A 117,514-nucleotide genomic window follows, 5' to 3' on the forward strand; every position below is an offset into this window, starting at 1 on the left:
TTGAGAAACATATTTGTAGGGAGAGAGCTCACAAGAGGGAAGACCACAAATAGATCGATCATGTTGAGCTAGTCTGGATTCATCGTAGTGTTGAGATGAACGATAGCAAGTGTTGAGATGAACGATAGCAATGTTATCTGAATATTATCAAAACAACATGAAATTAATTCTTCATAAGTCAACCGAGAATTAAAGTATATATTCCACTAAACTCAAGAACTTTGTCATTATCTCATTTCTATAAACGACAACTCCTTAGATCGCAAGAAGTACGGAAAGATGGTCTTGTCCCAACTCGTGAAATCGAATGTTCACTTTTGTACACTAGCTCCGCCGCATGGGATGTAGATAACAGAAAAAAAATGTCTTTTTCGACCGGGTCGAGATTGAATCTGCTAGCAGCAACCTTGTCGTGAATTGTGATGTCCCTCGGTCCCTGCCAAGTGGTAACGTAACCCGACAATTCCGCAATAAATTCAATCCAAATCTTAATTTTGTAAGAAGCGCATCATCAATAAGATCCAATGAATCCTTGCCTCGGCTTTGTCCTCCAGCTGCCCCTTGAATACTAAAGGTCAAAGACTCAAAGTAGAAAGAAACAAAACCATCAAACATAAGCCAAAGTACTACAACACAAAAAATCACCCCAACAGTAAAGCCGTGAGAAAAAAAATTGAGTCCTTCAATTCTCCGTTACCAGAGTCTTTTGGGCTCAAAACGAAGAGGGAATAGACCAAACAGAGCGTGCATGATTATCAGCCTAAAAAGTGAGTCAGGGGGGACTTATACCTATTATCACGACACATTTGCTTTAAACAGTGGGGATGTAAGAGCAAGAGCAACGTGGCTTTGCTAGAAAACTCTCAGGCGAAACGAGAAGTGCTCCAATGTGGGCTCTCTCTAACTCAGTTCGTGGGCCCACCCATCAGAATAAAAAAAAATGCAGATCAAAGTCTTCCCCAACCTCCTCGATCTGGCTCTGGTTCTCTCCCGCGAAATTCCCAATCCCCCTCAATCCTCTCTTCCTCCGCCTCCAAATCACCCATATCCCCAGCCTGGAATCTCTTGGAAAACGCCAGATCCGTTCTCCACTGGAACAAATTCGAGGTGGCTTGCTCGATTTGTGGCCAGATTGATTTGTGGCTCCCGACGGCCAACTGAGATGGGGATGGGGAGGAGTAGAGGCATGCGGGTGTGGCGATGGGGAGGAGATGCTTCGGTCGACGGCTGGAAGAGGAGACGAAGCGAGCGGCGGCTGGACTCGCGTGTGGTGGCCGGGCATGCGGCCAGCAGCTCGCCGGATGGACTCAGCCGCCGGACGAGGTGGAGGCAAGGCGCTGAAGGTACTGCAGTTATACGATTGAACTCCTTAATTTGCTGCACCTATTTCAAAGGCGTATATTTGCATCTAGATGCAGTTGGATGGTGATTTATTTTTGGTGCCATGAAATCGTTGGTTTTCATGCCATATTTGCTCCACCAAGTCATGCACATGTTGGATTTCATGCCAAATGAAAACATTACAAGTTAATAAAGGGATACATCAGATTACATGCGGAATTAGAACAGTACAACAATTTTTCATTGTTAAAATATAAATTCTAGGCATCATCTGCTCCAAACTTTTGCCATATGTGCTACACCAAGTCATCTTTCAGTCGATGCATTGCTCGATCACGTATTTCAGTGTTTGTTTGAAGTACCCTAGCAAATTCTTGAATTGGTCCATGACCGTATCCTGTTAGTGGGACTGGGTCGCTGCCCTCGTCGTAATCCAAGTCATACCGAATTTGATAGTCATCTCTCTCATCCTCTACTATCATGTTGTGCAATATCACACATGCATACATGATATCTGCTAGTGCACTTCTATCCCACAATCGTGCTGGGTTACGTATAATGGCAAATCTTCGCTACAATACTCCAAATGCTCTTTCCACATCTTTTCTTGCTGATTCTTGATGCTGTGCAAATCTCTTATCTTTCTCACACTATGGCAGGGGGATTGTTTTCATTAATGTAGCCCACTCTGGATAAATACCATCTGCTAGATAGTAACCCTTCCTGTACACATTTTCATTGACCGTAAACTCTACTTTAGGAGCTCTCCCTTGCAGTAATTGTGTGAACAAAGTTGACTGATTTAACACATTTATGTCATTGTTAGACCCTGCCACACCAAAATACGCATGCCAAATCCAAAGATCATGTGAGGCAACAGCTTCTAGCATAATGGTGGATGCTCCAATATCACCACGAGTAAATTGTCCCTTCCAAGCAGTTGGGAACCTTTCCCACTCCCAATGCATACAATCTATACTTCCTAACATGCCAGGGAAACCTCGATTCTCAGCAACATGAAGCAGGTGTCTAGTGTCTTCATTAGTGGGCCTTCTTAGATATTCTTCACCGAAATTCTTCCTCACACCTCTCGCGAACTTGGTCAAGACTTCAATGGTGGTGCTTGCAGCAATTCTCAGATTTTCATCTAGACTATCAACAGGGTAGCCATACGCTAGCAGGCGCATGGCTGCAGTGCATTTTTGGTGTGGCAAATGACCAGGCTTGCCAAAGGCATCAAACCTTTAGCAAAAATAAGGGGACCACTCACTAAGTGCATGTAAAATGCGAAGAAATACATGCTTCCTCATACGATACCTTCGGCGGAATTGCTTGTCCGTGTAAACTGGGTTGTCGTCGAAGTAGTCAGCCATCAAGCGGAAGTGTCCAGCTTCACGGTTTCTTTCTATGTGCCGTTGAGATTGAGCTGCAGCTTCATTTTGTTCTGCCTCGGCCTGAGCTAAAATCCGTGCCTCTATCTCAGCCTCAAGTGGGTCATTAATGAAGTCCCAAACAATCTCATCGACATATGCTGCAACGGTGCTATCTTCTGAGTTCTCAGACTCAGAATCTGTATGTGTAGCCATTTTGTAGCAGCTTGATGAATGAGGAGAAAGAGGAGTAGAGTTCTGAATGAATGAGAAGAGAGGAGTAGAGTTCTGAATGAATGAATTGTGCATATATGTATGCAAGTTTCAACGGCTAGTTTTTTTTTATTGTTCTGTTCCAACGGCTAGTTTCTTTTTCTATTGTTCTTTTCCAACGGCTAGCTTCTGATAGAATGAGTTGTGCATATATTTGAGCAACTATCTTCATATCTAACAAGTATTTCTTTTTCTTAAAATAATAGGAAGGATAGCATGAAGGATGCATTGACCAATTGATACATAATGAAGGATTACACTAGTAGGTAAGAACCCAGGTCCTTACATTAAAATAACATGAAGGATACATTGAACAACTAATACATAATGAACTAAAGTAACACAATATTGCTAAATACGAATGCATCCTTGGAAATTAATCCAACTGCTTGCACAAACTCCCCACCATCTTTTCATGTCGCTGAAGTTGTACATCGTTGAATCCTAAAGTGTCAACTTTCATGAGCTCCATATACGTGTTGAATTTATCAACCTTCGTCTTTTCTGTTTTTGGTTTAGCCATTTCTCCTTTTGCTTCAGCCATTTCTTTGTCTGCCGTTGCCTTCGTTGTTGTTGCTTCATCCCATTTTTTCCAGTGTAGTTGCTTTGCGGCCATCTTCATCTGATATATGAAATGGCATAAAATCTGGAATGTCCTTTCCTTTTGCTCTTGCTTTTGCTTTCATTTTCCTTGCCTCCTTGCAGCTTTCGTTCCTTGAGGTCGTGGTTCACGAACTGAGTTTGGATCTTCACTGTCCTGATTTGAGGATGACGTGTAAGCACCCGTTGCATCCAACTTGTGTCTCTTCCCTCCCAAGTCTCTTCCATGTATGGATTACGCCATTTGTGCTCTTCCCTCGCTTTTGCTGCATTTAAATACATGGCCCGTGTTTTCTCCATGAGTCCCTCCTTTGATTGACCGCTGGCATACACATTTTTTGTCTTAATGTAGCATGCATGGAAGAGAGAAACCAACGGGGTAGTCTTGCTCCAGTGATTCTTGCATTGGGCAGTAGATCTTCTTTCATTTGATGGGCTATTTTTGTTGTATTCGTCCACTACTTGCTTCCAATAACGCTCAGACTTCTTTCCATTGCCTTCAATTGAATCAACTGAATTTTTAATCCAAGAGTTGATCAATCGCTCATTCTCCTTTTTTGTCCAATTGGTGCGGCCTCTTCTTTGTTCTTCATCTGGACTGCTATCTTTGCTTTCTTCATGCTCCACTTCATGATGTGTATTTTATGCAGCAGACATTGGAGAGGTGGAATCGACCGGCGACGATGAAATTCCGGCTCCATATGCTCCAAAGAAGGTGCTGGATTCAACCGGCGATGTTGAAACGCCTGCTCCGTAAGCTCCAAAGAAAGCACCGGATTCGACCGGTGATGATGAATGCCCAGGTTGACCTCCTCCATAGGTAAGATGTATGGGTGGCCTGGATTGTATGCATGGAGCTGGTGGATGCCCTGGTGCGGACCAAAGGGATTGAGGCTTGGACGATGTGGATGCATGTTGGAGGGATATTGAGAGGATGAGAGTAAGTTCATGGCAGTAACTTGTATGTGTTGTTGGTACAAGCTATTTTGATTTTCTGGATCTGCACTTGGAATTGCAGAGTTGAGCATACTTGTAAAATTTGGTGGACGATTGGGCTCCATATTTTGGATGTGTGTTGTTTCTGAAATTCTGAATCTTGTTGTGTGTATATATAGCAGGCAGCCAACGGCTAGCAGCAAGCCATCAACGACATTGTTGTTTTGAATGTAGCAGCTGTGAGCCAACTGCCGAGGGCCCCACCAAAGTCAAAAAATAGTTGGAACCGCATCAACTAGTAGAAGCGATGCCTCAAATTTTTTCTTAACTAGCTATGCTGCAATGGTTAGAAATACTTCTAATAGCACTTTTTCCTCTCTTAGCTGTAGTTGTTTGACCACATTTCACTTGCTCTAAAGATCTGACCTCAGAGCCTTGACTCCTCCCTTCTCAACCAAATTCATCTCCCTGCTGAGTACTTTTTAGCAGTAACTTTTGAAGCAGCAGGACATGAGATTTACCCAACCAAATCCCCACATCATTCCTAGATGCTCAAACGGCTGCTGTACCCGCGCCTAGGTACGAGATCCAGCCGTAGATCACGATCCGTCCTTCACCCAGCAGGCAGCAAAGCCGAAGCCAAGGCGATATCCGTTGTGGAGGACACACGAGGCGCACGAGAGATTCCTTCCCCGGTTCCCCCCACCCGATTCCGGTTCCGGTTCCAGAGAGAGATGTGATCCATCCGGCCAAGGCAAAGGCAAGGCAAGCGACATGCCCACACGAGGACAAACCAAACTCCAGCTAAGAAGATATATCATCGTTTCATTTCCTCCCTCGTCTCGTCTCGTCCGATCTTGATAAATCCCACGTCCCCGTAATTCCCCTCCAACTCCAGGCCCCATCTCGACCCCCCACGTCTTATTCCACAGTTTGTTCTCTCTCCTCTGTGTGCCCAGAAATCCTGGAAAACCAAAATCCCCAGATTTATCTTTTGTTTCGCGATACGGTAGGGACGGGAGAGAATCACAATTGGGACGGAAGCCAACACGAACAAGCGAGCAAACAAACAAAGCAACCAAAGATAACACAAAAATAGCTTTAAGGCAGCAGGACATGCAGAGCCAGCCCACTAATTAAACTGCGCCGCACCACTCCCCGAACTCATCAGATACTCACTCACTCACTCGTCAGCCTAGAGAGAGAGAGGACGGAGGGGAAAAAAGGCGTGAGCAGATTGCGATACAGAGAGAGAGAAAGGGGGGGACGCCGGGAGGGGATATCATAGATAGCGCAGCAGCAGCAGCGGGCGCAGCAGAGCAAGGGAAAAGGCCCAAACAACAAGTGAGAGGAGAGAGAAGAAGAGACGAAAGCTTAGAAGAAGAGAGATCCACCTCGAAGTAACCCCCCCTTCCCTTCTCCCCTTCTTCCTCTTCCTCTGCTCTGCTTGCTTGCTGCTGCAAGGGAAGTGCTTATAGCCTGCCGCGGCTAAGAATTCCTGGGCTCTGCTCTGGGGTGAGAGGATGAGGGAAGAGGAGGAGACGAGCTGGTTCACCAGGTGGGAGGAGCAGCTGCCGGCGCCCGACGAGCTCATGCCGCTCTCTTCCTCGCTCATCACGCGCGATCTCGCCGCCGCCTTCGACATCCCCACCACGCACGGCGGCGGCGGAGGCGCCGGCGCGGACGGCGCTGGTGGCGGCGCTGGCGCGGGGGAGATGAACGGCGGGGGCGGCGCGTCGTCGGCGGCCGGGTCGAGCGGCGGCGGTGGCGGGGGCGGCGGCAACGGCGACGAGCCGGCGAGGACGCTGAAGCGGCCAAGGCTGGTGTGGACGCCGCAGCTGCACAAGCGGTTCGTGGACGCGGTGGCGCACCTGGGCATCAAGAACGCCGTGCCCAAGACGATAATGCAGCTGATGAGCGTCGACGGGCTCACGCGCGAGAACGTCGCCTCCCACCTCCAGAAGTACCGCCTCTACCTCAAGCGCATGCAGGGGCTCGGCAACGGCGGCGGCGGCGGCGGCGGGGGCAGCCACTCCTCCGGCTCCGGGACCGACGCCGCCACCGAGCACCTCTTCGCCACCGGGCCCTCCCCCTTCCTCCCGCCCGGCCGTGGCGCGCCGCCGGGCGCCGACCCGTACTCCACGCCCTTCGCCCCCATGGCGACCCACCCCCATCATCACCCCCACCACCACCACCCGCCGCCGCCGCAGATCGGGCACTTCCACCACCCCGCAGCGCGCCCGCTCGGCCACTACGGCGCCGCCGGCCCAGTCGGTGGCGGCGGCTTCGACCACGGCTTCCTCAGCCGTGCCGTGGCCAGTGGCGGCGCGCCAGTCGGCCCGCCCGGGATGCACCGCATGGTCGGCGGCGGCGGCGCGATGGGGATGATGGCGCCGTCGTCCTTCGCCGACGAGCTAGAGCTCGGATCCCGTGGCGGCGGCGGAGGCGGCGGGGGTGGCGGGCGCCGCGAGCTGACGCTCTTCCCGACGTCCGGCGACCACTGAGGCCCGCTCCACAACGACGGTGACCGGCATCGGATGGATGGCGGACGCATCCGTCCGTCCGTCCTCGGGTATATAAAATTCGTTTTCCCCTCTGCCGCCGCTGCTTAGTTCCCCTAGATCGGCATACAAATCGATCAGAGATTCACCAGAGGCCAACAATTCTCGGGAATTAGCAAGCGCTCCACCATCCATCCAATCCATATTTTCCACCCCTGTCACATCGCCCGTTCATGCTGCTTCTGTTCCTGTGTTGCTGCTATTTGTCATTGCTCTTCCTATTCTCTCCCCCTTTTTTCTTCTTCTTCTTGCTGCTGATGACATAAACCTTAGCCTTAGAGATGATTATTTTAGATGGTAAAAAAGTTGTGAAAATTGGCTAGTGCTTTCATGTTCGTCGTCCAAGAAAAAACTGAATCCTTGCGAATTGCGCCGAGGATCCAGGGGGTCATCTTGGTCCTTGAGTGATGTAAACCATTGCATGTGAGCTGAGACCCCTCCAAAGAAGTGATGCAATCATCTAGCCGTTTGCAGATTGCATAGGTGAGAGTAGAGATGATATAGGCAGGGTTGAATAATGTCAAGGACCCACCCTGGAGATGAATAAGTTTTGAGGATTAAGTTTGTACCGGCATGATGACAGTTTCAGTCAGCCTTCCATTCAGCTCCATGGAGGAAGAACATACTACAGTAGTATGTAGTAGCAAGGGTTTGCATTTTAGCTCCTCTTACATTCTGTCTGCTGCTGCTAAGAACTTGATCAGAGCAACTCAAATTGGAGTTTCTTGTAGTAACCATTTGTAAATCTTCATTTTAAAAGCTTCTTGTTTCTTGTAGCCCCGAGGAAAAGAAAACCTTCTTGAATTGTGCTAGTACAGTTATGCTTGATTATGTTCTTGCGCACATTAAACTCTGCTCAGGTCAATGTTTCCTTGTTGTTCTCTGCCATGGCCTCACCCCCCAACTTTTGAATGTGTCACGATTCACTCGCTACCAAGCGTTGAACACCCCCATTCGTAAGCTAATACTGTAACATACTCATACTGATGCTTCTTTGCCCATGCGATTATCTGAAAAACTACGAGTATTAGTACTCTTCAGTAGGGTAGGTAATGCAAAATCCAGAACTATTAGTACTCGCCAATCGATTAAAAGAGTCCTGCAAATTAAGATTTGTTCTTTGCATAGCCATCTAGTGCTCTCTCTGTCTGTCTCTGTACTGGCAATCTGGGGTTTGACGAGTCCAAGGAGATACATATCTGGATGGATGGATGGAGTGGAGGAGTCAAGAGATGCTGCGGCATTTAATTTCCGAGGACGGGGGTGATGTTGCTGTTAGGCGTGACCTGGCGTTTAAGTGATGTGACCACGAGAGCGACCAAGGCGTTAATGAGAGAAATCTAATCGCCCCAACGCCGCAGGAGGAAGGGAAGGAAAGCGAGGTGTGTGGATTTTGTTCAGGTGAGCCAGCGCCCCAGCGAGCCAGGAGGAGTTGTCTTGTCCCCTCCATCCGTCGACCTTGGGACATGGAGCAACGCAACACCATTGCAGCATTTCATTTCTTTGCTTGCTTGGTTTTCCCTCTCTGAGACGCTGACCGCCCCCTTGACCCCTTTCCCCTTTACTTTCGCCGCTATCACACGCACACGTATGGATGCCATTTTGCACGGGCAGCTGGTGAATGGATCGGCGTGGCAGTAGGCGCGCAGGTCGTTGGATCGGGAGTCCATGTCTCATGTCAAGCCCATCAAACATGGCTGGAATCTTTCAGTCAGCTTTCAGAAATTTCTGCAATAACTTTCCGAAGTATATTGCAACACCATCATCACGTTCAGAAACACCACATCGACTTCCAGAAAATCGGAAAGATTAAACCAGGAAAAGAAGATGTGTCCCCCTGCCTCCCCTGTCGACGCCTCCCCTACCCCTAGCAAGGGGTATCGTGTCATGGTGGTTGATACAACCATGAGCATGTATGATGGGTCCTTTAGAGATGATGACACCCTCGGCATCACACTGCTAAACCCCTCGGTATGTGTCCCGTGGTGCCCTCCATAGTTCGACCACCGACATGCAAAATCTTACACTATGTTAGGATAACTATCTTGCAAAATCTTACACCGCTAACCATGCGCTACGGACCTAAGAGAGACACATGTCAATCAGTAATCCAACAACAATGATATGGAAACAATGCCGACAAAGAACATTAGTGAGCCTCACCATGAGAAGAGCATGGGCCATCGAGAAGGTCATGAGTACACTGTCTTCGTCACGCGAGGCAACTTTGCACCTCCACCGAGTAGCCAATCTAACATGTCTTGTGTAGAAAAGAAGAACATGATCCTTGATAGGCTCCAAAGGAGCATGCAAGACACACCACGAAAGCAAAAAAAAAAGCTCAGATAAACTAGTAGCTAGGTAACGGCATCACGACAACGAGGGAGAATCCAAATCCACCTTGAGGGAGGTGGATCTAAGTCTTTCTAACTCCGATGAAAAAGAAAACATACCACCAAACCTTACGCTATCTACAACACTAAATCCGACAATTGACCAACCGCAAACAAACACGTCGCCCATAAAAAGAACTTCCCAACTGATACTGGCCTAACAAGTGCACTTGATCAATCTAGTATGTCTTTCCTTAAAATGTCCTAAAGATACCAAACTAGGATAAAGAGGCATTTTGGAAACATTCAAGCAAACTTTTATTTTGTCCGTTATCTTTCCCTAAGAACAATATTTAGCGGCAGTCAACCATACTCATGGGTGGATCCAGTGGGGTGCCATGGCACCGCCTCAAAAAATGCTAATTTATTTGTGCCATATTGCTAGTATTTATACTTAGTCAAGTTTCACTAATGTTCAGTGCTTAAAAAAACTAATTCGCATGATCGAATCACCAGACCAAAACCCAATCATACTAACTTAAAGCTAACTAGGCATTGATCTTTGTATCACAAATTGATTTCTCCCATTGTCCGTGTTCCAGAGGATAGCAAGCCACTCGATAAGCCCTAAAATGTTGAGCTCTCACTTTCACATCCCACCTTCTGGACCGATTGCTAATTGGGGCTTATTTTCTTTTTCAAAATTCCCCTAAATTTACTAAATTTTGGTGATTTTCTATCTGCAACATGTATCTAAAACATTCAGATCAATTTAATTTTGTTTGTAACAATTCATAAAATTCCAAAATAATGTAAAAAATTCCAAGGGTTGAAATCCTGTAAAAATCCTTCAAATCGAATGAACCTGAAATTTATACGATCCTTTGCACCGCCGCAACTAGCGGTAGCACCACAATTTCACTCGATTTCATGCATTCAAGATCCTTGGAGACTCTTGCACTGAGCCAGGAACGTTACGGTGAAAAAGAGAACATTAGATTGCTTGCCCGAGCAAGAAGCTAGTACTACTATCCGAAAAAAGGCAGCTAGTGCTACTCCATAACAGGAGAAAATCGCATGCAGAAAACGATTATACAACAGCACATCTTAAGAGTTCCCATCTGGTGTGAGCTATGCCGAGTGCAGACGATCTGCAACTGCCAAAGAGTTCCCATGTCATATGAGCCGAGCAAAGGGCAGCCCAAGACGGGAGAGAACACAGGCTGCATTATTGCTTCCGTAACAGCTTGGGGTCGCAAAAGCCACTTGGTACTTTGCTTATTTTTATCCACCCAATCTGCTTTTCCTCCTTTTCTTCCACCCTTTGCCTGGTGAGCTCTGCAGAAAGGCCAGTTTGCTAGTTCTGGAGCCAAAAGGGCCGAGCAGCAGCAGCAGCAAGGACAAAAGCTAGGATCTAACGTGCGGCAGCGGATTGCTGCTGCTGCTATTGCGCTGCGTGCGCAGGTGCGCGTATCCCAACTCCCCTCCTTCCTGCTGCCCATCTCACGCGAGCCACGCTGATCCGGTGCAGGGGAATGTGCTGCCAAAAGCTAGCGATCCCACGCCTTTTCTTTTATCAGCCCACGAGGGCGGAGAATTTCTATCCGACGGCCGACGGCGATAGCTATACCGGCATCTTGGCCATGGATGGAGATGGACTCTCGCCTTGGCATCTGATGCTTTATTTCCACATCTAGTGAGTTTGCTTGGGTTAAGATCAGATATGATAGTACTCCATAATGTTTTTTTACTTACGATAGAAATATTGTTTTGCGAGCAACGATAGAAATAATTTGACGAGCTTTCTGTTCTTTTTAACCAAGGACCAGGAGCTTAAAATTTAACTTTTTATTGATCATAAACGGAGGTGTACAATCAAGGCGCGAACTCGGCACCGGATAAACCGCTTTCTAAACCATAATAGAAAGATTGCCAAGAGTGTCAAAGTGCTGAATCGAGCCCTGGCCTGTCGCGATTGAAGGCAATAGTGTAGTGAGAGGCTGTCATGACTGGTGATCTTTATTTGTAGAGCTCCGTGTGCGGCCAAAAGGGGCAAACAAAACTCTAAAGACGCATGGGTCCATTAGAATGATGTTAGAGGGCCTAGCAAGTGACATTACATCAACCCAACTGCGCGGGACGTACCTAGTTTTGGACTTTGGTAATGACACGATCCAGCTGTACGTCATGGAGATTTGCAGAGGTGCAAAGTTCCAAATGCATCAACTTGCTAGAGTTGGAAACTTGGAAAGTGAAGCTAAGACGTTTTTCTGCAATAACGTGCTGAAAATGTTTGCAAGACATGTGGCCACTCTGATTTCCAGAACAGCTACACTTGATCAGTCATCTCGCTGTGTGTCAATATCGTGAGCAGAAACGATGGGTGTTGAGTCCTTGTTCACCCTCCGAAACATACCGAAGGTTTAATTGGCACATATGGTCAATTCATCATCAACCTCGAAGCTTCTGGGGTCCGATCTATTATATATTAAAAATACATGACGGAGCAATCAGAAAAAAAAAATAGGTGTTAGAATTTGTGTTGTGGGACTGATCAGTCCAAGCCCAATTTTAATAAATTCTGAAAAATCTCAAAGACCCATTCATAAAGTGGGATGAGGGGAGTGGAAAGAGAATAGTTCCATCTTGCTAGTTTAGAGTGAGCGAGACCAACATATAAGAGATGTTGTTTCTCACCTATTGAGCAAGTGAGCAAAGGAAATTCCCACACGCGCTCATCCTCCTCCTCCTCCTCCTCCTCCGCTCGCCTCGCCTCGCCACGCGCGCGCCGCGTTTCGTTATTTCAAGTTCGATCGGGCCGGGCCGGGCCTCTTATCTTTTTGTCACACGCGCGAAGTATTTTTGGAATCTGTTACGGATGCGTGCAGATTTTGTGGAGTCGGTTCAGGTTTCCTAGCCTCCGATCGGTACGCAACACAACTGCGCTAGTGTTTCGCCTGCCTCTCGCTTTTGCGCCGTCGTCGTAATCTACTCCATCCCGAGCACCGGCGTGCACTCGCGATCGAGAGAGCAGGTCTCCGGAACCTTTCGCCTTTGTGATCCTGTACGGGAGAGGGCGAATAAGGTTTTTAGGAAGCGCTCCGCGCGACTGCTCGCTTTCCTGCAACCACGGGTCGTCTGCCTCCTCGAACCGGCGGGTGCGCGGCGCGCTGACGTCTTGTTCGTCAACAACTTCGTCAAGCGAACACGACAGCAATGGCCTCCTCTCCACCGCAACAGTACGTACACCGTAATTTGATCTACTGTTTAGTTATGATCTGCGTGATTATACTATTATTGATTGTGTTGTTGAATACCTCTAGTATATTCGAGATGCATATGCTAGTTGCTATAGTCGTCATGATCTATATTGTGTAATTAATCATTATTTGTTATTCTCGAAATTGCTTAATTTTCCAACAATCCAAAAACCTTATTGTCGGCAATTTCCTGATTTAACTATGGGTTTAGCCGATGCATTGAAGCCGGATAAATTTTTCGAGATGTACTTCAAGAGATGGCAATTCAAGGCCATGCTCTGGTTGCAGACTCTGAAAGTATTCTAGGTGACAGACGGCAAACCAGAGGGAGATTTATCTGAGGAAGCTCAAAAAAAATTTCAGGATGCCAATGTTGCCTTTAGAGGATGCATTCTGAGTGTTCTTTCTGACCGTTTTTGTGATGTGTATATGCACATAGAAGACGGGAAGGAACTGTGGGATGCACTGGATGCTAAATTCGGTGCAACCGATGCAGGCAGTGAATTGTATACCATGGAGTCGCTGAACGACTACAAGATGATGGATAACCGTTCTGTAGTTGAACAGGCGTATGAGATACAGATCATTGTGAGATAGCTCAACCTTCTCAAGTGTGATTTACCCGACAAGTACGTGGCTGGGTGCATTATTGCAAAGTTACCTCCCGCGTGGAGGAACTTCGCCACGTCTCTAAAACACAAGAGACAAGAGATATCAGTTGAACAACTGGTAGCGTCCCTTGATGTTGAAGAGAAAGCTCAGGCTAAGGACACCACTGAGAAGGCTGCTGATATTCCATCTAACGCCAATATGGTACAGAGGAATTTTCGCGGGAACGGAAAGAACAAAGGGAAGAAGTCCGCCGTTGTTAACAACAACAAGACTGCGCAGACTACTACCTTCAAGAAGAAGAAGAAAGTAAACAAAGGCGAGATAAATTGTTTCACCTATGGAGAGCTCGGCCACTTTTCCAGAGACTGTCCTGATCGTGCAGATCGGAGAGGGAAAAAGGGGCAGAAGACTGTCAACGTCGTGACCGCTAGCGACACTGACACGTACGGTATTTTACCTACTATACTTTCAGTATTTCAATCTCCATGTTGGTGGATTGATACGGGTGCTAATGTTCATGTATGTTCTGACATCTCTTTGTTTACTTCTTACCAGCATGGAAGGGATTCAACCGTCTTTATGGGAAACGGGTCGCATGCAGCTGTTCGTGGTGTTGGTACGGTCGATCTGAAGTTTACTTCGGGGAAGATCGTGCGGCTAAGGAACGTGATGCATGTCCCCTCCATGAACAAGAATCTCGTTAGCGGTTCCCTTTTATGCAGAGATGATTTTAAGGTAGTTTTAGAATCTAATAAAGTAGTTATGTCCAAACATGGACAATTTATTGGTAAAGGCTATGAGTGCGGGGCTTGTTCCATTTTTTCCCTTTCTGATTTTAGTGATATGTCAGTGAACCATATTTGTGGCAGTGTTAATGATAATGCAAGTGTTTGGCACTCTCGTCTATGTCACATTAATTTTGGTTTAATATCTTGGCTATCCACTATGAGTTTAATTCCTACTTTCACCATTGCCAAAGGTTCTAAGTGCCATAGTTGTGTGCAATCAAAGCAACCTCGAAAGCCCCACATGGCGGTCGAGAAGACAAATCTGGCACCTCTAGAACTCATACATTCTGATCTTTGTGAGATGAATGGTGTGTTCACAAAAGGTGGAAAGAGATATTTCATGACGTTAATTGATGATGCTACTAGATTCTGCTATGTTTATTTGTTGCGAACTAAAGATGAGGCTTTAGACTACTTTAAAATCTATAAGGCTGAAGTTGAAAATCAATTGGAGAGAAAGATCAAACGTTTTAGGTCGGATCGTGGTGGCGAGTATTTTTGTCCAATGTATTTGATGAGTTTTGTGCGGAACATGGTATTATTCATGAGAGAACGCCTCCCTATTCTCCCCAATCAAACGGGGTCACCGACAGGAAAAACCGCACGCTGACTGACTTGGTGAATTCCATGTTAGCCACTGCCAGTTTATCTAAGGCATGGTGGGGGGAGGCGTTACTGACTTCATGTCATGTCCTGAATAAAGTTCCAAACAAAAATAAAGAGAAAACTCCCTACGAGGAGTGGATTGGAAGAAAGCCATCACTTTCTTACTTGTGCACTTGGGGATGTTTTGGCGAAGGTCAACGTCCCAATTCCCAAGAACCGCAAGCTCGGACCGAAAACAGTGGATTGTATCTTTTTAGGCTATGCTTAGCGGAGCGTGGGCTAGAGATTCTTGGTAGTTAAATCCGAGGTACCTGATATACATGTTGATACTATTATGGAATCTCGTGATGCAACATTTTTTGAGAATATTTTTCCTATGAAAGATATGCATAGCATTGCTAGAATTTCTTCTGAAATATTACCTGAGTCTAGCATACCTGAATCTAATACATCTGATAATGAATCTGAACATCCTGAGGATGAGGATGATGTTGAGAAGGATGACAATGAAGCTCCTTCCAGGAGTAAGAGACGAAGGATTGCAAAATGCTTCGGTGATGACTTCATTGTGTACCTTGTGGAGGATACTCCCAAAACCATTGCAAAGGCATATGCATCTCCGGATGCAGATGACTGGAAAGAAGCTGTCCAAAGTGAGATGGACTCCATTCTTTCTAATGGAACTTGAGAGCTATCTGAACGCCCCCACGGTTGTAAGCCAGTAGGCTGCAAGTGGGTGTTCAAGAAGAAGCTAAGGCCTGACGGTACGATTGAAAAGCATAAGGCACGGCTTGTGGCGAAATGCTACACTCAGAAAGAAGGCGAAGATTACTTTGACACCTATTCACCCGTTGCTAGACTTACTACCATTCGAGTACTCCTATCCCTGGCTGCCTCTTATGGTCTTGTCGTTCATCAAATGGACGTAAAGACAACTTTCCTTAATGGAGAGTTGGAAGAGGAAATTTACATGGATCAACCAGATGGATTTTTGGTAAAGGGTGAAGAGAGAAAGGTGTGTAAGTTACTAAAATCTTTGTATGGACTAAAACAAGCACCTAAGCAATGGCACAAGAAGTTTGGCAGAACTTTAACTTCTGCAGGCTTTGTCGTTAATGAGGCTGATAGATGTGTGTAATATCGCCATGGTGGGGGCGAAGGTGTTATTTTGTGTTTGTACGTGGATGATATTCTGATTTTTGGTAGAAACATAAAAGTGATAAATGAGGTCAAGTCGTTTCTATCAAATTGCTTTGATATGAAAGATCTGGGAGAGGCTGATGTTATTCTTAACATTAAGCTGGTTAAAGATGAGAGTGGAATTACTTTGATGCAATCCTACTATGTTGAGAAGGTCTTGAGTCGCTTCGGTTTTACTGACAACAAACCTTCACCAACACCGTATGACCCCAGCGTGATATTCAGAAAGAACAATGAAGAAGGGAAAGATCAATTGAGATACTCTCAAAAAATCGGTTTCCTTATATACTTAGCTAGCGCTACGAGACCTGATATCTCTTTTGCTGTGAGCAAATTGAGTATATTCACGTCAAACCCAGGTATAGATCATTGGCGTGCAATAGAAAAGATATTGCGCTATTTAAAAGGTACGATGAGTTATGGAATACATTATTCAGGGCATCCAGCTGTGCTTGAGGGATATTGTGATTCGAACTGGATCTCTAAAGCAGATGATCTCTATGCCACAACTGAGTATGCCTTCATACTTGGTGGTGGTGTAGTGTCATAGAGATTTTGCAAACAGACCATATTGACAAGGTCAACTATGGAAACAGAGCTTGCTACTTTAGATATAGCCACCTTTGAGGCAGGGTGGCTGAGAGATCTTTTGATGGACTTGCCGGTGGTTGAAAAATCAGTGCCGGCTATTCTGATGAACTGTGAAAAACAAATAATGATTCCTTCTGATGCATGCAGTTTTGTACTTCTTTCTCATATGAACTCTAAATTTGATTACTTCTGATATAATGCGGTTTTGATTCAGTTTTGTTTCATCTACTCCTGGAGTATATCTTATATTTAGTTTTATTTCCTTCTAAGTTACTGCTGTAGTGCTGTCTATAAACAAAACATGATTTTTCATATTGGTTCCGAGTGCATATTATTACTCAGATTCTCTAGATCTCTATCTTATGTATGCCAAAACGAACGTGATTTTTTCTCCACACCATGGCACATTTTTCCAGTCCAGCTGGTAAAATGATTTCATTGTATTTTATGAATTACGGGGAATACAAAACCATTACTTGAATGAGATACTGCATGGGTTATGGTGATTCTAAACCAAATACACCTACGCTGTGTACTTAGCTTAGCACCATCCCTTGATTTCAGTCATCAATAGAGGCATAAATACCATCAGTACAGTGTACAGACTGCTAGCTCAACAGTTCCAAAGTTCTATCACAATGCCCAAGTTCAGGTATACTATGTTTATATTCTATCACTTCTCTTCACAAATTGGAAGTAGATTTACCGATTTGACTACATCTTATTGATTGATCATATGTACGTGAGAAGGAAAAGCAAATATAGAAGGACATATATAGATATAGTATCTTCAGAGCTATGTGTTTTACTAAAATATAACCACAATAGAAACCATATGCACATGACAATTATTTTTAGAGCTATCTGTTCTATCTAGATTAGACTGAAAAATGCAAACATTCCTTGATTTACATTGTATTTATCACCTACTTATTTGTATTACATAATTAGGATTTTAGTTAAGATGTAAGTAATTGGGATATCATTAAGGTAATAAGGTATACACTTTGCTTCTTTTTTGTCTAGACATTTCTGATGCTTAAGTGTGCCAACTAACTAGAATCAGTGATAATTACAACTTAGGGAGTCTAATTCGACATCAGTGATTTTAGAGGCTTACTACATTTCAGCCTTGAGCATTGGCTGTCATTTATAAATATTAAGAGGTGACTTTGATCTTCCCAAGTGCAACACATTGCTGACGTAATTTACTGAATTTTTTTCTGTTAGTTGGCTCAAGAACCACCAAGCTTCATGGAAAAGGTTTAGCTAAAGTAAACAGGTGTGTTTACATATGAAAGTTTTTTTCTTACTTCCAGTAGTTCTATGTTAATTTAGCATATATGTTGCTTAATACCAACCAATATTCTGAGAACTTAATGCGTTTCTTTATGCCTTATTAGCTTCATAAAAAAAGACACCAGAAAAGCTTCAATTTTTTCTCATGTATTATGACAACATCAGATCCATTTTCTTATTCAATTAATTTATTTACTTCATCTTTACATACAATAGAATGAATAATTCTATAGAACTGTATTCACACGTGTCATTTCAGCGTGAGGTCTTTTGTTGTTCAGGATAGATAAGTTGAGTCAGATATGGTCATTTATTAGGAGGTGATTTCATTTAACTATATGTAGATGATTTTGTTTAGTATTCATGCCATTTTCCTGCCGCTAATCAACATTTTTGTGCCATTACCATGCAGATCATTGGCATTTTCCTGTTCCAGTAACTCTCAATAAACCTGTTGATAAAATCTTGCTAATATTCACTTGCTAATAATCATTGCGTTCTTTCTTACATAAAATCTTTTAAAAGAAGTGAGCTACCGTGTCTGGAGCAATGTCGCAGTTTCCTTAGGCCATCTCAATCTTCCACAGAATGTACTTCAGACCTGACTTCATGCCGCCCTAGGTCTTTTTTATGCTTTGTTCTACTAACTGTTATCTTCGGGTTTGTTGCATTTGGGTACATCATGATTGATATTTTTGTCTATCTTGGATTAATTTGTTTTATTGCAATCTCAGTTTGATGTTCAAACTTATGATGTATCCATCGATTTTTTTTGTTTTCTGTTATATCCAAGCAGACTTTCCCAAACTAATCTTGATTGAACAAACTCTATATGTAGAAATCAATATACGAGAAGACAATGGCTTCATATTCAGTACCAAATCTTCTTTTATAAGATTGTTTTAATGCTCCGTCCTGCTATCTGATTCACTTATTCTCTACTCCTCTCTTTTGTGTTGTGTTACTATTCAATCCAGATGCGTGTAAAAATCCCAATCTAGATGTTGCCACCTCACTCGGAGGTTTTCTTATTTGGCATTTCTTTTGTTCTAGGTTGTCTAGGTTGCTTAGTTAAAAATTTCGTGATTAAGATTATTTCCAAGGTTGGAGGGGTAAGATACTAAGATGCATCAATGTTCCAACAAGAAGATGGACCAAGGTATTTTGCTCCTAAGATACACTAATTTCAACGAAAAAATGCCTTAATAGTCAGCAGATATTTTTCCTCTGTTATTACCACACAATCCAGGCTCCAGCTAAATAAAACTAAATAGGCAATATAAGATCAATATTGTATTGTCAATTGGGAACTTGTATGCTTCGTTCTAGCGTTTGTTTGCAATTCGACAGACTTAATCTATTTGCTCCTAAATTAAAATCTATTTGGTTGCTGCCCGCAAAATTGTACTCTCAAATCTGATTTCTGTTTAAATAATGTAGATATCAAAAGACTTTGTACTATAGTTTCAACTTTGAAGTCTGGCTATGTACTTAACTAAAGTCACACCCATGCATTTCTCTGTTCCCATTGTATTTATATCCATGCATTTTTGTTTGATATGCGACACACCTCTTTTATTCCTAATATATGTGATCATAAAATGGTTGATTAAATTATAACAATGTGTTTGGGTAAGTCTGCACTTTATTTGGATGAAAGCCATCAGAATACATTAGCTACGCACCTTTTTGACACGGACTCAATTTCTACATTCAAATAAAATACCTTCCCTGCTGTTGATTGCATACAGCAAGTGGCATGTTTATATTTTACTTAAAAAAGTAGGATGTTCATCTATTGTTTTGACTCTAGATCGTTTCATGTACCTCTTAACGAGGTTTCAGGATTGTTTAGTTTGTTGTACTCGAGTAAATTTGTTTGTTATCGTGTTATTTCCAGAGTATTATTTTACCAGTTGCCTGGTCCAATTAATGTTGGTTTCTATTATTATTGAATGTCATACTCTGTTGTTTGTGATATTTAGAAGTTTTGCTCAATCTGTTTGAAAATAATAATACAAACTAATTTGGTGAAATAGTTATTACTTGGACTACAAAAAATATACTCCCTCCATCCCATATTAAGTGACTTTCTATTACATGTATCTAGACGCTTTTTAGACATAAATACATTCATATTTGGGCAAATTTGAGTCACTTAATATGGGACGGAGGAAGTAAGTTACTGTAATTTAAATATTTTCCCTATTGATGACAAATATACCAATCTCCTAATGCACTCGATGGATATACAAATTGACCTATGTAGCCTTTAACCATATAGATATAACATGTAGATCATCGATGACAGCAAGCGACCATTGGTAGATGCTGAAGTTGAGCTCTGAAGATGAATCATTATTGATTTATTAATTCAAATTTGTTGGCTTATTTATAGTTGAAGGGCTCAATTGTGGAGGATTGAATGAGGCATGTCAGATTACTCTGTGGTCGAGTAGTATTAAAATAGTAGACGCCTTGTGCATATGATATACTTTCTCTGATACATAATAAATGTCTCAGCGTTAGTACAAAATCTGAAACACTTATTTTGGATCGGAGGGAGTATATTTTATAGGCCACAATATTTGTGATGTGGTGGGTACTGAGCCATGTTATCTCCAATAACAAAATATAAGTTCGTATCAAGACATACAATTATTTTTCTTATTCATCCTTCGGACGATGCCCTCGCATTTGCGAGGGCCGCTTGACTAGTTTGAGAAGAAATGTGTGAGTGTTCTGAGCAGTATTTAGTTGCATGTAATCAACATATACGATTCTTTATAAAGTTTCCGAGTATTATTGTGTGGATCCCATCTACGTATATTTGAGAGCGACGAGGGAGTCGTCAATTCGAAAGAAAATGGTCTGGTCATCAGCTGTTTGTGCTAGCTTGGTATGGCATACGGCACACCTAGACAAAAAAACCGTGACATGCTGGCAACAGTATCGCTTTGAGGAGGGTACGGTTAAATAAGGGGTGAAAACTCCCCGATTTTGCCAAATAAGGGGCGATATGTATAGAAAAACATTTATGGATCGATCACATGTCTAATTTCATGTCAATCAAGGGAAAATTACATTTCGTAAAAAAAAAATCTTTTTCATTTGGCTGTCCGCAGATGAACATAAAATCTTCAAGTTTTTCAACACGTTCGTAACAAAGGGTTCACACTTCGCAGGAGCTGCTACTATTCCGTGGAGTTATGTCTTCACGCTCGTGTTTACGTTAACTAAACTTCTATAATTAGCGTGTCTGGCATGTTCTTTTTTAGAGCTTTCCCTATCAGGCTATCAGGATAACTTGAACTCTGACAAAATATTGTTATATAGATTGCTTCTACTTGTGCACTAAGCTAATTAAGGATGAATAAAGTAAAAACATGCTGCGAAACTTCAGTCAATCGATCGGATCATAGTACTATTAGTTAGGTTTACTAAAAACAAATGCCTACCTATCCTACCTGTCTCCATCATGTGACGCTAGAATGCATATCTTAACACGGTTAACTTTTCCACATGGAGTATGAAAAAACTGACATGAAGAGACCCAATAATATTCAAAACTACCTCGCGTCACTAAGGGTGTGTTTGGTTGTCCAGATTGATATACCTTGCATTGCATCCAGGACGCTGCATCCAAGATACAGGCTCAATGATTCAAATCGAAACTGCAAACCGCTATTTGGCACCATTGGATCCATCGGTGTCGCGGCAAGGAGGTGGGCTGTTGTCAGAGTCACGGTAAGAGGTGGGCAGCAACGGAAAGAACGCCTTGTCGCGGCCACCTCCTCGCTCGCATCATTGTTGGACTCCGGGCATGTCGGCACGAGCAGTCGTTGGTGCAGGTCTCAGGCTCTGCCATCACTCGTCGGCGGTGAGGTGGCGCTACTATGGACCGTCTCCTGCAGCAACACGGCCTGCTCGGCGGTGGCCATCAGATGAGATAGATAGGAGGGAGAAGGCGACGGAGGAGATCAATGGGAGGACAGGCGGCAGATGGTGGCTATCGGAGGAGCCGATAGGAGGGAGTGAGAGGAGATCGAGCCTGCAGAAAAAATGACCGGACCTTTTCTTTTTTGGGATGAGGCCAAGAAGGGGGTTTTGATATTTCGGATGCGAGTTGTGGATGCGGCATGGGCAACAAACATGGCAATTTTGCATTTTGGGTGTGAGCCAAGGTCTGTGCAGGCAACCAAAAAAGTGATAAACGCATGGCTACGATCTGGAAAAAAAAAGTGACCCGTTCTTGAAGACGAATGTTGCGCTAACACTAGGGGCGTCAAACGAACCATCAATTGATTCCTAAGCTACTCCCTGTGAAGCTTGAGGGGTGATCAATAGTTTCATTTTATTTATTTACGAAGCTTCATATCCATTTTTTTCTTTCTTTTTTGCGAAAGACGCCTCCATTTTATTTCAGCCCAAGATTTGTTATAGCTGGCTCCTGCTACAAACTGGATAGGAAATTATCAAGAGAAAAAAACAGACAGGCATGTACACTCTCGTACGGTACAGGCATGTGTAATAGGCGAAATCGGGGTCAAGGGCGACTGGATGTTGATCCAATGATCCCCGTCTCCCCGAGCAGAGCTCCCGACCGACCAATGCAACCTGTCCTCTCGTGTGCTGAATCCCAGAAGACGCACGCACAGCACAGGAGGGAACTGTGCCGTCACGGCAACACACGGTACACAGGGTGCAGTGCAGCAGCAGCGGCCCCTCCGGGAGATACTAATAAACACGCCGAAGCAGACGGCAACTGGATCGGCACCCGTCCAGTCCAGCCCAGAGAAGGGATGTGATTGCTTGTGGGCTCCATCCATCCGATCCCCCGTGGTGGTGGTGGATGAGGCAGCAGCAGCTGGGGGATCAGAATCTGGGCCTGTCCTCTCGTGGGCCCGCGGCCACGCGTATCTGCTTGGATGGATCGGCGCCCGCCCGGCCCGAGCCGTTCGTTTAGCTGTCAAGCAAAGATGCTTCCACGCGGGGGAAAAGGGGAGGCGGAGGACATGGGACATGCCACGCGTGGCTTGCTGTTTGCCTGGCGATCTGATCACGCATCGTCGCTGCGGGCTGTTCGCTCGCTCGTGGCCCCCCCGGCCGGGGCGCGAAAGCATTGGCCTTGGGCCTGGATCACAGCGTCGTCTCGTCTCGTCCTGTACAGTCTACCAGTACTGGGTCCTCTTCGCTTGTTCGATGAATGAGGCGTGAGGCGATAGTCGTTAATCACGCCCTTCTCCTCACTGCAAAAACATGATTCATGATAGTCGTCAACCTTTATTCCGCGGGTCACAAAGGAAGGGATCTCTCTCCTAACTCCTGCTACTTACGTAAGGGCTAATTTGGTTGCAAGGGATAAAAAATCCATGGAAACTATTCCCTTGAGGGGATTTTTAGGTGCACACTGGATCTCCCTCCCACCGTGGAAAAAATTTCCCTATCTGCAAGGAGCAATTTCGATGAATTCTTCAGAGAAGAGAAAAGAAAATTTCATAAAAATTGGGACGCTGCTTGCTTCATCCAATCGATTCTTCCTTTCTCCACATCTTCCTCCTACAAGCACCTACAAACAGCCCATCTGAAATTTACGAGCAGAAATTGAGAAGGAACAACGGGAGAGAAAAAGGGTCAAGCAGCAACAGGAGAGGCTTACCTGGGCCGCCATGGACTTAGAAGAGCTCAAGGGAGGATAGCGGAGGCAGGACGCGCAGACGATTGTGGAAGAAAGACCTTGCCATGGCAGGGGGCCGACGAGGAGAGGAACAACCGCTATTTCGCGGGGAGGGAGGCGGCGGCGCCACAGGGAAGGGAGGCACAAATGTAGACGGAAGGAGGTGGCATCACAGGGAAGGGAAATAATGGAGGAGGCGGCGCGGAATCACAAGCAAGGCAGAGGCGGAGGCTTCGCCAACGAGACATGGAATTCTTCCCGACGTCGTGAGGCGTGGAACTTATCCCAAGGAAAGGACGAGGATTGGGCCGGAAAAGCCTTGAGACGTCCAAATGGCCAAGAGACCGGGCCGAGAGAGCTTTGCCGCGTGGACTTTTTACCCAGGGAAAAGGTTGGGATCCCGATGGGAATCGAGACAACTAAACGAACCCTAAAAGGGATCCTCTTACCTAAACACCATACACCGTGTCAACGTCTGCGGTCACTCCATGCACCAGATGTACTGCCAATCGTATTGCGCTTCACTAAATCGAGGTATCGAGCCTGCGGTACTTGCATTGTTCATAAACCCAGCAGCAAGTTCTTCGAGAAAATATTGTGTGCTCGTACTTGTTTCTACTGCGTACTCATCCCGTCATCCGTTTCAAAATGCACGTGACTATTGTTGACTATCAACTATCAAGGTTTCTGTACTTTGCCTAATCATATAGTAACAAAATATATCAACATCTACGACGTCACATAATCTTTCTATGAACTGACACCCATACCTCAGTTACTATCAAAGAGAACATCTGATCGTAACTGCTGGACCAGTACCGAAGAACCCTTTCGATTTCCTGTATTTTGCAAACCGATATACTTGAGGAGATGGCATCCCTGTCATATGTTTTTCCCACATTTGTCTCTATTGGCTCATGCATTGAAAAGATGCCTAAGGTTCCTGGCAATATCGTACAGACCAGTACCGCAGTACCAAAGCCATCAGATGTTAAGTTGTTAACCTATGTTAAATTATCAGGGACACATACCCGTTGACTGAGAAACGAACACCAGATAAGCACCACTATTTGTAAAATAGTGCACCATAATAGTCTCATAAAAATAGGAATTCTTGTACACCTAGTTCACACTACACAGAAGTTTGATGATGGGAAAAACTGACTCCAAAATAGACGCACTTATAATATGACAACACAACATATCAAGTTTAACAAATTCAACATATCAAGTTTCTCCATGGTTGAAGGACTGGTACACAGGAACCTGCAAAGAACATACCCAGTTATTCAGAAGGATGTCATGAAACAAAAAATGGAACTTATTTATTAGAAACAAGACAGTCCACATGATAATTGAGACCCTCATTTCGATTTGGTGGACTGATTTCAATTTCAATCAGCTCAATAACCAAAGTAGCTATATCAGGCTGACCATATTGGCACAACAGGATCTCAACTCATAACTACTACTACTGTTACTGCTGCTACTTTCTTGGGCATAACAACCAAGAGTTCACTGTCAGAAAATATCCTTTACCCCTTCTTGGATTTGATTAACATAGGGTATTGATTTACTGCTACAAGGTCCAGAGTAAGTTCTCCAAAAGGCTAAAGGCACATAGTGTATTGATTTACTACTTAGAACCTATAACAGTTTTTGCTACATTGCACGAACAGAGAAGATATTCAGACAATTAACCTGGATGTCACCCTTAAATACTGAAACAAATGTCAGCAAAATCCTGTAACAGACAGCTTACCTGAGAAATCACATGGCCAAGATTGTCATAGCAATGGGGATACATCATTGCTGGGGTATGCCACTGTGGGTACACAGCTGTTCCAGAAGACCCCATAGATAAATCAGGTTGGCCAAAATACACTGAAGGTTGGTTTCCTGGCATGCTAGGAGACTGCACATAACCAACACCATACTGCATAAACTGAGGCACAGCAAAATTGAAGGCGCCTGGGCTCACACTGAAATCAGGCACGTGACTTCTAACATACCTGCAGAAGTGAACATGTTAATGTTTTCTAATCTTATTATCAAGACTCCACTGGTGCCAGCAAATTAATAGATGGATATGCTAACCTTTTGTAACTACGATCATAGTCAGGATCACTACGATCTTTTTCAGCATCCTTAAAAACAGCGACCCTGGAACGGCTGTTCATTGCATAGACCCTGTTCTCATCAAGAGAATGCTCAACATTCATCAGTTCATTTCTGCCAATGGACAAAGCTCCAAAATCACTTGTGCCTTCAACATCTGCAGGAATGGAACCATTGAAAATGCGCGCCCGTGCTTTATTGTAATCATCTATCCTCTCTTCAACAGTTTTCACTGCACCACTATTGGCTCCAGCACCATATGCGCCATTTTGGGAAGCTTTGGGCCTTTGACAAATGACAAACGTAAGTTTCTCTGCAGACTCAAGGTCATTTCTTGCTTGTTTAATGGGAACATCTGATAATACAATAGCTGGATATTTGCTTTCAGGTGTTTTTCTCGCAACTATCCTGCTAATAGAACCATCTACTAAGATATCTGCTACTGTAGTCTCTAAACCATAATGTTGTGCAACACGATGAGCAGCACAGCGGAGGTAAGAAGTTGGAAAATGCTGGAATTCAAATTCATGCAGTTGAGGATTCTGCATAAATTTCTGTATATCCAATTCCATCCGCAAAACTGTAGCAAAAGAGAACAAAAATGATTATGCAGAAATGGAAGAATAAGAGTTGTGCAATAAAAAAAAGAACTATATAAAAATGCACAAATGAATGGACATAAAAAACACACTGCAGCTTAATTGATAGAAATAAATACACACAACAAGTGGATTACATTTGCACACGGTATAATCTTAGTTGATAATTTGGTGGAAGGGTACTCACATCCATACAAAAAAATTGAAACAAATTTCGAACTGTAAAAGAAAAGCAAGACAAAATAGAAAAAAGAGAGGGACAAGGAGAAAACTGTGGAAGGTGGATCAGATTTCTGACTTGTAATCCTCTGACAAGGATTACAGTTGCACAAATTATAATCATAGTTGATCATCTGGATCTTAATTGCGAACTCTAACTAAAGATGGAGTAGAAGAAAGGCAAATCACATGGAAAAATGCAAACACGAGCTATCGCCGAACAACACCGGACAATCAACATAAGGATGCAAAGAGCAACTGAAAGAAAGAGCAGATCTAAACATAGAGAATACTCGAAGCGAAGAACTCGAAGGATAGTACTGGTGGCTACACACAGAAAATTGACTGCAAAATAAATCAAAATCTGATCAGTTAGTTACATTTGAAGTTCTAATTTATTACAGTACCCGTATATCAGTTATACCATCCAGTTAGTTACTCAGCTCCAACTTTTGAAATATTTTCTCATGTAAGAATTCACGCAGTCAGTTAGCCCATTTCGTCCTTGCAAATATCACTAGAAAACCTAAGGAAACTTCGCGATTATAGAAGGAACTTCAAAAGAATCAAACTGAGGTAAATTTTATGCCTAGTGCACAAAAGGTGATATTACAGCACTATCATAATTTTTTTGTTTGATGTTTATGTACAAAGTGCTCTCAGAGATGCAAAACGCACATGCCTAGGCAGTTGATCGCGTTGCAAAAAGGCAAAGCACCAGGTGCAGAACCTTAGGTAAGACGTTCAGAACTGCAGGTTCCGGCTAAAGGTGTGAGGCACAAGGTGCACTCATATGATCAAAACACACAGTAAGACAGGAAGTGGAAATACACAGCAAAGAGAAAAAGGTGTCGGCATAAAATAGCTGAAAATACTATCCTAATCTCATATTTTACGTTCGTTTTGATCAGACGCCCACAGAAAATTGAAACGAGCGAAAGGGCAAAAGGTGCAAGATTGAAACAGTCCACATGAAGGAGAGGTTAGCTGCAAGTGAAAGAAGCCCATCGTCATCACCTCATTGAGATGTTGAGAACTTCTGATTAAGCTCAGTAATTACCATCTCCCTCCCTGAGGCCTTTTTCTAATTACAGCAGCGACTTGAGTCATAATGGCTATCTCATCATTGTCTGCAAACCTAGCAGGATATCTGGTAGCCACAAGGCATGTTTGGGAATATAACCTCCTTACTGATCCAAACCACGAGTATAGAACAACCGCAACAGCAGCTGCTTGCGGAATAGTGGTTTGAGCATATTATATTCGATACAAATTTAACTGTCATTTTAGATAGTGGGAACAACACAGGTCTAACAATATTACAACAAAGAACAATTACAGTATAACACAGGATATTTCTAGAGAAGTCTAGGAAACGGTAAGCATGCATCTGCTCATTATTATCACCAATAATCATAGGCCAATATCAACCAGAGAAAACTACTCTGCTCTGCGCGTCAGTATTGTTCTCTAGCTCATATTAGTGTACAGCAGCACCATAATCAGCATTGTACCAAATAGCAACAAGGAAAGTGCGCAAGCCACCACACTACAAGCCTAGGGATAGATATATTGGTAGAATCCGATCAAATTTCTCCGGAATTTCATAGCATCTATTACATCATCCCTCTCTGAGCTACCTCAAAGCGAGACGAATCCGGTCCCCAATTCCGCATCTAGAATACACCAGGAAACGAAACCCTAGAGGTAGAACATAATCGAACCTGCATACATCGCTCATTCACACGAACACACCTCGAACGACACATCCGCACACAAGTCAAGCACTGAAACCCTAGCAGCGCGAGGACGACAGAGATAGAGAATTGGAAGAGATAAGGTTGCCTCGCACGTACCCATGAGGCGGTGGCGAGGGTTGTCGAGCGCCTCCACGAGGAACGGGTCCACGTGGGACGCTATCCTGTCGTCGACCTCCGTCTGTCGCACCTCGTCGGCGGGGGCGGTCGGCGTGGGCGACGCGTTGGCGGCGGCGGCGGCAGCGGAGGAGCTCATCGTGCGCGGCGAAGGGGGGGTAGTAGGGGTATACGGGGGCGGAGAGAGGGAAGCTGCGGCCGGGTACGGCGACTCGCCTGCCTCTCCCTTCCCCTCCGCTTCCCGATCCCGAAGTGGCTGCTGCGGAGAAGGCGAAGCGGAGCCCGAGAGAAGAGGGGGGCTCCCGACGCAAGCACGGCTCCGGATTTTTCTAATGCCGTGTGGGACCCACTCTGGTGTTCCGCGTTTTGCAGGGCTAGGGGTCGGATTGTGGCAGTGGAAGGTTGATTTCGACCGTCCGTGTAGGAACTGAAGATCCAACGCTCGTGTTTGATTTTATTTTTAAAATTTGAGGCTGGAGTTCGGTCTGGATACGTGCCGGAGGATGTGCCACACGGTGCACCGGCCAACCAAGCAAACATCCTGGAAATTCCAATTTCAGACCGAGTGTTCCATCTTTGAAAACTGGAGCGTTTCGATCTTCAATAATTGAGATACGAGGTCCAAAGCTAAGGGCTTAGTCAGTTTACAGTTTACAGGACTTTAAAATCATAAAAATAGAAAAAAGATAGAGTATTGAAATGCCATGGACACTTTAAGTCACACCTAAATGTTTAGAATTCCAGTTTGGGTACAACCTTTAGAAATCTAGCATCTTGATTACTGTGAAACGGATGCTACCGATAGAAAAAAATCTAATATTTGAAATTATGTAAAAAAAACCCTCTAAAAATCCTACAAACCAAATGAAGCCTAAACTTGTGACTCAAAGATTCGACTATGATTTGTAGAAACTAGAATGTTTGAAAACATCACCACATAAAGGGGAAATTAGCGATGTGATCAGAGTGGTTCAAGAGGGATGCCCACCTGGGCAGTGGTATACTGGTGTATCCATAGGATTACCTCGGGATTGCCATCAACTTATATACCAATATGATAGTCTCGAGGGTAGCCCGATCTTTCAATGAGATAGCTAACTCTCGATTTGGGTACGAGGTGACGTTGACGATCCGAATACGGCCTAAGAGGCAGCGCCTTAGCGACCGATACACCAACTCCAGAGGGTTATTGATCCCACGGGGACACGATCAACCTGACCACGAAGGTCTTTGTTCATGCAAGCAACCGAAGAACAAGTAAGAACAAGATGAAAAACAATCTGAAATTGCGAATAGGAATTATGAAGGTTCACGAATCTGAATACTCAATATAAGTTCGAGTCTTGATGACAGTAAAACAGGTGGTCTAACCGACACACGCGATTACACGAAAGTAGCAAAGGTTAAACTTTATCTAATCAAAACCCAAGGTTCCATAGGAGGGCTCGTGAGGTATAAATAGAAGGGAAACTAGGTGGTTTCGGCCACACCCTTGAGGAACTCTGAAACGGCATAGGAATCCTCCTAAAACACGAAAACGTCTAAAAATTGGCTAGACCCTATTACATGGTCTTAGGCCCAATAAAGCAAAGTTATAACCCTCATCTTTGGCCCACAGATACCCATTGGAGGGAGAATTCTCCACTTGGCCGAAATCCCATTGATGAAGAGGATGTGGCCTTCTTCTCATCTCTCGTTATGGCGGTTTCAATGTTCTGAAATCATCACTTGAGCTTTTTCCCGCCACCTTGCTGCCACCTTCATGGTCCGATGTCCAACGCTGATCCTTGAGATCCAAACTAGGTCCTTCATTCCTAATACACATAAAAGAACTCATCTTAGGCACCAGCATATTCTCATCATTATTAAGTGAAGTACCGAGAAACGAAAGTACCTGATAATTTAGTATTTAGTTGTCGTGCGCGAGCTCTAGTAATTGCTCCGTGTATCTCCGGTACTTGAGGTGTAGGTGATGTGGTTGTATCATTAGTTGGGATGTCCTCATCAATATATAATAGTAAACAAAAGGTTTCATAGTCAGTCCCAATTTTCCCATATTTAGATTAGTATCTCAGTGAATCTCTGGCCTCCTCAAATTGAGGTATGTGTTTCCTTGAAAAAGTCGTAACATAGATGGTCTTGACCACAACTTTTTTGACTGGATTATTCAAACATATGCAGTCTATCATTCCCAATTTTCGAACCCTAGTGAGTGAACATCTCAACAGCGCAATATGAAGGCAATCGACGACCCGTCGTAGGCCCTAGGTGGAGATAGACATGGGCGTCAATGTTGTGTGGAAGGCCATGTTAGAAATATCCTGGAGGCAATCGTGGCAAAAATTATATTTCATTGTATTTATGAAGTATTAAATACTATCTTTGAAAATTATCTTTAAGGGCTTATTCGGTTCATAGGGTTTTAAAACCATGGGGATAGGAAAAGTAGAGGATTTGAATGTCATGCACACTCCAATCCTTGGGAATTTTAAATGAGGTCCTACCTAATGTTTTGAATCCTTAGGAATTAGACTAACTTGGAACCATTCCTTAGGATTCTAACATCGTCATTCCTATAAAATGAATACTACATATAGGAAAAAATTCCTAAGGGTTGAAATCCTGTAAAAATCCTATGAGATTCCTTTAAACCGAACAGGGCCTAATATTGGTTAACAAACATGAGATATGCTTGTGGGGCCGAGTGTTTCATGTGATATTGTTCTTCTGTTGTTCCTACTTAGCAAACATACATGGACATGTATGTACACTAGCATAGGATTTGTTGATTACCACATTTCATTGGTTGTGGACATTGAGATTCATGCCAATAATATGGACTAGGGTTGGAGAACAAGTTGAACAAGACACTTTATGATTTGCAACGAATAGTGTCATTTATCAGTTTTAATCATAATTTACAATATATATTGTGTTGTTGTTCAGAACAACAATTAGAGTAAGGGGTGCCAATGCTCGATGGCACAAATGCGGGTGTAAAAGTAAGGTGTGTACGCCGGCCTTATAGCGAAGGTCACCGTACACTTGGACAAGTTGACATGTCGATATTTTTTGAATAGGTTCGGTCGACCCTGCGGGTACGACTTAATCCTATGTTAGGAAAGGTTTCGTAGAGGTTGTTAGCCAGGTGGTTGGGCCGAGCGGATCTTCCCAAGTCACCTTTAGCGAGAGACTCGTCGGGGACGCCTCGTATTTGGACCGAACGCGTCTTTCCAAGTATCGAGGTTAGGATACCCTCGGAACTCTAACCCAACCCCTTCTCCTTCGAGCCCGTGCTAACCAAGGTTAGCTCGGAGTCTTGAAACTAGAGTCCCCTAGAAGGCTTCCTCGAAGCCGGTCGACTTTCAGTCGAGAGCGGCGCTCGAGAGCGAACCTTAGAGGGAGCACTCTAGCCCTCTCCCCTTGAGTTTATTCAAGTTGAGAGTGAATGATACATGCCCCCATGGGGGGGATTTATAGCCTAAGGATCCATGACAAAAGACCATGGGTACCCTTGAGGGAGAGAGAAAAGTGGGGGCAAAATGGTAAAAGTAGCTCTTTGGTCCATAAATTTTGTGTGCACCATGTGGGGAAAGTGAGGATTGGTTCATGGTCCACCATGGATCAAAAGCCGCATCCCTACACTTTTCTTGCCCCCTACTCTAGCTCATTTCCCCCTTTGACCATGGCATGAGAGGCTTGACTTGTTGACTTGTCTTCCTTCGCCACGTAGGATTGACTATGCCACGTGGACATCTTGACTCATGCTTGGGAAATGTTGACTTAGTCGTCGTCACGTAGGATTTACGGCCCAACCCATATAAGGTTTTTATTTTACTACAACATATTGTAATTGTAGTGTATGAATAACACGAGAAGTATGAAGCATCGATGCTCGATGGGACGAGTGTGATTGAGTCGGGAGTTAGCAGGTCATGTACCGTCACCATGCACTCGACAACTTGACACCACGATGTTTTTTTAATATGGAGTAAATATCACAGAACCCCTAGTTTAGGATGAACCGTATCACAGAACTACACCTTTTGGGTTTTTTTTTCACTTAAACCCGATAATTGGGCAAAAGTGTATCACAGAACCCATAATCAGGCTATCAACGACGCTAACACGGGAACTTACTCGAGACCCCACCTGTCGGTCTCTGTTACTTAGGGTGGCTTAGCCGGTCGTTTTTTTAGGCCGGTTCGGGCGGTTCGGGCTGGTCAGGACACGGGAGTTCCTTAACTGCGCTCTTCCCTCTGTTCTCTCCCGCGAGTCCGCTATTCCCCTTTGTCCTCCCGCTCTTCTCCTCTGTTCTTTGCTGTTCCCGCAAGGAGAGACGAAATCGAAGGTGGCGGATGAAGGCGCGAAGATGACAAACAACAGTGATGCTTCATCTTCCCAGTCTGCAGTGCAGGTTTGTTCGAATTTGGGGATTAGGGTTTCCGATTTGGGGATTGGGGTTTTCAATTTGGGGATTAGGGTTTCTCGTTTGGGGATTAGGGTTTCCGAATCGTTGTTTGGGGCAAAATTGGTACGATTTGATGCTTCTGGGCTGATGTTTTCGTAGGAATTTGGCAAAATCCCGATGGACGTGGATGATATCGAGTGGTACGGTTGGGAGATGGACTCTGTTGTGAGGTGCCGCTGTGGGCAGATATCAGTTCGAAGGGTTGCATTTGAAGGTTGTTATACTGGTCGGCGTTTCATCAGCTGCTGCTATGACGATGAAACGAGATGTGATTTCATCTCATGGTATGATCCAGAATGGCCTCCTACCATGCAAAGGGCTTTGGAGAAGCTATGGGGCATGGGAGAAGCAAATTCATGCCAAACTCAACTCACTGAAGAACAAGATGCTTGAGGATAAGCTCACAGCAGAGAAAGAAGTGGTGAAGTTAGAAGGTGAAGTTGACAGTCTGGTAGAGGAGAAGGTGATGCTGGAAGCTGAGAAGGAGATTGCCTTTCAGAAGCTTCAGGAGAAGAAGAAGTGGATTATGATTGCACTTAGCTGCAATGTGGCATTAGTTGCAGTCTTGACTTATGTCATTCCACTGAAATTATCATGTAGGTTATGTAACTTGTCTTATGTCATTGCACTGTGTCAATCCGTAATGCCAGAACAATGTTGCAGTTCATGTGGTTGTTATGTCAGACAGAAATGGCAGAATTATGTATTCATCTATGATATGATGCAATGACTATTTTCAGCTCATTCCGTGCAAACAAATTGATATGTGACACATAGTATGATGCCAATCACACACAAAATATTGCACAAACATCTCCAGTGCATACAAAATGAGGTCTGAAACATACTTGTCCAGTGGCATGGCACTCACACACATAATCCAGCACATACATGTTCACACAAAATGAAGTTCTGTAACACTTGCATTTAAGTAAATGAAAAGAAGACAACAATCAAGGCTTCTTCTGGTAGTTCCTTCCACTTGCAGTTAAGTATGACCACATCCTCCCCCTCCCCCTCCCCCTCCCTCTCCCTCTCCCTCTGACTGGCAGTATCTTCTGAACCCTGGTCTGAGAGGAAGAGCCAGCTTCATCATTGTTTCTTCCTCTCCCTCTAAATGGACTGGGTGGGGCTGGTGGAGAATCTTCATCAGATGTTGCTGCTTCAAATGATGAGTCAGTGTCATCACAGCTAGAGCCAACTTGATAGCTCTCACCATCTGAGTCCCATGCTCCTTCTTCTCCTTCTGTTGCTGCAGCTTGTTCTTCAGCTTCAAAGTTTCTCCTGTTTCTCTGCACATGCAATAATTAACGTGGTGTTAATTATTAATTATCATTGCAATATGTCATATGTACAGTAAAAGTTCTGAAAAATACCTTGTGAAGCTGCTTTCTAATTGCCAGGTCTGGCCTTAGCTCTTGCCCACAATGTGTGAACTTATGCCCTTGTAGATGGCAGTTTGAACAAGTGATGGTCGCCATCCTTGCTTTACCTTGGTCATATGCTTTCTCATCTTTGCTTTTCCTTGTATTTTTCTTCCTCCTCCCTGGATGCCTAGTGAATATTTGTGGGTCTATGTCAGATCCTGGTGTCTTTGTCCAGTCATGTCTCCCTGGCACAGGATACATAATAGCAGCAAATGCTTTCTTGTAGGTGTTGATCTTGAAGAACTCACTGACATAGTCCTCAGGCTGTTGTCTGGCTTTGTAGATGGCAGAAATTGCATGCTTGCATGGCAGCCCTGTAAACTCCCATTTTCTGCATCCACAAGTGTGTTTCTCTAAGACATCTGTGAAGATTATTTGGAAATACCCTCTCAAGAGCAGTCAGCAGACCCTTCTGCCTATCAGACATTATGGTCCATTTTCCATGTTGTCCTTCTTCACCACCAAGACCGTACTTGAGCTGCTCTAAAAACCAACACCAGCTCTGTGTATCTTCTTTGCCAACTACTGCAAAGGCCAGTGGGAACAAGTTGTTGTTACCATCTCTTGCAGAGGCAGCTAAGACTTGAGTTCCAGTGGTAAGCTTGATGAAGCAACCATCAATGCCTATGAATGGCATCCTTCAAGAAATCCATGTTTCTGTGCATTCAGCATATAGAATAGTCCATGAAATCTGGAATTTTTAGGCACAGGTTGATGAATTGTTGTGACTATGCACCTACTTCCAGGATTAGTGTCCATAACAGTTTGTAAGTAGTCTCTAATCCTGATGTATTGTGCCTTGTGATCCCCTAGCACAATATCTTGTGCCTTTGCCCTTGCCCTGTAGGCCATGATCTTTGTTATCTGCACCCCATGGTCTATCATAACATTGTCCATGAAAGTTGACACATTCACTGCAGGGTCACTCCTCACAGCTTGTAGGTATCTTTTGCTCAACCAATCACTGTCAACCCTTATACTTTCTCTAGTAATGCCACATGTGTGAGGAAGCTGGAGATGTCTAAGGCAATGGGTATTCTCCTTAGCAATATTTGTTGAGACCATGTAAAAGTTGCATTTATCACTTGATTTGCAACTCACAATGACCCTTTCTTTGTCATTTCTCATGTACTTGTAATCCCTGCCGTGGACTATGTGGTAGTTCTTCAAAGCCCTTCTGAACTGATACACATCTAAGAAGCACATGTCCTCTTTGAATTGTTCATGTGCCTTCTCTTTATCTTCATCATACCAAACCCTGACTGGTCTCTCCTTAGCTCTGCTCTTCTTGGTCTTCACTTTGACAATAGGAACCTCGTACCCATCATCATCATCTGGACGAGATAAAGGTTTGCAGTCATCACTATCAGCATCACTGATAGTTATCACTTCCTTGGGTCCTTCTTGACTGGGAAGGATTTGGGGCCGGCTCAGCTGGGACTTCCACTTCTTCTTCCTGACAAATATGTCCTCTACATCTATCTCTTCCTCTAGGTGATCATCATCTTGTTTCTTCTCTGCCTGACTTGCAATTCCTTTTCCCTTCTTATCTAACTGACTTCACTTCTTCTCTGACTGACTTCCCTTCTTCTCTGACTGACTTCCTCTCCCCCTCTTCTCTGCCGGACTTCCAATTCCTGTCCCCTTATCTGCCTAACTTCCAATTCCATTCCCCTTCTTCTTTCTCTGATGCTCTGCATTGACAGTGCCTGCACCTACTTTGTTAACACTCTGCTGAGTTGCCTGAACATCGTCTGCACTGCACTCTAACTTCCTCGTTGCTCTCTTGCTGCCAGCAGTTGGCACATCATCATAGAATGACTGAAAACTCTTTGATGGAGGTGGTGAATCCAAATGTAACTGTCTCTTCATGATGTGCAAATTAATAGTCTTTGCACTCTCAAACAGTTTCACAACTTCATCCATTTTGGCTGAACTGTCAACCAAATCTAGCCCAGCTAACGCATGCTTCTCATCCTTCTCATAATACAGAAAATCACTAGTTGAAAATCTGTTGCTTAGCATCAGATTAACCAAGTCCATAAATCTCAAATCTTCTCTTACCACTGTTCTACACTCAACACAACGTCCTTGTGCAATGAGCTTTAAGACCCAAAAATCATCAGCGAACCTACATCGCATACGAAATTTAGGGCGCAATCAAACCTATGCAAACAAATGCGGACTAACTGTACCCAAATTACACAAATGTACCAGTCAATTTCCCCAACCCGACACAAAATTGGCAGCGCCAAGCTACACACACAACCAGCGCCAAGCTACACACACATTCCGCTACAAAATCTGCCAAGAAACAACGAAGAACAGAAGCGGGAGGCCAGAGGGGAACAACGGGAGATAGCGACGCAAACCCTAGATACAGTAAAAAGCAACAACGATGATAGCGGGGGCTTACATCTCTATGGTCTGATGCTTCCATGGACTCTACGCACGCGATTCGCCGCCGCCGAGGCCCCCGAGCCGCCGCCGACGTTGTCGCCGCCCGCTTCCACCTCCATCTCTCGTCTCGCCTTCCGGGTAGGTGGGTTATAGACGAATCATATACTACATACCCACATATTATATGTGGGTATTGTGAGAGTGACATAACTAATATGTCGTGATTTTTTATCACTAAAAATGAACGGACTGAGCCGAACGCGCCGTCCCGAGCGAGCGCAGTTAAGGAACTCCCGTGTCCCGACCAGCCCGAAGCGCCCGAACCGGCCTAAAAAACCGACCGGTTAAGCCACCCTAAGTAACAGAGACCGACAGGTGGGTTCCCGAGTAAGTTCCCGTGTTAGCGCCGTTGACAGCCTGATAATGGGTTCTATGATACACTTTTGCCCAATTATCGGGTTTAAGTGGAAAAAAACCAAAAGGTGCAGTTCTATGATACGGTTCGTCCTAAACTAGGGGTTCTGTGATATTTACTCTTTAATATGTCCGGTCTTGCTTGGAGCCTGCTCTTATGTTGGAGAGTCACCGAGGGAACTGATAGCCAAGAGTATCCCATTTCTATGTCACTCTAGGCTCCCTCAAAGAGAACACTATTTTTTCAATTGTGGAGACATGGATCTCCACTTGAGTTTATTAAGGGTGCCACATCTTACACGCCTTCTCTTTCCATGAGCTCGACTATTCTATCTTCAGGTCGGTGACATGTGACGGAGTACGTCAACAATGGCTCAAGGGCCGTGATGTGGTTAACGAGTGTTGCTCCAAGCTTCGTTTCAAAAGGAGATGCCGATGTTGGGAAGGGTGCTGCTGCCGAAAGGTAAGTTTGCCTCTGGATCTCTGGATCTCAGGTAAGCGGATTGTCATTTCCTCACCATGGTGACAGATGTGATCTAGGGCATGTAAACAACCAAGGATGCTCGCGGATTTATAGCGTTCCACAACGATTTAGGACATACTCTCCCCGTCCATCTTTACCAGGCATATTACTCGACCACTCTGTCCAACTATAGAAGGCGTATTGATTTGTTTGCCTTGAAGTACCCATCTTACCCTTGTTTTGGGTCCCACACCTGGACACCTTATTGGGTAGGATAACCAAACAAGCGCCTGAACGAAAAGCAAGCGGGCTATGCGCTGAGGGGCCGTGGGCAGTTTTGACCAAAAGGTGAGCCTTTGGGGTTGCCTTGGTACCAGCGCAAAAGCAAGGACACCGGTAAAAACAGACGCAGGGAGTAGAAACTAACAATTAGTGATTATCTAGGGAACTGTGACTGTTTATCCAAAGTAGATCGGCTGCCGAGAAATTAACTGCCAGCGTTTGAAACCGTGCAGAGCGTGCATTCGCTCTTATAGAACTACACATCCCTGCAATCTTATTATGACATAATGGAGCAAATGAATCAATGTTCAGAAAAGCACTATAGTCACTTATGTAATATAACAAGTCGAGGCGCCGATAAAAAAAACCGATTAAAAAAAACAAGTCGAGGCGAGTGCTAGAGCAACAAATTATAGTGAAAAATACTCCCCCCATCCCGAAATAAGTGATGTGGATTTTTATAAACTTTTATGCAAATTCACGCCACTTATTTTAAGACGGAGGGAGTAGCTCGCAGGGTAGATGGACAGAGAGTGAAAAATAGCTCGCAGGATAATTGGAGCAACAAATCAATGCTTAAGAAAAACGTAGCGCACAATCTACTGCCCCCTATGTTCCTAAATATAAAATGTTCAAGCTTAGAAAGTCAAACTCCTTAAAGTTTAGCAAAATTTATAGAAAATACTGACATTTATGACTCGAAATTTAGTTTATCAAATCAATCAGTTATACTCCCGCCATCCCATATTAAAAGACTCAAATTTGCCCCAATATGGATATATATACCAAATAACGTCTAGATACATGTAATATTTCGTCACTTAATATAGGACAAATGTAGTATATCTTCACAATATATTATCTGATATTGTAGGTGTTAATATGTTTTCTATAGATTTAATGAAAATTTATGAAATTCGACTTGGAACGTATATTTATATTTAGGAACGTGACGTAGATAGTAGGATTTGTTTTTCGTGCGAATAAAAGTACTCCACTGGTACTAGTAGGCTTACTTATCCAGAGCGGCCACATTTCCTGCACCATCCACGCACCAGAACGAGAACCTTCTCAGGCAAAACCCAGTACCACTATTTTTTACCTCGCTCATCTTTACCCACAAACACTACACCTAGCACAGTGGGCCCCCGACCCCACGTATCAGTGCACACAGTTCGGTGAGTCTTAACTTCAACGTTACTCATGTCGTTGCGCTTCTTTACACTCCACCACGGCACACGGCAGTCCTAGATCTAGCGACTCCCCACACAGCCACACTGAGCAGGACATGTAATAAAGCCAATGACATGTGGGCCCCAGTTAGTTTGGGTCCCTATCATCATGGACTAAACGAGGACCGCGTATGCGAAACTACTCCAACTAAGTACTGGACCCGCACAGCACGTCCCGAGCACCGAGCTCGTCAACACCCGACTCCGTCCACTTCGCACCCCCGGGTTGCCGATTCCAAATTCCTACCACTCTCCTCCTGTTCCTGCACCTCCATGCCAAAACCCTAGGGCCGAACCCTCCCCCGAGGCGCGCCATGGCGGAGCCGGCCCTCCTTGACCCCTCTCCCTTCGACCTCCGCCACTTCCCGCCCTACCTCTTTGACACGGACCTCCACCTCGCGGGCGACGACCTCCCGCTGGAAAACTTCGCCGGCGGCGGCGACGGCTGCGACGATCTCGACTTCGACCTGCCCGTTGATTTCTCCGTCGAGGACTTCCTCCTCCGATCCCCCGACCGCGGCGACTCCGGCGAGGGCTCCGCCGCCGGATCCGGCCCCACCGGCTCCTCATCCTCTCCCGCCGCCTCCGCCGCCGACTCCGTCGTCGCCGGTGGCAGCTGCGGGGTCAAGCACGAGGAGTCCGACGAGGGGAGGAGCGGCGCCGCCCCTAACTGGGGCCTGAAGCGGAAGCAGGCGTGTCCCGCCGTGAGCTCGGACGCGGCAAAGAGCCGCCGATCCGGCGATGGTGAAGTTTCTCCATCGGCGTCGGCGTCGCGGGCAGCCATGGAATCTGACGACGGAGGCACGGTCGGCGAGGGAGAGGACACGAGGCGAGCCGCCCGGCTCATACGTAACCGTGAGAGTGCGCAGCTGTCTAGGCAGAGGAAGAAGCGGTACGTTGAGGAGCTGGAGGAGAAGGTAAAGTCAATGCATTCAGTGATAAATGACCTCAATTCTAAGATCTCCTTCATCGTGGCCGAGAATGCAACACTGCGGCAGCAACTCAGTAGTGGTGGTGGCAGTTGTCCACCACCGGGGGTGTATCCACCTGCGCCAATGCCTGGCATGCATTTCCCGTGGGTGCCCGGGTATGCCCTGCGGCCTCATGGTTCACATGTCCCTCTTGTACCAATCCCCCGGCTAAAGCCGCAGCAGTCCGTGTCTGCAACCAAGGTTACAAAGAAACATGAGAACAAGAAGGCTGTGGATAGCAAGAGTAAGACCAAAACTAAGAAGGTGGCAAGTGTTAGCCTTATTGGTTTGCTGTTATTTGTGCTCCTATTTGGTGCTTTTGTTCCAGGGTTCAATCACAATTTTGGGATGAGAGGAGGGAGTGACAGTACAATGTTTAGGAGTTTTGGTCATCCTCCTGGTAGGGTATTGAGTTTTACTAACCATGGTAAAGGAACTAAAGGTGGTTCAAACAACAGTGACATGATCGATGTTGATTCCGGAATGATGATGGCGAATGGTGATAGCACTGAGCAGAAGCATGCACCTAACTCAAGTGAGACCCTGCCAGCTTTGTTGTATGTGCCTAGGAATGGAAAGCATGTTAAGATCAATGGCAATCTGATTATCCATTCTGTTCTTGCAAGCGAGAAAGCAGTGGCACATACAGCTTCAAAACATAACAATGGTCAGTCGGATATAGATCACAAAGAGACTAGTGTAGCCATAGCTCGGCATCTGTCACTGCCTGGAAACAATATGAAACCACAGGAGAAATCCCCGGTAGATGGACCATTGCCACAGTGGTTCCGTGAAGGAATGGCAGGTAAGGGGAGCAATTGCTTACAAATCTTGGTACTCTTGTTTATTGTGAATTGTGATACTGCAGTTTTGGATTCCATCTAATAACCAGAACTATTATTTCTGTGCCACATTCATGCATTGTGATGTGATATATATAAAGAAGGTTCTTGCATTTTTTTGAGTTACTATATGGAGTAGTACGTAATTCTTACTTTTTAACATATATTCATCTCCTCCAGATAACAAATACTCCCTCTGTCCCATATTAAGTGACTCAAAATTTTCCAAATATGGATGTATCTATGCCTAAAAAGCGTTTAGATACATGTAATATTTCGGCACTTAATATGGGACGGAGGGAGTATTATGAAGAGAAATATTACCAAGTTAAAAATACAAGTCAAAAGACTGAAGTGAATGTGCATAAATCATAAAGAAGACTATGCATCTTAGATACAGAATGACATGACTTCATATGCCATCATATATTGTATAACTGTTCAGAAATGGGGTCTCAATCCATGTTTAAGTTTGTCATTGTTCTTCAACGAGGATCATGAGCTAGCTCAATAAATACTAGTTATAATGTTGCCTTTCATTGTGAAATATCATATATGGTGATTATCTTGTCCAGCTTGACCTGAAAAACGCCTTGATGCTGAACAAAAACTTATGTGGCAGCACAACCTACATTTATAGGCCTAAAGCCCTATGCTAGCTAACTACTCCCTCTGTTCCATAAAGATTGGCGTGGCTTTGAACTAGCTCTAATTCAAATTCGTGCCAATCTTTATGGAACGGAGGGAGTACTAGGATTATGACATGTTGTTCGCATATTTAAAACTGAAAGAGCAAATTTACCTATCTTTCAGAACTCGAATTTCGACTTCAGTCTGCGTTTTTTTCTGTATTATATATACATACTATCGTACCAGTTATTTTTTTTTGGGAAAATAAGAACTCTGCTAATTTTACCACTGGCTTGTGGACAAACGAATCTGAACTCTTGAGTCTTGAGGATGAACCTCGTGTTCTTCAGTAAATTATTTTGTGAATGCCACTTATTTTTCTTCACAAGACATCCCTTATCGGAAAATCAGCTTTTTATTGATGCTCCTTGAGTGTTATCGCGCGGTCTCTTACTCTCTGATTCCTACATGACAATTTTCAGGGCCTATATTAAACTCTGGAATGTGCAGCGAGGTATTTCAGTTTGACATTTCCACTGCTTCTACCAATTCTGGTGGTGTCATACCTGCTTCTCCAATTGTGAACTCCTCGAGTATCAATGCTACACAAAGTATTCCAACTCCGCCTCCTGCTTATCTTGGCAAGCTGAAAAATAGGAGGATAATGTATAATGAGGCGATTCCACTCACTGGAAAAACGGTGAACAACACAGAGCCTTTTAACAGAACTTCCGAGAACAGCAAGTTACCTGATAAGAAGCCATCATCATCAGTAGTTGTTTCTGTGCTGGCTGATCCCAGGGAGGCTGGTGATGGTGACCGTGATCCAAGGATATCTACCAAATCACTCTCCAGGATATTTGTTGTCGTTCTTCTTGATGGTGTCAGATATGTCACATACTCCTGCACTCTTCCTTTCAAGAGTGCCAGCCCTCATCTTGTGAACTAACTGATAACCATGGGGTCAATGCAGTATTATGATGCTTGAGCGACTGGGTAGTCTGCAAAATCTGACGGCCAATAGATTAATATGATGCTATTTCTAACCAAGGACTGAACTTTCTATACACTCAGCCTGAGTTAATCGAAGGTTTGAAGTGTGTTTAGTGAAGTGTGGTTCTGCAAGTTAAGTTAATGAGTGCAGTTTGTGCTGCTGTGATGATCGTGTTCGCATGCTGTACTCTAAACATGTAGCGTCGATGTTATCTTGTACTCTGTACTATCCTACCCCTCGTGGCGGAGTAATACTGTTTGAGGATCTTGAATATAAAATATACCTATGCAGTTGTCTATCAGCTTCAGATTTGTGTATGTGAGCAGAACTCAGCTTTGTGGACATTTTTCTCAGCGTTGATCTGGATAAGCTTATCGGGGGTACACTAGGAACGAATTAACTCTTGCAAATTATTCTTGCGAAATGTCATTTTGTAATTTTTTTTTCTCGAATTATGCAGCCGATAAGAATTTCAATTTACAGATCTTAATGTACGGGAAAAGAAGACGTTACACTGTTACACACGAAAACCCACCAAACAAATGTTTGCTCCCGTATAAAATGACCACGGGTGAGACGGTGAGACCAGGCTAAACCCACATTATCCTCAGGGGCTGAACCCCGCTCTCGTTTCCTTCTCCCCCCATATTTGCCATGGCGCTGCCCGGCGCCTCAGGCATCAAGCTCCCACCCTTCTCCCTCCCGCCTCCCCATCCCTTGGGTGCGAATCCTAGCCGCAGCAGCCTCTGCACGACCAATGCATTCCTGCGACGACGATGTGGCGCGTTCGCGGCCGTCGTGCGCTGCGCGAAGCGCACGGGCAAGCGGCGGTACCCGTCGGAGAAGAAGCGCCTGGATCGGCGCCACAAGGAACAGCTCCGCCAGACCGCCCCCGAGGAGGGTGGCGTGGCCCGGGAGGCTGGGTTCTGGCGGCTCTCCAAGCTCGCCGTACCCGCTAGCGAGGACCCTGGCAAGGACTTTGTCGGCGTCTCCCCGCCGCTGCTCCAGGCCATTGCCAAAGCCCTCAAATTCCCGGTACGCTAATCTACTGCATTTTCTGATACGGTGACAAAATGCCATGAATTCGCGAGGTTTTAGTCTTTTAGGTGAGTCGACAGTCCGTGGCTGCAAGTGAAACAGAGGTTTAAGTTGCGTAGGCTTAATAATCCACACGTACACCTACGTGCTCTAGAAGGTAAAATTTTGCTACTGTCCAAATGTTCTTCGACTTAGCACGTGCCATCTGCTTGACGAGATTTCCCTCTTTCGGTCATTCCCAACCTTGAGTTAACCTGTGTTACGAAATCCGGCGGATGCATGATCAAGGATGACACCGAGGCACGATATTTGTTAACGAGGTTCGGCCAAAGCCTACATCCCGGGGCATGACTACGGGCGCTCCTCCCCCATAATACCGCAACATCGGCCACCCTGGGTGCAGGCACAAGCCGCCGGCTCCCCCTGCGAGCCTATTGCTATTATGTTGTCATGGTCACATCATGTGGTTGTCCCCTGATTATATAGGACTCGGGTACCTGGAGTCTGACAAGGACTCCACCCTATACCACAATTACAACACCAAGTCCACGTAACCTACCTAGTACAATTATTATTCGACACAAACTCAACAAGCTGCCGTGAGTTGTGACCTACTTTCTCAAGGAAGACGAGTGCAGTTTGCCGTGGTCCCCCGATGGGAATTGAGGTGTCATTTATTTTGCTTTTGTTCTGATGAATAGGTCTGAGTTAACAAACGGTTTGCAATTGAATTAAAAGCGTTGCTGCCTCAATTTTCCCTACATGTAATGCACAATATTCCAACTGTATCTAATCTGGAACTGGCTGGATGAGTGTTGTATATACCGCACAAACTAGCTATCCAAGTAACCGCCTATGTGTGGCAAATTCAAATGATGACTATATAATCTTTAATGCTATACGTTCAACATGTTAGCTTCAAAGTTCAATGCCCCACCGTGGTTTATATTAATTGTTACTCATGTTGCATTGCCTCTCCTTGTAATTGCTACTAGTTTGCTGTCATCACAAAAAAATTCATATCGTTGTGCTCATGTTTTATGTTGCTGATGTTGCTGTACATTTCCTGTAGTTATTGACCTCTAATCTACTCTCCTGCGCAGGTTGCTTCTATGCTCCCTGAAGAGGCCTTCTCTGTTATCCGCAAGTCATTTGATGCACGGAAGGTTCCTAATGGAATGATACCATCTCTGTCTTATTTAATATTTGTCCTCCCGCCTAGAGATAGGATGCCAACTTGGTTTTCATAAAATGCTTGCTGTTGGAATTGCTGCAAAGGTGCAGTTAAACTGGGTTAAGCTTGGTAAAAATAATAATATGTACTCATGCAGTTGGAAAAAAAGGGCACTTTAGTAAGCTTCATTTTACTTCTCCAGTTAATTTACCACCCTTTCTTTGAAGAATCCACATTTACAATAGAATAGTCTTTTTGTTGCATCCCAAGTGCCCAACAGTTATAGACAGACCCACACCATCAAATTTGTGGGGTGCCAGAATCAGTTATAGGGTGTCAAATTTTTCGCGGTGTTGTGGAATAGCGCATGTCTACATGATATTTTGTAGATCATGCTTTTTTATTCTAGGCCCTTTAGCCTTAATGTTCGCTGGACACTATTTTTTATCTATTTAGAGTAAATTGCGCTTTAGTGCTTAATTCTGAGCTAGTTGTGCAAACACCGAGTTCTGTAAATATTTGCACATAACACCGTGTTATACCAAAAAGTTACCCTATCCATCTGGGTTTTTATTTTTACCCATTTGCTGACATCTCTCACTCACTAAAAGACACTATGTTGGACACGGAGTATTATGTATCAGTACAAGCAGTCCTTAATTGAGTCTACGAACAATTCACATAGATAGATAGATATCTTTGTAACTGATTGGTACTTCCGTTTGCTGTGTTGTTTGCCTTTATTGAATTGAGGCATATAAGCAAGGAGCAAAATGAGCGGAGTATGAATCAGTTGTGAATATATCTGATGATTTCTTAATAGACTTGGGCGAAGACTGCTCATACACACCAATGTCACCTGTGTCCAACATGGTCCCTGTGGGTGGGCCTGAGATGTCATTTCACAGGTAGGGTAAATTCTCAACCCGTTACGAAGTGTTGCGATAATCTCGTATGGTGTGCAGAGATTTGCGCAACTAATGTCGATTTCGCCAGAAAAAAACTCGATTTTACTCATTTCTTTGTGCTGTCTGATAACTGTGGTGTTCACTTATTTGTTTTCTGGGGCTTTATGTTGAAGTTATTTTCACTCTGTACATATTCGTCTAAATTGGAGTGGACTAATCTGTTATTAGGTGAATTGTCTCTATTGCAGTGACTTGTTTATTCATGTGGTTATCCAATCCTAGTTATATCTGATGATATAATAATTTTTGGTTCATGAGTCTGTACTGCACCTTTTTGCATCATCCGTGTTGCATTTGTGATCATGTGTGCTTTTCATAGGTGTTGAAAAATTATTTTAATATCTATAACATTGATACACACATTGGTTATCACTTTGTCTGCATCGTTTCTTTGTGACTAAATAAACCATTTTTTGCATCTACAGGTTTTGAAAGAACCTCAATTTATTTATACCGTTGATGTGGATGCCAAGAAGCTTCTGGATATGGAGCCAAGGACATGGGATTTCATTGCTAGATTGGAACCCAAGCTTGGAGCTGTAGAATATATGCCTGATGAGAAGGTAGCAACTGATCTGATCAGTATGCTTGATTTTCATTTCAAAGGCTCGGATGATGAACAGGGTACCAGCTATACTGTTAATAATGGCTCGATCTGTCCTCCACGAAAGAAACCAAGGGTGGCAGTTGTAGGAAGTGGACCATCTGGCTTGTTTGCTTCCCTTGTGCTAGCTGAACTTGGTGCAGAAGTTACCTTATTAGAGCGTGGTCAACCTGTCGAGCAAAGAGGGCGTGACATTGGTGCACTAGCAGTTAGACGAATTCTCCAATCAGAAAGCAACTTTTGCTTTGGCGAGGTATACTGTTTGTTCCTATTTTTACTACCAAGACATCACAACATAACCGCATTTTGTGGACAACATACTGAATCATTTAAGAGATGATTTTTTTTGATAAACATTAACATTAGGAATCATGTAAATTGGCAACTACTAGCGTAGCGCCATCCCCATTGTTCAAGTGATCATATGGATTCTTGGTACATGTACCTTGGAAGATAAAGTGATTTACTATTTTATGTCAGTACAGATAAGTGAAATAGCATAGGCCCGCGATAGGGATTTCTTCTGATACATGTTCCAATAAGCTAATATTAGCTGGTGGGTGGATTAGTGCATTGCCACAAAATGGCTATGGTATCCTAATTATCTTTATCTTTACTTCTATAAAAGACTTAATTGGTGGTGGTGGTCTGTCACCTTCGGACCGCGTTACTTCTTCTTCTTTCTTCACTTGTTGATTTTGGCATGAATCAAAGAAATGAGGTAAAGAAATATGGATTATGATCTAAGATAATAGTATGGCGCTATATTTAAACATTCTTTTTAGTCCGTAGCAACGCACAGGTATTGGGCTGGTATAACCTGAAAAATCTATGGAGACATATTTTAACTCTACATTCATTCATTGGATGCTTTAAATGAATTATTTAGAAAATATTATGCAATAATCTTCACATTTATTTAGTGCAAATAAATCATTAATAAATAACCTGACAAATACATGCTAATTCTGAGCCCATTTATTTATTATCTGAGTTTTACTTTTCCTGTTTTCCATGCATTATTGTCAAATTTAAAAGCTTATTCAATAAAATAATCTTTATGATTTCGGCTGATGGCATATACAGTAACACCTACTCCCTCCGTTCCATAATTCTTGTCTCAAATTTGCTCAAAAATGGATGTATCTATTCCTAAAAAGCGTCTAGATACATGTAATATTTTGACAAGAATTATGGAACGGATGTAGTATATTTTTGGAGTACCAATCACACACAATGGAACTACAAGGATTGACCAAACTACTAATCCCTTGTTCCATGTTCCTTCAAAGCTTAAGTCCATCAATTCTTGATCTTCTGTTCTTAATCATAGCAGGGTGGTGCAGGTACATGGAGTGATGGGAAGCTTGTAACCAGGATAGGAAGAAACGCTGATGGTGTTCAGGCTGTGAGAATCTTCGTGCTCTACCTCAATGAATGCTTAGCTTGAAAATTAGAACTACAAATTCTTCTAAAAAATAGTTATATGTAATTATTGGTGCAATCATGCAAGCATTAGTATCTGTCAGCTACCAGAGTTCAAGACCCTGGTGGTAACCAGTAAGTCGCTCCCTTACTGGTCATGGATAGCACGGCAGATTTTTTTTCTCATGTTTTCAATTCAGTCATCAAGATATGAAGAGCTTGCATTGTACTCCGTATAACATAATATCCTAGACGTCCTATTTCAAAGCTGACTATTTATGTGTGTTTAAGATATTTGCCATGGGGTCTTGCATTTCAGGTGATGAAAACACTTGTTTACTTTGGAGGCCCTCCAAACATTCTAGTTGATGGGAGACCTCACTTGGGTACAGATAAACTTGTTCCTCTGTTACGGAATTTCAGGAACCACTTAAGAGAGTTGGGTGTGAGTTGAACATATCTGTCTTTGTTAAAGCTTTGTTATTGTTTCTTCTTCTGCAAAAGCCATGCACTGATGTATTCTGTTTTATGTTTGGTTTATAGGTTGCCATAAGATTTAATACTAGAGTAGATGACCTTATAGTGGAAGGTGGGCAGGTCAAAGGAGTTGTGGTTTCAGATTCAAGGCTGCAACCATGCTCCGTCGATCAGAAACTATCATTTGATGCAGTTGTATTGGCAGTTGGTCACTCAGCTCGTGACACATACAGTATGCTTCTGAGGCATAATGTAGATATAACTCCCAAGAATTTTTCTGTAAGTTTTCTTAACTGATTAAGGAAGTTTCTACTTTGCTAGTACCTTTTTTTCTCCGAAAAGGAGGTCATGCCCCCGGGGCCCCGGCCTCTGCATCAATTGGTGCACACAGCCATAATATTATTGAAGTCACAAATAGCGATCAGATCTCAATCGTTACAACTCAAAGTGACAACAATCTAGGAAAAAAATAGTACACTTCCTAGCCTATCGCTCTAGTGTCACCTTAGAACTCGTCAAAGAGACACCCTGAAGCAGCTTCGTCGGAGAGAACTCTGTTTCCCAAAGCCGACAGGAAACGAACTTTGCTAGTACTTACGATCATCTGATGGTCTGATAGCAGACAGGCCATAGCAAGGAATTTATGGCCATGTTACATAACAGACACGTTGGTCTTCAAACCAAGCAAAAACATAAATATTAAATGGAGTTTGTTTTCTGTGTGGATTGAATTGGTAAACCATATAGCTTGGATCGAGAAAACTAGTACTCTCTCTGTTCCAAATTATAAGATGTTCTGTCTTTGTCTCAAGTCAAACTTCTTAAAGTTTGACCAAGTTTATGGAAAAATCCACCAACATCTACGACTTTAAATTAACTTATTAAATCCGTCGCGATATATATCTTCATAGTATACTTATTTGATATTGTAGATATCAATACATTTTTCTCTAATCTTGGTCAAATTTTAAAAAGTTTGACTTAGGACAAAAGTAGAACTTCTTATAATTTGAAACGGAGGGATTACATGCCACATAGTAAAATTAATGAACAATTCTAACCCCTTACCATGTCATACTGATGCTTTCTGTTGCAACAATATCGGTGTATCCTATTTTACTCTTCTTTACAATTACACCCCAAAACATAGACAAAGGGCCAGTCAGCACTAGATGATCACAACAGAAACAGTAGGGCAATAGGTAGGCTTGTTGGGTAAGGATAACACTACAGCAGCAGCTTGTCACAAGTTGTGTCTGGAGTTGCTGGCATTCATTGATTGCACAGAGTTCAAGAGTGCAGGAAAAAGGCAGGAGGAGGATTTGACCAAAAGAACGAGTAGTTGAACTAGGAAAGAGTCCAGGAAATATTGGGAAAGAACATATAGAATTAGGAAGTCATGTCATATTTGGACATAGCATATCAGGCCGTCATATTGTATTTGAAAAGGCCCAAGGGCCTAAACATGATGGCACATATCTCAGAATTGCATCGAGCAAGAAGACCTATTTTTTCCCTCTATTTAGTACTCCCTCCATTCCCAAATGCAAGAAGTCCTAGCTTTGTCCCAAGTCATACTTCTTATACTTTGACCAAGTTTATAGAAAAATCTACCAACATCTAAGACTAAATTTGTTTTGTTAAAGCCGTCATGATATGTATTTTCATATTATACTTATTTGATATTCTGGATGTTGATAGATTTTTCTATAAACTTGGTCAAAATTTAAGAAATTTAGCTTAGGACGAAGCTAGGACTTCTTAAATATAGGAACAGAGGTAGTATTTACTATCTCTCAGACCCTCTAGTTCTCTCACGTCCAGTCCTGGCCTTTGTCTATCCCCTCCGGAAACCCTAACCTTAATCAAGCCATGCTGTTTGGCATCCTCTAAATGATAGTTGTTTAGTTAGGACCAAGGTTCACAGCAGGGTGTTCATAAAATGACGTAGTTAGCATAAACTAGCACATCCACGCACATTTTTAACCTTTTGTTTTCTCAAACACACACCTAAATGTGTGTAACTGTATATTAGAAGAAGAAGGCGCAAGGTAGAGGCCACCAATGGTGGAAGGCAACCAGGGAAGGCTCCCAGCAGCAATACAAAAGGAAAAAAGGAAAAAGAAAGAAAAAACTAAACTCAAAACAGAAAAATATAACTGTTCTAACCTTGGGACCAAGAAGAAAAACTACCAAAACCTGCTGTCTAAAGTAGGACTTGCGCTGTATGATTAATGCAACACAGATTGGCTGGACATTGTCCCCTTGTAGCATCATATATTTGGTTCACTTTTTTAAATTTTCCAATTGCAACTAAATTTTGTTTATACTATGTACTCCCTCCGATCCATAATAAGTGTCTTTGATTTAGTACAAAATTGTACTAACTTTGTACTAAATCCAAGACACTTAGACACATATTATGGATCAGAGGGAGTATATATGAATAGTAATTTTCTTTTCTCTTCAGTCCATGTGACAATATTGGTTATTCTTACAGGTTGGATTGAGAATTGAACACCCCCAAGAACTGATAAACAACATCCAGGTAAGCTATATTTCCTTTGGTCACATCAAAGTTTTTCTGAATGGTACTCACCTAATGTGATTTACTTTATTTGAAGGATGATATTTATTTTTCAGTAATTTCTCATCCTGCACATCCCATGAACTCCTAATTGGTGATTATTAAAGGTGTAAAATGAAACTAATTGATTGAGGGTTAGGATGTTAATTAATATGACATTCTCCATTTATAAACTTTGGCAAAGTATAGGAACTGCCAGTTTCTCCAATATCCTCCAAGCATCAAGTTTTATTATAAATTATAGAAATAATAGCTTGACCATAAGCTGAGGAAGTCCTGTTTTAATTTTGAAGAACTTATATTCATTTCTGCAAATTGGCATTACTAAGTGCACTTCAACTATACGCTGATGAGGTTGCAATATAGAAGCGCGGTACAGAGTCTTCCTGGGCTGTGTGCCAAAGACTGGTCCAGTCCTTGCATCCTTGGTCCTTCAGTGTTTTTGCAGCATGGATGCTAATGGAATTACTGTTCACTGTGTGATAACAATGATATTTGTAGTATGTCCACATGAACTTTTGTAGAGCTTTATGTAGGTGCTTCAACCTATTGATGTTGTAGTAACCATGTCATAAGCTTTCTAAAAAAAAGTCATAAGCACTCACTTATTTGCGAGCTAGATACAGCTACATCACTATGGGTAGAAGGTTGTAGCATCATACTGTCTCAAATTGTGTTGAAAATCACGTGTGCAGTATTTTAAAATTGTGTTCAAAACCACCTATGTGATGTGTGCTATTCTCATCAATTGCAGTATTCTGAATTGGCTGCTGAAGTACGTAGAGGGCGTGGGCGGATACCTGTAGCAGATTACAAGATAGTGAAGTCTATTGGTGAAGGAGATGCAAAGAGTGATACAGAGCAAGTAGAACAAAATCGCAGTTGTTATTCCTTTTGCATGTGTCCTGGTGGACAGGTCAGTCATTTGCTTGCCTTTTGTACTTACCGATCTTTTTAAATACATTATGGAATATTGTAATCCTGTTCTTGAAATACTGAGACATGCCTGCAGGTTGTTCTAACTAGCACAAACTCATCAGAATTGTGCATCAATGGCATGTCATTCTCACGTCGAGCATCTAAGTGGGCAAACTCAGCTCTTGTGGTCACTGTGTCATCTCATGATTTTAAACCATTTCAATCCCATGGTTCTCTTGCAGGTGTTGAGTTCCAGGTACATGTTATGCTTCCCTTAGATAACAAGTGAAATACTCGGTACTCTGTTTTGCTATATCTGTCTTCATCTTACCACACGCACAGACCATGGAAGAACTAAATCCAAGACTAGAATCAACCAACAAGTTAAACAGAGGTTCGAAAATGAAAAAAACACTGCAATATATGAGGCTTGAGTTCCTCAATGGACAAATACTCACTCCTTCCCAAAATATAAGGTATACAATTTTTTGTCGAGTTAAACAGAGGTTAGAAAATAACGCTTATATGTGATGTATGCTAAAGCCTTACAATACATGTGCGCTGTTACATGATCTAGTTACTCATAGTTGTGGAGTTCCTTTGTCTTGAGTGCAATAAGTTCTTTCTTCTATCTGTACTACACTCATGGCAGTTTCTCCTTCCTGCTAGCTTACGAAATATTTGTACACTTTAAATACAGAGAGAATATGAAAGAAGAGCAGCTATCATGGGGGGAGGGAATTTTGTTGTCCCTGCACAGTGTGTGACAGATTTTATCGGTAACAGATTGTCAGGTACTAATGGTATGATAAGGTTTTGACAGTATTTAATGATACATATTTTCTTTTATTTATTCTGTTACCTGTTCCAGTTACATCTCTCCCACCATCAAGCTACAGGTTGGGAGTTAATCCATCCAAACTCCATGAGCTATTCCCTCCTTACATAACTGAAGCTTTACAACAATCAATAATAATGATTGACAAAGAGGTTTGAAATATGCCTTTTCTCTCTTCATTTTGCAAGTCTGAATTCCATCTGTCCTGATGCATTTGCAATGTAATATTTCCAGATGCCAGGCTTTATTTCTACTGAGGCCTTACTTCATGGTGTGGAGGTATGCAAATTATTATGCGATATTTACTTCTTAGAAATGGTGGTTCACTTGATGAATTCCTAGACAATATTTAAACATCAGGAAGTCTAGTGTTAGTCTAATGCCATCAATGTCATGACCATTGGATGTTAAGTACTAGTCTGATGGCAACATCTCCATAATCCATATGTTCACAAATCTATGCCCTAATGGGCAGCCTCTTCGATCCTCTGCTAGTCCATCACAACCTGGACCATTGTTTGTGGTGTGTCAATTTAGCATCAATCAATCAATGAACTAATGTCTCATGTAGACTTATTTAGTGTTAGATATAAGGATTTTTTTTAGAGGGACCGGGGATGGGAAAACCCCTGGTTCCATTTTACTGCAACCAGAACCAAAATTCTCAGTAGTGCGTTACAGATCTCGGAAAACAAAAACAGGCATAACACGCGCCACAGAAAGAGCCACACTTGGCTTCAGAGAGGCTCAGGCATGAACACAAGAAAAATCCTCAACTACTTTCCGCTGTTTCGCGCTAATTTTTTTTATCGGACACGCCAAGCGGCGTGTCATTTTCATTAATAAGAAGGCGCAAGAAGCGCAAGTACAAACAAGGCAACAGCAAAGAGACCCAAAGAGGGCTCAAAGAAAGGATAAGAAAAGAAAGTAAAAAGGCAAAGGCAACAATACAAGGAGAGAACTAGGTCTGACGTCCGGGGGGCGCGCATGGAGGGAGAGGTGGCCAAGTTGGCTAAGAGCCAGTTTCACGCTAATGGCACCCTAGGTATCTCCCCGGACACATTCTGCACAGTAGCTTTGGAGGACAAGAGAGCATGGAGCAGCTTCCAGCTAGGCCATCAGCGTAAGGTAGATCAGGCGTGTCCGGTGCTAACCGATGTAGACTCATCCTCAGTAACCAAATTATATTTTACTGAAAGATACCCTAAAGAGGTTCTTTTGTAGTTTAGTTTCCTGAATGCTTCTTCATATCCCACTTTACAATGATCCCAATATACAGCCAGACAGTGCAGATGTAACCAGGTTTTAGGCTTTTAGCTACTTGATTCACCATCCCTAGATTCTCTCTGTCGTACCGAGTGATAGCTGGGGTGGTAGTGTCGCTGTTGAGCGGGCTGGGTGTTGACCCCCCATGGCTGCATCCATGGTGCCTCATTCTCTTCTTAATTAATTAAAGAGCGCTGAGGGGCTTCTTCCCCTTATGCCATTCATATTCTCTTATAATCAATGAATTCATTTTCTCGAAAAAGGTGCATTTTCCCTCTGACTAAGCTGAACCAGTTTCCACTCAACCTTCTCTAGTCAATTCGGTGATCATATTTGTAATATCCCGGCCCGTTTCAGTTTCGGCCAAGAGGACCATGGTGCAGTTTCTAGTGAGATTAGTCACAAGAGAGAGTTGCACCAGCATATATACCCTTGCGATCCAAACATACCACCCCCAGGTTGACCCTTTTACATGAAGCAACGATGAAAGTGTAAGAGAGTTGCTATGACATGTCGGTCTGCCCTGCTGTTCGGATGGACATTGAACAAAAATTGGGCCAGGGTGTTTCAGTATTTGCATGTACCCCTTATTGTTATTCAAAATTTTGTCTTCATCCTTCATTCCGTTTTCTTCAAATGCTATGCTAATCCTTATCACTCTCAAGTCTCAACTCCTGTTGCTACCTTAATTTTAAATTTGAGAGAGCCCCCTGTACCAAGACAAATGCAAGTTGGACCTAGTCCAGGTGAAAAATATTTCCAATATCAAGAAGAATGCACTCAGTTTTTCTTAATGTTTGCTGATACTTGTAAATTATCGGCAGTTCTGCAGTATCTTCTGTGCACTGTTCGTCTGTCCTTGTAGAACTCACATCCACTCAGTATGGATCTGTTGTATCCACTGCATAAGTTAATTCATGAGGAATTTGTGTCCAATATTTTCTTTTCTTCTTTTTGTGGCTGGACTTCTATGATCTCTCTCTCTCTCTCTCTCTGGCAAAGTTACTTATAGTTCTGCATCTACCCTTACATTTTATTAATTTTATTTGAATGTCTGTTTGCAGACTAGAACAAGCTCCCCTTTGCAAATTTCACGACATAACGACTCATACGAGAGCACGTCACTACAAGGTTTGTATCCAATTGGGGAAGGTGCTGGCTATGCAGGGGGCATATTAAGTGCTGCTGTGGATGGTATGTATTGCGGTTTTGCCTTAGCCAAACAGTTGTCTCTATTCACTGGTGATATAGAGTCAATTCTTGGCAAAGCACAAAAACAAACAGGTTCTGTAAAATATTGAGTACTGATGCCTAGTCATTTGTTCATGCTAGCGAATTGCATAGGAAAATATTGTCCATGGAGAAAACTGTGATAAGTGTGCCAAATTTTTTTTCCAGTCTGATGTAGAAGAGAGCAGAGATATCCTATAGGAGTTCAAAATATTTTAAATCAAATAAGTCGTTTAGACCTTTTTTTTGCTATACATAGCAATGCTGCAATGTTTTGCAGTTCTTCCTGTCCTGGTGCCAGCTTAATATTGTGGATACTATTTACCAAAACTAATTCACAATATATTTCCCTAAAAATCACAATATATTACTATCTTGTTTTGTAAAAATGGTGAATCTTCTTCAATTTTGTAAAGCTATGCTATAGTTCTCAAGTTACTTATCCATTGCGCTGTTGCTACTAGACTTGAAAAATATTTACCCCAGTTACTTGTACATTCTTTACATATTTTCGTAGTATACATCTACATCACGAGAAACAGTATCCACCATATAGCTATGCTAAACATCATCTCAATTTCCATCCCAATTGCGCAAGATGACAACGAACCAGAACAGCCTTGATAACCAAGTAATTCAGCATCGCTCAATTATATCGATCCTTCCGCATCTCCAACATCCCCCTTGTTTGAGAAAAGATATATCCCACTTTACCTCGTGTTAGTTGATCCTGCTGTTCGTAATGCATCGATGGTCCTCCTGTGCGCTGTGTACAAGCCAACTGGTGATAGAAAAACATGTCAATTCCGGTAGTGCTCTTGTTACCTTGGCAGTCAACTGTATCTTTGCTGGCGATCCGTGGATTACAGGTATTGTTTGGATGTCAACACGTTTTGATTACACGTAGATATAATCACGAGTCGTTTACAGTTTGTAGCCATGTTTGGAACTCCGGGATACTGTAAGAAACATTCCTCAGAACTCCAACATTGAATATATGCTTCTCGACGCCAGCTGGAACCCAGGATGCAAGAAAATATGGTGCTCTGAATGGACTCTAAGGACCTTCGGATGGTCAGAATGAAAAAAAATAGGAATAGAAAACCCATGAATCTAACAAGAATGCAGATAGTACGAACTTAAGTATTACGAAATACAGAAAAACTGTAGGAATCATCGTTTGGATTAACACTGGAAAACACACACAGAGAAAGTGTCTCTATCCTTTGCCAATGAGGTCTTGTTTGGTGAGTTTTTGGGATGTTTTTTAGGGTGTTATCCACTCCAAATTGAAAAACAGTAGAAATCCCAAATGGTTGTTTGGTAGGAAGGATTTGGAGGAGATTATACCTAGTTTTCTCCACAAAACACTCCATTTTTATATCAAATTAAAACACTTCTCAAACCCCTCAAATACCAAAACATTAGTGACTAAAAAATGGAGTACACTAACACCAAATAAGGCCTGAGTGTAAAAAAGAGGTTTGCGCCCAAGCTGAACTTCCTATGAAATTGAGGCATGTACGTGAATCCCATCCAGAGGAGTTGGGTAGCACCAATTCCTTTGATCCAAAGAGCATTCGTAGGGGAAAGAAATATATATTCTAAGGATATAATCTTACAAAAATCCTACTTTGAAGGAGAGCCTAAGCGTGGGAACCATACTTTGACACGCTTATAGCGTGTTGCAGCTAACCGGAGATCACCTATGAATCCACGACATCTCAGCCGGTTCACACTTGGGTGCCTAGGCACGGTAGGAGCTCGATCACCACTGCGCTTCGCTCGATCGATCTCCACTGCTGAAACCAATTTTGCTTTTGGGTCATCCATCGATTCCACTTCCGAATCGCATCTCATAGCTGAGATAGTGTCACCAACTGTGCTGTCATTATTGCTATCATTGTTCACTGCACCATTGCATCGTCTCGTTCAGCAGCTAGATATTTTCTTCGGCCATTGCTTGCACACCAGTCCTTCCCCGTACTTCTCGAGAAAATTTTCCTCTGGCTTTTGGACAGATTCCATTCGATCGCTCCTCGTGACCTCGTTTTTTATACTCACTCTGTTTCAAAATAAATGACTTAAATTTATGTCACTTATTTCGGGACGAAAGAAGTATCAGTGTTTAGTATTTTCATACAATTATCAAAGCTCAGCTGCGGCACCACCAAACGATAAACGCATCAGACCAGGAGCTGCTCGATCGTCTTCCCTGTCCAGGTAAAGTGCACACACCTATCCAAGTCCCACGGTAAGGCACTGTAGTCGAGCCGCGATCCAATGAGGAAAAGGACAAGTACTTACGATCGATACTGCTGGGGAGTACCTATCGAGTGAACCATGTACTGGATGCTACTTTTGGCACCTGCAGAAATATCTTTGCTTCCTGTCATTGGAAACCTAGTCCCGACTCAAAAAAGGCCTAGCTAGGAGCGTTCTTCTCCATCGCCGGAAGTGCAGCGCATGATGTCGATGAGGACCATGTAGCAACAGCAAGTAGCAATAGTGTCCGTCTCTTTTTCTTGCTTGCCAGAGAGGCTCATTGAAACGCAACAATCTCAGCCGTCGACCTCGCCGTCGCCGGTGGTGCAACGGCCAGCTAGCCGCATCGTGGGCGTGGCATTGCATTCCCTGAATGTGATCTGCACGCATGGGCGTATCCTTCGGAATCTTATTACAAGAGACTAGATAGATAGCCGGGTGCGTTGGATATTACGTTGAGATACTCCCTCCGACCGGTATTATTTGTCTTAAATTTGCCCAAATACGGATGTATCTATGTATAAAAAGGGTCTAGATACATTTAATATTTCGACAAGTAATTCTGGTCAGAGGGACTAATTATATTGCTCTTCTGACCTCTCAACAAATTGATAATGCACACGAGCACAACAAACGAAGGTTCATAATTACTTTCTCTGTTTTTCTTAATGTTTATATTGTCCATTTGTTGAAGTTGCTTTAAGTTAAATTTTATCAACTTTGATCGACTTTCTAGATATTATTTATACCAATAAATATTGCTCCAAACAAAATGACATGGACTCGACAATATATTTGATAATAGCTCTAATGATTCTAGTTTGATGTTATATATGGTAGTGGTTTTATCTAAGAAACTTAATTGAAATCAATAAAATTTGATCGACTAACTCAAAAGTATAGACATCTCAAAACGAAGGAAATACATAAGTACAAGATTAAAAAAAAAACTGTCCGTTGTCCAACATCAAAACGCAATGTCCGTTGGCACCTTTACGAAACTATTAGGACCGTTGATACATTTTACTCCTCAAAATGATAAGTCAGCTAGAAACACCATCGTGGGGCAAACAAAGAAGGGAAAGTTTGCACACATACAACTTGTTGAATATTATTTTTATTTCTGTAAAAAAGTCAATTAGTGGTGGTAACGTCATACACACGCAGCTTCACGCTGCATTACTTATAAATTTTACAAAAAACAGTCAGATGAGAAGAACTATACATTATATGATTTAAGCTAATAGTAGATGATAGCACAACATTTTGTTTAAACGTGTAGCGTTTTTTTTTAAGCCATAGCAACCCGCTGGCATTGTGCTAGGGTTGATACATGATCCTTCATCTCCTACAGATCTGGCGTACCTTTTCTCTCGAGCAGTTCTCGGGTATCCCGTAATAAATATTGTCCGTCCATTTTTAAAGATCTAACGGTCCAATTGATAGTATACCGCAACAGTAAAAAGAGCAGTATATGGCACTGCTGGACTGAATCTAATCTGTCGAGCCCATGTCTTCTCGTGCACGGCCCATGCGGCCCACCAATATCCGACACACTTGAGCTGTTACCCTTTCGTTTCCCATCCTCTTCACCCCCAATCCCAGCCGTTGGCGTCTACCCGGGTCGTCACTAACGTCGTCGATAACCGCCTCAGCTCCGGCTGCCGCGCCGTCTACCACCTAGGCCACGCCGTCCGCTCATAGAGGCTACCATCTACGCGCGTCCTGCCCCCATCGCGGTGTTGCCCGCCACCATCCTCACCAAGGCCGACACCCCCGTGCCTGCACCCTCCAAAGCGACGTCGTGCAGCGGCGGATGGGATGGTGCTCGGCGGCGCTGCACATCACGACGGCTACGCCTACGGCGGCGGCGGCTCGTACCGGCAAGCGGCGGCAGCGGCGGCAGCTCGCAATGCAAGCAAAGAAAGGCGGCCTCAGAGCTTACACGCGGCAGGGCTCGACGGCAGCAGGCGTCCTGACTCCATCAGAGGCGGAGCTAGTGTATTGGCATTGGGTTCAAATGAACCCAATGAAAATGATCAAATTCAATAGGATTTGAAACAAAAACTACATCGGAACCCCATGATTGTAATGGAGTGAACCCAATGCTTAGCTTTTCTGGCTCCGCCCCTGGTCTCCATCATGACCGCAACGGCAAGCTAGCTCGGTTCTGCCTACGAAGAACTCACGCCCAACACTGCCCGACAGGCGTGGTGGCCATGGCAAGCGAGCAATGCCAGGTCGTTTCTCCATACACAAGTTGTTGTTTTCTTCGGCATTCGTTTCGTTGATAAATTTAAGCCGGTAGCTCAAGCTCCGACATCATGGCTGGAGGTAGTGTTGAAACATGTTACCATTGATTGTAATTCTTCTTTCATTTTCATTTGATATCTTTGATTTCGAAAGGGAAATAAAAATAAATTTCATCTGAATTCAAAGGGCAGTGAATTCAGACAATAGCACTACATCTGAAAATATCTGATGCGATGAGATTGTCTAACACACAACAATCGATTCAATGGGGAACAACTCTGATGACTCTGACGACGGAGACGGCCGGCGGTGCGGGACTTTCCGGCAAGGTACACGACGGCTCGGTGGAGCATGGCTTGCTGGCGAGATCGACGAGCGGCTAAGTCCGGCGGCCGGGCCGAGGTCGACCAAGGGCTGATTCCGGGGGCGCGCGCCGGCGCAAGTTCCATGAGCCGGGCGAGGTCGAAAGATGAACATCCATGAGCGGGGCATGTTCCGGAGGCCTGGGCGAGATCCGATGGGCGGCCGGAAGATGAACATCACGGCTCCAGAGCGAGATGAGGAGGAAGGGCCAGCAAATTGGCTTCAACGGTTCAGCCCATTAGGAATTACTATTCACGAATAATTTCATCGTTAATTCTGAATGTCTATAATACGCTTACGAAACCAACCGCCGAGATTTATACACTCCTCCCTCGCCTGAGCAGTACGGGGTACCGTAAAATCCCTCTTTTTCTCCTGTTTCCCGTCAATCTGGTTCGATTTCTTCTAAAACCGTCGCTTATGTGTGCTTGTAGAATTTTTGTGTGCTGCAACTTTATTATTTATTAGAATTCTAATACTCAGTTATCTCATTATGAAATAACGTTCTCATGGTTATATGATGCATGAAATGCATGCTTGTTGGAAGGTACTTAAATACACTTATGTGTTTTAAGGAAGCTGACGATTATCAATGGAATACAATATATCTTGTATGAATATTGGAAAGATTGCCCGGGCACGTTGATAACCGGAAGGAGCTAAGTCATTGATTAGATTACAGCCCTAATGTCGACCTACATGATTAGTGGAATTTAAACATGATCATGGCGCATTGATCACAGGTGCGTGTTCCAAGGACCCACAGTTAGAGTCCCTAACGGATGGACTATATCGTGGTTGGTAGTTTAATCTGGACTCTATCTGGAAACTAGTTTAAATCGGATAATTTAAAAGTAGGACTCTTATCTGTAGATGTAGTATAAGAAGGTCATTACCCCCTAGCCTCAGATTGTGAAATTGTGAACGGCACCACGAAAAAGCGCAGAGGAACAGGGGTAGACCACCAAAATTTCTAACAGTGTTGACATTTGCGGCGGGAAATGGCAAGTTGTGGACATGAAGTTGATGGTGGATATGAAGTTTGGTGTTCGATGTGGGTTCCAGATTTTGCACTTGATCCGTCGTTGCTGATGGCTGTGTTGGGAAGGTTCTTGCCATGCCGTTTGTTCTTGAGAATATATTTCCAGTTCTTCTAGCTAGGCAACGCCGATCTGTCTTTTGGACTTTGGAGCGGTTCATCGGGGGTGTTAAAGAGCATTTGTATCATGTGTTTTTTCTTCATTTTGAGAACAAGACCAGTCAAGACAGTGTTTCTCGTTCATTCAGGTTGATTCACCGATGGAAGGTGAGCGAGCCATTGTCATTGATCTCCAGATCCATTAGACGAGAAGGAACCAACAAACTTGAACTCGGTGTTGCACCTTACAAATCTAAGCTCAATTTCTCTCCACCTCATGTGCATCTACCCGCTCCATTGTTGGGAGAGTCGCTGGCTCTACGACTGGCTTGCACTTTTGAAGCCTTTGCGCCAGTTTCTCAGACTCCGATTGTGGTCTACCTCATGTTTGGGTTGTCTGTGGCTTCACCCGTTGCACCTATTGTGTCGCACCAGTGGCACCCGGGGTACCATCATTGCGCAACGCGTGGGTCGTCTCGCTTGCTCCCCGCAAGGACAGCACCTCGGGCAGCACGGTGCGAGCTGCCCGGGAAGCCACCAGCCCGGCAGGACTAGCCAGGCTGCGGGGGTTGCCCCGGATGGCAGCGTGAAGGTTCCCGTCAAGGCGCCCCCCGGGAAGGTCACTTGTCGGGGAGGGTGTTCCCAGGCGTAGGCGCTTACAACAGGGTCCGAACCTAGGTAAACAGGCTTGTGCATTGCAACGCTCATCTTTGGCCTTGCCGGCGATCGCCGGAGCGATCCCCAACGCCCACTGCTGAACCGAAAAGGGAGTGCCTAGCATCCCCGGTGTCTAAGCCTCGGGCTACGACATCTGGCGCGCCAGGTAGGGGGGTGTGCGGAGAGCTCGCCGGTGACCGCCGGGGTCATCGTCTACAACTTCGTTAGCTTCGTCTCCTCCGACGACAGAACTCGTCACTATGCCTCCCAAGCGGGCTGGCGACTCACAGATCGACCCGCCTGGTGCCCCAACGGCGCATACGCGATCACACGACGTGTAGCCTACGTCGCAAGGTCAGGAGAACCCTGAGCCCTCCCGGGTGCAGCAGCAGCAGTCACAGCTGCCACCTCCGCCTCCTCGGCCGTCGGCGGACAACCGACTGAGGGGGCCAGCGGCTCCCAGCACCGGAGCAAGTCGTGCGAGCGGCCATGACGCCGCCCGCGCCGGCCAGCGAGTCCACTCGCGGGCCGAAGATGCGCAGCGGCAGCTGCGCCACGAGCACACCGCGTCGCGTGCGACGCCGACGGGATCTCGCCCTACTCACCCGGGGGCACCTGGGGACAGGGCGGAGGGCAACCGGTCGGAGAATCGGCAGCCTCCCGCTCAAACCCCGGCGGAAGCCATCATCGCCGCGCGTTTCATGGTGCGCTACGAGCCATAGCAAGGCACGCCGACGCATGAAGCGTGGAGTGCGAAGCTGGACGCGCTCCTCACACTCGCCGCCCAGCAGCCGCAAGGTGAGGGCGCCCCGGCTGGTTCAGGCCGAGGGCAGAACCCGGGACGTGGAGACGCGCCCCGCGTCTCGGGGCAGGGAGAAAACCCTCCCCCGCAAGGAGGGCAAGGAGGTGAGGATCCCGTGGGGTCCTCGGATTCGTCACCGACCGTTACACGGGGTGATGCGCGGGGCGTCCTGAAGGCCCGCCAGCAAGAAGACCTCCGCCCGTGCTTGGAGCTCTAGCGCCGGTGTGAGGCAGAACGCCAATGCCCAGAGGAGCAGGAGGATGCTCCCATTGGCGCTGAGGACGGCTGCACCGCGTTCACCCGCGAGCTGCGCCGGGTGACATGGCCCCGCAAGTTCCGACCGCCGGCGCTTGGAACGTACGACGGGATCGTGAACCCCAAGGATTTCCTCCTGACCTACATGTTGGGGATGCACGCCATCGACGCCGACGACAAGGTCAGGGCCAACAGGTTCCCGATGGTCCTCAAAGGAGCAGCGAGGACCTGGTTGCTCAACCTGCCCGTAGGGTCCATAGCCTCCTGGGCTGACCTACGCGAGCAGTTTGTGAGCACGTTCCAGGGCGGCTACAAGCGCCCGGGAACCATGGCGGATCTGCACACGGTTGTGCAGAAGGCAGGGGAGACGTTGCGGAGCTTCGTCAACCGCTTCTCCAGTTTCTCCTACTCCATTCCTGAGGCCATCACCAACACCTTCGCCATCAACGTCCGTGACCCCAAGATGCGTGAGAAGCTGAGCACGCATCGGATCCGGACGATGCAAGAGCTCTACGCCTTGGCGCACAAGTGTGCCATGGCCGAGAAAGGGCGCTTGGCTCCCGAACTCGCAGCTAAGGCAGCCACGAGTCCCGCTGAGGGCTTGCAGAAGAAGGGCTCCCGGAAGAGCAGCGGGAAGCAGGTGCTTGCTGCAGAACCGGGGGCTACCTTAAGGCCGGCGTCTGCCGGCGGGTTTGGTGGCAAGCCGGGCGACGCGCCCCGCTGCCCCATCCATGCCAACGCCACCCATGACGCGCAGGATTGCTGCATCCTGCAGGGCATCAAGCAGAGGCGCGAGCAGCGCCACGAGGAGCGTCGAGCAGCCGGCGCCTGCTTCAACTGCGGGGACATCGGGCATCTCTCCCGCGACTGCCCGAATGACCCCAGAGCTGGAGCGAAGCCTGCCGGCAGGGATGCCGACAGAGAGCAAGCCCAGGGGGGGTCAAGCCCAAGCCCGCGCTGGCAGGGAGCGGCCTCCCTGGGGACGAGACAAGGCGCGCGCTGAGGAGCAGCGCGGGTTCGACTACAGTGAGGGCGACGAGTCTGGCTTTCAGGAGCCCCGCGGCGTCGCCTGCATCCATAGGGGAGCTTATGCTCTCTCATCCCATAGCGCGGTGAAGCGCCTCACTTGGGAGGTGTGTGCGCTGTTGCCGGACATGGAGGCGCAGCGGCCGTTGAAGTGGTCGCACGTGCCGAGCACTTTCAACTCTGACGATCACCGAGCCCGGCAGCTGGGGTCAGGGGTTCTCCCCTTCGTGGTCTTGCCGATCATCAACAACATGACGGTGACCAAGGTGCTGGTGGACAACGGACCGGGGTTAAACCTCCTGTCCGCCAGGTTGGTGGAGAAGCTTCAGCTGCCGCTGGAGCAGATGAAGCCCACCGACCCGTTCCAGGGGGTAAAGCCCGGGATCATGCGCCCCCTGGGGCGCATCACGCTGCCGGTTACCTTCGGGTCCCGGGAGGCGTTCAGAACTGAGCACCTCATGTTTGATGTGGCTCACACCCCGTTGCCGTACAACGGAATCCTTGATCAGTCGGCATTGTTCAAGTTCATGGCGGCAACCCATTGCGCCTATGGCGTGATGAAGATGCCGTCCACGTACGGAGTTCTCTCCATCAAGTGCGATCTTAAGGAAGCGGCTTGGTGTGTTGGTGAGGTCGTCAAGGCCGCCGCCGCAGCCGATTCCGGTGATGAAGGCATCGCCGGAAGCGAAGGCTCGCTGCCGGGTGACTGCCCCTCAGCGAAGAAGGCTCGTATTACCTTGCAGCAGCTTGCCGGGGGAAGCACAAGGTCGAGCTCACGCCCCGGCAAGGGCCAGAAGCTCAAGGAGGAGGCCGCGAAGGTGAAGAAGCTGCCCCTCCACGCCGACAACGAGGAGCGCACCGTCACCATCGGTGTGAATCTCAATTCCAAATAGGAAAGCGCCCTCGTCACTTTCCTCCGGGAGAATGACGACGTGTTCGCTTGGGAACCATCGGATCTTCCCGGAGTCCCTAGGGAGGTGATCGAGCATCGACTCGCAGTGCGTCCGGATGCCTGCCCGTCAAGCAGAAGATCCGCCGGCAAGCACAGGAGCGCAAGGACTTCATCAAGCAAGAAGTGGACAAGATGAAGGCTGTGGGGGCTATCAGGAAAGTACTATACCCCACTTGCTTGGCGGATCCAGTTGTAGTACCCAAGTGGGAAAATAAAGTACGCATGTGTGTAGACTTTACTGATCTTAATCGTGCATGTCCCAAAGACCCTTTCCCTATACCCCGCATTGATCAAATAGTAGATTCTACTGCCGGTTGCGATTTGTTGTGTTTTTTGGATGCTTTTTCCAGCTACCATCAAATCAAGATGGCAGTCGAGGACGAGGAGAAAACGGCGTTCATCACCCCGGTTTGCTGCTACTACTACACGTGCATGCCTTTCGGGTTGAAAAACGCGGGCTCAACATTCCAGCGTGCGTTGCACGAGTGTTTGGGACCCTAGCTAGGCTGAAACGTTGAGGCCTACATGGATGATATCGTCATCAAGTCAAAGCGCGGGGACTCGCTTATTGATGACTTGCGGGAGACGTTTGATAACCTCCGCAGGATCAAGCTCAAGTTGAACCCTGAGAAATGCATCTTTGGTGTAGACTCGGGGCAGCATCTAGGCTTCTTGGTTTCACACAGGGGGATTCAGGCCAACCCAAAGAAGATAGAAGCTATCGAGAAGATGGAGGCTCCCCACAGGATGAAGGACGTCCAGCGCCTCAACGGCTGTGTAGCCGCGCTGGGGCGTTTCATTTCAAGGCTGGGCGAACGCGCCTTGACTTTCTTCAAGGTAATGGAGAAGAAGGGCCCAATTGATTGGACCCCCGAAGCTGAGGCGGCATTCCAGGACCTGAAGCGGTAACTGAAGTCGCCACCAATCCTCATTGCCCCCAAGCCGGGTGAGCCGCTGGTGCTCTACCTAACAGTGACTGACCAAGTGGTCAGCTCGGTGCTTGTTGCCGAGAGAGAAGAAGATCTGCCGGGGACTGAGCTTGCGGGGCCGGGGGCTGAGTCAGCCCCGGCAACCGCCTCGGACCCGGGGACCGCCATCGAGCCGGCGGCGTCGGTGCCACGCAAGCGGCTCGTGCAGCACCCTGTGTACTTCGTCAGCACGGTGCTGCGCGACGCCCGCGTACGATACCCGCAAGTGCAGTAGCTCTTGTTGGGGATTTTGCTTGCATCACGCAAGCTGTGCCATTACTTTCAGGCGCACCGCATCACGGTGGTATCAGGATTCTGCCTCGAGCGGGCCCTCACCAACCCTGAAGCCACCGGGAGAGTGACTGAATGGAGGGTGGTGTTGTCGGAGTTTGATCTACACTTCACGAACACCAGGAGTATCAAGAGTGCCGCTCTGGCTGATTTCGTTGCAGAGTGGACCTCGACAGGCATAGAAGAAGAGGAGCCGGAGACCAGCCTGCCCGGCAAGCTGGACGAAGGCCACTGGATCATGTACTTCGATGGCGCGTCCAGTTGAGTTCACCATCCAACTCGACTTCCCCAACTCCACCAACAACACGGCTGAGTACGAGGGGTTGCTCGCCGGGTTGTAGGCGACAATCGCCCTCGATATTAAGCGCCTGGTTGTTCGCGGGGATTCCCAACTCGTGATCAACCAGGTTAACAAGGACTACGACTGCCCACAGATGGCAGCGTACGTGGATGAAGTCCGCAAGCTAGAACGCAAGTTCAAGGGCTTGCGATTCGAGCACATCAAGCGCAAGGATAACTTCACGGCTGATGAACTGTCCAAATGGGCAGCAGAGCACCGGAAAGTCCCGGCGGGAGTGTTCTAGCACAGGCAGACTGCGCCTTCAATCACTCCCTAGCCGGCTGCCGGAGAAGCCCTCCCGGCAACCGAAGGAAACCCCGCAACAGCGGAGGTCCATGCCGCTGATGTGGCGGCATGCGTGAGTAGGGAAACACCGCCTTGGGCGGTGGACATCGCCTGCTACCTCAAGGAGGGAGCCCTCCCTGAAGACGACGTTGCCGCGGAGCGCGTAGCCCGGCAAGCCAAGATGTACGCTCTGGTAGACGGGGATCTCTACCGGAGGCGTGCAAACGGGGTACAGCTCCTCTGCGTACCCGAAGAAGAGGGGCGCGCACTTCTAGAAGACATACACCGAGGCACATGCTCGCACCATGTGGCCTCCCGGGCTCTAGCCGGCAAGGCTTTTCGGCACGGCTTCTACTGGCCTACAGCACTAGACGATGCCGAGATACTAGTCAAGACATGCGAGGCATGCCAGTTCCATGCAAAGAAGAATAATCAGCCGGCGCAAGCCCTGCAAGTCATTCCATCCTCCTGGCCGTTCACGGTCTGGGGGCTGGACATTGTCGGCAAGTTGCCGACGGCAGTTGGCGGCTACGAGTATTTGCTCGTGGCCATCGATAAGTTCTCCAAGTGGGTGGAAGTGGAACTAGTGCGGAAGGTGACCGCTCAGGCGGCCATCAAGTTCTTCAAGGGCATTGTGTGCCGGTTTGGTGTGCCTAACGGCATCATCACCGATAATGTCACACAATTTACGAGCGCTGTGTTCCAAGCTTACTGCGAGAACATGGGCACCAAGATCCACTTCGCCTCTGTTGCTCACCCGAGGAGCAACGGACAGGCGAAGCGAGCCAACGCAGAGGTGCTGCGGGGGCTCAAGACGAGAACCTTTGACAAGCTCAAAGGCCACGGGAAGCACTGGGTCGAAGAACTCCAGTCCGTGCTGTGGTCAATCAGGACCACACCTAGCCGGGCAACGGGTGAAACTCCTTTTGCCCTTGTCTACGGGGTAGAAGCGGTGCTGCCCCTCGAGCTCAAGCATGGATCCCCTCGGGTACGCGCGTACGGCAAGCATAGCCAACACGAGTAGAGGGTTGACGATCTTAACTTCATCGAAGAACTTCGATGCCGGGCTGCTGTACGAGCTGCACGTTATCAGCAGGGACTCCACCGTTATCATGACAGGTGGGTCCGTACCCGGGAGCTCGAGGTCGAAGACCTTGTCCTGCGCCGGATACAAGGAACGAAGGCCGGGAACAAGCTGGTTCCGAAATGGGAGGGCGCCTTCCGGGTAGTGCAGGTGACCAGGCCGGGGGTTGTTCGGCTGGAAACCGAAGAAGGCTTGCCGGTGCAAAACAGTTGGAATCTTCAGCACTTGCGCAAGTTCTACCCGTGAAGCGGCGGAGCCTGACCCACGGGTGATGCTGCTGCAGCATGCCTCTTGAACTAGTGTAGCCGGGCAACCCCCGATTGTAATCCACTAGTTTCTATGAATAAAGATAAGTGATTTCCTCTGAATTTCAAGTTGTCTCGATTATTGCATGTTCTTTCTTCTGTCTCCTGCTCTAGGTGCACAGAAGTCTCTTTCCATCCTTGGCTGTGAGCAGGGAGCTGCCGGAGCCTCAAAAACAAAAATCATGTTGCCGGATCACTCCGACACGAGGTCGTGCCGTTGCCGGGTTCCCCGCAACACGCACCACGCGACAACAGCATCTTGGGAACGAAAGAGTGCTCACACCCAAGTTTGGTATCGACCCTTCTGTGCCCGGGGCTGGGAGGCAGGAGGGTTGTCTGTGCTGTACCGTTTTTTCGTGCATTTCGAATTTTTTTGCAGCATCTCGGGCTTGGTAAGAATCTGACGTGCAGGATAAGGATAGGGATCGGACACACTGTGATGCTCGTGGAGTACTCACGGGCCGTGTCATCTAGCGGGGAGCCACTGGTGCATGGGGACCGCTTCAAGGTTCTTACCGTAGGAGGGTGTCGCCAGTGTGCCGTGGTAGCTCGGCGTGCGCGGTGGCAGGATTCTTCACCATGCCTACGAAAGGGCATGGTGGCCACGGAGCAACTCAGAGCAAAGCTAAGGAAATGGTTACAAAGGCGAGGGAGGCCGCAGAGACACGGTGGTGGTACATGCCATCTGTGCTCAGCACCGATGGGTGCACTGCCACAACGTCCTTGCTGCACCCCTCCAGCAGGCGAGAACTGATACGTTCGACATGAGAATAGACAGCTAAATGCATTACCCTAGGCGCCTAGCTTTCTAATACTCAACACTGGCTCGTTGGTGTGGGTCGGGTCATGCGTGTGACCGGGGTGTTAGAAGGACGTTTGCGGGGGGAGTGCGCTCCCCATGCGGCTTGTGGGTCGTCTCGTGGGAGCGTGCTTGGGAGTAGCTAACCTGCAAGCGGAGTGGCTCGCCGCTGCCACTTGGCCCCAGGTTGGCACCGCGGGTCCGTCCCGTGTCCCTGGTCTGGTTAAGTGGGCAGCGTGCGAGTCCCCGGCAACACAAAGCGCAACACACGGTGGAGCTCTGCCTCGAGGACGACCGGCGTTGCGCCTCGTCCCTGGCCTGCCGAGCCAGGCGGGTCTCTTCCCTTAGCCGGGAGAGCTCCTGCCACTCCCTCTCGACTTCCCGCCGCACTTCGCCCAGCTGACCCTTCGCGAGCTCGTGGTGCTCCCTCACCTTGTTGAACGAGGTGACGAACGCCAGTTGCTGCTCCTTGATGGCGTTGAGGAACTGGTGCCCCTGATCGTAGATACTTGGGTCCCAGGTGATTGGGTCCCAAGTCGCCCCAGCAAGGATGTCGAGGTCTGGGCTGAAAGTTGCGACGGACGAGGACGAGACCCCCGCTGCCATGGTTTGGCCGGGAGGAGCATCATCCCCTTCCAGGGGAGCCGTCTGCTGCTCCCCAACCACGCCTTCCTCCACACCCGTGCCTGTCGGTTGCGGGTCTGGTGGAGGGGCCTCGCCCCCGGCAGGAGTCGTCTCCTGCTGAGCGGCAGCAGGATCCGTGCCTCCGTCCTGCAAGGCCGGGGACGTGCCGCCGAGCCCCGCTCCGGTAGCGGCGATGGGTGTCGTCGCAGTCGTGTCTGGGGCGGCGGAGCTTGGCGCAGGAGCCGCCTCCGGCTTGTCCCTCAACTCTGCGTCCTCGACGTCAGAGGTGAGGTCAATCACCGCATCGTCCGCCCCCGTGGCGGGCGCATTAGGACCTACGACGCGGGCAAAATTAGTACTTCAAACAAAACTGAGGTACCCGGCGACGAGCGCAAGGGAGTTTTGGACAGGTACCTTGCGGGACCGCCGCGCTTTCGGGGGGAGATTTATCCCCCTCTGTCCCGGCTTCTGCTGCCGGGCTGTCCGCTGCAGGCTGGGTTCTGCCTGCAAGCCAAGGTAATCACACGGTTATGGGTCAATGTGCAGAGGGAGCATGTGCAATGGAATTAGGGGAGGGGTCTGTACCTGTTGCGGGGTCCTCCTCCTCTGGGACTGGGTCGGCGGCAGGCGTGGCGGCGGCGCCACTGACCCGTGTGCTGGCCTGGCTGGCACTAACACTGGCCCGGGTGCGCGGCTTCTTGCTACGCGCGGCGGGTGCAGTGTCGGTTCTCCCCCTCTTGCCGGCTCCGGCCGGAGCGTTATCCCTGCAAGGCATCAACGAAGAAGCGAAGGAATCAAGGCAAGCACAAACTTGTAAATAAAGGGGGAGGAAAGACGTCAGCTTACCTTGGGGGGTTGAGCTTCAGAGAGTAACCAGTGAAGATTCCCCTCTTGGGCGGGACCGTGGACCCTCGTGGAGTTGCCGCAGTCCCGGTTTCCGTCGAAGCTGCCGAGGCGCCTGCGGCTGTTGCAGAGGTGGACGCAGCCACTGGTGCCCTTGGTCACCGCACCAGAGGCGCGTCGTCCTCGCCCTCCACCTCCGCCTCAGGGAGGACCGTCTGGGCCCCGGCAACGCACCCAGCCTCGTCGCCGGAGGACTCATCGCCGGGCCAGCTGGAGTCCGATCCGCCCTCACTCTCCTCGGCCGCTTGCTCCCCGCGGGCTGCGGGGCTGAAGCCGAAGAATCAGACATCAGCCCCCACTCGTTGCAGGGTGGTAGCTGCCGATGATGTCGTGAAGGCCCGCGACGCCGGCGTGAAGGGATGGAGCCCCCGGGGGTAGCTCCGTGAATGGAACGTCCTCGCCGGTGATTCCCTTCATCCACTCCTGGATCACCTCCGGCGTCACACCCATGCTTTGCAGGCGCGTGGTGTCGTCGGGCCCCGTGTACATTCACGCGGGGCGGGACCGCAGCTGCAGCGGCACGATGCGCCGGCTGATGTAGGTGCGCGCCACATCCAGACCGGTGAGCCCCGCTAGTCGCAGGGCCTTGATCTTCTGGATGATGGGAAGGAGTTCCGCGTCTCGACTGTAGCGGTCTCACCAGCTGCCCTTACTCGCCGGCAGCTCAGTGGGCGCATGAATGAACTTGTCGGGCTCATCCACGCGAACCCAACACCAGCTTCCGCGCCACTCCTTCTCGATCTTCTTCTCGCTCCGCACGATGAACTCCGACTTCATCTTGTTGCGGGCGCGGAACGAGACCCCCGACGACATCGCTCCCGACTGCTCGACGCGTGGGTAGAAGTAATGACGGAACAACGCCACCGATGGCATCACCCCGACAAACCCCTCACAGAGAAAATGGAAGACGGCGAGAAGGAAGAGGAAAGTGGGGTGGAGCTGCGCAACCTTAAGCTGGTACACCGTCATGAGAGCATGGACGAAGAGGGAGTACGAAGGTACGAACCCAGCAAGGATGAAGCGGTCGAACACCCGGAAGTCGTTGTCCTGGTGGTCGCCGCCGGCGGAAAAGATGAGCGTCTCGCCGTACTCGTTGAACGAGCTGGTGACGGCGTGCCGGATCTTGTCGACCCCCTCGCCGTTGTAGCCGGGCTTGAAGAAGGCCGCGTGGCCCTCATCTCCTGATTCTTCTGGTCCTTCTCCGAGAGGGACTTCTTGGGAGCCTTCTCACCCTTGTCAATCGCAGAGCCTCTGGAACCCTTCCCTCTCTTGGGAGCCGTGGGCGCCATGGGGAATGTGGGCGACGATTAGCAGGATTCAGGGGCGTGAGGAGGAATTGGGATGAGGAAGATGGACTCGGGGGCTAAGTGTTTGCCCCTCAGCGCAGCGGTGGGGTTTTATAGCACCCCAGCGTTGAGCAACCGTCGCATCCACACCCTACGTGTGTGCTGGGAATAACTACGCTTAAAGAAGGGGAATACGGGACGTGGCCTTAACAACCCGCAATTAAGGGGAGGTTAGGACGGAAATCTTGCCCCCACCACTCCGCCTGTAACGGCGGAGTCCTTGGAACAGCACATGAACGGGACCCGAAACGACTCGGGACCCACGCGTCGGTTAAGGGCGTAGCCCGGCAACCGACCAAGGATGACTTCGCTCGAGAACAGGCGTTGCCGGCCCACGCCCGGGGGCTACTGTCACACCAGTGGCACCCGGGGTACCACCATTGCGCAACGCGTGGGTCGTCTCGCTTGCTCCCCGCAAGGACCGCACCCCAGGCAGCGCGGTGCGAACTGCCCGGGAAGCCACCAGCCCGGCAGGACTACCCGGTCTGCGGGGGTTGCCCCGGATGGCAGCGTGAAGGTTCCCGTCAAGGCGCCCCCCGGGAAGGTCACCTGTGGTATCCCCTTAAGTATAAAAGGAGGACCGGCGCCATCGTTGAGGAGGTTGGGTTCTTTCTAGATTGCACTCCAATGGAGTTAGAGTTCGGGTCTTTAGCCGAAAGTAGCAAGTAGCCACTTAGCAGAAAAGAAAGAGAGCGCTCGGAGACTCACCCGGCAACCTGTAAACACTTGTTCATTGGCTAATACAAGCTCAGAAGCAGAACGTAGTTTTACACCTCCGGGTGGTCCGAACCTGGGTAAACAGGCTTGTGCATTGCAACGCTCGTCTTTGGCCTCGCCGGCGATCGCTGGAGCGATCCCCAACGCCCACTGCCGAATCTAAAAGGGGGTGCCTAGCATCCCCGGTGTCTAAGCCTCGGGCTACGACATGTTGCCACAACGGTACACCCATCCACATTTAGTTTTGTCCAGTTTGTCGGCATTAGATTCTCTTAAAGTATAAGTGGATTTCCCTTCTTTCCACATCAGCTTGAACCTTTGAGTGAAATGGTTCAGTGCATGAAATTCTTCATGGTATCAAAGCGAAGAGATCCCAAGTTTGAGACCCGGCTAGCGCAATTAAATTGCAGCGCTCTTTCGGTCCACGTTTAGACGTGAGGGAGCCACACGTGAGGGGCAGTGTTAAATTATAAGCGGATTGCCCCTCCTTTTCGCATCAGTTTGAATTTTTGGATAGTTTCCATCCACTCCAATCTTTTGGATATAATTTTTCTTTCTATGCACAACTAAGAATCATTTGAAGCATGTAGTATTCAATATGGTACCCGCTCCGTCCAACAAAAAATGTCTCAAGTTTGTCAAAATTTAGATGTATCTAGACATGGCTTAGTGTATAGATGTATTCAAATTTAGTCAAAGTTAAGACAACAAACGGAGGGAGTACGACATTTTGATCTTGTATTTTCCTATTCTTGTGTTTTGAAAATCATACATGTCAAAGAAGCGCTTAGCCTTTGGCAGCAGATTGGACTTTTGTGCTCTCGAGCTTGAACGGAGATTTGACGACATGAGACTGCCATTAGATACGATTGTGACGTCAAAAGTGGAAAACAAAATAAACGGATCAAAGTTGCCCCTGCTGCAGCCGAACACAAAAAGTAAGTTCAGAATCTGCCTGCACCTCGACAAATAATAACCGCACCACATGGTTCAGAAACCTGGATACTCAACATATCAGCTGTAAATTACAGCGGTGTCATCAAGATATCATCTTTTGCTTAGGATCAAGATATCGTCTTTTTCTTGGGATCAAGATATCTAAAATGGTGTCCTGATGCCGTTTCGATCTGACAGCAGTGGGACGCCGTCACATCTCAATCATCCTCTTCAGTGGAGCGGATGCCTCCCATTTACATCCAGGAGACTTTTTTCCAGGGCCGGATATGTCCAACTTAACAGATATATGCCTTTATAAAAGGCGTGCACCTGCACGCACACAAGACGCCTCCTATCTGGCTCCACTCTCGCACGCCAGTACGCCACCGAGCCACCGAGTGCCTAACCGTAGCTCGTAGCTCTCCTCCGCTGCTCGGGTGAAGAGAATCGGTCGCTTCTCCCCGCCTCCCCGGAGAAGAAGCAAGCAATAATGGCTGAGGACGGGAAGGAAGGGACCAAGGATGCGGCGGCCGAGAAGAGCAAGACGAAGGAGGGCGGCTTCAGGACCATGCCGTTCATCCTAGGTGATTCATCCATCCCTCTCTTCCTGCCTCCGTATTATTCCTGTCTGTTCTCTAGAAAAGCTTAATGAATACTTTATCTGATCTCTGCACCCACGGATTAGCTAGCTAGCAGTTTCGCCTTTAGATTTCCGGAGTTGCCCAGGCCACTGGAGTTTTGGTTACCTCATTCTCTTTTCTTCTCGTACTGTGTCACTGTCTGGGAGCCGGAAGATAGTATTAGCTTTCCTTTTTTTTACAGTGGCGTCTGCACGTGAAGTCGTGAACACGTTTAATTTAGACAAATGATTGCATAACACTCGCTGGTTTGTCACTCCGTTTTCTAAATTACCCCGTAGAAGAGGTCCTGCAGGGTTTATATCACAAAATTCTTGTGAATGGATACAATCATGTGGGATGAGGAGTAGCACTATCTGCATGTAAGGAGTCGTAAAAATATCTTACACATACTTGTCGTACTCCTCGATCAATTAATAAAAGCTGCTCCAAATTGTAGTGGAATAGTACTGTTCCCTCGGATCATAAATTGTTGTCGAAATATTACATGCATCTAAACGTTTTTTAAGAATAGATACATCTATATTTGGGCAAATTTGATTCAAGAATTTAGAATCAGAGGGAGTACAATTTTTGAGAAACGAGTAAGGTTGCCATTTTATTTTAGCATTTATATCTCCATTCTAGAATCCCTGTCTACTTCCTTCCGAATTTATCGCAAAGTAATGCTGCACATCTAAGGCCTTTCCCAGTCGATCGACTCTTAAGTGTCGTATCATGTTGCACATCTTTTCTCTTAAGCCTCTGTCCCATGTGACATGAGATACAGCTGACATGGAGCACTAGGAGAGGCCTAAATGTTCCGGCAATTAATACCGAAGCTCGTAGTTCTAAAAAATAAAGTGCAACTAATGATGTAAGAAATGGTTCTCTATGTCATTTTAGAGAGACAATAAAACATGATGTACATAGATTATCTTGAAGCATTATTTCTTGCATTTAATGCTCAAAAATATGTGATACTGTGCATTTAGTGCTAAAAAATGCTCAAACATGATGTATAGTGGTGCAACCTACTCAAACAAACACAAACACAGTGAAGGTTTTGACTGCATTAATCCAAATTTCAAATGGCATACTCGAAGTTCACCAAAATTTGTCCAAAACTTGTGTGAAATTTAAGAAAACCAGTTTTTGTCCCACGGTAACAAAAACCCCGAGCACAACAAAATAACCTCCACTAGTCACACACACAAAGAATAATCGAACCATAACGTCCTAGCAGATATTGCTCGAAAAAAAGAAAAACGTTCTAGTTGTAGCTGATACAAGCGTGCGAATGTGGATGCTGTTTTGTGAAGTCAACCTGGTCAATTTTGTTGAAAACAGCGTTCCGGGAACGACAAGCTGCACCGTCCCAAGGGCAAACCTCTAGTCAGTGAAGAAAAATGACGTTTCTGGAATTATATCGAAGACTTAACCTGAAGAGCAGCATAAGAATCTCCTTTTCTGGGTACTGACATTCTGAACTGCCAAAATAGAGCTATACTATGTGATACTCACAATTGAGCTACCACAATTGACGCCCGACCTTGTCAAGCAAAATACTGTTGCTACATGCAGCGATGCAGAATCAAATCCAGGACGAACTTCTACGACTTTTGACTGGTTGATAGTGAGTCTAAATTAAATGTCGAATCAGAACATCGAGCAGTTTTTCTCTGGTAAATTCCAACCTATTAGGTCCTGTTTGTGACGCGCTGTAATCTTTTTTCCTATTCCTGCGCTAATGAGATTTCCAAGCGACCAAGCAGACATTAATCGTGGGCAAGAAATTCCCCTTTATGGCTGAAGCATCCTCTCTTTTGGGCCTCGGAATATGGAATATGCAAGGCGTATAGATATCTCATGGTTGTCATTTGTCAACACTTTGTCATGTCATCCCGAGCGTCTTTAGATTAGAAAAAAAAATCATCCTCAACTTATCTAAAACTACACAAATGTTCTATCAATTTTTTATATACTTTTCCTCCCTCAATTGTCGAAACCGGACAAAAATGGTCCCTCAACCCATGGAAAGTGATATTAGTGCTGACTTTTCATGGATTTGGCCTCAAATACCACTCTAGCTTAGTTTTTTTTTGTGGTAACAAATTGAGTTGGGAGCTTAAAAGAAAAATGATCCCAACCTAGCAAATTTTGGGGACAAAACCATGATGTGACGACACTAATATCACTTTGGATGAGTTGAAGAACCATTGGTGTCTGGCTTCAACAGCGAAGACATGACAAGTATACGGAAAAAGTTAGGAGATCGTTTGCTTACTGTTCGATAAGCCGAGGGATGAAAGTTATACTTTTTTCTTTAGTTTACCGGGTCCATCCGCGCGAGCATTTCAAACAGCCTTGCTGTGCGAAAACCGAAGGGGGGTAGGTTAGGATGAGATAGAAAATCTACACGCAGGACGTTGTCGAGAGTGTCGGTACCTGGGCATGGTTCAAAATTTCATTAAAATAAGAAATTTTTGGCACTGAAAGTATTTTGTAGCCTAAATTTTTAGGCTAGATTCAAATCAAATTTAAATTTGCTCAAAACAGTACCAAATGATTTCCAAAAATTTGGATGTTCAGTGGGGTTCGAAACTTTTCTGTTCCCAAAATTGTAAAGCATGCCATCTATGATACATCACTCAACCCAAATTTGCACGTAGGAAGTTGCCCAGAGTGCCTACACTTCCGCAGGGTTCAAAATTTCATTGAAATTTCAGTAATTTCTTGGGTACCGAAAATGTTTTGTGGCCGGAAATTTCAGGCTAGATTCAAACAAATTTCAAATTAAAAGTTGCTAAAAATGTATAAATTCAATAAAAAAATTAGTACCATAAAAATTTCCAAACTTTGTGTTCATTGGGGTTCAGAAATTTTATGTTCCAAAATTTTTAAACCATGCAAGCAAACCTCTCAACCATAGAGACTGCCTATTTCAAAATTCAAAAGCATATTTAAATTTTCTGTGTAACAAAGACGCTAGTTATGCAAATGTGCTAGCCATTTGCTAGTTTGAACTTTGAAGTATAACATTTCCCGCCATGCTTTTGCCCACCATGACAGCCAACGACTTCTGCGACCGGCTGGCGACGGTGGGGTTCGGGTCGAACCTGATCTCGTACCTCACCCTGCAGCTCCACCTGCCGCTGGTGGAGGCCTCCAACATGCTGACCAACTACCACGGCACCACCAACCTCACCCCGCTCGTCGGCGGCCTCATCGCCGACTCCTTCGCCGGCCGCTTCTGGACCATCACCGTGGGCTCCATCATCTACCAGCTCGGCATGGTCTGCCTCACGCTCTCCGCCGCGATCCCCTCGCTCCGCCCGCCTCCCTGCGCCAAGCACGGCGCCGAGTGCCAGCGCGCCTCGGCCTACCAGATCGCCATCCTCTACCTCTCGCTGCTCTGCACCTCCATCGGCTCCGGGGGCACGCGGCCCTGCAACATGGCATTCGGCGCCGACCAGCTCGAGCTGGACGCGCGCAGGCGCCGGGGCGGCAAGGCCCCTATGTGGAGCTTCTTCAACCTCTACTTCTTCGGCATCGAGCTCGCCAAGCTCACGGCGGTCACCGCGGTGGTGTACGTCCAGGAGAACGTCGGCTGGGGCTGGGGCCTCGGCGTGCCCACCATCGCCATGTTCGTCGCCGTCATCGGCTTCGTGTCCGGGTACTCGCTGTACGTCAAGATGCCGCCCGGGGGCAGCCCGCTTGTCCGGCTGGCGCAGGTCGCCGCCGCCGCGTTCAAGAAGCGGAAAGCCGTCGTGACGGACCCTGGCCTCCTGTATGAGGACAAGGCACTCGACGCCGGCATTTCCACCACCGGCCGTCTTCTCCACACCAACCAGTTAAAGTAAGTTAGTACAAAAATTGATAGTTTTAGTTTTTTCTCGGCGCGAACAGAGTTAACTGACTGCTTGTGTATATGTTTCTTTGATATAAGGTTCTTTGACAAGGCGGCCATAGTGATGGACGGCGACGTGCTGCCGTCGGGCCAGCCGAAGCTTTGGCGGCTTTCCACGGTGCACCGGGTGGAGGAGATCAAGTCCATCGTCCGCATGCTCCCGATCTGGGCGGCGGGAATCCTCATGGTGACCGCGTCCTCGCACAACAGCAGCTTCGCGATCCAGCAGGCGCGCACCATGGACCGCGGCATCACGAACAACTTCAAGATCCCGCCGGCCTCCATGCTCATCTTCAGCAACCTTGCCATGCTGCTTACCCTCGCCTTCTACGACCGGGTGCTCGTCCGCGTGCTCCGCCGCTTCACGGGCCGCCCCAACGGCATCACCCACCTGCAGCGCGCCGGGGTCGGCATGACAATCGCCATGCTGGCCAACGTGGCGGCGGCCGCCGTGGAGCGCAGGCGCCGGTCCGTGGCCGCGGCCAGTGGGATGCTGGACGCGCCCAAGGGCGCCGTGCTGCCCATCAGCGTCTTCTGGCTCGTGCCTCAGTACGCCATCCACGGCATCGCCAACGCCTTCATGGACGTGGGCCGCATGGAGTTCCTCTACGACCAGGCGCCCGAGAGCATGCGCAGCACGGCCGCGGCGCTCTACTGGCTCACCATATCGGCCGGGAGCTACCTCGGCACGCTGCTGGTGACCATCGTGCACGAGAGGACGCAGCGCAGCGGGCAGTGGCTCCAGGACAACCTCAACAGAGGGAGGCTTGATAACTATTACTGGCTTGTCGTCGGGCTGCAGGGTCTTAACCTTGTCTACTACTTCGTCTGCGTCAAGTACTACACCTTCAAGCCGTTGGAGATGGTCGACGAGAGCGACAAGGAGACCGAGCTGTATGGCGGCAATGGAAATGGCACCAAGAACGCCAAGAAGAGTGCAAGCTTCAGGTAACTAAATTAGAATGCGCGTTTTGATCTCTATCCCCCAGCTCGAAGAATAGTTGGGTTATTGGGATGGAATAATGGTACAGTAACAACCAGATGATGTATCTTCTTGTCGTCATATACAGTGCATATTCTTCAGTCAGTCAAATGAGTTGTTTCTCGGTGGATCAAAATCTTTTCGTCTGTTTTGTACTTGCGAAAATATCAATGTGTGGATTTGACGGTTCTCGGTGGCATGGCGAGCGATTATTTCTGGCGTAAATTGCACATGCGGTCTGTCAACTATGCGGCTGCTTGGGCCGGGCGAATGCCCTACTTTGCGCCCCCGCAAAAAGAAAAATGCCTTCCTTTTCGGAAAGAAAAGAAATATTCCTTCCGGTTTTAAATACTTGTCGTGGTTTTAGTGCAAATTTGCGGGCAACTATGGAGGAACGGAGGGAGTAGTACCCAGCTACCGAGGCATACTGGAAATCTTGGGATATACTGTCGAAGAATTCACAAAATATTTGAATTCAAATCTTTCCACCATTTCATAAAAGAGGCTTGCTACCCTAATTGCTACCGAAAATAGACAATGGCAGAGCAGTTAGTGGTATTCATTGCTTTCGCCTTCTGTAATTGACCTTTGTTGACGTAGACGGCAATGGGGTTCCAACAAGTCAACAACAAGAGTGACGAAGCGTGTCTCCGCTTCAGAATGTGGATGAGTGGCGTGACAATCTCCATCGCCAGTAGAGTTTCATGACCATGCCTGTCTGCCTGACATGGTGTGCTGGATGCTATACAAAAAATATAGATTAATTTTTAAATTGATTGTTTTGGAGCACCATGTTTTGCTTGATGCCATGGCTGGTGTTGTGACTAGTGAGTGCGTGTGCATGATGTATGCAATCATGGCGACATGTTTGTCATCCCCGAGCTCGCCTAAAGCTCACAGATGGCGAGCTGACCCCAGGCTCGGCCTGAAGCGGAATCAAGCCTGAAAGCGAGGCTCGGTTCGGGCATTGATTAAGCTCGGGCCGAGCTCGGGAGCTCGACGAGCCCAGCAACAAAACCGGCATAACTTTAGTTTTTCGGCATTTTAGAAGAAACTAAACCATTTGAAAAGGCGCGCGCAGTACTGCAGTCTGCAGGAGTCGGGGAAGAGTTATGGGCTGCTGGCTTGCTACAGCATGCTGAATGTGACTGGACTGGGGTGAAAGTATTTTAGGCTTTGGGCTCACCGTGCGGCCCGAGCCTATATGGGCTCGGCCCGAAATAATAAACGAACCCATCTTACATGCTCGGCCCAGGCTTTTCAATTTGCGAGCCGTGCTCGAGCTCCTCAGAGCCCAGGCAAGCCGAGCCCGAGCTCAGAAGCTCGGCCCAGACACTGACATGTCTGCATGTTAGGGATCGAGTAGGGGACCCGTGCTGTGTCCGCTTGATGCCGTGGCGTCTCGTGCGAACGCGACGAGGATCATCCCGGGTGTTGGCGACATCAGCCTTAACGGCGCTGCGCATAAAACATCGAGCCGCCAGATATGTTTGTTTTACCGTAGATGAACTCTGATATCTACGCCTAATAATAAAGAAAATAGTGTTTTCTTCCTCGGTCGTTCTCCGGCGTGCAATTTGGGTTTCGGCCTGGGCCCAGCCCAATTAGGGGATCGGTCTGTCCAGCCTACCGAACCACGAATCCGAAAGAAAAAATCGCTTCTACCATCCCTGACGCGTGCGAGATGCTGAGCCTGACCTCAAATCCGCACGCGTGCCGCCAAACCCACTGCTGCACTGCCTCCCCGCGCCTCCGGTGGTCCCCATGAGCCTCTGGATCGATACTGTTTCTCTTCTCTACTGATTAATTGGAGTAGTAAGAAGTTTGCATGATTCCTTTGTTAGTGTAGAACATTTATGTTTAAAAGTCCGTAGCAACGCACGGGCAGTGCACTTTCTATGACAACCGTAGAATCTCACGACCATGCCGTTGTAGGTCAGTTGTTCGTTGGGGAGAGATCAAACTGTTTTAAACGTCAAATTCTATCTCCAATTTCAGCCCGTTCAGATTTCCTTTTTCCTGGCTATATAAGCAGAATCCCAGGCTTTCTCGGTAACATCCTTCACGGAACTCGCCGTGGCCGCTCAACTTCACACGGCACGTAAGACGCATGCATAAGGCATCAGGGATACAGATCGAATATGCATGCTGCTTAATTGCTCCGATGCATGCATCCCAATAATTCTCTTGATGTACGTACCAATTTCTTCCTTGCCGCAAAGGCTGCAATCACTCACGTTTTGTTTCTTTATACTTTTCCAGATTAACAGCTCGTCGCTCATGGGCGGCCGTGAGAAGTTCACGAACAGATCTTCGTTCGTTTCGCCAGATGTCAAGGTCACAAGAGGTGGTCGCACCGTCGGAGGATGAAGATTGGAGCAGGCGCAGCATGCCGCGGTACTAATCGGCGCAAAGCTACACTGCATACTGCCGCCGCCGTCAAGAAGATGAGCCGTTTTCTGCACACGATCCTCATTTTTTTTATTGCATTTTTAATTGCTAACCACATTTGACACGTCGGTGATCCTCCTCGTCTAACGCCTGCTCCACCGTGCCAATCTCGAGCTGCAGGCACACCAACGACCGCCAGACGAAGCGTGCGTAACGTAAGCAAGACCTCGTCACTTGCCCATAGCGGTGTTGGCCACGACGGAGGATAGATCTAGAAGCAATCGGGCCTCCTCGATAAGTCTGATATACCACACTGTTTCAGTTGCCGTGCCACAGGTATGAGTGAATTTTCTTTTTCCTCCATTTTATGCGGGTAATTCAGAAATTTTAACCATGAACCAAACAGGACCGCTTGGATGACGTGTTTCCCTTCACTGGCCTGCATGCATTTTTGACATTCTAGATATTTGTGTTATAAACGAGACAAGCAAAACAAAGAACTTTGAAAAAATCACAGCACATGGAAATATCTCTGAAACAACGAGAGAGAAAAACTAAAAGTCTCAGCCAGCGAAACTTCACTATCACGGTAGTGTTTACACAACGCCGGAGATATTTCACAGAGCAACTTATCCCAACCGGCGGCTTACGAGGGATATATAAATCAGGTAGAAATTAGGGTTTCAACGATCCGCTCCGCTCTACGCTCTGTCAGAAGTTCGCCTTCTTAATGAATTTGGATCACAACTTAACAATTGAGGGGTTGAATAATAACCTCACCTGATCTCACCGAATGTGTCCATGACTGACCCAAGGGCAAGTGCATCCTTGTCCGGATAAGGGGAATACAAGTATGAGGCTTCCAAGCCTCGCTCTCCGAATGAAGGACAGCGCATGAAGTTTAGCTCAATCTCACCACACTACCTGGTAATTGGTAATGATAAGACTAACACCATGCCCTTCCTTTCGCCCTTCTTTCAGAAGCTCATGACTTACATGTGGTTGGACGTGTTATTGTTTTTGCATGTGATGACAAAGAGAGCAGCATCATTCAACGTGCAAAAGACCTCCAAACTCAAATGGAGCGGTATGAGCTTGACCTTGCAGCCGTCATTTCCCATCGTCCCAAGTCCAACGAGGAGCACCTCCAAGTGAGTGTGAAGCCTACAGTCAACCTCCCCGCGGGCATCATCCACCCGAGGCTCACCGTGAAAACGTTCTAGGAGCTATAGAGCTGCTAATGGATCAGAGAAGGATATCCTTGATGTTATTGCAAGACCATTTGACCAGCAGCCTTTGGAGAGCTCCTTCCAAACGACCCGTAGATTCTGACCAGCCACCTGGATACTTTGGAGCAACATATGAAGGTAGAGGCTGGTCCGCAAGCTGTTGCGAAGCAACCTCAGATGGAACATCTGACTGCGACTTGCTCCGAAATCACTCAGGTGCTTGAGTGTCTTCTTTCAACGAGGGCCAAACTCAAGCACCTGGGTGATTTTAAAGCAAGTCGCATTCAGTTGTTCCAGCAGAGGTTGCTTCGCAGCAGCTTGCGGACCAACTTTGCCTTCAAGTGTTGCTCCAAAGCGTCGACGTGACCGGTCAAAATCTGCAGCCCATTTGGAGGTGCTCTCCAAAGGCTACAGGCAAGCTTTTGCCTTTGCAATAGCATCAATGGTGGAAGCGTGTGCATGGAGGTTGAGTTTGGGCTTCAGGCTCACTTTTAGGTGCTCCTCGTTGCACTTGAGCTTGCAGGAGCTGACAGCTGCAAGGTACTTCTCCATATGAGTTTGGAGTCTTTTTTGCGTTGCCCTCTTTTCGCTACCTATAAATAATATAAAAAACATGCACATGTGAGTTGTGAAGTTCGGAGGAGCTGGTTTATCATACCAGGTGGTGGGTTGAGCTCGAGGACGTCAGAGCAGTGGTAGATCAATTCTAGTCTGACGGGTTTTTTTCCATCAGTGAGGATTTGACATTTTTTCATTGTGCATAACTGGTGAATTTGAAGGAGTTACGAGTTATGTAGCAGTGTAGGTACACTGACTGACACGCCTGCAATACTTTATTGTGTAAGATAAATATTTTTATTTTTAAAAGTATTTTTCGTGTTACCAAACGGACATTGTGCGAGACAACAGACAATTTGTTATCAACATGTAGCGCTCGATGGGACGTCGTACACCTCAAGAATTTTCCCGAGTCCGTACTTGTCTGACCTGTGATAACACGTACCGTTAGATGGGACCCTCGCAATGTCTCGAACCTCCTATTTGACCTGCAGAGAGCGCAGTCACCGGCTCTATACTTGGCCCCTGATCAGCGCCATCTTCCGGCCGTCGCGCCTTGTCTCCAGCATCCACCTCGAAGGACTTGAGGGTGTAAAAATGGAAGCAGACGATGTAGTAGACAAGGTTTAGCGCCATGAGGAAGGTGACGAGCCAGTAGTAATAATCCAGCCTGCCCCTGTTGATGTTGTCCTGCAGCCACTCCCCTCCACTGGCGCTCTGCACCACCGTGACCAGCGCCGTGCCCAGGTAGTTCCCAAGCGAGCCGGCGACCCAGAAGAGCGCGGCCGCCGAGCTGCGCATGCTCTCGGGCGACTGGTCGTACAGGAACTCCATGTGCGCCACCGTGGAGAGCGTGTCGCTCACCCCGTGGAGCGCGTACTGCGGCACCAGCCAGAACACGCTCATGGGCACGGCTGCGGCGGCGCCGCCGTCCAGGAGCCCATGCTCTGCCGCGACGGCACGCCGCTTGCGTTCCACGAGAGCGCCCGCGAGGACGCCGAGCACGGAGACGGCAAGCCCGGCGCCCATGCGCTGGAAGTAGGTGATCCCGGATGGCAGCCCCGTGTAGCGCCGTGCCAGGGGCACGAAGGCGCGGTCGTAGAGGGAGAGGCTGAGGAGCATTGTGAGCGTGGTGAAGATGATCATGCTGGCCGGCGGGATCTCGAAGTGGCTGCTGAGGCGGCGGTCCATGGTGCGCGACTGTTGGATGGCGAAGGTGAAGTTGTGCGAGGCCGCGGCGATGAGCGTGATGCTGGCCGCCCACAGCGGCAGCATGCGCACGATGGACTTGAGCTCCTCCACTCGGTGCACCGTCGACAGCCGCCACGGGTCCGGCTCCGGCTCGGCGCCAGTACTGGAGTCAACGACGACGGCATCGGTCGTCGTCACGATCGCCGCTCGATCCAAGAACCTTCACATGGGGAGCAAGTAGGAAATTGTATGTTAATAATTCCGACAAGCTGATGAACGAACAAATTAACAACGAACCACATGCGAGGAAAAAGACACGAGGCTGTAAGTAATAGAGTACTTGCCTGAGCTGGTTGGTGTGGAGAAGCCTCCCATCGACGGCGATGGGAGCGTCGAGCTCCTTGTTCTGGTACAGCAACGCGGCATCCTCCGGCACGGCCTCATTCCTCTTCCTGACCGCCGCGACGACGACCTGAACCAGCCTAACGAAGGGGCTTCCCCCGGGCTTCACCCTGACGTAGAGCGGGTAACCCGCCACGAACGACAGCACGGAGACGAACATGGCCATGGCGGGGATCCCGAACCCCCAACCCCACCCAACGTTCTCCTGGATGTACACCACCACCGTCAGCGCCAGCAGCACGGCGAGCCCCATGGTGAAAAAGTAGAAGTTGAAGAAGCTCCACTTCTGCCCGCCGCCTGGGCGCCTCCCCCCGACGCCGAACTGGTCTGCCCCGAACGCCACCACGCACGGCCGTATCCCGCCGGACCCGAGCGCCGTGAAGAGCAGCGACAGGTAGAGCATGGCCAGCTGCCCGCCGTTGGCGCGCTGGCACGATGTACCAGGAGGAGCAGTGCACGGGCCGGGGCGGAGGGAAGGGGTGAGCGCGGACACGACGAGGCCCAGCATGCCGAGCTGGTACAGCAGGCCGCCGCCTGCGATGGCCCAGAAGCGGCCCGTGAAGGAGTCGGCGATGATGGCGCCGAAGACCGGGGTGAAGGCGGCCGTGCCCATGAAGTTGGTCAGCAGGTTGGAGGCCTCCACCAGCGGCAGGTGCAGCTGCTGCGTCAGGTACGTGATCAGGTTCGCGTTGAAGCCGGCCGTCGCGAACCTATCACAGATTTCGTTCGCTGCACACATGCACAGTCAGAGACTGGTAAATGGAACACTGGCAACCAAAATGCTCTGTTCCACTACTGAAAGAAAACTAGTGCAACGAAAGCAGGGGAATCACCTAGTATGAAGGGCATTGTCTTGAAGCCGCCCTGCTTCGTCTTCTTCGGCGATCCATCTTCATCAGCCGGTGCTGCACCCGCCATGTTTGGTTTCAGTTTTCAGTAGGCAGTCCTTGCTGCCGTAATGAACTGGATATGCTACTGAAGTAGTGAAGTGTGTATGTGGAACGGCTATGTAGAGAGGGCTTAGCTACTGGCAAGTGGTAATATTATCGGTAGTGAGTGAACTAACCCAACGTGCCTGTCGCTGGGGACAGCGAAGCATTCGCCAGAGACAAACAACAAAACGGTGCATCGAAGACCGGAGCAAGCAAGGTAGGTCGTCAGAACATGAAATCTGACGAGCGATCTTACTTGTTTAATGAAAGACTGGCAGTGACCACTGACCAGGTCAGTTGGTCTTCGATCGAAGCCTTTTCTTTCTGGATAACAGCTATTGATCGAAGTTCACTACTTCACTATGTTGAATAAATTAACGATATCAAGTCTTTCTTTGCAAGAACATCAAACGACGAAGTGATACAAGTACTCCTACTGTCCTACAGAGCAAACTGTCCGGGCTTAATGGGCTGGAAGTTGTTATAGAGGGCCCAACTGTACAGATCCACGTATACTCTTGTTGATGAACATAAAAAAGGCTTCTTTGATTCACGAGGTTTTACAAATGTAGGAAAAATACAAATATAAGATAGAAATGCAGTTGCATAACAGAGGATTAGCAGAAGAATTCTGTAAACTTTGATGTCTGATTCTTAGGAATAGAAAAACACAGAAATCCTAATAAATGTTAAGTAACCCAGGGTCAAACCATGAGCAAAGTTAAACTTATAATGTCGGCATGCCACTAAATACCATTGTCTATTTTATTGTGCAAATAATTTCAAAAAAAGAGATCTCGAGAGGTTGTAGAAATCCTTTTTTCCTTTCAAAGAAAAGTTTCCTGTTTTTCTTTTAATTCCATTTCCTTGACTTAAACAACTGAATAGTGGTACCAAAGTAAAAATAATACTCCTATGATTTTCCTAGAGTGTATGTCAACTTATCTCCTCGAAGCAAACATCAAGTCCAAGCAACGTGACAGGTCCCGCCATGGAAGTTTTTGTTGAGAAAATTAAAATTTTCACTGCTTCAAGTAGGGAGATTAAGTTTTCAAAGATCCATCGATCTCAGCATAGGGTTAGTCATGACCGGGCGGCTTTTGCCGGGACACGGCTTGTTGGCTTCGATGTAATCCCCTCGATGGGGATCGTGATGTAACCCTTATTTGAGTTCGATCTAAATCTCCCTTTCTCGCAAAAGATAAACTTTGCTCATGGAGACTTTTCTGAACCATTATACTCCGTTCGCGTGCCATTGTGTGGATATGAAATTATGAATACACTGGGTCAGAGGTTTTCTTGGACCGTTTCCCATACAAGGTACAATCATACATTCCGAGCGCTCATTCCCGTGCCACCGTCCTCTAGGTGTCAGCCATTAAGGACCTCTTTGGATTGAAGAATTTTTATTGGATTTTAGTATGATTTGAACCCATAGAATTTTCTTCCTGAAGCTAAAGACTCTTTGGTTCAAAGCAATGAATTCTCCAAAATTTCTATGGATTATGGTTTCCTACACCGTAATCCTATGGGAATTCTAGCAAGAGATTAGACCTCTTGGAAAACTTTCTATGTGTGTATGACAACTATGGCTCACACTAATGTATGTGCAAAATTCCTGCATTTTTCACTACTACAAAAACGCATATATGTGACGACATATTAGTGGCGGGTGCAACCAGCCCGCCACTGATGTCGAGCATCAGTGACGGTTGGTCACGCGCTCGCCACTGATAAACAGTTGCAGACTTGCAATTTTGGACCCGACAGACAGTGGCGGGCTCTGCTCATGACCGCCACTTATGACTAGTCATCAGTGGCGGGCCTAGCATTGATAGTGGTTCATCAGTGGCGGTCGGGAAGGCCCGCCACTAATGGACACAAGTGAAAAATTGCAAAATTCAGAAAAACATGCATCAGTGGCGGGCCTCGCGTATAGGCCCGCCATTGATGATCCCTGGGGACATCAGAGAAATGTGATTCTTTTTGCTAAAGTCTTATTTTTTTTCTTGATTAACATATTGAAACAATAATACCATATGGTGACATTTGAAAAATGGCATATGTAATACAATCTTGTTATTTCCCGTAGTTAAACTTTAGGTTTTAAACCAAGTGACCAAAGTTTTGTCCATTTCTATGCCATAATTCATGATAATGTATCAATATTTTTCACAAGTGTGCATATTCTCATGACAAACTATATTTTAAAGATGTTTGCAAAGTTTTGGTTTTAAAAAATGATTTTCCATTTCCCAAATGCGAAAAATTGGATATTTTGTGAAGCAAGTAAATTAATATGGTTCAAAATGGCACCTATACACTTTTCACACAAAGTAGAACTTGTTTCTTTGCTAATGTCCAAAGGTTTTGAAAATTTTGCACAAAATGTACTAGTATTAGGTATGAATGTTTATGTGTTTCAGGGAACGGGGTATTTTGTGAAGCAAATACAAATAAAATGGTTAAAAATGGCACATATCAAGTTTCCAGAAATAGTAGACCACAATAATGAACTCATAGACCAATTTAGTTATTTTGAATATTTATACATTATATGAAAACAAAAAATACAAATTATGAACCCATCAGTGTCGGTTCATGCATTGATACCCGCTACTCATGGCCATTTAGGCCCGGCCCAGCCCGAGGGCCCTAGGGTTTGGAGGGATACCCTATAAAAGCTAGCCTCATCTCCCCCATCCCCAATCTTTCCTCCCCCAGCCGTCACATGCTTATCTCTCCCTCTGCCCTCCCCATCTCTCACCCTGTCTACCTCCTACACGAACAGTCATATCTCCTTCCTCACCAGCGCCACCGCCCCTCCTACCTCACTGTTATTCCCTCTCCTCCTCCCACACCGGCGGCCGGCGACGGCAGAGCGCGTAAGGAGGAGCCGCAGCGCCGGCAGCGCGCGCGTGGAGGAGCAGCGCTGGCAGCAGCACGTGTAGGAGCAGCAGCGCGGGTGGAGAGCAGCGGCGGCAGCAGCACGTGTAGGAGCAGCACGGCGCCTGCAGCACCGGCAGCGGCGCTTGGAGGAGCAGCGTCGCCGGGTACGCATCTCTCCCTCTCTCATTTTTTTCTTCTAAATCTCACTTTCTCTCTCGCAGATTTCTTGGTTGGTGGCCAGCTGGCGTGCAATTTTCGCAAGCAACAAGTTAGCCGGATTATTTGGTGATTTGTTTTTGTATACAAATTTATATATAGGATCTCTACTTCCGGATTTAAGTGATTTGTTGTGGTGTCAAGATACTGCTTGTATGTATATACCCGTGGCCTCCTCGACCAACGCCTGGAGGAGAAACGGCTCGCGGGACCTGGAGCAGCGGCGGCGTGTGGCGCTTGGAGGAGCAGCTGACGGCCATGACGCCGGATGCGGCCGCCCTGACGCCAGATCCGGCCGCCACGACGTCGAATCCGGCCGTCCTGACAATTATGCCAGCAATTTGTGTGCGATTAGAACAAAATAAACATGGCTAGCATATAATTATATGCTAGCCATGAGTTTTTTTTAATTATGGCCACAACTCATCAGTGTCGGTCCCTACTTGTGCCCGCCACTGATGTGTACCACATCAGTGACGGTCCGTATGCCCGTTACTAATGTTCAGTACATTAGTGACAGGAAGTTAGTGACGGGCGGCCCGCCCGTTATTGTATGCTTTTTCGACCGTTATTGATAACCGTTTCTGTAGTAGTGTTTCCTGTGATGCAACCAAACACCTAGCTTATAGTATTGGTACCTGTGTTTTGAATCTTGAAGGATTGAATATGACATGGCATCCTATTTCTGTATTTTTCCTATTCCTATGTTTTACAAACCATGTCATCCAAAGCAAACCTAAGGGCATCCACAAAGGCTGAGTCTTAACCGACTCTTTTTGAATTTTGCTTGTGTGGAGGAACAGAAGAGAACTTACTATTCCCGAATAGTCAAACTTTTAAGGGAAAAACCGACTAAGAGTCAGCTAAGAATTGATCTATTTATCATTGTACATCATTGCATTTAATGCTAACAAAAAATATATAACCTAAAGACACAACATATTACATATGTTATTTCGTCGTCCACTGTAGATGACATAGAGTGCCGACTCTACTGTTGCGGATAACCACCTGAACCGGAGCATAAGCGGATTCTTCACGTGGGTTCGTCCTTAGTCAGTCAGTCCCATTCTGTAGACAGGCCCATACCCTATTCTACTGCACAGAACTAGCCCAACTGGAATTTCATAGCGGGCTCGTTGACGTTCCATATCGCGCCGGTAAAATGATTGCAATTGCTCAGCATGTCCAGCACGGCCCCTAAACAGGGACCCTATTCCAAATTTGGGGGCTTGAGGCCAAAAACATGATCCAGCAGGGTCCCTAAACAAGCCCCCAAATTTAAGGAGGCACCCAAAACAGCCCAGAGACCCCATCCCCATGGTGAAACGCCATTTTGATCACTAAGTGTTTTGGTGTTAACCGTGTGCTCGAGTGTTTCAGATTTGAGATCAAATGGCACAAAACGGTTCGTTGTCCTCAACAAGGAAATAAGCATAGAAAGATTTACGTCTTTTTATTTATATTGAGTCGTAAGAAATCTATACTATTAAGAGGGAGTCCACATGGGAAAGGTTTGGGTGAATCAACTTCATGATGTGGGGTCGAGGTGGCCCGATCTTTCGATGAGATTGGTAACTCTCGATTTGGGTAGGAGATGACGTTGACGATCCGACTACAACCTAGGAGGCAGCGCCTTAGCAATCGATACACCAACTCCATCGGGTCATTGATCACGCGGGGGCACGATCAACCTAACCACGAAGGTCTTTGTTCCTGCAAGCAATCGAAGAACAAGCAACAACAAGATAAATAGCCGATGCAATCTGAAATTACGAATATACTATATCAAACCAATGTCTCAACGAGACGATATGTTGGAGTCTTGACGACGGTAAAACAGGTGATCTAACCGACACACGCGATTACACGAAAGTAGCAAAGATGGCTAAACTTTATCTAATCAATACCCCAGGCTCCTTAGGGGGGCTCATGGGGTATATAAAGGAGGAGGGAGAGACATTTTCGTCCACCTTGAGTAAGGAGGCCGAAATCCAATTCTATCTCTAACTTTCCTAACAAACTACAACTCTTTAGGAAATAGAAAAACAGATCCGTCAGCTTGTTTTGTCCGCCACGGTTAGCAAGAGTCGAATCTCTTGATGGGGCCAGATCCGTTGGAAAGGTCTTGTAATTAACTTTCCAACAAGTACTTGTTTGCTTGATTTGGACTCTGGATGCGGCCTGGGTGATTAAAACAAATTCGGGTCGCCTGACAGCTCGGACTTTAATTCGTGATATCTTTCTCTAGCAAGCTCCGAATCATGTGCCGTTTGATTTGATTTGTTGGAAAGTAGACTTGATAGGCTTCACTTTGAATCTCCCTTTGCAGGCTATCACACTTCATCTTCACTTTAGACTTGTAAAGTTTAATAAGATGCCTACATAATAAGATTACACAAGATAGTAACTCCGCCTCTTTGCAAGTAACATATTGAAAACATTTTGTAATTGAATTCACCTGATTATAATTGTTATTAGATACACCAACAATTAGAGTTCTAATGGTCGTATCCATGGTTAGCATGTCCATATCACTTCACGTACACAAATCTACTATATGTGCACCCACATAAAGCCTTTTCCTAAGTGGGAGAGAGACCACCTCATAATCTTTAGCTAAGGTTTACTACCTATTTCACTCCAGGCGACAGTGCAGCTCTGTCCAGGCTGGTAGTACTGGGGCCAGTAGTACCGCCCCTGTACCGGACCAGTGCCAAAACACTACTGACCTGGAGCGGTAGTGGGGCGGTACTACCATTGGCGGTAGCACTGCCCTACCACCCCTATACCACTTGGCTGCGCAAAATACATATAACGGTCAGATTTTGAGGCGTCCTTTGAATAGGTGTCATCCCCCACCTCGGGACTTCTCCTCCACCGAGCTATTCCTCTCTCCCCCAAATACAAGAGCTTCAAATCTCCAAGATCTTTCTCCCTAGTGCTTCCCCATTCTTGATTTTTTTGAGGATTGGAGGAGAAGATCTTGATCTAGGATTTCACCAAAGCAAAAGGTTGATTCCCCTTGTAGATTTTATTACTCTTGGGATTTTGGGATCCCTAGCCGGAAGGTGTCTCCTCAAGGCCACTAATCTTGTGCGGTGGTCTTGTGGATTCAGAAAGGAGCCTCCAATTAAGTTGTGGAGATGTGTCCTTCTCCTCGGATTGGGAGCTTCCAATTAAGTTGTGGAGAGAGCCCCGGTCAAGTTTGTAAGGGTTGGCATTCACTCTCAAGGAAGCCATTAGTGGAGCTCACATCGCCTTTGTGGTGTAGTGAGAGGAGAATAGAATGAGCCTTTGTGGCGTCTCTACTTTTGTGGTAGAGTACTCCTCCAAACGGAGACGTACACCTCACCAAAAGGTGGAATTCTGGAGTCAAATCTTCGTCTCCGCGTGTGGTATAATTCTTGCCCCTTTACTTACTTGCTAAGCTTAATTGTTTATCTTGTGCTTCGGCTATCGCATCATACTAGGGGTGTTCATCTTTTAGACGTTTTAGTGAACCCATGTATTGATGCTTGTATCCCTTAAAAATGAAAATAAAAAATAAAATTTGTTGGTCACCTATTCATCCCCCCTCTAGTCGACCATACCGATCTTTCACACGGGTCATGTAGGGGCCTCCCTATCCCGAGATTCCCTTCTCGTCTCCTTTTGGCAGCCGCTCGTCTCCGGCCGGGCGCCTCGGCCTCCCCTGTTGCGGCCAACGGCCTCCTCCTCCTCCTCCTGGCCGCTGGCCGGCCGCCTCCTCATCCTCCCTGTCAACGCTGGCCTCCTCCTCCTCCTCCTGGCCGTGCTCAAGGAAGGATGTGCCGGCCTCCTCCTCTTCTCCTCCTCCTGGCCGTGCTCAAGGAAGGATGTGCCGGCCTCCTCCTCTTCTCCTCCCAGCTGCCGCCTCCTCCTCTCGGGAACCTCCTCCTCCGCAGCGACAGCCGTGAGGACGGACGCAACCTCCATCGTGGACGCCTGCCTCCTCCTCTGTGTATTTTTGTATTTGGTGGTTTTTGTTTTCTTTTTCTAAAATTGGATATAAATGGTGAACTGGAGTGATGTGTGTTGAAATTGGATAAACAAATGATGAAATTGGATGTTTTGTGGTGAATTTCAGATAAATTGAGGTGAATTTGGATGAAATTGTTTGAAGGTGAAGAAATATGGGTTGTGATTTTGGGTGTCTTGCTAGAGAAGATTGCAATTTTTTAGCCTCTATTTATCAGGGCCAGCCCCTACTTGTAATTTTAGTGGTTCAATTTAGAGTAAAGTCCATTTTAAAACCCGTGCTTGTAGAGGTGGACACAATCGAACCCTGACCTGCAAATCCCTGAACTTAGCACCTTGAACTCTCAAATCCAGTTCATTAGTGCCCTTAAGTAGGATTATCCCCGGGATTGCTGACGTGACAGGGTCTAAGCTGGGATTGTTTAGGCCACGCTGGATAAGAAGGTTTATCGCTTCGAAATAAGAAACTAACACTTTGCAATTCGGGAAAAAAACTAGGGTTTGCGTCCCGCATTCAGCGGCGGCGACAGTGGAGATGTCATCCGGGTCTGTGTCGAGCGGCGGTCGTCGATGGGGGAGAGGCACCGTGAGAGATAGGCGTTCGCCTGTGTCGTATCGTGAAGATCCGATGGAGTATGAGCCAACGAAGTACTGCCTTTGCGCGCGGCGTGAAGGCGCCGAGGTGGATTTCATGGAGTCCGCGAAATCCTGAAAGAAGGTATTATGCCTGTGTGGATGCGTTGATAAGCTCAATTTCCAGTTAGTTTCTCTCATTGGTATCAATTTGGATCGAGTCTCTCTTTTGTCCTTTTTATTCTGAAATGTTCATTTTGAACAGTTCGGTGGCTGTGGGAGCATGGATCCCTGTTTGGCAAATCACTTAAGGGCACTAATGACCGAGATTAGGAAGTTCAGGGTGCTAAGTTCAAGAATTTGTAGGTCATGGTTCGATTGGGTCCACCTCTACGAGCACAGGGTTTAAAATGGACTTACTCTTCAATTTATCTTCAATTTAAGGCCCATTGTTTGACATGCTTAAAAAAGACAGCTTGCAACTGACGGCGACGGGTGACTTGGAGGGCGCGGCACGCTTGCTGACCTTTACCTCGGGTCAACACTCGACAGCTGCCGCGAGCTGCGGCCACGCAGGTTATCAATACGGCATAATTTCTCAGCAGACGCGGACACCCGGTGCCCACTGGCCAGAGATCGAGATTCCGCTTGGTTGATTGGTTCCATGCAAATGGCAGCGTCGGAGGGACGACGTCGGCGGGGCAAGAGCAAGCCCAAGAAGACGAAACAGGCCGGGCGGCCAACAACCGTGCAAGACATCCCTGACCATCTCTTGGAGCGCATCCTGCTCCGCCTCGGCCCATCCCCGTGCCAGCTCGTCCGCTCCGCGGCCGCGTGCAAGCGGTGGCGCCGCGTCGCGGGGGACCCTGGCTTCCTCTCCCACTTCCGCTCGGTCCACCTGCAAATGCCGCAGCTCGGCTACTACCACGCCGTCAAAGGGCACGCTCTCTTCGTCCCATCGTCCTCTTCGCCGGTCGCCGTCGACGGCCGCCACTTCTCCCTTGACTTCATCCCGGACAGCGGGTCCTGGGACCTCGCAGACAGCCGCGGCAGCCTCCTCCTCCTCTCCAAGAAGAGGGCGTGCCTCCAAGCGTGGCCAGGGCACCATTACGTCTGCCGCTGCTCTGCCGATCTCATCGTCAGCGAGCCTCTCACGGGGCGCTACCAGGGGATACTTTGGCCGGCAGATTTGGACGGAATCGGTCGCCTCGGCGTGTTCCTGCTCGACGGCGCCGATCGCCTGATCAGCATGTCTAACTTCAGGGTCATGGCCGCGGTCGACAAAGCCGTGGCCTGCGTGTTCTCCACGGGCGGCGACGGAGGCTGGCGCTTGGTGCACAGCGCGGCAACCAGCGACGCCGATCTTCCGTCGACGCTCGGCCCGGAAGACTTCGTGGGACGCGCCAACGGCACCCTATTCTGGGGCGTGGAAGGAAACGCCACCGATGTGCTTGCTCTTGACGAGACCACCCCGAATTTCTCCGTCTTTGTGTTCCCAGGGAGCATTTGGGGCCCGTCCTCCCAATAGAACTCTCGGATCGTCGGCGGCGAGGACGGCGTGCTGCGTGTAATCCGTGTGATAAGCAACGAGCTTAAAGTCTTTGCTCGGTGGCATTCGGGCAACGACGACGAGTGGGTGCTGGAGAAGCTCCTGAGGTTGCCAGAGGCCACCGTGGGGCTGCCGGGGCGCGAGGAGAGCTTCTTCCAGCAAGAAGCTGTGATCGTCGCGGCGGATACCAGAAAAGTCCTATTGACACCGAGCGAGAAGAGGTGGACGTTCTCAGTCGAGCTCGACACGCTGAAAGTAGAGCGCCAGTGGAACAAGTACGCTGGGGCAGTGTTCCCTTACAAGCTGCCGATGCCGACGGCCTTGCCTGATCACAATATCGGCAGGAGGTGATGACGTCTCTGGTCTGATGATGTAGTGTCAAACTTCTGAAGAACCATATTGCTATTTTCTCGAAATTTTCATTCCACTCTGGTGACTATCGGGTCCCCTAATTCACCCGAAATTTCCGCATGGCCCGGCTGTTTGATGAAAGCCTAACCATGTCAAATAGTCAAATACTACTTACTTTTACCTAACTTAATTGTACCTAACCTAGCTAACCTAGTGGGCGTTCGCCTGCTCCTGCAGAGTTCCAGACGTCTCCCACCGGTTGCGCAGAAAGGAAATCTGTTGTTTCGGTTCTTCTATATAAGGTTTCAATCACATTCCCTCGGGAGATCACATTTGTTGCATGTTTTCGGATGTTCTACATTCTTCTCCCGTATGTTTGATTACAATAAACTATAAAATGGACTGTGTAATGCTTATTGACTTGAGGTAACAGATCAACATCTCCAAATGTCTTGTACTGACGCCTGTCCCAGCAATCCGTCTACCGAATTCATTCTGTACATGTTAATTTCTTCATATAATGCGATGGCTAGCTAGGTTGATGAATCATGTCCAAGGTATGATGGTAATATCCATTGTGTTGTTCATACATGTTCATGAAACTCTGTCCGGATAAGGCTGGAAGGTCTTTTATGGGCTTCTCGCTCAATGAAGATGGATAAAAGATAATTAACTTAGACAATCCAAGGGCATAATTACAAGGTTTAAAATTTCATCTTGGACAAAATTTCGGAAACTACCAAAATTACTGAAATTTTCAGAAATTGTGGAAACTATTTTGGATTTCACTTTTCACCAAAATTTATCAAAATTGTAGCAGAACAAAAATTTATTCAGCACAAGGTACACAATTTAATTACCAGGTTTTCATTAAAAAAAGAAAATTGCATATGATATACTTCAGGATAAAGAAAGTTTACAAAAGCTATTTTACGCTGGATTCAAATTGTAGTCAAACTGAATTTTGTACTGAGAGCCTAAAATTTCGAGGCCCGTAGAAATTCCAAATTTTTTGGTGAATTTTAAACCTTGCACGATGGTATACGAGAAACGATTAGTCACACCAATACAGCATGTAGGCATGATATGTGCTCACGAGGTTCGTCGCTGCCGGCTATAACTCTAACTAGGGATACTCCTCACCATGCATTAAATCACATAATACAAGATGCCACAAAATCTGTCGAGCACTTCACACCTCCGACTTTGGCAAGCCTAGACCGCCATCCACAAAACTCGTGTCTAGTCCGACTATTTTTGTCTAATCAATTTGGTTACACCGAGGTGTCTTTATACTTCGTCCTCCAACAAAGGATGTCTCAACTTTGACTAAATTTGAATACATCTATACACTAAGTCATGTCTAGATACATCCAAATTTTAACAAACTTGAGACATCTTTTGTTGGACGGAGGGAGTACATGAGTTTCGGGTTACACGTATTCGACTCAAACACATAATCTTCGATTGATTACATAATTATATCGATCTCATATTCCATAACCCTACTCATACTCATATCCCAACAAATTATCTCGATTGGCCTTGTCTAAAGGATATTAAGTGCATAATACTTCCTCAACAACATGTTCTTGTTGGTGTCTTCACTTACCATCAACTTACCATCAGATACTTATTCTGAAGATAGAAATTAGTGGATGTGAACGGATACCTCAAAATCCTCCATTACTATGCCTGAATCAAGGTCCACATAATAATTGTTGTGTAATGTTGGGTTTACAAATGTGCAACTAAGGATCTTGCACATTTTGAAGCCCGAAGTGCACACAACTGTCATTTTTTACGCATAGTAAGTATTTAGCGCATTTAGAATCTCAAACTGCACATAATAATTGTTGTGCAATCTTAGGCTTAGAACTGTGCAACAAGGGATCTTGCAAATCTTGAAGCTCGAAAGTGCCCACAATTGTCCCCTTTTTTTTTCAATTGTTGGAGTGAAGAATGTACAATTAGGTAACCTGCACATATTTAAGAGTGAAATTGCTTAAAATTAATGTTGAAAATGTGCAATAGAGGACTTTGCACCATGTGAAGCTCGGTATCGTGCATAATTGAGTTTCTGCAATTTTTTGGTTTGTGAATGTGAAAAATTGTATTTTGCACATTTCGAAGTCCAAAATATCTTACAATCATGATTGCACAACTCAGTAATTTGCAAATCGAATCCCAAAGTCTCACGTAATTATTCTGGATTTTTGGGGTTTAGAAATGAAAGCTAAAATTGCACACTAAGTTTTAAAATGGCCAAGGTTCTTAAATTTTCGTTATATATTTTGGTTTGATTATTAGCGGGTAGTGGCACCGTGATCCGCTAGGAACCAAACCTCAATTATCTAATGTGCTTCGTAAATGTAAATTATCCTTTCAATATACCTGAGTAGCCATTCATAGCGATGCGGTGGTGACTTTGTCAACCTTAAGACTTCTTGACTCTGGTCTTCTGTAGACGCGATGTGTGCACGCGCATGTGGTGGCATGTGTGGGTGTAAGTGCATCTACTCACTCCTTCTCATATCAAGCGTCGCTGATTTAACACAACTACCGTCCCATATCAAGTGTCTACTCAGAGTTTCTAAAAAAACTTGACCATCAATGTCATTAGTAAGAATGTGAGATATGTGCTGCAAAATTTGTAACATTGAATACATACTTGAAAGAAAATTATAACGATGTTTTTTTTGGCAAAACTCATATACTACTTTTTTTAGGTTTCTAGCAATATTCTCTTTTTTCTAGATATATTAGTTTTAATATAAGAGTGGATTATATTTTCTTTGAATATTTTTTGTTGTTATGGTTGGAGATAGAACCTTTTTAGTTTTTTCTTGTCTTCATCTAAGATTACGGTGAATTGAAATTTGCTGGTACACACACTGTGTACAGCCTGGTACACCACCGCTAAGCTTTTGTTTTCAAAAAACGTACAGCTCTTTTGTATACGTTGGAGTAGTGGAGATCTGGACCCGCTCGTTCCCCAATCGTATGGCTTAAGACACGACTCGAGATGGCAACAAAAGATCCGTTACATGATGTATGCAGATTTCGCTGGAGCGTCGATGGGCAAGCTGCTAGCAGCTAGCACAGTCAGTCACAGACGATTGGCTAACTAGTCCAGGACACGTGAAAGGAGGTAGCAGTCAAAGCCTCTGTACGCGCGTTCACGTGCCTGTTCAACCCAGATGGGAGCTAGTACTCGGCACCCCCACGGTACCCATCGTTCTCGTTCTGACACTGGCTAGCTTGCCTCTCGTGTTGGAGACTTGGTGCGAAACAAAAGGCTCGTGTCCTCATTCCCCCACATCGTGCACGGTGCGCCGGACGCCGGCATCAGGCAAGTGTAAGTGTTAAGCAACGTCGTCGCTAATGTTTGCCCGGGTAATCGGGACGAGCGAGCGGAGTGCCCGATTAATTCCGGAATGGACGGAAGCTTCCAAGGATTGACCGAAATTTGAACCGGTACGTACGGACGCTAAAAGTTTGGCTTAGCATCGATAGACTCACTCACCCGGCGGACAGCGGGCGGGCCAGCAGTTCCTCACCCACCCGGACCCGGCCAGCGCCCAGCGGCATCCCAGCAGGCCATTCCCCTGTTTTAATTTCTCTTTCGCTGCTCGGGAAGCCCACCTCCGGCTTCTCGGCTCCGTGGTCAGAACCCAGACGCACAAGTACACACGCAAGGAGCCAGGGCTGACCGCGTCGTCTGCTCTGCTGCTTCTTTCTTTCCTTCTCCCCCGCTGTCCTCTCCTCTCTGGTTCCTTGCACGGCTCTCTCTTCTTGGAGCTGGGCCAGAGCCAGAGGGGCACGATGATGAAGGCCGGAGGAGATCGGCCGAAGCTCGTCCGGGGCCTCCGGCAGGAGTCGCGGCGGTTCCGGCTGCTCGTCATCGTCGTCGGCTTCTTCCTCGTCTCCCTCACCTTCGTCGTCGTCTCCAAGCCCGACGCCATGCTCTTCGGCCGTAAGCAATTCAAACCTCCTAGCTTCTCGATCGGTCGGGCACGCGTTGTGTTGTTCTCTTAAAACTCCTGTTACTTCCTCATCTGATCCTGTGGGCTCTGGTTAGTAACCACTCCGTACCTAAAGTAACTAACTAAACTGACTGGGGCCTCTTCTCTTGGTTCCTTAATTTGGCTGCGCAGTGAACGGCAAGCTGCCGGCGGACCAGACGCCGACGTCCATCCTGATCCAGCAGAAGGTGAACGCGCCCCCCGTTTCCTCCCGGAAAACCTCCACAAACACTTTCGGTAATTAATTAGTACTACTCACCTTCTCCCACATATACCACTTTGCTTTCCGGCCTTTCTTGAACGCCTGGAGGCATCTCTCGCCGGTTTCTTTCTCCAGGTGTAGACCCCAAAGTTGTGGACGACGAAGCATATGTGAAACAGAAAGGTTGGTAATTTCTTCCTTTCCCTGCTTCATTTTTACCCCCGAAAGGTGTTCTTCTTTCCTGCTCCTTTTTTCCCGCTTATCTTGTTGGGCTAACAGCGTGTGGTGCCGGTACGGCTCCTTTACATCTCTGCAGGGTTGAGAGCCGGCGAGGAGGAGGACAGCAGGGTGCTGAGCGAGCCGGACCCGGCTAGCGGAATGATGGAGCCCAAGCCGATCCCCAACAAGGACGGGAAAAAAGGCGATAAATCCGACGAGGAGGTGTTAGGTTAGCCGTCGCAGTTGAACCCCTCCATAATTTATTTTTTCCATGCACTCACAATTAGCAACCGGGGACCAGTGCTACGAAGATCCATGATTTGAGCCCCAAAGCAGAGTCACAATTGTCGTTGAATGTTCTTTCCTAGAGTGTCAATTGGTGGGCTGAAATGTTTGGACGTGTAGGTGGGGAGAGGAAAGGGGAGGGGGAGCATGGGCACGCGGAGGAGAAGCACAGGGTCACCCTTCCAACAGTTTCCAATTACACCATTCATGACGCCGAGGACAACGAGAATGCTAAGCAAGAAGGTAACATTCGTTGCAATTATCCATTTATGTACAGTATACTAATATTACGCGCCGATTCATTTATTAGACTAGGTCCATTTCATTTACTCCTATTTATCACTATGTTTCCATATGCAATCTTTGTTGTCTGAGTATCCAGAGAGTTGATCTTGTTTCTGATGCGATGCCAGAACAGAGGCCGCAGTACTGCTAGTTTCATGCAGAAGTACTAGTGGACTAGTGGTAGAAACGAAGCGTGAAATGAGCACAAGCTAAAGCAATGTACTCCAACTTAAAAAAAATTGTATCGCCTCCGTCTCTACATCTGGCCTGATATTACTTTACAAAGTTTATTACACTGACAAAAAATTAGCCAAATCAGGAGTGTGACAGCAATACTGAACCAACTATATAAGCTAAGGATCTTACTAAATCTAGGACACTATATAAATACAACACGAACAAATTTTCATGATCGATGCAATAAGACTAATTTTGTGTTGTAAATCTTAGTATAGTTTTCTATAAATTGATCAAATTTAGAGAAGTTTGACTTGGAACAAACCTAAATGTACAGTTATTTGAAACAAAGGAAGTACCGTAGTATTGAACAGTTACGTAACCATGGCATAGTCAAAAACTAAATATTGAATGGTTTTCTTATCAAATCAATAGTTGCACCGTGTATCTCCTCGCCATTGGCTTTTAACTAACTTGTTTTTAGTTATCGCAAAAAAAACTAACTGGTGTCTAGTAAGAATAACCCCCAAATTAGCAGTACTTAAATATTGGGAGTGTCTATTTTTCAGTCGCCTAAGAAATAGTTATTTTCCAGTCGACAATCGTAGTCATCCAATAACTTTTTTCTCATCCATCGGAGCTACAGGAATCTTACACAAATCCCAATAATTGAATCAAAAGGTTGTTATCGTCAACTAAGAAATAATTCTTTCTAAGTCGCCTGAGAAATAGCAATACTGTTAAATATTTGTATTTGTAACTAGGAGCCTCACAGCATTACTTTTTGTACTACGATGCAATTTCCTTATCATTTTTTTTGCGAGGGAATTTCCATATCATTTACAATCAAGTTCGAATCAAAAGTACGGAGAATGGATTTGTAGGTCCAGGCGTCTAGTATCCAATTGTATTGTATCCTATCAACCCGACGGCGCGTTTTTGGGAACACCCACTGGAGCATTGCTTACTTTGCGTCACGTGTCAGAGCCCTTATTATTGATGCCACATTATTGTTAGATTTGATCCCAATGTTCTGTACCCACAGCATCTGATCCAGCTGGTTTGCATCACGCCTTTTTTTTAATGAACATACCATGTTCTGATAGAAGCATCTTTCATTTTTTTAGGTACGACTAATTCCCAGCAGGGGAGCAAGCCCTTGTGCGATTTCTCAAATTTCCGAGCAAACGTGTGCGAGATGCGTGGCGATGTTAGAGTTCACCCGAGGGCCACTTCCATCCTCTTCATGGAGCCTGACGGTTCACAGAGAGATGAGGTGTGGAAGATTAAGCCTTACCCTCGGAAAGGGGACGAGTTCTGCCTCAGCCATATCACTGAGTTGACAGTGAAATCAAGCAAAGTGGCAGCTGAATGCACCAAATACCACGACGTGCCTGCCGTGATCTTCTCACTGACCGGCTACACAGGGAACCTGTTCCATGACTTCACTGACGTGCTCGTCCCTCTTTTCACGACGGCGAGCGAGTTCAACGGCGAAGTTCAGTTCCTTATAACAGACATGGCACTCTGGTGGACGATCAAGTACCAGACGGTGCTCCAGAAGCTATCCAAGTACCCTTTGATTGATTTCAGCAAGGACGACCAAGTGCACTGCTTCAAACACGCCATTGTCGGCACCCATGCCTACATGGAGTTCACAATCGACTCGTCGAAGGCGCCACACGGTCTCACAATGGTTGATTTCAACAGATTCATGCGTGGAGCCTACTCGCTGGGCAAGGACACAGCGGTGGTGCTTGGAGAGACCCCCAAGGTCAAGCCAAGGTTGCTCATCATCAAGAGGCACCGTACAAGAATGTTCCTCAACCTCGAAGAGATCATCACCATGGCCGAGGAGCTCGGCTTTGAGGTGGTGATCGACGAGGCGAATGTGAGCTCCGACATCTCTGGGTTCGCAAAGCTTGTTAACTCTGTTGACGTGATGATGGGCGTCCACGGTGCTGGGCTCACCAACTGCGTGTTCTTGCCACACAATGCCACGCTCATTCAGATAGTGCCATGGGGTGGCCTGGACTGGATATCGCGCACCGATTTCGGTAACCCGGCAGAGATGATGGGTCTGCGGTACAAGCAGTATGCTATCAGCGTCGACGAGAGCAGCCTCACGGATCAATACCCGAAGGATCATGAGATCTTCAAGAACCCTATCTCGTTTCACAAGCGTGGGTTTGAGTTCATCAGACGTACCTTCATGGATAAGCAAAATGTGAAGCTGGACTGCAAGAGGTTCAGACCTATTCTCTTGGAGGCACTGGACAATCTCAACCCGTAAATGGATGGACATTGGTGTTAGAGGTCCCTGTACAACTTACCAATTTTTACCATTCGTTTTATTTTGTGTAGTAAAATTGGTTGTTTGTCTATGAGAGGGCTTGTATTGTCTCAACTATAGAAAAATATATAGAAATTATTTATGTATACTGTATAAATTGCCGTCGCTTCAAGATGGAACAAAATTCATTCAAAGGATAAAGGTGCCTCAGATTCTCTCTCTCTTAGATTTAAGTCTTTTCCTTTCTTTAACCAAAAGATAATACTTTCTCGGAGATCCGTAATAAGTGTCCGGATCTAACGGAGAGGGTACAACAATGTGCTGAGGTCTATCGGGAGTCATCAAACTATGCGAACTGCCGCCGTTCTCAATTTTCTGATAAGCTTTTTTAAGAGTGGAGCACATGGAGAGGACCAGGGAACATGGGATTGTACTCTAAGCATGTGAACGAGTAAGCTGGATCAACTAGACCTAAACAACCATCGGACAATTTAAGCATGTGAATGTGTAAGCTGGATCGGGTAGCCAGCAGTCCACTTCTTCTGCTTCTTTTCTTTTTTTGTAAACACCAGCGGACCATTTTGATCTTGTTTGGTGCTAGAATTTTTGGGATGTTTTTAATGTATTATTCACTCCAAATTAAAAAACATCAGAAATCCCAAATGATTGTTTGGTAGAAAAAATTTAGAGGGCATTATCCCTAATTTCCTCCCACGAAAGTACGAAACACTCCATTTTTTACCAAATTAAAACAAAACACTAGTTTTTTGAATTTTTAAGAGTTTTGCACACCTCAAATATCAAAACACTAACTACTAATACACCAACACCAAACAAGAGGCCTTGTAATCTGGACTCTCTAACGGAAACTGAAGATCAATCTGGCCCAAGAAGATCCTAGTGCCTCTTTTCATTTATCCTAGAGCTCATCAAGGATAAGGAAGCATCCTTTCAAAAAAGAAAAAAAGAATAAGGAAGCAAAGAAGTGTGCATCACCGATAGACCAGACCAAGCAGGCTGGCACGACCGGCCAAGCCCAACCGGATAATATGCCTGAAAGACTGGAGGGCCTTTAGCGACCATTCTAGTGTGTGGTTGGATTCTGTTCAACAGCCCAAGGCCATGCCATAGTAACCCATCGCAATCTTTTTTAAGCAAAATAAATAGGAAAAACGAGAAGCCCACAAAAGCAGCACATCAGTTCATTTTAATTTTATTCCAAACATTGAAATTTTGCTTTCAGTTTTATTTTAAAGCCTGAACATTCTTAAATCCGTAAGTTTAATGATGATTTCTGAAAGATTTTTGAATTTTTTTGAAAGTTTAGAAAACTGAATGTTGAGAAAGAAAAGAAAACTGAAAGTTGAGAAAATTGGAAAAACTAAAAAGTGGAGAGTGAAAAGAGAGAGTAAAAGGGGTAGCAGATAAACCTGTAGTGCTCCACGGAGCCACCAACTAGTCTAGCCTCATTTTTGGTGTAATTTAAAAATAATGAAAAATACACACTGAAGAAGGAGAAATGTAAGAGAGAAACACGACCGATCCTGGGGTTGCTTAAATAGGGCAATCGCCCTGGACCTTCACCCCGTATAGCATGTAGATGATTACAAACGCACAAATTCCATGGTGCCTAGGGTTCATGATTTCAAGCGCACAAATTAAAAAAAAACTCCGAATATAATCTTGTGCACATACCTTTGTATATATAGCTAAATAGATAACATAATTTAAGTAAAAACATTTCCATATATTTGAATCACATACCTTGAAATCTGAGTATGTAATGTTCACACCTTGAATAACAGGTACTCCGCATGTGATTTCAGTATACCCTTTAACGAACGGAGCCGAACAAAAATTAAGTTTTCACTCGTCGTCTTAATTAACAAGCTTAACGAGCCAAATACCTTGCTAATCTAGCCCTAGTAAGATAACGAGCTTAAAGAGCGCAAACTCAACTAGCTAAATAGCTCGCTTCGCTAATCCAGCCCTGAATTACTCTAGTAGACTAGTAGTACCGCCACACGACAACAACACACGGGTCAATCAGACGCCGAAACTGCTACAGTGTTCGATAAGACCACACCAAAGCCAGCACGAAAGCCCGTGATTGCGCCAGAGCCAGCCATCCACTCGACCACTGTTGTCGTCTCCAAACAGACCAGATTAAGCCACGTTCAAAATGTATCATCAGTCACGTAGTACGGGATTTGCCGGTCACTTCATTTGCATGCCGCCCCCACTCACAAACACCCCGTTTGGAACAAAGGGATTTCTACAGGAAAGAAATTTCAAAGGGAAAAAAACATTTGGACCATTTGGGACAAAGGAAAAGAAAGTTACCAATCCTATGAAACACTGTAGCTGCACTATGATTTCACAGGTAAGGAAAACTCCACTGAGACCTCATTTTTTTTTCGCATGAGGCTCAATCTCACGATGCAACTTTCTGATGCTTTGCAACACCATCTCACCTCAGTATAGCACGTGAGCTACCTCTCGATGAAATTCATGGATTTGGTTTGGGGTATGTGGCCAGCAGATAGATGGTATGGATGATTTTGCTCGTTGTTAGTTAACTAATTAATGGTAGCATATCCATATAACCGATTATATCTGTGTATTAGTCATTTTTATTCCATAGGATGTTGTTGGTTACTATTATCATGTTCTTGTGTTTCAAATGGTTTTTCTATCACAATCATATGTTTTCAATTTTCATAGGAATTCAGATGCATGTTATGTGAATTTCTCTGTTTTTTCTATTCATGTGTTTTTCCTGTCATGCGTTCCAAACAGGGGCAAATTAACTCGTTGGGGGCACTCGCATGCGCGGTGTGAGGTCACGCCGGACGCCACCAATTTTGTCCCTCCCGGCCGCGCCCGCCCGCTCGTGAAGACAGCAAACCTAGCTTTCCGGTATACGTGCAGTCAAGACGCGGACGGGGGTCTCGTTTCCGCGTGCACCGCCAAGCCCCCACGCCGGTCGCCACGCACCAGTAGCGCCCGGAAACCGGCGGAAAACGCCACCCGAGCCCGCGCGCCGAATCTGCCACGCCGGCGCGCGCGCACCACCGGGATCGACACCGGATGGGGACGTGTACGGCACAAACGGCATATCACATCTCGCCGTAGATCACTGCAGCTTGTACGTACGCCGCACCGCACCGGAACCACACACTTGTCAAGTGAGCTTATAAATAGGTGCCATCCCCAATCATCGAGAGCTATAGCTTGTGATTTGTGAAAAGGACGGGCCGACTATCAAGATGACAAGAGAAGCGTTGGACCAGGGCGCCAACCAAACTAGCTCGCCGCGCGCTGTGAACCCGCACTACGGCCGGTGCTAGCTAGCTGCGCGCCTTTGATCGGTAATTTGGGATGCGCCGCCGTGAATATAGTACACACATTCATGGTCATGGCACAATGATTATCTTCTGTGCCTGATTACTGCTAGTCAGTCGTGTGCAAACTGCAAATCATGTCTGGATCAATCGGCGCCTAATATAATGCTACCAGTACAATATAAGACGATGTGCTAATCGATCATAGGATAAGATAGAAAATGAGATTGCCACAACATTAGTTTTGGACCGGAGGCGATAGCCGTCGCACGACGGCACGATCGACCATCGTTTTGCACGGCGAGATTTTTCTCCTGGATAGGTCGGCGGTGGTCGCACAAAGCTTGGGTACGTGGCTGACGACCACGACCGGAGCGACCGGCCGGGCTGTCGATGCCGAGCCATGCGGCATGGGCAACAAACCAAATATTGGACGATAGCGCACGTGTCTGTCCGGTTGCGCTTGGAAATACTCCTACTACACTATCTTTGCTGCAGTTGTCACTGGGATCTGCGCGCTCCGCCGCGCCGCCGAAAGGTAACTTCGCATCGCAGTGATTTTCCCCATCCATCGCCAGCAATGTAGCATGTTTGGGGCAAGAGCATCTTTTTTTATCGGATTCCTTGTAGCATGGACACCCATTATGCACCGACTGGTATAAAAGAAAGCATGGTATATTTAGTTATTTACATACAGGAAGTTGAGTAAGGCCGCAGGTACATGGATCCTCAAGTGGTAAGCTCTGTGTGTGTGGTATAAAAAGGACCATAGTTCGAATTAGGAGAAAGGCCATGTAAAAACTTGTTAAGTTGGCAAGGATTCGAGCGATTTTAGATTGGCACCTAAGGTATGCCTTCTTATTAAGAGAGGTGGCTCACACCCTAATCAGAAATACAGTAACTGTTATCGAACACGGGACAGAGTACAAACTGACAGTTTCGAGATTCTCAAGTAGACTTATAGTGGCATTCTACCGGAGTAGAGAACAAAGAAGAGAGGATATGCAAAAGCGAAACCAACTTGAAGATCAGATGAAGTAGGACCTAAAACTGAAACCAAGAGCAGAGAATTCATAAGCAGGATCACAACCATTTGCGGAATGAAAGCAAAGGAAAACCGTCGGAACTAATCTCAATGTGCATCTTTGTTGCTCCAAGCACCCACTCCACCACCTAACAACTATGACCAGTTCATACTTAAACATACATTATGCTGCCATATGGTTCATTAGATAATACAGTACTTATGATTCCTTTCTTGTACTGCATAGGACCAGAAGCGTGTAATTGTCATGGGCGTACATCCCTATAGGGGCACAGCCCTAGGTATCCAAATAAGGGACAATATCCAATTAGCATCTCATATATTAGTTAGGCACGAGATAAGATGGGAATATTAAGATATGGTTTGTTAGGAAAGTAGAGATTAGTTTCTTGGATGTCAAGTTGAGTCTTCCCTATATAAAGGGCTCCCTGTGATCGTCATGAGACAAGTAAGAATAAATCAATCTAGTTATACCTCCTTCCTGCCCTTGAGGTGCGGCTGCCTTTAATGGCGCCGTCGCGCCTCTTGGGTCCAGGGTCGATGACAGTAATGTACTCTGAAAACGGGCCTTAATCCATTACCACTGAAGGGAGACACTACTCCTGAACCTGAAACAACAATATCTAAACAAAATAGGAAAACTTATGCGATATGGAGTATAAGTCGTAAGAAGAGTAAAAAACACACTATTTTGGATCATCATGCCATCATAAAAGTAATAATTGATTGTTCCTGTTCATGGAATGATCAGATAAAAAGGAAAAGAGCACAGAAGATTATATAAACAATCTTATCCAAGACATTAGAAATGTAAGTATTTTCTTATAATATATTTTACCTGTCCTAGTTTCCCTCTGCATGTTCCCTAAGAGATGCAAGGAAATCAGAAAATTCTAATTACTTAAAAATTCAAAATCTAGAATAAACACAAGATGAATGACTATGTAAGCATAAAAGAATTATATTGAGTAAATAAAAAGCTGCCCACGCATTCAACACGCAACCATTACTTTTAATTGGCAACATCTCAAATGCTACACAAATTAATCTTCGGCGGTCAATGTTTCCAAAAAAACAGTGTCATCACAGAAGTAACCTTTAAAATAGTAATATGGTAATTCGTTTAAGTAGAAAATGAATCCATCTAGTGTATGAGGGGTTGCTTAGCAGGAGGTTAGTTTTTATATGGGTCATAATTGAGTGAATGAAACTTACGTCAGTACCATGAGAAAAGAATTGTTGATACTTAATCTCGTGATCTCATCTTGAGAGGAACGAGACCCCCTTCACACAAAAGAGACACATGAGAGAATCAGAAGAGAACACTATCACCTGTAACGAAATATCATCTGCACTTCAATAAAACATGGAAGGTGAAGTATACTAAGGTTTTGAAATCTATTTCACTTGGGAACTTGGAATTTGGCAAAGACAGGATTTATAGGAGAGAGCAGAGATAACAACACAAGGTGGAGTACTGTTGTTGCTAATGTGAGCTGATGGTGTAGAGGAATAACATCAATTGAGGAGCCCTTTGTGGAGATGGAGTGGGAGTATCAAGCATGGAAGAAAAGCTGGTTCCTTGGTTTGCTGCTACCAATAAGGTGAGTAAGTAATCTTAACAGTTTATACAGTGTATGTACCCTAAACCCCTTCTGCAATAGCTTCGAGGATGCATTTTATAGTCATCGTTGCCAAGACTACAAAACAAATTACCACTGCACAAAATTGCCTTAAAATCTCAATTCTTCCGACGCTTTTATTGCCAGGAATTTCAAAGCCTCCACGAACACTAACAACCTAATGAGAAATTGCAGTAAATAAAAAACTTCGGTTGCTTCACTGCAGGATCAAATCATAGGAAATGGATCTAAGGACAACTCAGGAGAAGAAAAATAACATGCCAGTGCTCCTCTTTCAAGGAGCATCGCTAGCAGGATTATATGCTTCCTTGCAGTATCAGGTTTGTCAGAACCTCGTCAAATCACGCTAAAACCAGCATGGTATTGGAAGCATTGAATTTTTCTTTTTACTCAGAGTGAAGGGCCCAGGAAAAGCTAGTAAGTACCCTGACGGAGAAGGAACCCCAATCATGATGTGTTGACCGTCTTCCACCCTAAGAGGCTCGAGACGCCTGGGATCAGTTGGCCCTAGTAAACTCCTCAGTTTGCCGGAGGCCATTGACATCCCTCCCCTTTGCCGCTCAACTCTTCACTTCCATGCCCGCGACATGGCTGGGCCTGTTCAACGTAGCTGCAGGCGTCGTTCAAAGAGATCCAATCCCCTCCACCCCCACAGCCCAGCAGCCACCACAGCCGCAACCCATTGCAGCAAACACAACTCCAGATGTGCGTACAATGCATCCAATCGGTGGACGCAACAAGCACGAACAAACCGCGGCAGCCCCAGACGGCGGCGAGACAAACCGATCTAAAAAAGGAAAAAGAAAAGGAGAAGAAACACACCAGCGACTGAGCAAAGAAAGCCTCACGTAGAACCAAACGAAGAGACGCGCTGCGAAGGGCCCCCAACGCCGGCCAAATCGACACTCAACCTAAATCAGAACAGTTAGATCAAATCTGCCGCCGGCAACACTCGGCAAAAGCACGCAGAAAAACAGCCCATTGAGGGGGCAACCGCGGGCCGCCACCCACCAAGCAACGACCCCGAAAGCCGGCGAGTGGCCGCCACTACCGCCCACGCGAAGGAGCACTCCTGCACACCGCGAGACGGAAAGGGCAACGAACCTGTGATGCACACCAACTAATGGAAGGAAAGGATCGGAGCAGCGGCAGCACCAGCGCACAGCAAGACGGGCGGCGAGACCAGGGGCAGCACCCGGCGGCGCAGCAGCCGCGAGTAGTGAGGGATCGGCAGAGGAAGGAAGGGAACGGAGAAAGAAAGAGGCAAGACGAAAGAGACGGCTGGACGGAAGCCCAGAACGCACGCCACGTGCCTCCCGAACCGACCCGAACCGACCCTGCGGACGACGCGCCCACGCCACGAACGCAGAACGAACTGCCACGACGCCAGTCTCGCTGAGGAACCGTCCCACGGAGCCAGGAGCCAGGAGCCCATGCAGCGAAACCGGCCCTACCATGTCAGGTCATCCACCCCAGGCGAGTCAAAGAGCGAGAAGCAGCGGACCGAACCGTTCGGCTGCCGAAAACAACAAAATTGCCACAGCGCGCTCCATCGGCATAGGCACGCGACCGCAAACGCGAAACTCAGCTCGCAGAGTCCATGACGCATAGGGCCCCGAATCCGAGCTGGCACGAATCGTTAGGAGGGCTAGAAGGAACTTGACGTCACACATCCGAACACAGCGCAAAACGCTAACCTGGGAGCCGTGGAGCGACGAGAGGGCGAGGAAACTGCCCAGGCGCAGAGATTGAAGGATGGTATGGCCTGCCTCCCACCTGGCAGCACTTGCGATGAAAGCGCTTGCGTTATCACTATTATTCATGACACTCCGCTACTATCACGGGAAGGAATAGAAGAAATAAAAAAGGAAACCACCAGAAGGAGACAGAGGCGTCGCCTTAGACGTCAGATCATCTATAATCATCAAGAAGGGGTGCATTCATGCAGCGAAGTCGAGAAACGGCTGTAGTAGAAGACTTTACATCGAGTTGTAGAAGTACAAGCATGATCAAGTTAGAGTAAATTTTTTTTTTATTTGCTTTGCCTAAATTGTCTGATTCTGTCAGAGATCAGTCTAGCGCTTAGTCATCAAATCTGGTTTGTAATTTATGATTCGAAACGAACGATGTAGAAAGGGAAGTAGGGATGACGTCCAGATACTAATCCAACAACTTCTTACGTTGACTGGCGATAGTTAACTCTTTTGCTTAAAAATCAGAAGTAATATGTGTTGGAAATATGAGCAATTTACCATGAGATTTAATCCATAAAAATAGAAGATAAATCATGACGACAAGAACACTTATAAAACTAGCCATGCAAACTAGTTGAGAATAAGAACAGAACATAGAAGATGAATGGAGCAAATCTAAACCATTTGCTAGAATAAGAAATTGCAGGAAAATCTCAAACAAAAGAGACCGAGAGACGTACGATGCCGATTCGTTCGTGGTAACAATGTTGCCAACATCAGCCATGTCATTGAACAGGTTGGCGATGTTGGGGAAGTAGTCATCGTCGAGGAAGTGATCGTCAGTGTCCGTGGTGAACAAGAAGTCAGTAGTCGCGCTAGACGGATCCCCAAAAACCTTATCGCCCTTCTCCCGTACAGAACCTAAAGAGACGGGGTTCTGAAGGCCTACTGTCCCGAACCGCGGTGTACACCGCGAGGGGGGATGGGGAAGACCTGAGCGGCGATGCAAAGCTCTGGAACCAAGTGCCAGTCGCATAGGTTGTGCATATCTCGTATATTTTTCTCGAATGAGGAGCGACCACTTTATATAGGCACAATTGAGGGAACCTAACGTGAATGTGAAATGGATAACCGTCAATTGCACATATTCATGCTCCACTACTGCAGCCATCAATTTGCACGTATTCATGGACCACTAGTGAAGCCATTAACGTGCACGTATTCATGGACCACTAGTGAAGCCATTAACGTGCACGTATTCATGAATCAATAGTGCAACCATTAACCTGCACGTATTCATGGTCCATTCATGCACCATTGACTTGCACGTATTCATGGTCCATTGGTGCGTTCATGGTCCATTGATGCACCATTTACTTGCATATCATTGGTGCACCATTGACGACGTTGGTCATTACTTCCAGGCTCGAAAGGGGTTGCGACAGGGTCCCCAATTCTCTTTAATATTGTCGCAGACATGCTTACTACTCGTATTGAGAGGGCAAAAGATGATGGTTAGGTTGAAGGCCTCATCCCTCATCTCGTTGAGGGAGGTGTGTCCATCCTTCGATATGCTGATGGTACTATTATTTTTATGAACCATGATTTAGAGAAAGCGGTAAATATGAAGCTGATCTTGTGCATTTTTGAACAACTTTCAGGCCTTAAAATTAATTTCCATAAGATCGAATTTTTTTTGTTTTGGTCAGGCTAAAAAAAAACAGTCTGGTTACAGATAGATTTTTGGTTGTGAATACGGAACCCTCCCGTTTCGTAATTTGGGGATTCCGATTCATCATAGGAAATTACTCAACCAAGAGTGGAAAGCGGTCAAGAACCTTTTAAAAAAAATTAGCTGTTGGAACAGCAAGTTACTCTCATACGGAGATCAACTTGTCCTAATTAACTTTGTACTAACGAGTATGCCTATATTTATGCTATCCTTTCTTGAGATTCCTGTTGGGCTTCGTCAAAGATTGGATTTCTATAGATCCCGTTTCTTTTGGCAATCTGATGACCACAAGAGGAAATATCGGCTTACCAAATGGAACATCATCTATCGCCCTAAAGATCAAGGTGGACTAGGCGTCGAGCTGCTTGACATAATAAACAAGTGTTTACTCAACAAATGGCTATTTAAGCTACTTAATGAGGAGGGTCTGTGGGTCGTAATAAATACCTTCATTCTAATACTATTTCCCAAGCTAAGTTGTGGCCGTCATACTCCCCTTTTTGGAAGGGCCTTATGCGGGTTAAAGATGAGTTCTTTAGCAAAGGTGTTTTCATCCTAGGGGATGGTCAGGGTACTCGGTTTTGGGAAGACTCTTGGCTAGGAAGTAGTCTTCTAGCGCTTCAATACCCATCATTATTCAATATCGTGCAAAAGAAAGATGTTCTTGTTACAGATGTGTTATTGATGGTACCTCTGAACATAGGGTCCAGACGCTTACTGACTGGTAATAAGTGGACTACTTGGTTGCACTTAGTCCAGCGATTAATGATGGTAAATCTTTCTACTCGGCCGGATAATCTTGCCAAAAGGAATTGGACGGGATGTATGAAATGTAGCTTTTGTGACGCAGAGGAGTCCGTTCAACATTTATTCTTCTCTTGTTCGTTTGCTCAAATTATTTGGAGAATTTTTTACTTTCCTTTTAACTTTGCAATACATCCAATATGTTTGGGAATTGGTTGAATGGGGTTGACAAAAAGACTAAGGTTCACATAAGGGTGGGAGTGTCTGCTATTTGGAAGTGCAGGAATGATATTATTTTTAACCGATCCAGAGCTATTCACTTGTTGCAGGTTATCTTCAGGGTCACTGCTTTTATCCGTCTTTGGTCCTACCTCCTAGGGACAAGCGACAACTTTCGGCTTTTGGGTGCACCAGGCTAGAGATGGTCGCACGGGATATCTCCAACCTGGCTGGCTGGCGGCCTGCTGCTAGACTCCAAGATGCATAAACACATTCAAGATTTTTGTTTTTGTTGGCTTATTTTTGTATCCACTTTGTGCGACTCGTTAGTTGTTACCGAGATGACTTAACTTTGCAATAAAATTGTTGTGTGCATCGTTTCGATGCAGAGGCCGGGGAGATACCTTTTTCGAAAAAAAACATTGGTGCACCATTTACTTACATGTATTCATGGTACACTAATGAATAATCGTTCACTCAAGAGGTTGGGATTTACATGAATTATTGAATAGTTAAAATTCCAACAATATGTTTAACCTTGTGCAATTTGCCTTGTAAACACACAAAGGTCAATGCAATAAAACAGTACGAGTAATAATTAGCACTCCAATTCTGATGGCGGTGTCTCTTCCTCCACATTTCTCTTCTGTTGGCTTCCGGTACTAGGGCAGCCGGCCGCATGTCTCCATCGCCATGAATCATGAGGTGCAGTGATGTGCTTGTTCTGTTTTAGCTGCCGGTTTTTTACCTCTTCCGGCTTCCCGCAAAGCTTTTGGATGCTGTACCGGAGACGCTTTCGGCTAGTGTTAGTTCAGCTGGTCGAGAAAAAAGGATGGGCAGTGCATCAGCAAACAGTAGATTGCTGGCCGATATGTCAGAGGATTGGGGGGGTGGGGGGGGGGGCTGGAATTTGCAGCCTGCGGTTAGTTAAGGACACATGGTTGCCAAGAATTTCAAGAGAAGTTAAAAAATTGCTTAATACCAGAACAGTACTACTGTAAAAGTCTTGAGTTTCATGAACGAACGGAAAAAATTGCAACAAGCTTATCAAAATTTTCAGTTGATGGAAAAGGCAGGCAACATATACAAAACACGTGAAATGGCTTAATACCAGTTCATCCATACAAGACGAACAAACAAATTTCACAAAGATATATTATACAGAGTAAAATGCACCGCAGATCCTAAAACTATTCGAAGTGTGTCAAGTTAATCCTAATTCTTTAAAAGTGCATATTTGGACCCTAATTCTTTGTTAGTTGTTCACACGTGGTCTTAATCGAGCCAGAGCGGCTACTGACCGGCCAGGTGGCAAATTGACCGCTGCCAAGTCGAACGAGGTCGTTGGACGGGAGTTTTCCCGAGCGTAGCTGTGGCCTAAATTTTTTCAAAAAAATCCATATAAACAAAGGAGACTTAAGTTTGCTTATTCTCTCTCAATCCTCTCTTTTTCCTCCAGTTGCCTGAGCCCCCCCACCAACGCCACCCCGCTGCTGCCATGTCTTGGATCTCGACCGCAAGTTCTACTCCTGCAGCGGGGAAGAGAGGCGGAGATAAGCCGCAACCTCACTGCCGGCCCCCTTCAAAGCTCACCAGAGGGAAAACCTAGAATTGTCACCCACGTCGCCTCTGCTCAGAGCGGGATGGGAGAATTGGGAAAATGACCGCCGAATGAGTTAACTAGAAGGATGGGCATATTTGCAAATTTTCAACATCCGACAGTTAGCCAGCGTGGTGGTCAACTTGCCACCTGGCTGGTCAGCACCCCGCTTTGGCTCGATTAGGACCACGCGTGAACAACTCACAAAGAATTAGGGTCCAAATATGGACTTTTAAAGACTTAGGACCCACTTGACATCCCTCGAATAGTTTTAGGACCTGCGATGAATTTTACTCTATTATATACTACTAGTACAGTGCCCGTGCGTTGCCATGGTCTCATGCATAACCATCCTCATCTACTACGCTTATGCTACACCAGAATCAATTAATATTGCCGAATTTAAACACCGACAATTGACGAGCCAGGCAAGGTCTATGTGCTTATTCTTTTCGGATCCAGGTTAGCGCGAGGTAGGCGGCGTCCGTCTACATTTGACGGCAGCAGAGGCATAGGTTTCAGCATGGGCAGGATGGATGGCCGGGTGAGATGGGGATGACGGCCGACGGGACCGGATTCGCCTTTTTTTTAGATTGTTATTTTTTCCTCCTAGGTCGCACCTCTCTTGGCCCATTGCGCTCGGGCCTGCATCCAGCCACCCCTCTCTTCCCCTGGCCCATCTCTTGGCCGACAACACGAGTGCTTCCTCTTCCTCCTCGCTTCGTCGCAGAACACGCACACATGCATGGCACCGGTTAATCTCTCTTCAATTCTCTTCTTTCCAACTGTTTCTACCTGAAATAAAGCTGGGTTATTAATCTCCATATCCCCACGAACAGATTCTGATCATCAATCTTCGACATCGGCCAGGGCCTCGCAAAGGAGACGGATCTTGGAGGTAGGGTGGGATCGTCCTTGTATGTGGCGAACAATGGGGGGCGAGGGGATTCTGGAGCGGCCGGCTCGCGGGCGCGCATGGAGGTTAGCAGCCTCAACGCAAAGGCGGAGGCAACTCATTGGTCCGCTCGTCGCAAAGGCGGGGACGCAGCGGTGCAGGGAGGGGGGACGCGCGGAGGACGCATCACGTATCTGCGAGGGTGGCACCCTCGATCTGTACGTCTCTTGGACTGCGTGGTGAGGATTGGAAAATAAAAGGGTTAAATTGCAATTTTCCCGACGGACGACGACGAAAGAAACACTCCTCCCTTTATGATTAGGTCTAGAAAACCAATTATGAGGTGTACCGAGTGGAGGCTACACGTTGATCCACATCATCTCAATTATTCTGGACGTTGGATATCTGGGGTCTAAGTGTCGTAGAAATCATTTGTCCAAACGCATGTTATGCCCGAATTCCAGATTCCCACATGATTACCTTAAAAAAACTTAATATTCTTTTCTTTACCTCCCTCCGATCTCACGGTAGGGGTCACCTTGAGGCCCTCCTCACCTCCTCCATCCTCGCTCGCTTGTGCGAGATCCAATCTCCAGAAAAACTACCTATGCACGCACAAGAGGAAAGGGACGGAGGTCGAAGCATATGAGATGATCAGGATATATGGAGACGAAAAGGCTGGTGCAAGCTCAGAGAGATCGGACAGGTTAGATAAAAGGCAAACCTTGATCCGTTTTGGCCACGTGTGCACGGAGTAACACCAGAAATTCTGCAATTTTCTATCTTCGGCTATAAGTCATTTTCTTTAAGTACAACAGACAAGCTGCCTACTCCGCTATTACCCTTTGATTCTTTTTATGGAATTTGTTGTAGTCGTGTTGCATCTCAGATCAGCATATAGATACTCCCATAGTTAGATTAAGGATTAATCTTTCTTAGCTAATCTACATCGATAAACATCATCCGATTTTTGATCCAGTGGATTTTAGTACGGTGGTGTATTCGGTGAAAACCAACTTTATGGTGCAAACTTTGAAAACCCTGTCGAAAAAAGTTCAAAAAAATCTCAAAAACTTTACATGTAATAGAGAAGTGATGTTTTCTGTATGTGTAAAATTTCAAGTACAAACTCAATTGCATTTAGCAGCGACGAAAAAACAAATTCAGCATTAATAGTGGTTTTTCGTTGTTTGCACTATTCATCTGTATATTTCTCTTTTTAATTCCTTTCAAATGCTTTTGATTTTAGACTTGAAATTTTGCAACTTTGTAGAGCATCATACCTCCAACATATGCTATTTTTTATAAGTTTTTTGAAACTTTTAACACGTTTTTATGGAGTTTGCATCGTCCAATTTTTGATCCTGTGGGTTTTGGTATGGTGGTGTATTTGGTGAAAACCAACTTTATGGTGCAACCCCTGTCGAAAAAAGTTAAAAAAAATCTCAAAAACTTTATATATAATAGATAAGTGATGTTTTCTATATGTGTAAAATTTCAAGTCCAAAATCGATTGCATTTAGTAGCAGTGAAAAAACAAATTCAACATTAATAGTGGTTTTTCATTGTTTATACTATTCATTTGTATATTTCTCTTTTTAATTCCTATCAAATTCTTTTGATTTTAGACTTGAAATTTTGGAAGTTTGTCGCGGATCATACCTCAACCATATGGTATTTTTGTATAAGTTTTTGAAACATTTAAACACGGTTTTTATGGAGTTTGCATTGTAAGAGTGGTTTTCACAGGGCATGTCGCCTTTAGTACGGCGGCGTATCCGATGAAAAACACCTTTACGGTGAAAACCATGAAAACTCTATAAAAAAAGTCCAAAAACTTTACATAGGTTAGAGAATGATGTTTTACATGTGTGTGAATTTCAAGTCCAAACTCAGTTGCATTTAGTAGCCACGAAAAAAACAAATTCAGCATGAATGGTTTTTAATTGTCTGCGCTATTCATTTGTATATTTCTCTTTTTAATTCCTTTCGAATGTTGTTGATTTTTGAATTTAAATTTTGCAAGTTTGTAGAGGTTCACACTTCCAACATATGATATTTTTGTAGAATTTCTTTTGAAACTTTTAAACATGGTTTTTATGGAAT

At 46.3% G+C, this 117,514-nt stretch overlaps 7 protein-coding genes, 1 long non-coding RNA gene, 1 other non-coding gene and 1 pseudogene across 10 annotated transcripts; 6 read left to right on the forward strand and 4 right to left on the reverse strand.

Annotated features, from left to right (window-relative positions):
• Positions 1 to 1,601: 1,601 nt before the first annotated feature.
• Positions 1,602 to 2,751, reverse strand: LOC100840814 (annotated as a pseudogene).
• Positions 2,752 to 5,431: 2,680 nt separating this feature from the next.
• Positions 5,432 to 7,924, forward strand: LOC100835635 (transcription factor MYBC1). The gene has a single exon (XM_003568406.4). The coding sequence runs from the start codon at positions 6,044 to 6,046 to the stop codon at positions 7,022 to 7,024; it is 981 nt and encodes a 326-aa protein (XP_003568454.1). The 5' UTR covers positions 5,432 to 6,043; the 3' UTR covers positions 7,025 to 7,924.
• A 16,562-nt stretch (positions 7,925 to 24,486) lies between these two features.
• Positions 24,487 to 28,578, reverse strand: LOC100835943. The gene is made up of 4 exons (XM_003568407.4): positions 28,240 to 28,578; positions 25,545 to 26,145; positions 25,210 to 25,459; positions 24,487 to 24,713 (listed from the first exon to the last, which is right to left on the reverse strand). Exons 1-4 carry the CDS (start codon positions 28,394 to 28,396, stop codon positions 24,675 to 24,677), a joined length of 1,047 nt encoding a protein of 348 aa, XP_003568455.1. The 5' UTR covers positions 28,397 to 28,578; the 3' UTR covers positions 24,487 to 24,674.
• Positions 28,579 to 39,260: 10,682 nt separating this feature from the next.
• LOC100836250 (bZIP transcription factor 39) lies at positions 39,261 to 42,687 on the forward strand. Its single transcript, XM_003568408.4, has 2 exons — positions 39,261 to 40,722; positions 41,872 to 42,687. The coding sequence occupies exons 1-2, from the start codon at positions 39,261 to 39,263 to the stop codon at positions 42,336 to 42,338; spliced, it is 1,929 nt and encodes a 642-aa protein (XP_003568456.1). The 3' UTR covers positions 42,339 to 42,687.
• A 281-nt stretch (positions 42,688 to 42,968) lies between these two features.
• Positions 42,969 to 55,162, forward strand: LOC100836555 (uncharacterized protein Cbei_0202). Of its 2 annotated transcripts, none has more exons than XR_001405712.2 (13): positions 42,969 to 43,418; positions 44,525 to 44,587; positions 45,989 to 46,420; positions 47,504 to 47,575; positions 47,912 to 48,037; positions 48,136 to 48,348; positions 50,570 to 50,617; positions 51,411 to 51,572; positions 51,669 to 51,830; positions 52,275 to 52,368; positions 52,474 to 52,564; positions 52,647 to 52,691; positions 54,743 to 54,840. XR_001405712.2 is itself a non-coding variant. In XM_003568409.4 (13 exons), the coding sequence occupies exons 1-13, from the start codon at positions 43,038 to 43,040 to the stop codon at positions 54,977 to 54,979; spliced, it is 2,154 nt and encodes a 717-aa protein (XP_003568457.1). In that variant the 5' UTR covers positions 42,969 to 43,037; the 3' UTR covers positions 54,980 to 55,162. The 2 variants fall into 2 exon arrangements, 1 of the variants encoding a protein (XP_003568457.1); XM_003568409.4 differs by having other exon boundaries at positions 52,446 to 52,564; positions 54,743 to 55,162.
• An 18,383-nt stretch (positions 55,163 to 73,545) lies between these two features.
• LOC100836867 (protein NRT1/ PTR FAMILY 3.1) lies at positions 73,546 to 78,916 on the forward strand. The gene is made up of 3 exons (XM_003568410.4): positions 73,546 to 73,801; positions 76,907 to 77,693; positions 77,784 to 78,916. The coding sequence occupies exons 1-3, from the start codon at positions 73,708 to 73,710 to the stop codon at positions 78,694 to 78,696; spliced, it is 1,794 nt and encodes a 597-aa protein (XP_003568458.1). The 5' UTR covers positions 73,546 to 73,707; the 3' UTR covers positions 78,697 to 78,916.
• Positions 78,917 to 83,199: 4,283 nt separating this feature from the next.
• LOC100841423 (protein NRT1/ PTR FAMILY 3.1) lies at positions 83,200 to 85,490 on the reverse strand. Its single transcript, XM_014898426.2, has 3 exons — positions 85,331 to 85,490; positions 84,440 to 85,226; positions 83,200 to 84,315 (listed from the first exon to the last, which is right to left on the reverse strand). Exons 1-3 carry the CDS (start codon positions 85,413 to 85,415, stop codon positions 83,352 to 83,354), a joined length of 1,836 nt encoding a protein of 611 aa, XP_014753912.2. The 5' UTR covers positions 85,416 to 85,490; the 3' UTR covers positions 83,200 to 83,351.
• An 8,232-nt stretch (positions 85,491 to 93,722) lies between these two features.
• LOC100841726 lies at positions 93,723 to 95,438 on the forward strand. The gene has a single exon (XR_002962790.1). It is a non-coding gene; the product is annotated as an uncharacterized LOC100841726 (transcript).
• A 3,185-nt stretch (positions 95,439 to 98,623) lies between these two features.
• LOC100837177 lies at positions 98,624 to 102,711 on the forward strand. Its single transcript, XM_003568411.4, has 6 exons — positions 98,624 to 98,982; positions 99,164 to 99,268; positions 99,369 to 99,416; positions 99,550 to 99,681; positions 99,858 to 99,980; positions 101,327 to 102,711. Exons 1-6 carry the CDS (start codon positions 98,832 to 98,834, stop codon positions 102,490 to 102,492), a joined length of 1,725 nt encoding a protein of 574 aa, XP_003568459.1. The 5' UTR covers positions 98,624 to 98,831; the 3' UTR covers positions 102,493 to 102,711.
• Positions 102,712 to 106,656: 3,945 nt separating this feature from the next.
• LOC106865990 lies at positions 106,657 to 109,841 on the reverse strand. The gene is made up of 2 exons (XR_001405959.2): positions 109,629 to 109,841; positions 106,657 to 109,435 (listed from the first exon to the last, which is right to left on the reverse strand). It is a non-coding gene; the product is annotated as an uncharacterized LOC106865990 (long non-coding RNA).
• Positions 109,842 to 117,514: the final 7,673 nt, after the last annotated feature.

This window comes from Brachypodium distachyon, chromosome 2 (genome assembly GCF_000005505.3).
Source record: "Brachypodium distachyon strain Bd21 chromosome 2, Brachypodium_distachyon_v3.0, whole genome shotgun sequence".
Classification (NCBI taxonomy): domain Eukaryota; kingdom Viridiplantae; phylum Streptophyta; class Magnoliopsida; order Poales; family Poaceae; genus Brachypodium; species Brachypodium distachyon.

Bases quoted from the DNA above. Each gene is read 5' to 3' on its own strand.
- LOC100836867 (XM_003568410.4), top strand. From the start codon at position 73,708: ATGGCTGAGGACGGGAAGGAAGGGACCAAGGATGCGGCGGCCGAGAAG. The intron at 73,802-76,906 runs GTGATTCATCCA...CCACCATGACAG, and splicing joins GACCATGCCGTTCATCCTAG to CCAACGACTTCTGCGACCGG. The intron at 77,694-77,783 runs GTAAGTTAGTAC...CTTTGATATAAG, and splicing joins CTCCACACCAACCAGTTAAA to GTTCTTTGACAAGGCGGCCA.
- LOC100836555 (XM_003568409.4), top strand. From the start codon at position 43,038: ATGGCGCTGCCCGGCGCCTCAGGCATCAAGCTCCCACCCTTCTCCCTC. The intron at 48,349-50,569 runs GTAAGTTTTCTT...TTATTCTTACAG, and splicing joins TAACTCCCAAGAATTTTTCT to GTTGGATTGAGAATTGAACA. The intron at 52,692-54,742 runs GTATGCAAATTA...GTCTGTTTGCAG, and splicing joins CCTTACTTCATGGTGTGGAG to ACTAGAACAAGCTCCCCTTT.
- LOC100837177 (XM_003568411.4), top strand. From the start codon at position 98,832: ATGATGAAGGCCGGAGGAGATCGGCCGAAGCTCGTCCGGGGCCTCCGG. The intron at 99,269-99,368 runs GTAATTAATTAG...TTCTTTCTCCAG, and splicing joins AACCTCCACAAACACTTTCG to GTGTAGACCCCAAAGTTGTG. The intron at 99,417-99,549 runs GTTGGTAATTTC...ACATCTCTGCAG, and splicing joins AGCATATGTGAAACAGAAAG to GGTTGAGAGCCGGCGAGGAG.
- LOC100835635 (XM_003568406.4), top strand. From the start codon at position 6,044: ATGAGGGAAGAGGAGGAGACGAGCTGGTTCACCAGGTGGGAGGAGCAG.
- LOC100836250 (XM_003568408.4), top strand. From the start codon at position 39,261: ATGGCGGAGCCGGCCCTCCTTGACCCCTCTCCCTTCGACCTCCGCCAC. The intron at 40,723-41,871 runs GTAAGGGGAGCA...GACAATTTTCAG, and splicing joins GTTCCGTGAAGGAATGGCAG to GGCCTATATTAAACTCTGGA.
- LOC100835943 (XM_003568407.4), bottom strand. From the start codon at position 28,396: ATGAGCTCCTCCGCTGCCGCCGCCGCCGCCAACGCGTCGCCCACGCCG. The intron at 26,146-28,239 runs GTACGTGCGAGG...CTTTTGCTACAG, and splicing joins CCCTCGCCACCGCCTCATGG to TTTTGCGGATGGAATTGGAT. The intron at 25,460-25,544 runs GTTAGCATATCC...TCACTTCTGCAG, and splicing joins TATGATCGTAGTTACAAAAG to GTATGTTAGAAGTCACGTGC.
- LOC100841423 (XM_014898426.2), bottom strand. From the start codon at position 85,415: ATGGCGGGTGCAGCACCGGCTGATGAAGATGGATCGCCGAAGAAGACG. The intron at 85,227-85,330 runs GTGATTCCCCTG...GCATGTGTGCAG, and splicing joins GACAATGCCCTTCATACTAG to CGAACGAAATCTGTGATAGG. The intron at 84,316-84,439 runs GCAAGTACTCTA...CCCCATGTGAAG, and splicing joins CTCCACACCAACCAGCTCAG to GTTCTTGGATCGAGCGGCGA.